Genomic DNA, 107,684 nt, shown 5'->3' on the forward strand with positions numbered 1-107,684 from the left:
GAGCCTTCCAACTGGGTTCCCGGCCAGAGTGCTGTCTGCTGCACCCCAGCTTCTCCCAGCCCATCCCCTGCAGACCTGTGGCCCAGCTGTGCTGGGGGATCTGCAGAAGGGGCGGGATGAAACTGGGGGCTGGGGCGGGCACTGAGCCACGTAGAGGGCGTGGGGTGGGGGGAAGCCCCTTCCCTCATCTGGAAGCTGTGGAGCTCAGATGGAGCGTCTCTGAACCAAGGAGGCGGCCCGGCTCCCAAGGGCGGAGGCGGCCCAGGTCCAGTCCCGGTGCATCTCCAGGCCCAGCTCTGGCCGGGCCAAGTGGTCCTTGAAGCCGAGCTGCCCTGTGCAACGTGACGGAGCACAGCCCTGGAGCCGGGCCAGTGGAGCCCCAAGGCCCTCCACCCGCCCTCTACCCCGACATCAGGCACTCACGCGCCCTTTCAAGCTTCTTCCTCCTGTAAATGGGGGAATGATTTCTGTTTCCAGGCTGTTGGGAGGCGTAAGTGTGACCATGGAAGGGCCTGGCCCTCCAAGAAGCAGCTGTTTGGACTGGGTCAGAGCTGGTCACTGAGAGAGCCCAACCTCACTGGGCGGAGGCTGACCTGATGGGGCTCTGAGTCTCTCGTGGGGGAGCTGGGCAGCTCGGCTCCCAGCGCACATCTCAGCATCGGGCTGGTCCTCTCACAGGCTCTGCAACTCCGACCCTTAGCCAGCAGGTGCGGAGGCCAGCCATAGGTCACTGGAAAAGCCACAGCCAACCCAGACCTCACCCTGGCCCCATTCCCTGGCATCTGACCCCAGTTACACACCACTCCTGCCTTGGGCCCAACAGCTATGGCAGCAGCGGACACTCGCTCCCCTTCCCCTGCAAGGGTCCCGCTGCCAGTTACTGATGCGTCAGCCGAGGGCGGGGTCTGCCCGGCAGGGCTGGATTCGTCCTCCAGCTCCCTACTCCATCGTGTCCTCCTATGCCACACAGCTGTCCCCCAGTGGAGCCTAAATCTGGTTTAGAAGCATTCTAAAAGAAGCTGGCCTAGATACATAGGGCAAAATAATAATCCTGGTGTCAAACAAGAATTGAAAACGCTAGGACATCAGAGAAGCACGTGGAGGATCAGCTGCTGGGGTCTGGAGGGTTCAGACAAGGGAGAGCCAAGCACTGTTTGTTAAAAGGAGATCTCACTGTGGTCAGAAAGGAAGCCAAGACCCAGAGGAGGAGCCTGGCTCCAGGAGGAGGCCCGAGAGACAGGCAGGCCCAGCGGAGGGACCGCCCAGCCCACTTCCAGTCATGGGCCCTTTAAGACGCCTCCGCCAGTTTATCGTTCTGTCATCATAGAATGATAGTAGCGACCTTATCAAACCCAGTTCATTAAGTGCCTGACGCAATGTCTCATTCAGCCTTGCGACACCATCCAGGATGTGGGTTATTAATAAAGTCATTCCAGGAAAGGCCGAGTTAGCTTTCAGGCCAGGGCTCCAGCAGGGGCCCGGACACCACTCTGGAGCTGCTGATTTCCCGTTATCAGGAGGATGGCAGGGCAGTCTCTAACCCAGCCCCACTGCGCCCCCTATTGATCTGGGCCACACCCTGCCCAGCGCCCGCTCAAGCATGGCACCTGTGCGCTCCCAGCAACCTTCCTCCTCCGTCCCAGCCCGTCTTCTCTGGCGGGCCTTCTCCAATGACCCCAGGAAACTCTGTCCATTTGAGAGGGCCACTCTCCACCTGGTTCCGTAAGAATGATGTCACTGGCCACTGCAGTCGCCAACCTTCAATACCCCCTGAAAGAGCTCAGGGCAGAGATGAGAAATGAGGACCTCCATGCTCCAGGAAAAGCCTGCAGAGCAGACCTTCAGCGTTAGATTGTTTCAGATTTTAGGAGCCTAATTTCTTGAATCTTCTCATACCTAGAAAAGCACTAAAATCGTCATCGGAGACATCTGTCCCCCGTGACTAGCAAACCCTTAGTGAGATGTTTTGTCAGGGGCACATACCCCTTCTCCAAATCACATGAGGCTGACCTGCTCTCACCTCTTCTGAGCAGCTCCGTGTTGCTGCCAAGAGCCCGTCTCCTGGGCTGTAGTCTTCAATAAGCCCCCAAGCAGAACTGACCTCACAGCTCTCAGTTGATAACTCTTTCTTGTTCAATTGCTCTGTCGTGTCCGACTCTTTGTGACCCCATGGACTGCAGCATTCCAGGCTTTCCCGTCCATCACCAACTCCCAGAGCTTGCTCAACCTCATGTCCATCAAGTCAGTGATGCCATCCAACCATCTCATCCTCTGTCGTCTGCTTCTCCTCCCGCCTTCAATCTTGCCCAGCATCAGGGTCTTTTCCAATGAGTTGTCTCTCTGCGTCGGGTGGCCAAAATATTGGAGCTTCAACTTCAGCATCAGTGCTTCCTACGAATATTCAGGATTGATTTCCTTTAGGATGGACTGGTTTGATCTATTTGCAGTCCAAGGGACTCTCAAGAGTCTTCTCCAACACCACAGTTCAAAAGCATCGATTCTTCGATGCCCAGCACCATGGTCAGAAATGGCAGCAGCTGGTACTTTGTCTCTGAGAAGATAGATCTGTCTGGGGCCTCTGGGCAGCTAACCAGCCCTTCACAGAGGCCGTTTCACAGAGGACTGATGGGGTGCCGCGGGGAAGGCGGAATGAGCAGGGCCAGGGCCAGTGTTAGGGGCGCCACTGTCCAAGACCACCACCCTGGCCAGGCACCATGGTAACCACCCGCATGAGTGATCTGACAACAGGAGGAACTTGGAACCGACAAGCGCTCCCCAACCAGAAGAATTTGAAAAGGTCACCAGTCCATACATCCTACCACCTCCTAGAGTCCTCCTGGCTGGAGTCCCTCTTGGCCGAGTGATGCCCGCCCCCAGAACGGACTCTGAGTCAGAATGATTGGCCAGACACAACTCAGAAACTAACCCCATCACCATAAAACCTGAGACTGCGAGGCACAGGGCAGAGCAGTTCTCCTGGCTCCCTTACCCTCCTGCTCTCTGCCCTGGCACCCTTCCCAGTAGTCTCTTGCTTTGTCAGCACATGTGTCTCCTCAGACAGGTCGTTTCCGAGTGCTGGACAAGAGTCCACTCTCGGGCCCTGGCCCTCACAACATTAGCACAGGTGTGTCCGTGACCGCTCCTCAGCAGGTGACGGCCAGTGGTGCAGAAAGGCCCTGGTTCCTGAGGATGCCTGCCCCCTTCTACCTGCCAGCAGGGCTCCACGTAGCCTGGAGGCCAGAACCCCAAAGGGGTGTCTGTGGTTCTGTGTGAAGAGCTAGAGTCCTAAGAGACTCTGGGCCTTGGGCATCTTTCCAGACCAGAATCCTGGCTCTTCGCCTTCTAGGGACGGCCTTATAGGTGTGGGTGGGGGGGTGGGGTGGGCGGGGGCGCTGCCCAAGTAACACACCAGCTCATAGGCTCAGCGGCTCAGCACAATGAAAGTTCATTCCTAGTGGAGACCCTAAACCACGTGCGCCTGTGTGAGGTGCCAGGGTGTGCGAAGCGTCCACCTACGAGCGATTCTTGAGCGTTCTGCTCGCATTTCATTGGTCAAAGGAAGTCACAGGGCCACGGCTCACAATGGAGTGAGGACACGCCGGCCTGCCCTGTGCCAGAGGCAGCGAGCCGGAAATACTTGCTGGAGACACTAATGACCAGACACTAGCCAAGTGACCTCTGAGCCCATTTCCTCTTCTGCAAAATGAGGACAATGAGTGTTTGCCTCACAGACCGTGAGGAGTGAAAGAGAAAGCGCATTAACACCTTCGGCCGGGGGTAGCCCTTGGGCAGGTAAAGTAAAGTGTAGACGTCTTCCAGGTGGTGCCTGGGGAAGCTGACCCGGGGCAGCCGTGCTCTGCAGGGATCCGGCGTGCCTGGGGCCCTCCTGCCCTGCAGACACCTACCTGACTCCCGGCCCCTCCATTGATGGAGGCTGGACCTCCTCCCCGCCCCCAGCGACGAGGACCCCTTGGGCAGGCAACCACAGCACACCCCCTGCACCCAGCCTCACACACACTCGTCCCCCACATCCTGTCCATCTTACGACAGGTTGGCCCTCTGTCCAGTCAGACGACAGGGGCTCGCAGAAGAAGGGATGGGAGCGAAGGAAATTCACTTCCATCCTGGGCGGAACCTTGTGCTGCACACTCCGCCCAGGCCGCCCCATTTCCAGCCCGTGACAGCCCGTGGCAAGGGAGCAGACTGTCCCCATTCTGGGGTGCGGGGCGGACGATGGGCACAGCTCCCTAACTTGCCCTAGTCTCACGGCCCGAGGGGTGTCGCCGTGTCTCCGTGACTCCGGCTTCCAGCTGCCTTCTGTCCCTTTGTGCAGACTCGGCTCTCCTGCAAACCGCGAGCTCACACTAGAAGTCCAGTGTTCAGCCTGTGGGTCCCACTGCACTGTGGGGGGGCACTGCCCCCTCTGGGGTTTCGGGTGCCAGTTCAGCAGCGCGCTGCGTGACCCTGGACACGTCTCTTCACCTCCCGGGCCTCAGTCTCCTCACCTGAAAAGGGCTCTTGTTGAACTAGATGACCTTAGGGCTGAAGGTTGAGGTTGCTCACACCTGCTCTAACACTGTCTTAGAAAGCACTGCAGAGAAGAAGGGATGAAGCTCCTGTGTTTGAGGTTATGTGGTGCATTAAAGCCTCATCTACATCTGAAACCAAAAATAGTGTGTGTGTGATTTCTTTTTTAAAGACTGACGGGTATTTGTAATCCACAGTACTTCTATCTCTTCCTTACTATTTATAACAAATTCTGGTTTCCTTTATGGCCGAGTCTGTCTTTCTCTGTAACAGGGGAAGTCAGGCTGGGCCCTTGCTGAGCGGAGGTCCCCACGTCTGCACCCTAGTAGACCATGTCTGGGGTTCACGGCTACTGCTGGCAGGCAGGACTGGGCTCTGTCTCCAGGTGGGCTCAGGAGGTGCGGCCGGCCCACCGCCAGCAGGGTGGGCTAGGGCCTGTTCTCCTAGGAACCCAGCTGGGCAGGATGGGGGCTGTGGCCAGCCCTCCCCCACCTCCAGAACTCCAGGGCAAGGCTCAGACACTTCCTCCCACAGCCAGGGCCTGGTGCTCGACTAAAGAACCACCACAGAGCAGACCCAACGTCGGGCCACCCCAGGGGAGCCTTCTAGGGCCTGTTACTGTCGGGTTGCTGTGGAGAGCGGGATCAGGCAGGAGAGATCTGGGCCAGATGGCTGCCCCAGTCGCTGCCGGAGTCTAGGACTGTCACCGCGGTAGCGTGGGAGACTCCTGCCATGGAGAGCTCCCCCAGCCTCCCCGGGTTCCATCTGCCCAGACGCCCACCACTCCTGTCAGAAGAGATAGTGGAGCCCAAGATGCCCAGTGGGGGGGTCTTGGCTTGGGCCACGAGCTGAGGCTCACACTGCAGTCCAGTCTGTGCATGCGTGTGCACACGCGTGCCCTGTGTGCACGTGTGTGTGTGCATGTGCACTGTGTGCATGCATATGAGCATGTGTGCATGTGATGTGCGCACACGTGTGTGTGTGCACACATGCGTGTGAGTGTGTGCATGTGTGTCTGTGGTGGGGTGGGGTGGGGAGATGTGCACAGGCAGCTGAGGCAGAGCAGCCTCGGGGGTGGGAAGGAGGGAAGGGAGAAAAGCAGTGGGAGGAGGGGGTGGGGACACACACGGGGAAGGCACGGGGCTGAGCTGAGGCTCGGGGGCACTGAGGAGCGCGGGCGCCATCCCAGGCTTCCCCTGACTCTCTAACCAGATCTGCCCAGGCTGTGGTTTAAGCTTCCTGACCACCCCCTGGATCCCCATCCGACCTCCTTGCCTTAGGCCGGCAGCTCCAGGAGAGAGGATCCGGTCAGCAGGCTGCCCTGCGGCTCCCTGGTGACCCAGGAGGGAGTCACCCTGAGGCCCTGACTTCTAGGAGGCCCAAGCGGCAGCCCGGGCGCCTCCTGGCTCCTCCAGGCTCAGTACCATGTGCCCTGGAGGGATGGGGGAGGGGACAGCACAGGGCTCTGGCGCCGTTTCCCAGCAGTGAAGCAGTGAAGCTGAGTCAGAAGGTCACCTACTCTCAGAAGTCAGAGGGGACCTCCAGGAGGCAGGAAACCAGAGGCAGCCCCTGGAGAAGCCCAGACTCTGCTGGGCAGGAGAGCAGCCTTGCAAAATGCAACGTTGCTGTCTGGGGAGCACAAGTCTGGAGCCCGGCTGCCCAGCTCCTTTCCCCAGGCGGCTGCTTGGAGGTGGCCTGGGGAGTCTGGATGCACTTTACAGGAGGCACGAGTTCAGTCCCACTTCTGTTGCTTATATGCTGGGTGAGACTCACTGCCCCTTTAGCAAAATTGAAACGAATAAAGCTCTTCCTGGTGGCTCAGATGGTAAAGAAACTGCCTGCAACGCAGGAGACTCGGGTTTGATTCCTGGGTCAGGAAGATCTCTTGAAGGAAGAATGGCACCCCTCCAGTATTCTTGACTGGGAAATCCCGTGGACAAAGGAGCCTGGCAGGCTACAGTATATGTGGTCACAGAGTTGGACGTGACTGAGCAACTAACACTGCCCTGCTACTAAAGCCTGGCTGACGGGTGATGAGTATGACATGCGCACATGCGTGTAAAGTGCCTGTTCATGTAGATGGTCCATAAATGTCAGTCTCCTCCCCCGTTCTCATCTTGGTTGGAAGAGCATGTCCAGGGTCTGACTCCTCAGCACTCTGCTGGTCTCCTGCTCCAGGGTGGGGGAAACACTGGCCCCAGAGAGCTCTTCCTCTTGGTTCAAATGCTACTGAGAGTGCTGGGTCCTGCCAGGCCCTCCCCCACCCCTGCCCCTCCTACCCAAGGACACCCGAGGTGGTGCTGCTGTTTTCCATCAGATTGGGGTGTTGATTTGCCCTTGAAATCTGCCCTTGAAATTATCTTTTGCTTTTTGGTCTGACCAAACCAAACTGGGATGTGGGCTACGGATGGAGCAGTTATTTTGGTTGGGTGGGGGAGGAGAAGGGAGGAGGATGGCACCAAAGATGCGCCCTCCACCCCTAGCCTGTGCCCTTTTCTAAATCTCTGACGTGGTTTCATCATCTGAGGGTGATGCAAGAGGCTGGGAGTCAGACTCCCCTTCTTCCCCTCCCCCAGCATGCGCCTTCCACATCTGGAGCTACAGCTGGGTCCTCCTCTTGGGCTCGGTCCAATGGAGGGAGCTGGTTGAAGTGAGGGGAGGGCAGGCAGCTGGTGAGGGGCCCCGTCAATGGCCCCAATGTTGGGAGCTGGCAGGCAGGGAGAAGGGGCTGGTCTCGGAGGCAGGAGAGGGACTGGAAAGGCAAACATGATTTCTTCTCCACCACCACCCAGCGCTTCAAGGCCTCGGGGCTCCCCTTGTCCTTTGTACCCAAATGAAGGCAGCTGTCCACTCCGCCTCCTCCCCCTCCCACCTTCCCCCATCTCCCCCCAGCCTCTACCCAGGTGCCTGGAGCTCAGGGTTCCCTTTGTTCCCTGTCTCCCTGGGGCAGCTCAGGCCTCCCACGCCGACCCTCTGCCCCCACAGCCGCAACTGGCAGACTGTGAGCAGGGATAAAGGGGTGGGGGGCTGAAGGTGGGAGTCATCTGTAGGTCACAAAGGTCACTGGAGCCCCCGGAGGGGCCGTCTAGGCTAGGAGCCTGGCCAGGAACCAACCCAAAGACGAGCTTTAAAACGCTGCAGGGTTGTAGGGACAGGGGATTTTAGTTAGACACTAGCGAGAATCCCCCCCAGTAAAGGTTAGCAAGTTCACCGGAATAAATGAAGAGAGGCTTTCCCGGAGCTTTCAGAACACAAACCGTCAGGCGCTGTGGGACACTCTGCAGGGAAGCGCCGGGCCGGGACACCCGGGTGCTTGCCCTCGCTTAGCCACTAACTTCTGCGTGACCTTCGTAGTTCCCCTCCTTGCGCCCGGCTTCCGCATTTATGGGCGGGGGGTGAGGGGGGTGTTCCACCGAGGCCGAGAGTCTGCGGCTCCGGGATCGAGGCACCGGTGTGATCAGGTCTTGGGGCCGTGTCGCTCCGAAGACCCCAGGAAACCTCTCCAGGACCCCAGCGAGCTTGTGGACCGACTCATCCAGGGGTCTCTTTAAAGGCTTCCGCCCCGCCCCTGCTGCCGGGTCGGGCCTCGATTGGCGCAGCGGGCTCGGGGGCGGGGATCGGGGAGGGGCCTGAGCGTCAGGGGCGGGGCCTCCGCCGGGCCGGCCCCCGCCCCCTTTGTTCGCGCGGCTGCAGGAGGCGCGGCGCGGCCCGAGGTGCGCGCGCGGGAGCCGCGCGGTGGGGAGACCGTCGCGCCCCGGCTGTCCACTGGCCCCGCGCCGCCGCCCGATGGCGCGAGGGGGCGCGCGGGCCCAGCCCCGGGGGCCCTCAGCCGGCCGCGGGTGAGCCCTCCGCGGGCCGCCCGCGAGCATGTCACCTCCAGGAGCCGCAGCCCCCGCCCGCAGCGCCCGCGCCCCCGCCCTCTGCAGCCGCGGCCGCCGCCGTCGCCCCGGGCATCGGCCCCCAGGCCCCCGCCCCTGATCGACGCGGGCCCCGGCACTGCAGCGCCATGGCCGGTCAGGGGGACTGCTGCGTCAAGGTGGCCGTCAGGTAGGACGGGTGACCGGGGCGCGTGCGCGGAGAGCTCGGCTTTGTCTCGCGTGGGCACGGGGCGGGGGTCCGGGGGTCCAGAGGGCGCCGCTCCACCGGCAGCCCGCGCCCGCGGAAGCCCAGCCGGCCGCGCTGGAGGGCGCCGCGCGCCGGCCGGGCCCCCGGGGGAGCGGCGTCCCCGCGGGCGGCAGGAGGGGCTTTGTTTGGGTGGTGATTTCGGGCCCCTCTCGGGAGCCCTTAATGATCAGAAAATCGAATAAACAAGGAAATCCGGTATTTCACACCCAGCCCGGGCCCGGGAGGGAGCGTCTGTGTGTTTCCTCTTTGCCCCCCTCCCCCCCACGGGCTGCAGTCTCACGCGGGGACACTGGGTGGGGGACATTTCCCCGCATCCACCCAGCCCGCTGATCCTGCGCTCTCCGCACTGCCGGGTAGGCAGCACGCCGCCCTGGCCGGCTCCGCAGACAAAGATCGTTGAAAGGACGAGTGGAAGGGCTGGAATGGGGCCTTGGCCCGTAGGGAGGCAGCGGCTCTGGAGCGATCCCTGCTGGCCCTGCCCTTAGAGCGGCTGGGCTGGGGACAGAAGAGGGGTGTCAGGGGTTCTCCTCTCAGAGGGCAGGCTGCGGTGACCCTGATGCCCCATCCTCAGGCCCTCAGACAGAACTGAGCCGGGGGAGGGCCACGTGGACCTGCCTGGGACTTTGAGGCACATCCTGGCAGAAGCGAGGTGGGCAGAGGACAGGGCACAATGGAGTTGTGTTCTTTGTGTTAGGTGGGGGCCCTCCGCGCCATGTCACCCTCCCTGTTCTTGATTTGGGTTTAGCTCTTTGAGACAATCCGTTGGTGGGAGAGTGCCAGCCTGGGACCCATCACCAACACAGGGAGGGTGGAGAGCATCACCCAGCCCTTCGTGATGAGGGTGCGAGTTTGAGTCTGGGTCTAGGGTGGGTCTGAGAAAGGTCTCTGACTTCCCTGGGTTGTAGGTGACCCAGATTCCAGAATTCCAGGGCAGTCACTCCAAGAAGACTGTGGAAAACACCCAGGGCAGGTGCTGCTACCCACCCCCCAATCCCAGCCACCTGGCTAGCCCTCTGCAGTGGAGAGGGTCAGGGGACCGCTGATCACAGTCTGGAGTGGAGGGAGGGAGACCAGCGTGCCCTCCCCCTGGACTGCTGGCTGCTCTCGGAGCATCACTGGCACAGACTCGCTGGCCCTGGACAGCCCGAGACAAAGAGGAGCCCCAAAGATGCCTGGTGGGCTGGCGGGGCGGGGCTCTTTGCAGCAGGATCCTATGGGGCTGAGGGTGAGGGCCAGGGGCATGGTGGGGGGGAGTGGCAATGTCAATAAGACAGCTGCAGCGGAGTGGGAGTCTGGGCGCGTCATGAAAGGAAACTGGACCAGGGCTGGGAAGGAGGCAGCTTTCCTTTGGACTCCATCTCACCCTAGAGAGCCAAACCGAGCCCCCAGCCCCACCTCGTCAGGGCCCCCAGGCTAGACCAGGGGTGCGGAGGTGTGGCCAAGCCCGTGGCCTTGGCACCTGTTCAGCCAGGGAAGAGCTGGTATTCTCTCCCCACCGCCGCCAGTGGCAGGAGCTTCCCGGACTCTTTCCACCTGGAGCATCTTGCCCGCCCATGCTCCCCTCCCGTGACCGGCGTCGTCTCTGCCTCCACTGAGACTGCCTGGTGGGATCTGGGTGTCCCCACTCCTTGCCTCTGCCACTGGCCTGGAGGGAGGGTGAGGGGCTGGAACACCTCCAGAGCCAGACCTTCAGGGCTCCCTGGATGGGGAGGGCCCCCGCCCACCCCTCCCCTCCCACTCCGGCCCCAGTGCACATGCCAGACTGGGATGGGCAGCTGGCTGTGGAGGGCAGACAATGCCTGGACAGAGCCCAGCTTATAATCAGAGCTGAGGACGGTACTGGACTAGGACCGAGGCTGGGAGGGGGAGCAGATGGCACCACTGGGGGCTGCAGGGAGACTTCTCCTTTCTTTGGGGGTCCCCTTCTACCCCCCCCTCAAGCCCACCCTCTGAAATCTGTCGTCCCACTTGAAGGACTGGGTGGCGGGCTGGAGCAGTGTTGACCACTGCTGGGAAGAGCCAAGGATCTGGAACTGCCAGGGGCCTAGCCTGGTTGCCCTTTCTCATATCTAACTGTGTCCCCGTGAGAATGACTTATGGCAAGTCCAGGGTCCGACTCTTGAGACAGGGAGGCCAGGAATGGGGCAGACATGGTCTGACATGTGTGTGTGTGTGTGTGTGTGTAAGGGTCCAGGGGCCACTAGATTAGGTAAGAAGTGCCAGGCCTGGGGCTCTTGGCACTGTAATCTCCGGATAAGGATCAAAGCTGGCTTGTCTGTAGAGCTGCAGGGAAGGCCATGGAAGGGTCAGACCAGAGAGGGCAGCTTTCAGGACCTGGAGCTGTGGGTAAAGGAAGAAGGTCTAGATGTAAGCAGAACTCCAGCCCCCTGCCCCCAGCCCCAGGCCACCCTGGAAGCTGGCCCTCTGCCCCTTAACTCTGCACCGAGACTCCCAGGCCAGCCCCTCCAGCCTGCCCTGTGATCCATTTATCCTTTAATCCCCTTGTCCGATAAGAACTCTCTCAGCTCTGAGGCTGGCTAAGGCCAGTCTCTACCTGGGAGGGGGGTGATGGGGAGCGCAGACCTGCTCCAGGTTGCAGAAATGCAGGCCTAACTAGTCGGGGGAGAAGGGGAAGGGGCGGCTATTAAGAAATGCTGGTTGGCAAAGTTGAGATTGGGGAAGGAAGCCGAGTCACAGGGTGCGTTTATTTAAGACCCTTTTAAGCCTCCAGCTCTGAGCCCCCAGCACGAGGGGAGGCCTGGCCACCCCACTCCCTTATCCTTGCCTGGTTTCCTTAAGCTTCTGTCCTTAGTCTGCTGGGGCGGGGCTGGGGGCTCCCTGGGTTCCCTGGGCATCCATCCCTGGACACTGCAGGGTCAGACCTGGGCTGGAACAGGGCTGGGGACGCCAGCCAGGCACCCAGGGACCACCAGCCCTGCTCTGTCCTTGGGCTCTCTAGCTGCAGTTACTCCCCTGGCTCCAGGCTGCTCTGGAGTCTCAGTCAGCGTCTGTCTAAAATTTTGAATCAAGAGAATTGGTGGCTTGGGACAAAGATAAGACAGAAAAAACTGAGTGGGGTGGGGAGGCGGTGTCTTCAGCGTCTCCTCCCCGCCCTTCCTCCAACAGAGTCCAAGGCCGGCCAGGACCAGCTAGAGTCCCTGCTGTCCGGTTCCCAGACCCGGGAAAAGGGCGCAGGCAGGGCCTCCTGGGGGTGGTGGGGACCCAGACCCGGGAAAAGGGCGCAGGCAGGGCCTCCTGGGGGTGGTGGGGACCCTAGAGGCTTGGTGGCGGTCTCCTGCTGCAGAAATAGGGCTTATGTCATCACCAGGAAGTGCAGTGTAGTAACCGCAGGCCCCGGAAGCATGCCCCCCACCCTCTGCCCGAGCCAGCCCGCCTGATTGGCTGTCAGCTTTTGAAGACCGCGCGGAGGTGGGGGGCAGGGGCTGAGGAAGTGACAGAAGTGACATGTGCCTGGCACCCTCCTTCCCACAGCGGCTCCGGGGACAGAGGGCCGGGCTGGGGCCCCATTTCTGTTTCTCCTGGGCCTCAGTTTTTCCTCCCTGTACAATGGGATCAGCGGGCTGTTCTGGCATGTCCTCTTGTGAGGAGCAGTGTTCTGGGTGCAGTGGAAGGTGGACAGTCCTTAAAGGCTGACTCTGGAGGAGCTGAGTGTGAAGAAAATGTGAACAGGAATAAGCACTTGCTGAACGTGTGCCTCGGAGGTGTCTCACTGGTTAAGCCTCAGTGACTGCAGTGAAAAGAATTCACCTGGAGCCCTGGGACTGGTTGGTGATGGACCGCAGGCAGCAGGCAGCGGAGAAAGCGCTGGGCTGGGGGGCCTGGGCGTGGTCACTTCCTGCCCACTCGCTGAGCCCCAGGCGTCGCATCTTCTCGTCCCACGCAGGCCCGCGGGAGTCAGGTGCCAGGTGCCACCCCACCGTGGAGACGGGCACAGGCTCACCGCGGTGAAACAGGCCTCTGACCGTGAGCCCAGGGCAGCCTCGTTTCCCAGGCCCTGCTCCACGCAGCCTGCTCTGGCTGCTAACTGGCGCTTTGCCAGCATCCCCGCGCCTCCATTTGCTCTGATGCTTCGGGCAGGCCGTGGCTGTGACTGTGAATGTGGGAAGGCGCGTGGGGAGGCACTCAGGGCTGGGCACAAGCCGCCTGTCTCCACGCGCTCCTGGATGTGGGGCTCTCTGCCCACCCCGGTGGGAGCCGCCCCCCTGCCTTTCCTGAGCTCCACACAGCTGCCCCTGGACGCCGCTTTCCTGCCTGAGGGCCACCTCACCGCCCTGCAGGGCAGCTCCCCAACAGCCACGTCTCCGCCTGTGTCCTCGCAGGCCCTCTCCACCTTGGGCTTCTCTATCGCTTGCTTCACCCTCTAGACAAGCAGCCCCCTAGGAGGAATGGGGGCCCTGAGAGGCTGCGGGCTGGGGCTGGTACTGGCTGGGTTGGCGGCCTGGGCCCCGGGGGCTGCTCCTCTGTCCCGGGGGGTGGGCGGTGGAGCTTGGTGGGCGTTTGTGGGGCCTGCGGCAGGTGTCCGTCCCCAGGGGCACCCCTGCCCTGCCCTCGCTGCTCTGGGTGTGGAAGGGATGCAGGGCCGTGGTTCACCATCCCCGGACCCCCAGACGCCCGAGCCCCTGTCCCTCTGCCATGCGGGGTGGAAGCCCACTGTGCCTGGGTCGAGCCGGGAAGGGCCCCTGGGGACTGGGGTCGGGGGCTGGCGGGAGCGCAGGCCGACACCTGTTGCTGTGCATTCCCCAGCATGCGAGCGTCCCCAGGGCTCAGTCCCCGCGAGCGGCCCTCCCAGACCCAGATGCCAGCACAGCTCGGGGCTCTGCAGCGTCTCCCAGGAGGTCATGGGAAACCCCTGCCAGATGCCCCAGGGCGGGGTGGGGGTGGGGCAGACCAGCCGGCAAGGCTGGGGCGCAGCTGCGTGGGCTTTCCTGGGCTGGGGACACCCCCTCCTAGTCCCCAAAGCTGGGCCTGCGGGGTGGACTGCAGAGGGGGTAGTGGGCAGTTCAGGATAGGGACCACACACCCCGCCCCCCGCCCCTCCTCGCACCCACGCTCCAGCTTCTCCCCACCCACCTCCTCCCCCAGGCCTCCTTCAGCCTTTCTGGGGGAGTGGGCCCAGCTGAGACCCCGATGCCTTGGGGGTGTAGATGAGACACCCCACGCCCTCCCCCACTGGACGGCCTGCCGGGGCATTCCGCAGAAGTCAGTGGCCAGGACCCTGGGACGAACTGAGAGAGCAAGAGGTGGAGGACATTCCCGGGAGGGAGGGAGTCCTGAACCCCAGGCTTCCTGTGGGTCCCCTTGAGTGTCTGCAGCCCTCCCTGGGCTCCTGGGAACGCATGCAGGGGCAGAAGTCAGGCAGAGGGGGCTGCGGACCCCTTTCCCCAGGCCTGGCCTCGTAAACCCATGTCCTTTGACCCTGCTGTACAAAGCCTTCTTGTTTGGGGGTTCAGACCAGTGTTTTCCCTGAGGCAGCCTCAGGAGGACTGGGCTGGGGGAGGGCCTGGGAGCTCACAGGGCTCCCCAGGCCGAAGCTCTGCAGCTGAGAGGGGCAGCACCCCACGCTGGACCTGCCACCCTACTTCAGGGCAGACTGCCCCCGCACCCCCTGCAGGACGGGCTAAGTCAGCTGAAGCCCCAGGGTGTCTGGGAGCCAGACTCCCGTGAGACAGCAGGGATGTCGATTCCAGCCGACTTCCTGGAGCTGGCAGGCTGCCCGGGAGGGGGTGGGGAGGAGAGGATGCCCACGAACGTGGGTGACCTCCTCCCTCTGCCTCAGAGGCGGCGCCGTGCTCTTGCGAGGCAGCAGCCTCCTGGGTCCCTGGTCCCCCCTTCCCCTGCCCCGGCCTAGGCTGTCTTCACTGTGAATGTGAAAATGCTCCCCAGCAGACGGCTCTGGCCCTCTGGCAGCTGTCGGCAGGATCATCTTTCCCCGGCCCACCTCTCTCCGGGCCGGAGCTGCTTAGAGGATGCGGCAGGCCGGGCCACAGTCAGGCTGGGTTTGGATTTCAGCTCCACCATTAGGAGAGTGTGACTCCGGGCTTGTTCAGATTCTCCCTTCTGAGCCTCAGGAAGGAGGCAGTCCTTACACGTGACATGTGTCCCTGCATGTACAGGAGCTCCACGCATCAGCTCTCAAAAGATACCGCATCCAGTCCTAACAGAGGTGGCTCGGGTGGCGTCAGTGACCATGACTCCAAGGGAGGAGGACTGCAGACCCCCTTCCCTTCCGAGGGCTCCGCAGCCTCTGCAGGCAGGAGCCTCTCGCTGCTAGCTGGTCTGAATCCCTCGCTCTGTGGCTGAGTTCCCCTCTGGTCTGGCTCCGTCAGTGATGGGACCAAGCTGGCCCCTGGCAGCTCACTGCATGACTGAGTGCCTCGCTGTGCCAGGCAGACAGGGGGTCCTGTGGCTCTTCTCTGTGTCCCCTGCCACACACACACTCCTCCACATTGGACGTTGTGAGAGCCCAGCACCAGACGGAGCCAGGCGTGGCGTGAGGAGGGGGTCATGGGATCCGGGCAGCCGTGGGGGGCAGCCCACCCCAGGACAGGGTGCTGGGCGTTCTCACTTCTCCAGGCACCCAGGCCCCCGGGCTCCTATTCAGGATTCCAGAAAGACATTAGGGTGTCCAGGAGGGGCTCACACCCCTGGGCTGTTTCTGAAGGGACTGGTTATGAGGTGATCTTGGCCGTTGGAGGGGGCTGCGGTTCTTCTCATGGCCCTGGACGTGGGGCCCGCAAGGGTGTCTTCCAGCCTGGAAGACCCCCGAGTGACAACTCGCCTTCAGGCTGGTTCTCCCCAGTTGTCCTCCTGCTCTGACCCTTCAGTCCCATGGCCAGCAAAGATGGGCTTCCTAGAAGACGTAGCTGGCTACTGGTTAGCTCTGTGGCCTTAAGCTGAGTTAATATCTCTTTGAGCCCTCTTTGTAAATTGTGGGGGGACCTCCTCCTTAGAATGTGTGCAAAGTGTGGTAGGAACCCCCTGAGAATGTGTGAAAAGTGTGGTAGGAATCCACCTTAGAATGTGTGCAAAGTGTGGCAAGAATCTCCCCCTTAGAAAATGCGGAAAGTGTGGTAGGACCCCCCCCCTTAGAACATGTGCAAGGTGTGGTAGGAACCCCCTGCTTAGAATGTGTGCAAAGTGTGGCAGATACCCCCCTTGGAACATGTGCAAAGTGTGGCAGGAACCCCCTTAGACTGTGTGCAAAGTGTGGTAGGAACCCCCCTTAGATCGTGTGCAAAGTGGTAGGTACCGTGACCAGTGACCAGCAAAGAGGCATGTTGCTCCTTATGTGTGGGGTTACTACTCCTGAGGAATTGCGTCCAGGAGGTTCCAGGTACCAGCAAAAAGGGATGTCAGGAATCACAGAGCACACACCACAGCTGTAAGAATTTTCTAGGATTCTGGAGCAGTTCTTAGTTATTTTAATATCACAGCCGGAGGCTGGCAGGCGACAGTCCATGGGGTTGCAAGAGTGGGACATGACTTAGTAACGAAACCACGACCTCTTGGAGACAAGGAAGACTTCTTCAAGGGATGTGGGAGCCTGGGATAAAGACCCGGGGGCGGGTCGGTTAGAGACCTACGGAGGGGCTGGAGCCGGCTAACCGGGTGGGACGGGGTTCACCTGGAGCCGGCCACACCCACGCACCCCGCCCCAGCCCCCGGCGGCGGGCGGAGCCCTGCGGGGTGGTTGGCGGCTCTGTGCGGCATCACCGAGGCCGGTCGGGAGCGGCGCGCCGCTGGCCAGGCTTTGGGGGAGGGACCCTCCCGCCTTGGCAGGCGCAGCGTCCCCGGGCCTGCCTCCTCGCTGGCTCCGCCGTCCTCCGCTTCCGCCCTGTCCTGGCTCCCGAAGAGCCGGGGAAGTGCTGAGCTCAGCGCTTCTCGCAGCCCCGGGCTCGGGCTCGCCGCCTTTGTGCCCCGCCTGGGGGGACACGAGCCGGTGTGGGGTGCGGCCCGGGCGCCCGAAGCCCTCCGCCCCGAGTGTACAAAAGGCTCTTAGAATCCCCAGCCCCGGCGCCGCTAGACAGTGCGCGGAGGCGGCACCGCGGGCCCAGGCTGGACCCCTCTGCCGGAGAGCCCGGGCCTTCTCTGCGCCCCTCCCGGCCCTCTGCGCGTTGCCAAGTGGCGGATAGACCGGGCTCTGTTCTGGGAGGTTCCGGGCCTTTCTCAGTGGGGCCCTGCGCCGCCCTCCCCCTGCAGGGCCGGGAGAAGGGATGGGGAGGTTGGGGGAGGGCGGGGAGGGGGAAGGTTTCCGGGGCTGAGGCGGGTGGGGGTGGGGTGTCTCTGCTCAGAAATGACCCCCCGCCGTGGGGTCCACAAAATCCCTTTTGGGTTTGACAAAAACAGGCAGCACACTTTGCCAGTTTGAGTTTTCCGAATAGTGCAGTAAATCATAATTTATCGTGATCATGGAGTCTTTTCATTCCCCCTTAAATTTTGCATCCGAGGCGCGAACACCTCACTCGCCTCACCCTGGCTCCGCACCCTGTGCCCCTGGTTCCCTTGGAAGATCCTGGAGCCTGGTTCCCATCCCTGCCTGCCCTCCCGTGCCCCTAGGGAGGAACAGCGCTGGCAGGGGTGCCATCCTGCCACCCTGCGTAGCCGGAAGCTGTCTCCTTCCCTCATCTGGGGCTCCAGGGCTGCCCGCAGAAGTGACTTCGCCTGGGGCGGGGCCAGGCTGGTCAGGAGCTGCCGCAGGCAAGGGCCGTGGAGTTCCTAGAAAGCTGAAACTGGGAAGAGATGTCCTGATGATGCAGGGAAGCAGGGGTGGCTGACCCACTGGAGGGTGGGGCAGGCGCTTGCCAAGGGCCCGTCTTTTATCTCCTGGACGCACCCTGGACGCACCCTGGATGCGCCCTGGGTTCACAATCTCCCCCGGGCACGGTGTGGTGGGAAGGAGCCCAAGGCCACTGGACTGGGGGCCCCCGAAAGCCCAGCGCTCGGGTACAGCCTGCCAGACCTGTGTCGGCTGTGGCAGGCCGCCCCCGCCCAGCTGCCCCCTGCTCCCTCGGTGGTGCCGGGCAGAGAGTTCATATGTCCGTCTGGGCGCTGAGTGTCCCAGGCAGCTGGCGAAGTGGAGAAGCCGCGGGCTTCGGACTCCCGGCTTGCCTGTACTGACTGGGACTCAGCCTCAGCTTCCCTCTCTGGACAGTGGGTTGAAGTCACTAGTACACCACCTCCCTTAAGGGAGACGGTCTGAGGCGCCTGGCTCAGCGCTGGTGCGTGAAAGCACCCATGCCCAGTTACTTGTTCATGGCCCGTTCCTGGGACGAACACTCCCCCACGCCCCGTCCGGGTCGGTAGCCTTGGGAGTGAGTGACTCATCCTGGGCTCGTGTCCTCTGGCTCCCAGCTGGTACCCCATTCTCTGGATGGTACTCACCCATCCGCACCTGCCAAGGACACTGTGCCTAGAATGGGCCAGCGTGGGCCTGGCTGGCTCTGACCCCAGAGGACCCCACACCAAAATGCGCTGGACCGGGAAAGGTCCCAGGGTGAATGCCTGCTGACCTTGCAATGCCTGGACCCTCAAACCCTGGAGCCCCCTCCTCTAGGCCCTGCCTCCTGATGTCCTTCCGGCCGCCCTCTTGGGCTGGGGGCCTGGTGGGCGGAGCAGAAGCCGGCTTCTTGCTGATGGGCTCCGCCAGGCAGGGCAATGGCTCCCCCTCTGCGGCTCCTCCTGTCTCCAGGGACCCTGATTCGATTTCCTCCAATCACCAACATTGCCATCTGCCTGTGGTAATTAAATGGTATTTGAACCAGATCCAGAAATCCCATCGCAAGCAACCCACATGGCAGGGAGCTGGTGCTGGCCAGTGAAGCTGGAGAGGCCTTAGAGGCGGCCAGGTCCCCCTGGGAGCCCCGGACACCCTGGGCCCCCAGGCCTGAGCTCCTGGCCCCTGCCCAGTGCCCTTTGAGGTTGCTGCCTGCCTTCCCCTGGGCACGCTGGGCCCTGCCCCTCAGCTGCACAAAGCACAGGAACAAGGGAGGAGTGGAACCCGCCCTGCCCAGGCTCAGACCCCGCCGCCCCTGGCGCCCGCCCCTGGCTGGCACCGTCTGTTTCCTTGTCCGCCGCGGGGACCGAAGTGTCCCACTCGGGCGTGGTTGTGTGTCGGCCGCCGCCACCAGCGGTCCAGGTGGGAGCACCACGGCCTGGGCATCTTACTGACGGGTCCAGGGTCTGATCTGTAGGTCCAGGAAGGATGGGGAGGATTCCCAGCACCTCTCCAAGCCAGAAGCTGGTCTGAGGGAGACGGGAGCTGTGCTCTCACTTCAGCCTGGCCCTCAGCAGCTGGATGGGGCAGGGAGGGGGGTGGTAACCTCCGTGGGTGTCCAGCCCCTGCAGCCTCGGTGGTGTGAGGACCGGTCCTGGAGAAAGGCCAGGCCACCACCCGGCCCCCAGCCTCTTATCCCCCTCACAGCCAAACGCAGGCCGCAGGCTCAGGGGGCTTCTCACCAGGCTCTGAGGAGCCTTGGGGCTGGGCAGCCTGAGGCTGAGACAGGATGGCCCTTGGGGGCCGGCTTTGCAGGAGGAGCGCCCCGGGCCCGCCCTCACATGCTCTCTTCTCTCCGTAAATGTTGGCTTAGGGCGGGGGTGCTGACAAGCAGCTCATTGTGAGAGGCTGGCTGAGGGGCTGGCTGGCTGTGTGAGCCCACAGCACCCCTCCACCCGGAGATTCAGGCATCGGGAGGTGCTCTCTGCCAATCCATGCACATGCTCACTGACTCACTCTCAGTTGCCATGGAGACCTCCTCCAGCAGCGGCTGCTTGCAAGAGGGGCAGGGGCAGGGGAAGGAGACAGCCCTGCCCACTGTCCACGCTGTGCCCCACTTCGCCCTGGGGCCCCTCCTCTTCCTCTGTGCTGGGGAGCCCCAGGGCCTGGGATGGGGCCCCTCCTGTGGCGGGCGCCCCTGCTGGAGGTCCCTGCCCTTCTCTGACTTTTGCCTCAACCCGCTCTCAGGGTCCTGCCTGGTCCAGCCCTCTTGGCTTCCAGAAAGGAACTGGAGCTCGTGCCTGAGACGTCCCCTCGCATCTGGGGCGGGCCTTCCTGAGTTGGGGGGGGGAACCCCTGCAGCCCCTGCAGGCCTGGGCAGAGACACTGGTCTCCTCCGGAACGTAGCCCCCCCGGGGGGCAGCCAGGCCTGGGCCTCCCTTCCCTCTTTGGTCCTGGGCTTTGCCTCTCAGGAGGGGCCACCTGCCTTCTCCCCACCCCTTCTCTACGGGACACGGACCCTGGGGCTCCGTGACCCGTCAGGAGCGTGTGCTTTGAGGTCAGTCGGACCTGGCATGTTCTGTTGCTGCCCGATCTTGGGAAAGTCAGACTCTCCCAGCCTCTGTTTCCTCAGTAAAAATCCAGCAAATAACACATACCTTGCAGGTTTATGGTAAAGAATACGTGAATTCGTGTTAGGTAAAATACCTTTAACGTAGATTCAATTCCTAGGGTGCTCATGAAATGTTAGCAGCTGCTGGACTTCCTTATGGTCCCGTGTTAGGAATCCACCCGCCAATGCGGGGGACACGGTTCGATCCACGCTCTGGCGAGATTCCACATGCCACGGGGCAACTGTGCCCATGTGTCACAGCTATGGAGCCCTCGAGCCCCAACTCTGAGCCCATGGGCTGCAATCCTGAAGCCCTCGCCCCTAGACCCTGTGCTCCGCCGCAAGAGAAGCCCGTGCAGTGAGAAGCCTGCACTCCGCATCTAGGGAAAGCCCATGTGCAGCCACGAAGACCCAGTGCAGCCAACGTGCGTGCATGCATGAATAAAAACGCCCACAGCTGCTGCTTTGAGCAGTGTTGATATTATCATCACTGTTATTGTTAGGGAGGTCTCACACAGCTGCTCCCATGCTACGCTTCCTTCCTTCTCCCACTCGTGGGAGAGTAGGGGCCTGGGGGCAGACGCTGGCCAGCCGGACGGGCAGGAGGGTGGCTGCGGGTCACCCCCAGCCAGTCTGACCCAGGACTCCCTCCCGCCCCCCGCCCTGGGCAGGATCCGGCCCCAGCTGTCAAAGGAGAAGATTGAGGGCTGCCACATCTGCACGTCGGTCACCCCCGGGGAGCCCCAGGTCCTCCTGGGGAAGGACAAGGCCTTCACCTATGACTTTGTCTTCGACCTGGACACCTGGCAGGAGCAGATCTACTCCACCTGCGTCAGCAAGCTCGTGGAGGGCTGCTTCGAGGGCTACAATGCCACGGTGCTGGCCTACGGGCAGGTGAGCGCCTTTACCTGTGGTCACCCGGCCCCCGGCCCCATCTGAGGGCAGAGAGCTGGCCGCGGAGTAGCTGGGATGCAGCCGGGGTCTTGTCTGTGGTCCGGGGGTGCTGAGGTGCTGCTGGCTGAGCCAGGATCGGCCGGCGGGGACAGGCTGGGAGGGTCCCGGGCTTGCGGCCCGCCCCCAGGGTGCTGGGTAACACCTTCTCCCAACTTTGCCGACACAGACGGGGGCGGGGAAGACGTACACCATGGGCACTGGCTTCGACGTGGCCACAGCGGAGGAGGAGCAGGGCATCATCCCGCGGGCCATCGCGCACCTCTTCGGGGGCATTGCGGAGCGCAAGCAGCGGGCGCAGGAGCAGGGCGTGGCCGGGCCCGAGTTCAAAGTCAGCGCCCAGTTCCTGGAGGTCCGTGGCCTTGCGGGTGGCGGGTGGGGCGGCAAGACTCGGGAGCCGGGCTCCTAGCAGGGTGGCAGAGGAGGCACCGCAGGGATGAGGTCCCCGCTGTGGAAGGCGTCCCCCGGCTCCGCGGTGCTGGAGGCCCGCCCGGCGGGACCCTGAAGGGGCTCCCTGCCCCCGAGGGGCTCGAGGCAGGGAGAACCTGAAGGATCCCTGCAAACTCGGATGGATTACAGCTCTGCCACCTGGTGGGCGCGATGGCACCCAGTCCTGGGGCCCTAGGGTGACCAGGACGCCCAGGCCCGGCTCATAGTAACTCTGGCTCTCACCCTTCCTGGCCTCCGCTGGGCCCTCCTGTCCCTTTCTGGCGGAGGTCCTTCCTGACCCTCGGAGTCTTCTCTGACCCCAGGGTAGGAGGGTTCTCCAGAGGGGGCCTGTCTGGCCTCTGGTCCTGCCTGTCTCTGGGAGGAGGTCAGGGTGCTGAGCCCCAGGGAGGCAGCTAGCGGCTCCGGGGCGGGGGAGGGGAATCCCTGGCCTCCCAAGAGACCTCTCAGAAGCGTCTCCAGGAGGGCCGTGGGCTCGGTACCTCTTACGAGGCCCAGCGTGACCAGGCTCCTGCTCTCGGCCACCTGGCCCAGGCAGCGTCAGTCCCAGGGATCCAGGCCCCACGGCAATTGCTGGGTGTGGGGCCGCCCTGGCCTCTGACCGTGTCCAGGGTGTCCTCGGAGGGAAGCACGTGGCCCCAGCCTTCTCCAGGTCTCCCTGTCTGCCCACGCCTCTCCAGCCCTGCTCCCTCCCGGGCATTTGTGCGCTGCTGTCCCCATTGGGGCCTGCGCTTTAGGCTGGAAGTTGCTCTTTGTCCTTCTGGACTCTCGCTTTGAAAGAGTCTGCCTTTGTGTGTGTGTGTACATGGTATGTGTCTATACGTGTATAAGTATCTATATGTATATGTGTGCAGGCATGTGTGTGTGTGTGTCTCTATATACATATATATGGATGGATGGATGTGTTCCATCCCCGGGTCAAGAAGATCCCCTGGAGGAGGAAATGGCAACCCATTCCAGTATTCTTGCCTGAAGAGTCCCATGGACAGAGGAGCCTGGCGACTATGGTCCATGGGGCTACAGTCACGCACAGCTGAGTGACTGAGCACACCCTCACTGTATATGTCTCTACGTGTGTCTGTGTATATCTGTGTATTTGTGTATATGCATATGTGTGTTTGTGTGTGTGCATGTGTATATATCTGTGTGTGTATACGCATATGAGTGTTTGTGTGTGTATGTGTATATCTGTGTTTGTGTATATGCATGTGTGTATTTGTGTGTGTGCATGTGTATATCTGTGTGTTTGTGTGCATGTTTGTGTGTATGTGTGTCCCACACTGTGTATTTCTATAAACTTCTCTTTGTTTTTCCCTTTCTCCATCCTTTTGTCATAGAGAGACCCAAAGAGCAGTTCAGCACCTAGAAAGCCCAGGCCAAAGGGTGACCCACAGGGATTAAATGTTGCCGTGTGTCTGTCCTGACAGACAGACACCAAGGCCCCACATCTGCACCAGGGCCTTCCGTTTCCTCTTCCCCTTCCTGTGGGGTATTTCTGTCCCTTGAAGGCCATCAAAGCCTCGGATGTCCGTGGGCTGGGACCTGCCCCCCCCCACATACAGGCCACTGTTGGCCGCTGACCGCTTGCTCGTCCCTCCTGCTGCCCGCCCCAGCTCCCTGCCCGGTGACAATTCCAACAGATGAAACTTGCCCTGCCAGCGATTTCAAGCACAGGACTCTCCAAAGCTGAGACCATCTGAAATGGGGGGACACTCCCAGCCAAGCTGCCTCCCACAGTGGTGTCCCCAGGCTCACTGGGGGCCAGGTCACAGGTGGCTCTCCATCCCTCACCCCCCAGAGCTCAGCTCTCCACTGAGCCCCACCTCCCCGCTTGGAGCCCCGCCCCCGCCCCCTCCCCGGTGCATCTCATCCTCTGTCTGCGGGAGGACTCAGTCCTCTTGTTCCAACCGGTTCCTCAGACCCCGGGGTGGAGCTCTGATTGCTGCCTCCATGGGCTCTGCCCAGGATTTAGCTGCTCCCGCCCTGTCCAGGGAAAGAGCCCAGAACCCGGAGCCCCGGAAAGACCAGGGTGGCTAGGGAGCCACCCAGGGCCGGTTTCCGTGCCTGCAGAGCAGAGCTGGCGGGGGGGCCCCGGGCCATGCTTGCGTACACCCAGCCCCATCTCCCTCCCGCACAGCTCTACAATGAGGAGATCCTCGACCTCTTCGATAGCGCCCGCGACCCTGACGCCCGCCACCGCAAGTCCCACATCAAGATCCACGAGGACGCCAGCGGCAGCATCTACACCACCGGCGTTACCTCCCGCCTCATCAGCTCCCAGGAGGAGGTGAGCGCCTGCGGAGCCACAGTGGGCTGGGGTGGGGGGTAGGGTGGGGGGAGCCGGGCCACGCGGCTACTGGCCCTGACGTCCGCCCCCTCCGCAGCTGATCCAGTGCCTGAAGCAGGGCGCCCTGTCCCGCACCACGGCCAGCACCCAGATGAACGTGCAGAGCTCGCGCTCTCACGCTATCTTCACCATCCACCTGTGTCAAATGCGCATGTGCGCCCGGCCCGACCTGGTGAGAAGCCCGGGGCAGACACCCGCTGGCGGGAGGGTGGTGCGGCGGGAGCCCAGGCTCTGGGCCAGCAGACCCGGGCTCGGGCTCACCCTGCCACTTGCAAACTCGCCTTCCTCTCGGTGCGGGAGAAGCAGGCAGTGCACTCAGTCTGATGCTCGGTGTGCGCGAGGCACCCCCAGCCACGCTGCCCCCCAGGGCCCGAGGGCAGGGGCTGGGAGCAGAGGGGCCCATGCCGGCTGGCTTCCCCACAGGTGAACGAGGCCGTGAGCGGGCTTCCTGATAGCGCCCCTCCTGCGAGCGAGTACGAGACACTCACTGCCAAGTTTCACTTCGTGGACCTGGCCGGCTCTGAGCGGCTGAAGCGGACGGGGGCCACGGGCGAGCGGGCCAAGGAGGGCATCTCCATCAACTGTGGGCTGGTAGGCACGCAGCGGCCAGCACAGCTCAGCCTCAGACCCTCCCCAGGCCCGCCTCAGGCCGGCTGCTGGCCGGGGCGGGCCGCTGCCCTGACCCTGACTGCCCACTGTCACCAACTCTCACATCTGCCTCTAAACCCTCGGGGAGCCTGAGGGCTGCTGGGGTCAGCGGGCCAGGTCCACCCTCCGGGCTCGGTCCTCCCCCGGTGCCTCTCGAGCAGCGGTCTGTCTCCGCAGCTGGCCTTGGGCAACGTGATCAGCGCCCTGGGGGACCAGAGCAAGAAGGTGGTGCACGTGCCCTACCGGGACTCCAAGCTCACCCGGCTCCTCCAGGACTCGCTGGGCGGCAACAGGTACCCGCCGACACCCGGGGAGGGGCGGGGGCGGGGGAGCGCAGGGCCTGCCAGTGTCCAGGTTGGAGCGGTAAGGCCCAGCGGACAAGGGGTCCGCCCGGCCCTGTGCGCTGCAGGCCTGGAGGTGCCTGCCGGCCACTGCGGTCGGACCCGGCTTCGTCGTCTGCACGGCAGGGAGGGGTATCCTAAGGAGGTGGTGGAGGCCGAAGGGGACGCAGAGGCCGCATCACAACCCTCCTCCCCCTCCCCCGCCGCCTGGGGCCGCCTCGCCGTGGTCACCACTGTTGAAGTGGAGACCCAGGCCAGGTGGTGCGGAACCCCAGCCCCAGGCTCTGCCCAGGTCCTTAGGGCCCCCAGCCGGGAGCAGGATCTGCTCTGAAGTGATGCCCCCCGGGCCGGCTGTGCTCTCGAACTTCATTCCACACCCCCGCACTCCCCAGCCAGACCATCATGATCGCCTGCGTGAGCCCCTCGGACCGCGACTTCATGGAGACGCTCAACACGCTCAAATACGCCAACCGGGCCCGCAACATCAAGAACAAGGTGGTGGTGAACCAGGACAAGACCAGCCAGCAGATCAGCGCGCTGCGGGCCGAGATCGCGCGCCTACAGATGGAGCTGATGGAATACAAGGCGGTGAGTAGGCCCCGCCCCCTGCACCCCTCCAAGGCCCCACCCCAACCACAGGCCCCGCCCCCCAGGGCCCCGCCCCTCCAAAGCCCCCCTCCCCTCCCACCCAGGCCCCGCCCCTTACAGTTCCAAACCCCGCCCTTCCGGCCCCGCCCCCACCGGGCCCCGCCCCCTCCCCGTTCGGCCTCACGCTCCGCTTGCCAGTCTTGGTGGCCAGGGCCAGGCTCACTGAGTGACCGGAGCACCGTCGGAGCTCTCAGGCTTACAGTGTCAGACAGAGAGGTGCACATCCTGATTGCACAGGTCTCACGTGTAAGACAGGTGCTCTGCGGGGTTTTATTCTGCCGCATGTGCCGTGTTGGATCAGAGGAGACTCAGGCTGCAGCACAGCACCATGAGGACAATTGACGGGACCACACGAGTGGTCCGGCGTACCTGGGGGTGCTGCAGGGGAGAGGGCTGGCCCCTCATTCAGGTGGCCAGAGAGGGCCTCAGGGGAGAGAGCCCTTCATTATGGGAACAAGGGAGATACCAGCAAAAGGAGATGGGGCAGGCGTCCTCAGGTGCCAACAGGCCACGAGCAAAGGAACAGAGAAGGGAAATGAGGTACTTTGGGGAAGCATCCCATTCTAAGGCAGAAGTCACCAAGCAGTGGCCCCTGGCTCGAACCTGGCACACAAGTGGGTTTTCGTTTGACTGGCCCTTTGCTTTAAAAGAATGCAGGGGTAGTTGTCACTTTTCTGAAAATTAGGGATTTCTGTTTTCTTTAAAACGTTGAAGCTCTAACAGTGTGGCGCCAGGCTGGCCAGAGTGGCCCAGGGGCGGCCCCTTCTGGGCTGCGTGCAGCTCCGTGTGCTGCGGTGCCCCTCGCCCTGCCGCCTTACACCTGTCCCCCTCATTCGTGCCCACCCCGGCTCTGGGTTTTGGCCCTTGGGTTAGTGTTTGTGGAGACAGGAAGCTGAGCAGTGGAGAGGGAGGTGGGTTGAGATTGTGAAGGTCTGGAATGGCTGGTCATGAAATGTGGACTTTCTGTTGTCACGGGGGCCCTGAAAGGTTTCTGAGCCCTGGGAGACGAGAGCTGGCAGGGGGAGCTGGCAGGGCTACTCTGCGGGGGTAGAGGCGGGGGTGATGGGGAAGAGCTTCGTGACCCCCCCACCCCCCACCCCGTCCCTGACTGCCCCCCTCCTGCCCCCCTGCCGCTCCCAGGGCAAGAGAGTGATTGGGGAGGATGGCGCCGAGGGCTACAGTGACCTGTTCCGGGAGAACGCCCTGCTGCAGAAGGAGAACGGGGCGCTGCGCCTGCGGGTGAAGGCCATGCAGGAGGCCATCGACGCCATCAACAACCGCGTCACCCAGCTCATGAGCCAGGAGGCCAACCTACTCCTGGCCAAGGCCGGTGAGTCAGGTGCGCCAGGCGGGCGGGCCCCTGCCCCCACACCCTGCCCCCACACCAGCCCGGGATGTGGGGCTCACAGGGCAGCCGGCTCTTCCTTTCTCTGTAAATGCAATCGCACGTACTGTCCGTGATGCTTTACTTCTCATGATGCTGTGTTAAACACACAAGCCCACTTAATTCTCTTAAGCCGCATAGTGTTCCATATGTGGTGGTGATGAGTGATTTACCGTAACAGCCTCTGTTGATGGACATTTGCTTGTTTCCAGTCTTGCTGTTACCAGCACACCGGGGTCTCTGCACCCACAGACAAGCCCCTCTCTGATAGAAACTCCTCCTTGGACAAGGGCATGTGCTCTGCCCTGTTCGGGGCACTGATAGGAGACCACAGCCTGGAGCTAAAGGGCCTCCCTGTACTTACCTTCTTAACTGTCCCTGCCCCCTGCGTCCCCGCAGGAGACGGCAATGAGGCCATCGGTGCTCTGATCCAGAACTACATCCGGGAGATCGAGGAGCTGCGGTGAGTGGACACCCGCACACTTGGGAGCCCAGGACGAAGGCAGGGCCGCTCACCTCCCACCCCCACCCCGCAGGACCAAGCTCCTGGAGAGCGAGGCCATGAACGAGTCCCTGCGCCGCAGCCTCTCACGGGCCTCGGCCCGGAGCCCCTACTCCCTGAGCGCGTCCCCAGCCGCCGGCCAGCTCCATGGAGGACGCCTCTGAGGTCATCCGCCGAGCCAAGCAGGACCTGGAGCGGCTCAAGAAGAAGGAGATCAGGCAGCGGAGAAAGAGGTGAGGGGAAGCTCTCCCCAGGCGGCCCGAGGACCCCGTGCTCAGGGGCCGTGTGCACCCAGGTGGCCTAGGGACTCACCGAGAGAGGCTGCTGTGGACAGAAGCCCCCACTGCCGAATGCTGGATGCCCCCCGAGGAGGAGGGGGAGGGAGGATCCCACCCGGGCTTAATTCTGGGCTGGGCCTAGGGAAGAGTAATGGAGCCCTGCAGAGCTGGACCCAATCCCACCCAGTGCCTGAAACGCTTCCCACCCCAGCTCTCACCCTGCGCACTCACTCAAGGCAGGTTAGCCCCCTAACCTGTCCCTCCTTCACTCCTGGGCAGCCCAGAGAAAGAGGCCTTCAAAAAGAGGGCAAAACTCCGACAGGAGAACAGCGAGGAGACCGATGACAACGAGGCCGAGGAGGTGAGGGACCCGCCCCCTCAAGCTGCCCCCATGTCCCTGCCCAAGTGGGTCTCCACAGACATCCTTGTGCAGGGTGGGGGAGGGCTCGGGTCGGCCTTCAGTGGGTCCTGTGCCTCCTGGTATCTGACTGGTTGCCACAGTGACGTCCATCCCTCAGCCCCTCATCGCAGTTAGGTGATGCAAGCGGGAGGCTTCTCCGGGTGGCACTCTCCCAGGAGAGAGGGTGGGGAGAGAGCCCCCCTGCCGTGGCCCACCCCACTCCCCACCCTCCTGACGGTGCCTGGCGCCCAGGAGGACGAGGAGCGAGAGGAGAGTGGCTGTGAGGAGGAAGATGGCCGAGAAGACGAGGACGAGGACTCGGGCAGCGAGGAAAGCCTGGCGGACTCCGACTCTGATCCAGAGGAGAAGGGTGCGTGGTCCCGGGCGGGGGACCCGAGGCAGAGCTGCCTTCCACGGGGGCCCAGAGAGACTGCTCGGGGCAGTGGCTGTCCGACGTCCAGGCGGGAGCTCAGACGTGCAACCCATCATAGCAGAAACTTACTGAGCACGTGTTGGTGCCGGGCTCTGAGCTGAACTCAAGCCCATGAACGTGCCCAGCCTCCCTGTCCGCATGACCACCCTGGATGGACATGTTAGGACCCCTCCGTTGGTCACCACCGAAGAGCAGTCCCACAAAAGTTGGTGGTCCACCCCTGGGTGTGGGGGATGCAGAGCTGGGCCTTGGACCGAGGCCTGGCTGTTCCGAAGCCCACTCCTCTAAGTGGGCCATGTGTCCCTCAGCTCTGACCCAAAGTCCTGCCAGCTGCTCTGTGTCCTCTCCCCTCTGCAGCCCCGCTGGCTCCCGGGTTGTCCGCAGCGGGTGGGCATCAGCTTCTGGGGCTCAGCAGGGGCGGGTGAGACGCCTGGCGCCCCCTGGTCCTGGGCCCAGCCCTGCACTTCTGGGCTGCTCTTCCAGGGTGTCCCCACCAGGCAGCCCCTGCCCACCGTGGGGTGAGTCAGTTCCCCTCGCCGCTGGTCACTTAGTGGTCACGGCTGGCCAGAGGAAGGCCCTGTCCCCATCCCCTCGACCCGGGCCCCCAGCACCTCAGCCAGCGTGTCTCTGCACCCACAGAGGTGAACTATCAGGTGGATCTGGCCGACCTAACGTGCGAGATCGAAATCAAGCAGAAGTTGATTGATGAGCTGGAGAACAGCCAGCGGCGGCTGCAGACTCTGAAGCACCAGTACGAGGAGAAGCTGATCCTGCTGCAGAACAAGATCCGGGACACGCAGCTGGAGCGCGACCGCGTGCTGCAGAACCTCAGTGAGGCCCCGCCCTGCCCTGCGAGGCCCCACCCATCACGAGCCCCGCCCAACCCACCGCGAGGCCCCGCCCCACTTACCATGAGGCCCCGCCCCACCATACATATTAGAATCCTTTCTATCTCCAGGCACAGGAAGGTGACACCCCTCAGTCTTTTCCTGAATTCTCTCCTAGGATGTTTCCTTTGGTTCCGTTTACAAAGCTACTTCTCACAATGTGTCTTCTGTACATCACTCTCAGCCCGTTCATCCTGTTACTATTCACTCACTCACTCACTCACACATTCACTACTCAGCACACATCCGTGGAACAGTCTTGCAGAGTGGCCGTTGTTCTAGGCGCCAGAGTTGTTGCACCGAGCGCTCTAGTGGGGAGAGGCAGACGGCAGGAAGTGGCGGATTCTATAGCATGTCGGGGTGACAAGTGCCATTGGAGAAAGCAGCAGGGAAGGAGGCAGGGCGTGCTGGGGAGGGGGTGGACGTGTTGGAAAGGGTGGTCGTGGAAGACTCGCTGAGAAGCGGGAGTCTGAGAACGAGGGAGGGGAAGAGCATTGCAGGCAGAAGGAGCAGAAGATGAAGAGGCCCTGGGGCGCCCCGATGACTGGGCATGGTGGGAGGGCACGGTAGCAGCAGAGGAGGCCAGAGAGAAATGGCCAGATGTGCCAGTCATTTTAAGGACTTCTGCCTTCTTCTCTGAGGGACGTGGGAAGCTGGGGCTTTGAGACACGTGATGTAAATTTTGAAAGCACTCTGACGAGATCGCTCCAGCTGCTGTGCAGGGAAACGCGAGTGGAAACTTGAGACCTGCTAGGCAACTGTTATAAAGGTCCTGGTGCGCGATGGTGCGGGCAGGAGGTAGTGAGAAGCCGTCAGATTCTGGATACATTTTGAGGATGCAGACAAAGGCCTTTGTTGGTTGATTGGTGGGAGATTACGAGAGGGGAGCCAAGGATGTCTCCAGTACGATGTTAGATACTGAGATGAGGAAGACTGCTGGGTGAAGGGGTGGGTTTGCACTTGTTAATCTGCCATGTCTGTTGGCAGATCAGGTCAAGAGTGGAGAGGCTTTTTTCTTCTGCCAGAGCCCCTGTCACTCTGTCTTCTCTTACTAACACTTCCCCTCCCCACTGGTCCAGCCCTCTCCTCCAATCATGGGTCAGAAGCGAGCCAGCGGACCTGGTCCTCAGGCCCCTCAAAGGAAGCTGGCGAGCATGGGCTCAGAGATCTCAGGATGAATCACTTCTTTAAGGTTCCTAGAATGTCCTTGGGTGTCTCCTAATGGAGCCCCTCCTTGTTCACTAGAGGGAACAGGCTGAGGAGGGTGTGACTCACCCGCATCACGCAGTGAGACCTCCCCCCGGCCCGGTTCGAGCTCAGGGCACTGGGGCCCGGAGACCTGCGCCAACGCTGCCCTACTGCACGCAGGTACCATGGAGTGCTACACAGAGGAGAAGGCTAACAAGATCAAGGCGGACTACGAGAAGAGGCTGCGGGAGATGAACCGGGACCTGCAGAAGCTACAGGCCGCGCAGAAGGAGCACGCGCGGCTGCTCAAGAACCAGTCTCGCTACGAGAGGGAGCTCAAGAAGCTGCAGGCCGAGGTGGCTGAGATGAAGAAGGCCAAGGTGGGGGCCGGGGCCGGGGGTGGGGCCAATGCGGGGCCAGGGTGGGATCAAGATGAAGACAGCCTAGGTGGGAACTGAGGGCTAAGATGGGGCTGGGGGCAGGGCCAAGATGCAGAGGACCAAGGTGGGGCGGGGCCGAGATGAAGAGGGCCAAATGGGGCGGGGCCAAGGTGGGGTTGTGGGCGGGGCCGAGATGTCGAAGGCCAAGGTAGGGGACGGGGAGGGGGTCAATGCGGGGCCAGGGTGGGGCTGGGGGCGGGACTTGTGGGCCGGGCCGAAAGGAAGAAGGCCAAAAGGGGCGGGCTGAGGGTATGGGAGGCGGAGTGTAGTCTCAAAATCCATTTGAAAGTGAAGAAAAGTGTTAGCTGCTCAGTCGTGTCCGACTCTTTGCCACTCCTGCCAGGCTCCTCTAGTCCATAGAATTCTCCAGCCAAGGATACTAGAGTGGGTAGCCTTTCCCTTCTCCAGGGGATCTTCCCGACCCCGGGATCGAACCCAGGTCTCCTGCATCGAAAGCAGACTCTTTACCATCTGAGCCCTAAAAATCCACTTACTGTGTTAAAAATAACCACTGTCAGCGTGGATGCTCATCTTGACACTTGGCATTGTCTGGTTCGACTGTCCTGCTCCTGGACCTTGTCCTCTTAGCTAAAGGTTGTGCAGGGTGAAAGCACAGGACCTCCGAGGACCCCCAGGGGCCCCGACCAGTGTGGTGATCTCCAGTCCACGCGCAGTGCTCGAGTCCTTGGGTCTGGGCCGCCTCCACCTGCGGACGCCGACCGGGGTTGCGGAGGATGCGGCGGACTTGGTCAGCGGGCGCCCTCTGGCGGCAGGAGGGAGGCCCTCGGCCTTCGTTGTCCCCCTACGGGACTCTCTGAAGTTCGTGGAGCGGTTCCCAGGGGAAGTCTGCCTGCTTCCTCTCTGTCCGCTTGCAGGTTCCCTGGCTAAGCCTCTCCAGGTGCCCCGGCCAGTGCGGGCCGGCCGTCATCTCAGGGGAGGTGACGCCACTGTAGACCTTTACGAGGGGGGATTCTCCTGTGGCTCTGAAACCTGGAAAAATGATATTAATGTAATAATGCCCACGACGTGTGGGAAGGACAGAGGGTCCCTGCGTGTTCCTGGGCTTCACTCTCAGCTTGTTCGGCCCTTCAGCAGGGACCCCCCTGCTCTGCTCAGCTCACTTAGTTCTTGTGAGCCTGGGGGAGAGGCTGAGAAGAGCACCCTTGGGCGGTTCCCGCAGTGGGCGTGCCCAGGAGGAGTGCAGGGTTTCGTCAGAAGGACCCGGGGCTGCAGGCATGGGCTCTGATCAGATGCCACAGGTGCCAAGGCCAGGACCCTCCCACTGCAGTTGACGGGCGCCCGTGCTCACGGAGGTGCCCTCGGGAGCGGGGACGCCCAGAGCAGGGCCACCACGGGTCCTGATGTCACATGCCTGGAGTGTTCCCGCCGCTCTGAGACCGCCACCCTGTGATGACCCCCGTGGGGCTCAGCCACACAGGCGGAGTTGGGCAGATGGGCCTTCGTCCTGAAAGACACATTCCTCCCCAGGAAGCCTTGGGCTCTGGCTCTGACCCCAGAAGAGGGCTGTCACGTTGGGGTGCATGCTGGACCCCCATGTGTGGGGCTCAGGTCCGCTTCCAGCCAAGGCTTGGCTCGCTGTAGCCAACCCCAGCCCTTTGGGGCAGCATTCACTCTGGACCCACAGGCCCAGCAGCAGGGAGGCCCCCCTCCTCTCTGTAGCTCCTCCCAACACAGCCACCAGCTCCCGGCCAGCCTCCCTTCCTGCCGGGCTGTGTCCTCTCCTGACTGTCCTTGGGGCAGGCTGGTGACGTTCCTTGGGTGCCTGAGGCTTCAATGGTAGCGGAGGGACCGCCCTGCCCGATTCTCATGTCCTCATCTTGTGGAAGGGGGCTGACCCCATGCACTAGAGGGAGAGGTGCCACCAGGCCCCAGGTGCTTGCTCCCCGTCATGCCGGGTCACCTCTGGTTGCCCTGACGATGCCCTCTGTGCCAGGAACTCAGCTCCAGACTCTGTGCTTGGGGGCTTGCCCTGCCCTGACCCACTGTAGTACCACCCCCACGGCTGTGGTAAGAGCTGGATTTTGAAGCAAAATGACCCGGACCACAAGCCTGGCCACCCATTGCTGATTTTGACTTTAAGTCATTTAGTCTCTCTGAGGCTCGTTTCCTGCTTATGAAATAGGAGCGATACCGCTTCTCTCATATGACTATTACGAGGGTCTGGGCGTATCGTGTGGGCTCCATCCATGCTCCTGGTATTCTCATATGACTATTACGAGGGTCTGGGCGTATCGTGTGGGCTCCATCCATGCTCCTGGTTTTTACGGTCACCGTGAGCCTGGCCTGGGAGCTCACCCCACAGCAGCTCAGCTCCATCCAGGCAGGATCACCTGGCTCCGGCCATGCAGGCTGGGCCCACACCGGCCGGGCCCTGGCGGTGGCTCCAGGTGGGGCCACCAGGGGCCGTGACCAGAGCCATGGGGGCGTGCTGGACCCTGCTGCATGGTGACACCTGCACAGCCAGGCTGGCAGTAAGGCCGTTCCTTTTGGGAGCTTGGCCAGGAGGTGGGTCGGCTTGAAGTTCTGTGGAGAGTGGGGACAGGCCCCGAGGCACTGCCCCGGCCTCACAGCCGTACCCCCACACACACACAGGTGGCCCTGATGAAGCAGATGCGGGAGGAGCAGCAGCGGCGCCGGCTGGTGGAGACCAAGCGGACCCGGGAGATCGCACAGCTCAGGAAGGAGCAGCGGCGGCAGGAGGTGAGGGCGCTGCCAGGCCCCAGCCCGTCTCCCCGCGCACTGGCGCCCCTCCTGACCACCCGGGCCCCGGCAGGCCGTCCTCGGCGGTGAGGAGGTGCTTGGAGGCAAGCGCGGCCAAACGCGGGAGGGCAGGATGGCTGCGGGCGCCCAGGCTGCTCCCGTGTGGTTCCGAGGTGGGTCTGGAGCCCCACGCCAGCCAGAACCAAGCACGCCAGCCCCAGCCTCCAGCCTGCAGTGAGGCCCGCGGGGCCCAGCCCTCTGCCCCAGGCTCCTCGCCCTGCCCTGGTGGGGAGAAGAGGCCGAGAGACGTCCCCTCCAAAGACCGGGTCCCCTTTCCCCGCGACTTCTGGCTGCACAAGGCTGCCCTCCAGAGCCGGTGGGGCGGACCCGGCTCAGGGCTTAAGCGAGGGCTCCACCCGCTTCTCACCCCCAGTTTCAGATCCGAGCTCTAGAGTCCCAAAAGAGGCAGCAGGAAATAGTCTTGAGGAGGAAGACTCAGGAGGTGAGTGCGGGCCCCTGCCCAGCCCCCAGAGCAGCCCCCCTCTCGCCCCTGCCAAGTGCTGACGCTGGGTTACCCCGTGGGGGTGCTGAAGCCGGGGCAGGGGGGCGGGGGGGAGAAGGCTGCTGGTTCCGGTCCGGATGCCCGAGATGTCAGTTTTTAAAAAGAGAAGTCTCTTTTTTGTTCATTTCACATCAAAGACCCCTTGGCCCTTTCTCCGTCCCAAACCCAGGCCAGGACGGAGCAGCCCCCGTATTCTCCCCACCTAGCACCCCCAGGCTGGGCCTTTCTGTGAGCCTGGGAGCATCCCGCCCAGTGGGCCCCTGTCCTCTGGACCCCTAGGTTTCTGCACTGAGGCGTCTGGCCAAGCCCATGTCTGAGCGGGTGGCAGGGCGAGTGGGACCGAAGTCACCCGTGCTGGACTCGGGGGCCGAGGTGTCGGCCAGCACCACCTCGTCCGAGGCCGAGTCGGGGGCCCGCTCCGTCTCCAGCATCGTGCGCCAGTGGGACCGCAAGATCAACCACTTCCTGGGGAGTAACTCCGCGCCCACAGTGCCTGGTGCCCGCCCTGCCAGGTGAGGAGGCCGGGCACCTGAGCTTTGAGGGCCAGGGGTGGGGCCTCAGAGGCTCCAGGTGAGGGGCTCCGCACAGTGCAGAGGCTAAGAGTGGTCCACTCTGGCCCCTCTGCCTGTGCCTCCCCCAGAAAGAAGTTCCAGAAGAAGGGGGCCAGCCAGAGCTTCAGCAAGGCTGCGAGGCTCAAGTGGCAGTCACTGGAGCGGAGGATTCTGGACATCGTCATGCAGAGGATGACCATTGTCAACCTGGAGGCCGACATGGAGCGGCTCATCAAGGTGGGCCCACCCCTCCGTCCCCTGCCCACCACTCCCCGGGCGTGGGGGGCAGCAGCCTGAGGCCTCGCCCGCCTCCCCAGAAAAGGGAGGAGCTTTCCCTCATGCAGGAGGCACTGCGCAGGAAGCGGGAGCGGCTGCAGGCCGAGAGCCCTGAGGAGGAGAAGGGGCTGCAGGAGCTGGCGGAGGAGATCGAGGTGCTGGCGGCGAACATCGACTACATCAACGACAGCATTGGCGACTGCCAGGCCACCATCGTGCAGCTAGAGGAGACCAAGGTGCCTGGGGGCCGGGCGGGCCGCACGGGCATGGGTGGGGCAGCAGAACAGTCGGGTGACGTGCCCTCTGCCTCCCCACCCAGGAGGAGCTGGACTCCACGGACACGTCGGTGGTCATCAGCTCCTGCTCCCTGGCTGAAGCCCGCCTCCTGCTGGACAACTTCCTCAAGGCGTCCATTGATAAGGTGGGCGGGCCGCTGGCCTCCAGGTGGACGGGCGCCTGCGGAGCCTGCCCTGGGCTGGAACGCTCACGGCTGGCTGCCCAGCTGCGTCACTCACGAGGGGACGCTGAAAAGTGGGGGTGATGGCTGGCCGTGCAGCTTTAATGAGGCAATGTGGCCAGGGGCTTGGTGTGGTCGCCGCACACAGCAGGGCCTGAGACTATGGAGGGGGAGACAGCAGCTTGTGTGTGTGTGTCTGTCTGTGTGTCTGCGTATCTGTGTGTGTGTGTCTATGTGTATCTGTGTGTCTGTGTGTGTGTCTGTGTGTGTGTGTCTCGGTGTGTGTCTGGGTGTCTCTGTGTGTGTCTCTCTGTGTGTCTGTGTCTGTGTCCGTGTATGTGTGTGTGTGTCTATGTGTCTCTGTGTGTGTGTCTCTGTGTGTGTCTCTGTGTGTCTGTGTCCGTGTCTGTGTGTATCTGTGTGTGTGTCTGCCTGTGTGTGTCTGTGTGTATCTGTGTGTGTGTGTCTGTGTGTGTCTCTCTGTGTGTCTGTGTCCGTGTCTGTGGGTGTGTGTGTCTGTGTCTGTGTGTGTGTGTGTCTCTGTGTGTGTCTGTGTGTATGTCTCTGTGTGTCTGTCTGTGTCCATGTCTGTGCGTGTGTGTGTGTCTCTGTGTGTCTGTGTGTGCGCGCGTGTCTGTGTGTATGTCTTTGTATGTGCATATCTGTGTGTGTGTTTGTGTGTGTCCGTGTCTGTGTGTGTGTCTGTCTGTGTCCATGTGTGTGTGTGTGTGTCCATGTCAGTGTCTGTGTCTGTGTGTGTCTGTGTGTATGTGTGTGTATGTGTGTGTGTCTGCCTGTGTGTGTCTCTCAGTGTGTGTGTCCGTGTGTTTGTCTGTGTCTGTGTCTCTGTGTGTCTGTGTGTCTGTGTCTCTGTGTATGTGTGTGTCTGTGTGTGTCTCTGTGTCTGTGTCCATGTCTGTGTCTTTGTGTGTGTCTGTGTGTCTCTCTCTGTTTGTCTGTGTGTGTCCATGTCTCTCTGTATGTGTGTCTGTGTCTGTGTGTCCATGTGTGTGTCTGCCTATGTGTGTCTCTGTGTGTCTGTGTGTGTCCGTGTCTATGTGTATGTGTGTGTCTGTGTGTGTGTCTCTGTGTGTCCATGTCCGTGTGTGTGTCATTTTGTGTGTGTCTCTGTGTGTCTGTGTCTGTGTGTGTGTCTGTGTCCATGTCTGTGTCTATGTGTGTGTCTCTGTGTCTCTGTGTGTCTGTGTGTGTGTGTCTGTGTGTGTGTGTGTGTGTGTGTCTCTGTGTGTGTGTGTCTGTGTGTCTGTGTCCATGTCTATGTCTGTGTGTGTGTCTGTGTGTGTGTGTCTGTGTCCGTGTCTGTGTGTCTGTGTGTGTGTCTCTGTGTGTCTGTGTGTATCCGTGTCTATGTGTCTATGTGTGTGTCTGTGTGTGTGTCTCTGTGTCTGTGTGCATGTCTGTGTCTGTGTGTGTGTCTTTGTCCATGTCTGTGTGTCTGTGTGTCTGTCTGTGTCCATGTCTGTGTGTGTGTCTCTGTGTGTGTGTGTCTGTCTGTGTCCATGTCTGTGTGTGTGTCTATGTGTCTGTGTATGTGTCTGTGTGTGTCTGTGTGTGTCCGTGTCTATGTGTATGTGTGTGTCTGTGTGTGTGTCTGTGTCTGTGTGTCTGTGTATGTGTCTCTGTGTGTCTGTGTGTATGTGTCTCTATGTGTGTGTGTCTGTGTGTCTGTGTGCATGTCTGTGTCTGTGTGTGTGTCATTTTGTGTGTGTCTCTGTGTGTGTGTGTCTCTGTGTGTGTGTCTGTGTCTGTGTGTCTGTCTCTGTTTGTCCATGTGTGTCCGTGTCTGTGTGTGTGTGGCGGGGCAGCAGGAGCAGACAGATGGACATGCTCCTCCCAGGGGTGGGATTGGTGCTGGAACAGCAGGTGTGTCTCAGCGCCCATGCCCGCTCCAACAGGGCCCAGGCTGTGGGGTGGCTTCCTTCCCCTGGGGCTGTGCCTGCGGGGCACCTCCAGACAGGGCAAGAGGCTGCCCTCCTCCACCCTCCCTGCCCCTAGGGAGCTCTCTCAGCTCTGCTCTCGGGAGGGTGTTCCTCTGCTGGGCTGTTGTGACCAGCATCATGGTCGGGGGCCTAAATGCACACCTTCATCCCTCCCAGTCCTGGTGGCTGGAGGCCAGAGATGAGGTGCGGGCGGGGCTGGCTTCCTCGGGGCCTGTCTCCATGGCTTGCAGGCATTGCCTTCCCCCTCCTGTGGTCGCCCCTCTGTGTGTCTGTGTCCTGATCTCCTATGAGGATACCAGTCGTGGGGATTAGGGCCCTGCAGGGACTTCATTTTAACGTAACCGTCTCTTTTGTGCTCGTGTGCTAAGTCGCTTCAGTCGTGTCGGCCAGGCTCCTCTGCCGTGGGATTCTCCCCGCAAGAGTACTGGAGTGGGTAGCCATGCCCTCCTCCTGGGATCTTAGGGATCGAACCTGTGTCTTTTATACCTCCTGCACTGGCAGGCTGGTCCTTTCCCACTAGCGCCACCTGGGAAGCCCTGTCATCTCTTAAAGCCCCTCATTTCCAAACGAGTCCCCTTCTGAGGTCCTGGAGCTACGTCTGCGTTTGCGTCTGGGGACACTCTACAGGCCACACAGGGAGCGTGCCCCCAGCGTGGATGTGGGGGAAGCCAAGGGTCCGGGGTGCGTCTTGGGCCTGTGACGGGTGCAGGGTGAGAGCTGGGAGCCCTCGGGGCTCTCGTAAGGTGCAGATGCTGGGAGGGCAGTGATGGGGGTCCCCATGGCCCCAGGCTGGGAAGGGTGACCCCAGGCCTCTCTGCCCACCCTCAGGGGCTGCAGGTGGCACAGAAGGAGGCACAGATCCGGCTGCTGGAGGGGCGGCTGCGGCAGACAGACATAGCGGGCTCCTCCCAGAACCACGTGCTCCTGGACGCCCTGCGGGAGAAGGCCGAGGCCCACCCTGAGCTGCAGGCCCTCATCCACAACGTGCAGCAGGGTACGGGCCCCCCAGGACCACCAGACACCCGGGGCTCCCTCCCTCCCACCCCGGAGACCCTCACTTCCCCAGCTCCCCAGAAGCCCCAGTCTGACCCCCGAGTAACAGTGGGAGGGAGGCCACCCTCCCCGCACTCCTTTGGTTGGGGTCTCACCCCTGGCTCCCTCCTCCCCCACAGAGAATGGCTACGCCAGCACGGACGAGGAGGTGTCCGAGTTCTCTGAGGGGAGGTGAGTTTCCAAGTCAGAAGGGAGCACGTGCCCCGGGCTGGGCCGAGCTCTGTGTTGGCTGAGCTGAGCTGAGCTCTGGGCTGACGAGTCTAAGTCCCCAGGAGCCAGAATCCCAGCTGTCAGCACCCTGACCCTCATCGGCTTCTCCCTTAGCTTCTCCCAGTCGTTCACCATGAAAGGCTCCACCAGCCACGATGACTTCAAGTTCAAGGTGAGCCCCACTGGCAGGTGGACAGGCTGCTCCCCACAGCCTGGTCCCCGCCTTCCTGTGGCACGGCCCCCACCCCCAGCCCCCACCCAATACTGTCTCCAGTTGGGGTATGGGAGCCAAGAAGAGTCTCAGCTGGAACAGGGGGCGGGGGGGGGTGCCTGGGTTTGTGACAGCCCCTTCCTTCTAAAGCGGGTGGAGTGACGTCACCACAGCCCAAGGCCCCACCTTCAGAAATCCCCCTCTTCCTCACCAGACTGCCTCCAGCTCTGATCAGAGCCTCGCCCCAGATGTCCACTCACTGTGCACGCAGGTCTGAAGTCAGGGAATAGTTTCTAGGCTAGACTGAACCCCCAGCGGGATGCGTTAGAGAGGGAAGGCAGAGCGCTGGGACCCGGGAACAGAGATGTGAGCGCAGCCTCTGGGTGCACCGAAGAGCCGGGGACACTGGTCCACCTGGGCAGTTCTGCTTGCAAAGTCTAGGGCAGGAAGGGCGGTCCTGTTAGTTCGGCTTCTCCAGACACCCCGGGAGACGTGCCTGGGTGAAGTCTGCCGGGCCCTTCTGTCCACTCCTCTGCCTCTGGCTGGCAACAACTTCTGCCCTGTGGAATTCCCCCTCCTCCCACTCCTGCACCATCATGTCCGGGCAGGTGGGTCCACCCAACCCTTCCTGTCACAGGGCGAGCCCAAGCTGTCCGCCCAGATGAAGGCTGTGTCAGCTGAGTGCCTGGGCCCCCCGCTGGACGTCTCCACCAAGAACATCACCAAGTCCCTGGCCTCCCTTGTGGAGATCAAAGAGGATGGCGTGGGCTTCTCGGTTCGAGACCCCTACTACCGGGACAAGGTCTCGCGGACCATCAGCCTGCCCACCAGAGGGAGTACTTTGTAAGGAGGAAGCGAGCGGTGGGGGCAGGGGGTGCTGGGAGGTGGCTTCGGGCCTCACTGGGCCCTGTGTTCCAGCCCCCGACAGTCTCGCGGTGCGGAGACGTCCCCTCTGACCCGGAGGAAGTCCTACGACCGTGGGCAGCCCATGAGGTGAGGGCATGCTCCCACCCTGCAGCAGGGTCCAGTCCTGTCATACACACTTTCGTCCGCACCCCCCGACACCGTGGCCCCTTCCCCGCTTTGTCGGCTGCAGCTCAGGAAACAATCTCCGTGAGCGCCTGAGGTGGTGGCCAAGGCCAAGGCTAAAAACTGCCGACTGCTGTGAGCTCGGTGTGGACGGCTTCACAGGAGCCTGGACTGGTCACGGGACCAGTATGCCTTAGCCCCTCTCAGGGCCATGGGTCCTTGGGGGGCCTCAGAGGTCTTGTCCTGTGGGGGGAGTGTGAGAGAATAAGGAGAGTCCAGGAAGGGGAAGGGGCACAGGACAGTGTAGGATCCCCAACTGCTCAGCCACTCCTGGGGCCCCCAGGGCTTCTGCAGGTTGCTTGGAGGCCTCTCTGGGCCGTCCTAATTCTCTGAGATGGTTGGCGGCCTCCGCGGTCACTTGTGAAGCAGTGGAGGGCAGGGTGACCTCGTGCACCTGCCTTGAGGGGAGGAAGACGTGCTCCGGTCCCTCTGTCTGGTCCAGCCCCCACTCTGCGCCCTCTACCCCGTGGTCTTTGGTGGGAGGAGCTGCAGGACATCCGTGCACCTGGGGGACCCCAGAAACCATCCCGCCCCCGTGACAGAGTCAACACACTGGAGCCGCCGTGGGGTTGGGTGGTGGGGTGCAGGCTGGACTCTCCAGAGGGAGGGAGGATGGGCCGCACTTGACCACCTTCCGAAGAGAGAGGTCTTGGGTGTTGTATCGTCACCTCACTGTGAACCCGACTTAGTGATTCCCGAGCCGTTGTTCCTGCAAAGTATAGGGCGGAGTACTTGAGGGCATCAGGCCACAGCGTTTCCATTACCCCAGCATGGGTTTCTGCTGAAAGACACTTTATCTAATATATACCACTGACTCATTTTCCCTGGGTCAGGAAGATCCTCTGGAGAAGGCAATGGCAATCCACTCCAGTACTCTAGCCTGCAAAATCCCTGTGGACAGAGGCGCCTGGTAGGCTACAGTCCATGAGGTCGCAAAGAATCGGACATGACTGAGCAACTAAACTTTCATTAGCCCTGAACTCGGGGCCAGCAGCCCTCTATAGAGCTCAGGCCTGAAGGAAAGCTCATCTAACGGGCTTTCTCCATCAATCACGCCCCAGCTTCCTTGAACTCCGCACACCAGACTGCCCTGCAGCAGCTCTGGGGCCATTTTAATCAGTGACATCACCAGCAAGAGCACAGATTTATGAGAAGCATGACACGACATAGACTGGAAAGGACACTTGTGTGCAGGGTGAGGAGGGCAGGGCCGCCTCTTCTGACCGCAGCTGGGGACGTGTGCGCTTGGGGCCTCGTGTCTGCAAATGATGGGGGAGGCCCGCAGATCTTGTTCGGGGCTGACACACGCGCCGTGATAAGCAAGGGATTCCCAGACTCGGAACCAGGTGGCCACCAGGTGGAAGGTGGGGCAGGTGGCCCACGGGCGACGGTGCGGGTCCTGACGGCGGTACTCTGTCCTACTCGCCTGCCAGGTCCACAGACGTGGGGTTCACGCCCCCCTCGTCCCCTCCCACCCGGCCCCGCAACGACCGAAATGTCTTCTCTCGTCTCACCAGTAACCAGAGCCAAGGGTCCGCGTTGGACAAGTAAGGGCGGGGGCGGGGAGAGGAGTCGGAGGGGCGGGGTAGGGGTGAGGAGTCTGCGGTGGGGTGGAGGCGGAGCCGGGGGCAGAGCGAGGAGTCTGGTGGTGGGGCGAGGGGAAGATTCTGAGGGCGAGGCGGGGCCGGGGCGGGGCGAGGAGTCTGGGGGCGGGGCGGGGTGATGGGGTGGGGCGGGGCGAGGAGTCTGGGGCGGGGCGGGGTGATGGGGTGGGGCGGGGCGAGGAGTCTGGGGGGGGGGGCGGGGCGAGGAGTCTGTGGGCGGGGGGGCGGGGCGAGGAGTCTGTGGGCGGGGCGAGGAGGCGGGGCGGGGCGGGGGCCAGGCCAGGGCTCTGCAGGTAGGCCCTCCCACGGGCGTGCGGGGAGCAGGAGACCCTGCACACACCGTGCTGGTCTCACTCCGTGCTGAGCGTGGGCCCCTCCCGTCCCCGAGTGTTCGGGGGCCGCGGGAGAAGGCAGGAAGGAGGCCATGGGGCTGTGGCCGTGCACCCCGGGGGCCTCCTCAGAACTGCTCGCCTGTCCCTTGTGCCTCCAATTCTTCTGAGGCTCCTTCCCCCAGCTTCAGTCGTGCCCCCTCCCCACCGCTCATGCTCGGGCCCCTTGGGGACTGTCCCCACAGAAGGAGACCCTGTTATGGTCACACGGAGGGGTCAGCGCCCGCCGCTGACCACCCCTGCTGGATGCTCACCTCCCAGTGTGATGGCCCCTAAGCTGCACCCTGCTTGCACACTCGCGACTCCACTGAGCTGTGAACCAGCCGTGAGGACCGTCTTCCCTGTATTATAAAGAGGGTTATCTTGACACGTGGGGATCTGCCTTGGGGAAGGGGGAGGCCTGGACCTCCCATGCTCTCCTCTATGCCCTCAATACTCCAAGGAACCCCCAAACTCTGCAGCCCCAGTGGTCTCCTCTTGGCTTCTCTGTCCTCTTAGATGGTGGAGGGGGGGCTGCTGTCCTCTAGGGGAGCCCAGGCTATCAAGTGTAGTCCTTGCCTGCATCCACGCCTCCCCACAGAAATGCCCCTTCCTGGGTCAAAATACTGCTCCTCTCCTGACCCATTTTGTCTCCCCTTGTGGAAGGAAGGCACCAGCACGCCAGCCAGGGTGCCCCCCACATACCAGACAGGGTGTCTCCCTGCTGTAACAGCCAGGGCACCCCCCCACCACAAAAACCAGGGAACTGCACACACCAACCAGGATGCCCCTGTGCCAGCCAGGGCACCCTCACACCCAGCAGAGTGCCACCCACACCAACCAGGGTGCCACCCACACCAGTCAGTTTGACCTCACATAACAGCCAAGGCACCCCTACATGAGTCAGGGAGCTACACATACCAGCCAGGGTGCCCCTGCCAGTGAGGTGCCCCCCACATTCCATCCAGGGTAACCCCACATACCAGCTTGGGTGACCCCACACCAGCCAAGGTGCCCCCACATCAGCCAGTGCGCCCCCCACATAATAGCCAGGGCACCCCCACACGAGTCAGGGAGCCGCACATACCATCCAGGGTGCCCCCCCACCAGCCGGGGTGCCCCCCCACCAGCCAGACACCTCCACATCATCCAGGGCAGGAAGCCCCACACCTTGACAGTCACAGGTCCTTTTCAGCAGCTCTGGGTAGGTCTGGCATCCCAGCCTGTCCTGTCCTGCCTGGTGGGCCTGGTGTCGGGCCCACATGTGTACAGAGCCAGCTCCCGAGCACTGTCCAGGCTCCCGGGGACAGCGGGTTTGGGGGTCAGCAGGTCCCTGCTGGGAGAGGGCAGCTCCTGGGCAGGGTGAGAGCAGTCACCACGTTGCTCCGGGGAGCAAGGGGTCCCCAGCTTGTGAGGCAGCCAAGAGCCTGGGACCAGCGAGGCCTGTCTCCCCAAGGCCCCTCCCCACCCCCACCCTGTTAGCTGGGGCACCCCCGGCCGCCAGGCCGGCCCCCTCCCCGCTGCCCTCAGCAGCCCCCCTCCTCTCCTCCCGCTCCCCTGGAGAATAACCGCTCTGACCGCCCCACGCTGCTGCCGCTCGCTCCCTCGTGTGTGTCCCCTCCCCCCTAATCCAGCTAATTTTCTGCCCCCAGGTCTGATGACAGCGACTCCTCTTTGTCGGAGGTCCTGAGGTACACACAGAATGGCTCACTGCTCCCTCTTATCCACCCCCAACACCCTGGCCTCAGCATGCGGCCCCTCCCCTCCGTGACTCCCCCAGACCCCCTCCTGCCTTCTTACCCCGGCTCCTCCTTCTTGGGTGCTTCGTGGCCTCTGACTGTGCCAGGCTGGAGCTGAGGGCTCGGGGAGGGCGTGGCTGCTGGCGCCTTGTCACTGGGTGGCAGGGGCGGGCACGGGAGCCTGGGGCGCTGGACCCCCCGAGAAAAGCCTGGTGGTGCTAGAGGGGTCGGACCTTATCCGCTGGGTCAGGGGCTCGCTCGTGACCTTGGCCCTGAGCCAGGAGTGCCCCTGCCCAGATCTCCTGGCCCGAGGACTAGGCATACCAGGAGACTGTCCCCCAGCCAGCTCTGTGCAGCCCCCCACGGCAGAGCAGGTCCCCGGACCCGGTGGGCCTGAGCCCCTGCTGGGAAAGGGCCCCCCTCCCCGGGGCTAAGGCTCCCCTACACCTCCCACCTGGGGGGGATGCTTCTGTAACCCGCCCCCCAGAATTCGCTCCTGGAAGGAGGGTTATGCTTTTACTGTGCGGTCTTCCTGTAAGCTGGCTGCCTGGGGTTCCTTCCCTGGCCACGCAGCTGGGCCAAAACAGAAGCAGCGAGCTGGGGTAGGGTGAGGAGCTGTTCATGTGTGTGTGACGCCTAGGGAGGCCAGGCCTGGTTGACTGCTGTCCTCAGGGTGGGCTGGCAGAACCTGGGGCTTTGTCACAGCTGCAGGCAGGGCAGGACGTGGGTCCCGCCGGATGCTCTTGGCCACAGCGTCCCCATTGCGGGGGTGCTCTCTTTGGAGAGGACAGACAGGCTTTCAGACGTGCACGCATCTGGGCTGGGGGCCTGTTCCCAGAGACCCCAGCTGAGAACAAGCTCTTCCTCCTCAGGGCCTCCGGAGGCTGGGGTGTAGCCAGGTCCCCGGTCCCACTCAGGACAGGCCTCCGTCGGCTTGCGGGCAGGCAGGGTCGCTTCAGCCCAGTGTAGCTACTCACAGAGGGGCCAGGGCGTCCTTCCCATGGTGCTGAGCAGGCTGTGCGAATGGCAGTCACCGACCTGATCACGCTGGTCCCACCAGGTGTGTGTGCACACCTGCACACACATCCATCTCTGCAAGGGCCGGGCAGCCTGTGTGCCCCCCGTCAGCACACCCCCCACCCTCCCTGTGGTCACTGAGGTGGCAAAGGAGCCCTCCAGCTCTGGGGCCTCTCCCGCCCAGCTCCGGCCTGGGGGTGTCTGTGCCTCGGGTTCTGGATCAGGCAGGGTCGGAGGGGTCTTCCTGCGGGCAGGGCCCCGCTGTTGTGACCCCTGGCCAAGCCCGGCTGGTCTGGCTCCCCGGAAGTGTTCAGCATGGCGACTGAGAAGCCACACCACAGGCCCTTGCCTTCATGACTCTCGGACTCCGGGGCCGGTGCCCGGGGCCCCAGAGCCCCTGCGCGTGCCCCGTACCCGGGAGCCTCTCTCAGCCTGGCCGCAGCCCCGGGCTGACGGGCGCCTCTCTCCCTCTCTCCCGGGAAGGGGCATCATCACCCCGGTCGGAGGAGCCAAGGGCGCCAGGACGGCCCCGCTGCAGTGTGTCTCCATGGCTGAGGGCCATACCAAGCCTGTGCTCTGCGTGGATGCCACGGATGAGCTGCTCTTCACGGGCTCCAAAGGTGGGTGGGACCCAGGCCGGCCCCGTGGGCTCAGGGTCTCCCAGCTGCCTGCTCCCTCTGCCCGAGACTGCGGCCAAGGAGATGGGAACCTGCTCCTGTCAGGGCTCAGGGCTCCCCACCCCGGGCCTCCCCTCCTAGCTGGCCCCGGGGGCTCTACCCATGCCTGCCTCCGGAATGCCCGGAAGTGTGTCAGCATCATTCACGTCAGCACCCTCCTCCACACCCGCCCCGGCACTTGAAAAGATTGCCTGCCAGCAGAAAGCAGCTGTGTTACACCCACAGACCTGCATGGCAGGAGGGAGAGCTGCGAGTCCAGGCGAGGCAGCTGAGCCCAGGGTTTTTCCCGAGGTTTGCTTGCCCTTGGTGGCTCACTGGTCAGTGGGTGGCATGTGTCGAGCTTTGCTGTAGGCCCGGCTCCTCCGCAGTGCCCGCTGGGCCCCTGTCAGGAGCAGGCGTGAGCCCACGTTGGCCCCCCAGATCCAGAGCGCCTCCTCTGGGAGTCCCTGGACACCTCGAGCCTTGGCGGCCCTGTGGGGTGTGGGGATGTGACGCGGCAGTCCCCACTTCCCCTTAGATCGCAGCTGTAAGATGTGGAACCTGGTAACGGGGCAGGAGATCGCGGCTCTGAAGGGCCACCCCAACAACGTGGTCTCCATCAAGTACTGCAGACACTCGGGGCTCGTGTTCTCCGTGTCCGCCTCCTACATCAAGGTGTGGGACATCCGAGACTCGGCCAAGTGTGTCCGGACGCTCACGTGAGTTCCCCCCGCCAGGCTGTCAGGGCTGGGGTGGGAGCCAGGGCCCGGCCCGCCCGGCGGGCGCACCCCCGACTCTGCCTCTCTCCCTCGCATGCAGATCCTCGGGCCAGGTGGTCTCGGGGGACGCCTGCGCGGCCGCGTCCACCCGCACAGTGACCAGCGGGCAGGGGGAGCACCAGATCAACCAGATCGCCCTCAGCCCCGCGGGCAGCATGCTCTACGCCGCCTCGGGGAACGCCGTCCGCGTCTGGGAGCTCAGCAGGTGGGGGGCCCGGGGAGGGCGGGAGGCAGGCAGGTGACCCCTGGGCGGCAGGACCTCACTGTTCCCCCAGCCCCCAGGACCCTGGCCAGCATGTTCACCCGGAGCCGACCCCTGTCCCACCCCAGGGTCCCCCCGGTTCATCCCCCCAAGCTGGGCATCTCCGCCCTGCAGGTTCCAGCCTATTGCCAAGCTGACTGGCCACATTGGCCCTGTGATGTGCCTGACGGCCGCCCAGACCACCGGCCAGCGTGACCTGGTGGTGACCGGCTCCAAGGACCACTACGTTAAGGTACCGAGACGGCCTTGACCTTGGAGCTGGGTTCGGGGGATGGGCCCTCTCCTGCGCTCCCCACCTTGGCCTCCCCCTCCACTGCCTTGGGACTCAACGAAAAATAATGTGACTCCTGGGGCTTTATACTGAACAGTCCCTCCCAGGGAGCAAGGTCTGTGCAGGAGGGAGATGGCAGCGTGATTTTGTAAATGGTGGGAAAACCCGTAGGGCTGGGAGCAGGGTGACTCAGAGACTGAGAAGCAGAAGATAGACAGGGTGGAGGGCTTGTGATGAATATTTCAAGTGCAAGTAGAACTACATTTGTTTATTAAAAAGTAAAAAACCTTAATAGGAGACTCACCCCCCAGACCCATGTTGAGTCAGTCTCCCTGCCCCCAGTCCCCATCCCCCAGGAGCCCCTCTTCACCCTGAGTGCCAGCCTGGGGGACCTCGAGCTGGCCCGCAGAAGTGGCTGCGGGTGTGGGGGGGTGGCCCGGGACTCCCTCCAGCCCTTCTTCTGCAGATGTTCGAGCTGGGCGAGGGCGTGACGGGCACCATCGGGCCCACCCACAACTTCGAGCCCCCGCACTACGACGGCATCGAGTGTCTGGCCATCCAGGGGGACGTCCTGTTCAGTGGCTCCCGGGACAATGGCGTCAAGAAGTGGGACCTGGAGCACCAGGAGCTCGTGCAGGTGCTGAGGGAGGGAGAGGCTGGCCCCGGGGAGGGCTTGTGGCCCTTGCACCCAGAGCCAGAGCCCCCCACGCCTGCTCAGTCTGCACCCTCTTCCCCTGGTGCCCCAAGCACCCTCTCCAGAGCCCCCCACCCTCCTCAGGCAGGCCCTCTAAGGAAGGATCTGCTCTCAGCCCCGTCTGACCAGTTACCCCCTTTTCCTCCAACCCTTCTGAGGTCGTGCGGGGCCTCTTCAGTGGTGCGGGGCCTCAGGTTCGAGCCCGGGAAGGGGGCTGAAGGGCCCATCTCCAGGCCTTGCAGAGCCTGGCTCCTGGGCCCTGCGATGCTGCCTGCCCCCCGCCCACCAGGGGACTCCAGCGTCCCCGGGACGGGGTCCCCACTGCCCACCCTTACGGCTCGCTCCTTCCCTAGCAAATCCCCACGGCACACAAGGACTGGGTGTGCGCCCTGGCCTTCGTTCCGGGCCGCCCCATGCTGCTGAGCGCCTGCCGTGCGGGCGTTGTCAAGGTCTGGAACGTGGACAACTTCACACCCATCGGCGAGATCAAAGGCCACGACAGCCCCATCAACGCCATCTGTACCAACAGCAGGCATATTTTCACCGCCTCCAGGTGGGTGCCAGGCAGGGGGGCACTCCACTCTTGCTCCCAGCCTCTCCTGGGCAGGCGGGCGGGCGTGGGCCCAGCCCCCAGTGCAGACCCCACAGCACCCTGCCCCCTGCCTTCCTTCCCAGGGCACCGCCCAGGGGTGGGGCTGGGCGTGCTGGGCCCCAGCCAGGACCACCCGCTTGCCTCCCGTTCCTCAGCCCCTGGAGCACCCAGCCCCCGCCCCAGCGCTGGTCCCATCCAGGGCTGCCCAGCCCCGCCCCAGCACTGACCCCATCCAGGGATGCCCAGCCCCGCCCCAGCACTGACCCCGTCCAGGGATGCCTAGCCCTGTCCCACGGGCAGCCGCTCAGACGGCCTCTTCTTTCTCCTTCCTGTTCCGACCTGTCTCTTCTCTCCGCCTCCCCCTTCCTGCCCGACAGTGACTGCCGGGTAAAGTTGTGGAATTACGTCCCTGGACTCACCCCCTGCCTCCCGCGCCGAGTCCTGGCCATAAAGGGCCGCGCCACCACCATGCCCTGACCCCACTCCCCTCCCCCCGTCTCCCCCTCCCTCATCTCCTCTCTCACCCTCCCCTCTCTCCTCTCTCCTCTTTCTCCACTTCGATCTGAGCTGCTTCTTAACGGTATGAGATTGGTTTTCTCTAGCCCCATACCCTGCCTGCCCGAGATTGCCACACCCGCCCCCCTTCCTTCCTTCCGAGCATGGACGGGGCACAGACCCCCAGGAGAGGGGTGCCAGGTGGCAGAGAGCAGAGGGGGGCCTTCAGGCCCAGACAGGACAGATCACAATAGCAACAGGAGAGCCTCCCGTTGGGCTTCGATGGCCACAGGCCCCTCTCCCTGCCCAGCGCCCACCTCCTACCCCCCCGCAGCCACCTTTGCCCTGGGTGACACCTGGCCCTGGGTCCTGGCCACACCTGGAGATGTGGGGACTCCAGCCCGTCCTTCATGCGGGGGTGGCCGGCCTGGCCCACAGCAAGAATTGACTGCCCTCTCTCACTCTACCCAGTGACCTGACCGTGAAGTTCTGGAGTGCCCGGCGCCTGCCCAGCGGCCCCCACTAGCAGTGAGGTCAGAGGACGCCTACCCCTTGGCCCAGCGGCCTGGACACAGGAGGGGACAGAGGGTGTGGCCGATGGGCGTGGCCCTTCCTGCCCCCACCCCCAGCCTTCCCACGAGATACTGTCCCCCGAATCCACCACCTCTTGGGCATGGGCAGTCGGGGAGGAAATCAAGCTGTGAAGCCAAAGGGCGATTCCCCCTATTTCTCCCTCCTCCTGGCCCCGAATTCTGTTGCCCAGCTGGCCACCCTCTTCTTCCAGCCTTTGGCCCAGGGGACTCCTGTCGGAGCGGTGAGGCGAACCCCGCCGACCAGGCCTCCCCTCCGCCCCCTGGCCCAGCCACTGCACCTGCCTCTGAGCCCAGAAAGACAGCCCTCAGGTAACCGTGCAAACCAGGTGCGGGCAGCTAGCCCTGCAGCTGACCTCTGCCCTCGGCCACCAGGGGCCGCTCCCCTTAGACCCCGCGATTCCTTGGGTCCCTTTCTGACAGTCTCAGTGGAGCTGCTGGAAAGATTCCTTTGGGGAGACTGTCAGAATGCTTCGGTTATTTATGTTGTTTTTTTATTTTTACTTTTGCTGTTGCCTCCTGGAAAACTGACTTGAAGTTCCTCCCCACATGTTCATTCCCGCAGCTGTCGGGTGGAATCTCTGCGTGCTCTGCAGAGCAGGGCGGTGCCCCAGGGGCTCTGCAGCCCGGGCCTGGCCTCACCTCAGCGGGGGGCTGCTCTCGGGACCCCTCCCCCAGCCACTGGGCGCCTCCGTGCCTTCCTCCGTGGGGCCCGGCGCCCACCCGTGCAGCCTTACACCAGCCGCGCCCACAGGGGTCTCCTCGCCCATGGGGCCTCCCGCCCCCAGCCCCCACTCCCCAAGCCCCACGCAGGCCACACAGAAGCAGCTCAGAAGACCATCCACCAGGAAGGGGCTCGGACGTGTGCCCCGCCCCCACCCCCACCCCTGCACATCCCCCCTGAGCCTGGCAGCGCCCGGGGCCTCCTGGCCCCGAGGGGCCAGCAGTGAGGCCGAGTCTGCCAAGCTGCTCTTTCCTGGGGGCTGGGCACACACCCCCACCCCCCACCCCCCCTCACCCCCACTCCTGAGATGTTCCTCTTTTCCTTTTCCACGCATTTTTCTGACTCTAACCTGGCCTTGTGCTTCCTGGCCTCAGTCTGGGGGGCTGGGAGCCCCAGCTCTGTCCAGAGAACACGGTGACCTTTGGGGCTTCGGGAGGCAGCCCTCCGCACCCTTCCCCACGCGACACTCGGGGAGGAGGGAAGGAGGACAGGGCCTTGCCCTGCTGCGCAGAGCTGCTCCCCAGCTAAGAAAGCCATCCCGCCGTGAGCGGCCCCAGCTGGACTCAGGGCAGACGTCGGGGAGAAGTTATGCAGAGGGACCTGTGCAGAGCTGGGACAGCACCTTCAGGACCGGAAGCGCCTCCTGCTGGGCCCCCCCAGGGGCACTGGGAGCCCCGTTCCCCGCTGAGAAGCCGCCCCTCCGTCTATCCCCAGCCCCGCCCCTCCATCTACCTGCTCAACAGAAAGCTCAACCTTGCGACCTGTATGTGAGAATACTCATGACTGTTTACAGACTGTAGAAATACAAAAGACTGGCTGCCCTCGCCTGGGGCCTGGACCATGGCTGCAAGCCTGTCCTTGCTCGAGGGGGGCCGTTTGCCCACTAGAGGTGCTCGGCATCCCGCTGTTGCCGACGAGTCCGCTACCTCATGGCGGGCTGGCTCTGCTGTCCTGGCGGGAAGCCCTGACTCTGGGGTCTCGGAAGCAGTTCCCACCCGTGCCCCGGAGCTCTGAAGTCGGCACACCCTGTCGGGGTTGTCAGGGTGCCCAGTGGGGGCCCCGTACCCCTCCCTGCACAAGCTTTCTAGATGTGGAAGCACAAAGTGGTTGAGATGAGAGCACAAGGCAGGGCCAGCAGCCCGCGACCTGGGCAAGCCCGCGGGAGATCCCGCCCCGGGGGGCGCTGAGGCCTTTCCCCCTCCCAGGGCTCATCCTGCAGTGCTGCCCCTCTGAACCACCCCAAGGCTTGAGGCTGGCCCTGCAGGCAGGCAGCGTTGGAGGGCTGGGCCCCGGAGTGGCACCCTCTTCCCCACCATGTCCTGAATCTTTGAATGCCTGACCCCAGCCCTCCTGACTTGGATCCTCGCCCCCCCCACCCCCCCGGGCCGAGCCCTGGAACAGCTTTAGCAGCTGGTTGGCGAGCTCCCTGAACTGGGCCATCTTCTGGCCTTCTCAGCCCGGTCCTGGGCCCAGACCTCGGCTCTCTGCATCCTCAGGCCAGCGTCTCTTCTGTCAGTGGGGCTGGCTCCTCCGAAGCGGCCAGAAGCCCCCAGGCACTCCTGGCGTCACGTCCGGAGCTTGCCGGCGGGAGGGAGGCTGAGAGCCGAGGCGGGCTCGACCGAGCCCATGAGGCCGTCGGGGAGCCGCCGTTTGGGAAGGGCCGCCTGTGGGTGCAGGGGTCCGGCCCTGCTGCCTGCCCGTGGATTGAAGCACAAAGGCCTCCCTGTGCCGCCCAGCCAGGGAGGCGCCCCAGGCGGCCGCTGTGAAGTCAGGGATTCCTGGCCTCTCCTGCCCTTCGCGGTTGGGGGTGGGGGGGTTTTCCCAGGCTGCCGGAGTCCTCTGAATTGGTCTGGGCCGCGTGCGGGCACACCCCCTGGTCTTTGAGCCTCGCCTCACCCGCAGTGCCGGAGCCTAGAGCTCCTTCCCACCAAAGTGGCCCAAAGCCAGCTCCTCCGTCCCTTTGCTCCCCTCCTCCAGCACAGGAAACAGTGCCGAGCTCAGCTGGGCATGGCCTCCCGGCCGGGCTCCAGAGCCAGGGCTCGGCCGCTTCTCCCCAGGAGCCCTCCTCTCCTGCTCTCAGGCCCTCCCCTGCCTTCTGATGCACAGGCACAGAGCCCGCGGGAAAGTTCTCACTTCTGAAGCATCTTTGCTCTCCTCCCCCACCACCCCTGGAGCTCAGAGGGCACTCCGGCCCCCGCAGCTCCCTGGCCCAGCCCTCTGAACACCTGTCCCGAGGGCCCTGCGGGGGAGCCAAGGGTCAGAGAAGACCCCTGCCCCGCCCACCAGCTCTTTTCTAGCCATCCCCTGCCAGGGCGCGGGGCTGTGTTTGGCTCAGCTCCTCCGCTGGGTGGTCGCACAGGTGTATGTATGTTTTGTACGCTGGCCAATGACTGTACATAGTGTATGAAAGTTATTTAAGCTCATGCTGTACATTTCTGTTCCCAGACAGGATGTGAGTGTTCGAAGAAGCTGTCGTGAATAAAACTCGAATGGTCGTTGTCCGTGGTGTGACGCTGAGGGCCACGAACATTGAGCGGGTGGTCATTCCCCAGGTTGGGGCGGGGGCCTGGCCTCTGGGCCGGGCCCAGCATGAGGGTTGCCGCACATGTGGTGGGCTGGGGGCCCACCGAGGGAGCTACCACCCCCCCAAGCCTCCCTGGACCCCCTCCTGGGACAGGCATGGAGCTGGAGCGGGGCCGTGTGCTTCAGAACGGTGCCCGCTCCATTCCCGACACTGTTCCCGGCGTCGTCCATCGGACGGTCATGACCTGTGTGACGGGCACTGTTGGCGCTTTCTGAAGTGAGAAGAGTCTCAGAGAGGAGGTGGCTTGCCGGCGTCTGGCTCTGAGGAGCAGGCAGGGCTGGCCCTCATCCTGTGCCTGGGGTGGAAGGTGACCCCACACCCAGATGGAATGAGGATGAGACAGAGACAAACGATCAGGTTCGAGAACGGCTCCCTGGGGCCTGATGTTGGCCTCCAGATCAGGGCTTCTCAGTCTCATCTTCCCTTTTCTCCCCCCAACTACCTTAAAGCTCCTCTGTGCTCTGCCTCTGTGTAGCTGCACTTATGCTCGGCCGTGTCTGACTCTGCAACCCCATGGACTGCAGCCCGCCAGGCTCCTCTGTCCATGGGGATTGTCCAGGCAAGAACACTGGAATGGGTTGCCATTTCCTTCTCCAGGGAATCTTCTGACCCATTGATCGAATCCAAGTATCTTGCCTCTCCCGCATTGGCAAGCAGATTCTTAACCACCAAGACACCGGGTTCTGCCTCTAAGTCCCATTCAGTTAGTTCAGTCGCTCAGTCATGTCTGACTCTGCGACCCCATGGACTGCAGCATGCCAGGCCTTCCTGTCCATCACCAACTCCCAGAGTTTACTCAGACTCATGCCCATTGAGTCGGTGATGCCATCCAACCATCTCATCCTCTGTCCCTTTCTCCTGCCTTCAGTCTTTCCCAGCATCAAGGTCTTTTCAAATGAGTCAGTTCTTTGCATCAGATGGCCAAAGTACTGGAGTTGCAGCTTCAGCATCAGTCCTTCCAATGAATATTCAGGACTGATTTCCTTTAGGATGGACTGGTTGGATCTCCATGAGGTCCAAGGGACTCTCAAGAGTCTTCTCTAACACCACAGTTCGAAAGCATCAATTCTTCAGCACTCAGCTTTCTTTAGAGTCCAACTCTCACATCCATACATGAACACTGGAAAAACCATAGCTTTGACTAGACAACCTTTGTTGGCAAAGTGATGTCTCTGCTTTTTAATATGCTGTCTAGGTTGGTCATAGCTTTTCTTCCAAGGAGCAAACATCTTTTAAAAATAGGAAGTCAAGAGTTACCAAGCCCCATTATTTTGAACTGAAAGCCCTATTTTTAACGTAAAAAAGTCTATGAGATGCCCAACAACCCTGTAACATGCTCGTCACCCTGGAAGGCATAGTTGTTCCTGTAAAACGGAGGTGCCCCCGAGCCTGGAGCTCACCAGGTCCTGTCTGTCACCAGGGTTCCCCAGGCATCAGTGATGCTCGTGTAGCCCAGGACGCTGTGTACTCCCGAGTCCATGCCCGCCCCTCACCCCCCACCGCTGCCCTGCCCCCGCTCTGGGTACGGTTCTCTACTTTGTCAGGCTCAGCTCTAATGAAAACATTTCAGTAATAGTTTTATTGAGATGTAATTCCCAGACCACAAAATTTACCCTCTTTGGGGGGAAGGGTACTGACTTCAGTTGGTTTCTGTCTGTATTCCCTCTTGGTGGCTTGCAGCCACAGATGCTGAGCAAACATTTAAAGAGTGAGCATGGGAACAAATGAAGAAAGAAAGAAATAATAGCCATCTTGGAGGGTGGCATGATGAGATGGAACAAACCATCTAAACCTACCTTTCCCTTTTGAAAACCACACATCACCACACCAACCCCCACCACCCCAGGCACGCGGGCAGGGAGGCTGGGGCCCGTCTGCAGCTTCTGCACTCCCGCGCTATCTCAAAGCTTTCCTTTCTGATGTTTGTATTAAGACAAGGGTGTCTCTTTGCTTTGTTTTGCAAATACAAATCCAAGCTGTGCTGTCAGCCTGCACAGGCCCTGCCGCTGATCCAGACCCACAGCTGGTGATGGGCTGGTGGCGGGGCCGTGTGTCTGCAGGAGGCAAAGATGCTGTGGTCAGAAAGAGGTCACCCCTGGGAGGCTTCTGGTCCTCAGGCAGAAGGGGCCTGGCAAGCGGGGGGGAACCCTGAGCCACTGATAGAGACGTATGCCCCCAGCCCTGGGGTGAGGGCGGGTGGGGAGCCTCCCCACCCTGGGGGGTAGCGCTGGCTCCTAGCTGGTTGATGGAGTCGCACCCAGGCCACCTCCCACCCAGTCTCACCCCATTCTTGGTCCCCACAGACCGTCTTTCACATAGGATCTGTCCTTGGGGACAGAGCCACTGACACGCAGGAGGTGGTGACTAGGTGTCGCCAGCTTCGGGCCAGCCAAGCAGGGTGTGGGCGAAACCAGAAGAGGTGGCCCCGGCGCTGCTGAACTTGTCAGAGGCCTGGAGCCAATTGCAGCCAGACGCTGGCCACAAAAGATGGTTTTTCCAAACTCAAGTCTTCAAGATGCCAAGGCACTTAGGGGTGGGAGGCAGGAACAGCCAACCAAGTGACGGCCCTTTTTATTCCTTTCATGTGGGATTCTTCTCTCCAGATTGTAAGAGTAATAACTGCTTGTTATAGAAAACTTGGGAAATAAGCGAGTCTCAAGAAGAGAAATTCTGTGTGGGATGTAAGTTACCAGGTGGCTTTCCCAAACAAGCGTCACCTCTCAAAATCTGATACAAGCCCAGGTAAAAAGAACCCATCTGTCAATGCAGGAGATGCGAGTTCAATCCCTGGGTCGAGAAGATCCCCTGGAGGAGGAAATGGCAACCCACTCCATAGTATTCTTACCTGGAGAATCCCATAGGCAGAATCTGCAGCCTATGGCTCACGGGGTCACAAAGAGTTAGACATGACTTAGCAACTAAGCACGAACACATTCATTGCCAGGGCTAAGTGGCATCTTAAAAATCATTTTTTCCAACCCTCTCAATTTACAAATGAAGGGAAGTGAGGCCCAGAAGCCAACAGACTTGGTCTAGACCATCCCGGGACAAGAGGGCCTTAGAGTCTGTTTCCTGCCCCGCTGGTCTCTGCCCACAGGGCCCCTTCACTTGGCGTGCCCAAGGCTAGGGGACTGGTGGTCCCTGAAGCAGGTCCTATACCAGTGCGCGCGACCTGCTGGTGGGTTTGAATAAGATCCACCCTCCGACTCTGCTTGTCGCAAAGCAGTGACCTCAGAGGCGCTTTGGGACGGCGCATGCTCCCCGAGTCTTGTGGGGTTCCCCTCACACCTCCACCTGCAAGGAGTGCGACCGGTGAGGCCCCCAGTGCCAGCTGGTGACAAAGGCCGTGGGCAGAAGAGGCTTCTGGCCGGTGCCACAGTTAGTGCGGGCTTTAGCTCTGCCTCTGAGGTCATCATGTCAGAGACTCCAGCCGCTGCCCAGGCTCAGACAAGGTGGGGGAGCACTGTCACCGCTGAGAGGGAAGTGTGGGTGCTCCGTGTGTCCCTGGGGGTTCAGGTACAGGTCACAGAGGCCATGGGGCGCTTAGAGCTCTGTCCAGGGCCAGCTGATTGAGCTTGGGGGTAACAGGAGCACCTCTGCTTCCTTGGCAAGAGCAGGCAGAGATGGTGGGAACAGCCAGGGACCCCGTGTGGACACAGAGCTGTTCTAGGGACAGTGGGATGGTCCCTGTCAGGGCCGGTTCCAGCAGGAGCAGCGGGAGACGGCGGGTGCTCACCCGGCTGACCTCTCGGGTGGCAGGAGGAACAGGCTTTCAGGATCCAGACCTGAGTGCTGTCACCAGGCTGGTCTGGCTGGGTCAAGGACAGCAGGGTGGCATTCTGTGGAGTCGCCCTGGGTCCGGAGCACAGTGTCCAGCTCTCTGGCCTCCCGGGATGTTTCAGGAGCTGACTCACACCCTCCCATAAGCTGTCCTCCTGCTTAAATCAACCAGGGAGGCTGCCGTTGCCTATAGCCAGGAGCCCTGCCCACACCCCCTGAATCCCATCATCGCTTTCCTCCAGCTTTCCCATCAGTAGTTCAAGCTGATGCTCACAGAGCCCCCTCGCCCTGGCAGCCAGGCCCTGGGCGGTGCGGGCAGGGCGGGGAGAGCCGCCTAGACCCGCAGGACGGGGAGTGGGTGGGAGTGGGCTCCAGAGAAGACAAAGCAACGCCCCAGCTGGAAGTCTCCGCTTTCTCCTTTTATTACAGAAGCTCTGCAGGGACACCCCTCGTCTAGAGCAGGGCTCAGAAGCCAGGCCATGGTCTCCACTGCCGCAGTCTCGTCTGATGAGCCGCAGGCTCAGAAGTAGGCCTTCCGCAGCCTCCTGGGGCAGAAGCAGGAGGTGGAGCTGGTGACCCACGTCTTTTCCTTGGCCTCCAGGATGTAGGAGGTCTGCGTGGCGAGGCAGCTGACCGTGGGGTCCAGGTCTGCCCGCATGTGCCTCAGGGCTGTGACAGACACACGGGCTGAGCAAGAGGGCCTGGGGGTGCGGGGCTCATGGGGGCGGGTGGGCGCTGTGCAGGAAGGGGAGGGCGGTGGGCCGGGGGGCCAGCAGCTTGTGGAGGGGGAGCCAGCGTATTTCCGGGCCTGGGACCGCGCACTGCGGGGCTCCGAGAGGCGTGGCTGGGGCTCGTCCAGTCCAGGACCAGCCCAGGGGGGTCCTACCCACTTCCCCCGGCTTGGCTCCGCCCTCCTCTCCCCAGGGCGCCGGGGGAGCCTAGGCCTCCGGGCTGCGGCTGCAGCCGGGACTCGCTGGCACCATGGAAGCCCGCCAGGCAGGGTTGCAGGCTTGGGAGAGGGAAGGGGAGGTGGAGGGGTGGGGGATACGGGGCAGCCGCCCAGGCAGAAAGAAGGCTCCAGGAGTCCCCGTGTGCCCCCAAATGACAAGCCTCCCCGTCAACGCCCCCCGATGGTGACTGCTGTGAGCCCACTTGCCCTAATTTCTGAGCCCCCGCAACCACGTCTGAGGGACAGGCAGCAGGCGCAGGCTTGCACTGACCTGCGTGGACCTCGTCCATCTCCCTGGCCTCCTCAGCGCCCAGGGTCTGGATGATCTGGCCTGCAGGGGGCACGGAGCGCCTCACTGGCCCACAGAGGACCAGGGGACCCCGCTGCACCTGCTCTGAGCCTCTTCCCCAAACAGTCCCCATGCCCGCTCTCTGTCTGTCCCTCCCACACCCGACCTCGGGTCCTGACTTTCTCCTTGAAACCAGGATGACTTCCCCGCTTCTCTGAAGGGTCTCGAACAAACGGGGCGTCGCCTGTGCTGGGCGGTGCTTTCCTTGGGGACGTTGATGGAGCCGGCCACTCCAGTCTCTGAGCTGCCCTCCCAGGACGCGGCTTGTTTCGCGGGATAAGGCCGCCCAGCTCAGACAGGGGCTCCCAGCGGGGTTGGGTAGGGGGCAGGTGCGGACAGCGCTCCGCCCTGCTCGGTCACTACCCCAGGCTGTCTGCCCGCTGTCCTGGCTCCCTGGGCTGTGTTAAGGTCCCCAGCACGGGGACACGGCGCCCCGGGCAGAGGGGAGGCCCGCCGTACCTGCGAACCACACGGCAGCCCGACGGATGGGGACCTGCGGGCTCCTGAAGAGTTGTACGCTCTGCTTCAGGAACCAGAGGGCTCGGCCCACCTCCTGCTGCAGCTGCGGGAGAGGCGCCGCTGCTCCTGCAGCCCCAAACCCGCCCGGCCTGGCCCACCCCGCCCCGCCCCACCCACGCCCCGCTGACTCCCCTGCCCGGCTCCGCCTACGCCACGCCATGCCCCCGGCCCGGCCCCGCCCCTCCATGCCCCTGTCCCGCTACGCCACGCCCCCGACCCGGCCCCGCCACGCCCCACGGACCTGCCCAGCCCCGCCCACGCCTTGGCCCCGCCCATGGCCTGCCCCGGCACCACCACCCGGTCCACGCCCAACTCGGCCCACGCCACGCCCCTGCCCCGCCTCACACCCCACCTGGCTCCGCCCGGCCCCGCCCTCGGCCCACGCCCCGCCCCGGCCCGCAAAGTCAGCCCCCAGGGAAGTCCCCACATCCGCACCCCGCCCGCAGCTCCTGTTCCACAAAGGCCCCCCAGACTGCGCGGGCTCTGGGGCCCACTTTCCCTGGGCTCGCTATTGTACCGCTGTGGCCGCGGGGAGAGGAACCCGACATCTGGGTGCCCCAGCCACCCCCACAAAAGCAGGCGGCGAGCCGCGACCCACCAGGGCACTGAGGATGGTCCATATGTCTTTCTCAGCGAAAGTCGCCCTGAGCTTTGACCAGCCCAGCAAGGTGGCCAGGTGGCAGAGTGTGGGCCTGGCGATCTGGAGAGACAGGGAAGCCCAGCCGGAGGAGTCAGGGTGCAGGCCGGGCCAAGACCCCGAGGGCATGCGGGCGGAGACAGGTGACAGTGAGATCAGCCCTACGGGGACAGGACTCAGTGAACCCAGGGGACCCCCCGACAGGAGGAAGGCCAGACCGTTCTTTGGCTGTTCCTGTACCCTTCCTCCCACTGATGGGAAGCTGAAAAATCATGATGGTGATTTTTCCAGTTGCTATGTTACCGCAGCGAGATCTACCTCCTCACCTACCCCACCAGCCCACAGCCCCCAAGCCCCCAAGCCCCCAAAACAGCCTCTCAGAGATTTCCCGGAGGTCTGGATCCTCCGGCTGGGGGTCACTCCTCTCATCAAGGTTGGCTCCTCCAGAAAGGTGGCCGCCCAGCTGACTGGGACAGACCCACCCACAAAGGGGACGTCCCAGCTCCCCAGCTGGTCCTGGGTGTCCTGATCTGTGCCCGTGAGAGCCTCACTGGGCGAAGGAGCCTGGTGTGAGCAGGCCGGCCACCGCGCTTCTCAGCAGCTAGGCTCAGAGCCCAGCCTGCCCACTCCAGAACCTGGGCCAGCCGTCTCTGTCCCCAGTGGGTGCCTCCCCGTCCCAGGACCCCGTTTCCGGTCAGCCCCTTCAGCCCCTCGCCAAGTGCTCACTGACATCCTGCTAGCGCCGCCCACCCCTCCGCCCCGTGGGCTCTCACCTGAGCTATTCTGCCGTTCGCATCCTCCAGGTGGAGTACGAGCAGGATGAGCAGGTTGAGGACCTGGTGCCTCAAGGGGAAGACAAAGACCCTCCTGCTAACCTTGGCCAGGAGAGCCCCGTAGATCTCAAAGGCTGTCAGGCGCAGATGCTCGGACTCCTGGGGGAGAACACACACGTGCACCCACGTGAGGGGCAGGCAGTGGAGCCCCGCCTTCCAGACGGTGGCCCTGAGCCCCCCACCGTCCGCAGGGCCCCCGTCATCACGACCCCACTGCGACTGCCCTCTGCCCTCTGGACCATCCCCAGGCCGGGGGCCATGGCTGTCAGCCCCTTCGCAGGCGTCGCCGTCTAGCCGGAGGGCCTCGGAGACAGTTCTGGCCACCCCGTTACTGGACAGACGATGCCCCAGTAGGGAGACAGACCTTGGGGGACGCACCTCCTCCAGGAAGGGTGCGAGGGTGAACGCAAGCTGGATGAGGAAGGCGGCCGAGTGCTGCCAGGGCAGCTGGTCCACCAGGTCCCTGAGCACCTGGAAGGTCTCCGCTACGATGCTGCCGTCCACAGAGTAGCAGCAGCTGAGCACGTAGGGCTGCAGGGCACGGAGCTGCTTCCCCTGTGGATGGGCGCCGGGACAGTCCCACCCGCTAGGGAGCTGCCCCCACCCCCACCACACACAGGCTGGGGGGGCACACCCCTCATGTCCCTGGACCCGGGTGCCAGCAGGGGCTGTGCCGGCAGAGAGGGGGTGCTGGCAAAGAGGGGTTCAGGAAAAGAGAGGTGCTGGCAAACGGGGGGTGGTGGCAGGGGTGCCAGCAAAGGGCGTGCCGGTGGGGATGTGCCGGCAGAGGGGAAGCCTCCCCGGGGGGTGTTGCACACGGGGAGGGAGGAGACACCACTCACTGCCCAACCCACAGCACCCTCCCCTCCGCCTCCTCATCCCTGGTGAGGATGCCTGGCTCCAGGAGACCCAGCAGGTTGGCGACCCGGGGCCCTTGTGGGAAACCTCCCCTTCTTTCCCAGGACGGTGAGAGCAGCAGGGGCTCTTTCCCTAGCCCTGTCCTCAGTGGGCTGGCTTCGTGGGGACTCCCTCGGTCCAACCCTGTGAGGGGCGTCCACCCCATCCGCCCCTGGGCCCTCTAGGCCTGCAGATCCGGGAGCCCGGGTGCGGCCAGCTCACCGTGCTCTCGTGCCTCGAGAGGATCCCCACTGCCCGCAGCAGCAGCTTCACGACGGCCGGCTCCTCTCGCTGGAACCAGTTGGCCAGGGTCCTGACCATCTCGTCGTCGGCAGCAGCCGCCACGTCTGGGCACTGCAGCAGCTGCGTGAGGACACGGAGAGAGTTGGAGGAGGCGGGCCCAAAGGAGGCGTCCTCGACGACCCAGAGTCCAGGCTCCTGTTCGAGAATGAGGAAACGCTCTTCAGGATTTGGAAGAACTGCTACAGGGGCCAACGGTCAGCTGGAGTGTCACATTCACAGGCTGTCATTCCGGAATTTGTCCCTCCAGCCTGCAAGTCTCCCTGGGGGGCCTTTGACAAGGGGAACCCCAGGGGATCAAGGTAAGAGACACTGGCGAGTACACACAGAAGGAGGTGTGTTTGGCTGCTCGCATATGAGAAGCATGGGTGCAGGGCTGTGAGGTTGGAGGGAGATGGGGAAATGGGAAAGAAAAAAAGGCGACAGTTAAAATAGCACATGATCTAGAAGAGAGAATATAATTAAAAGAAACAAATTTAGAATTCGGAAAATAGAATACAATTAAATTTAGAAAATAGATTCTAGTTTCAATAGAATGTACATTCAATTTAGAAAACAAGATACAATGAAAAGAAAATAGCAAACATGATTTTATTTGTATATGTAAATTATACGTGTATTTATATCCTTTAAAATAAAAGCGAACGAGACAAAAGCTAATCCGATGCATTTAACCAACAGGAGCTCGTTTTGTGTGCGTGCACGTGTGATGTATGCGCGTCTGTCTCCCCACGTGTGGTCCTGATGCTGGGGGTGTTCTTGTGGACAGCTACTGTCTCTGACCGGCAGGCAGGTAGACCCACCCCTTGGACTCTCTAGCTGAGCAATTTTCTTAGATTCTTTGAACCTCAGTTTTATCCTCTGCAAAAGAGAGGTAATAACACTTTTTTTTCACAGAGTTACAGCAAGAGTTAAAATTACTGAGCTCCCTGAGAATCCTGGACAAAAGCTGACGGCCCTGATGGTTTTGCATGTTTCTACTATGATCCTGCCCAGGAAACAGATGAGGATAACCAAACAAAAGTCAAGGCGCTCAGTCGTGTCCGACTCTTTGGGACCCCATGGGCTGTAGCCTCCTAGGCTCCTCTGTCCATGGGATTTTCCAGGCAAGAGTACTGGAGTGGGTTGCCATTTCCTTCTCCAGGGGATCTTCCCAACCCAGGGATCAAACCCAGGTCTCCCACACTGCAGACAGATGCTTTACTGTCTGAGCCACCAGGGAAGCCAAACAATAAACAGGGCGGGTGAAAAACACGTGGATTATTCGGAGTTTTCATAGCTGTTCTCTCCGCTTAACAGACCTCGATCCACTTCTTCAGCTGGTACCTAAAGCCCCACTGGTTTCCACCTTAAAACTGACTGGACCACCCTTCAATGGCCAGTGGTGAAGTTCACCCAGCCCCCACCCTGTGGGGGTCCAGCCTTGTCCCCAGCTGCTGACTCCTCCCTCCCCGCTTCCCAGCCCAGAAGTCCAAGAAGGGTGGGAGATACGAAGGCCCATCTCCACTGTTTTCAGCAGACATTATGCATTTGGGGTAACTTCTAGAGAGGTTCTCTGTCCTAGCTGTATTTCTAGAAGACAGCTCTAAGCTTCGGGTCTTCTCAAGTAAACGCCCACCGGGACCCCACCCCAGACCACCGGCAGAGAGGACGCATAGGCAGGACGGCGGAGGGGTGGCATAGTGGTCAGCCCTTGTTGTGTTTAGAAGCTGCCCGGAGGGTTCCCAGGCACAGCCTGAGTCCAGGACCCCTCCATGCGAGGGCCCCCCTGCCACCCTGGCATGTGCCTTCTGCTGCTTCCCGAAGCCGGGTCCCAGGACCGCCCGGAGAACAATCACCACTGAAGTAGATCCAGAAAATGAAGCCCTCCCCCGGGCCCTCGGAGTCCAGGCCTCTGCCGACGGGGCCCAGCAGTCTGGCGTGGGCAAGCTCCCGAGAGATCAGGGGCACTCACGCTGGCCAGTCACTTTGCACAGATTCCGTTTCTGGTCAGGGGCCCGGGTGTGCCTGTGCACACCTGCTGTCCTCAGCAGGGGTTCTGACAACCCGACAGGTGTCCCTGTCTGCCTGGTCAGCGCCCCACCCCCGTGCACAAATCAACACAGGTTCACGGGTGTGGGGAGGGGGCTCCACAGACAAGACACTGATGCCCGCAACCTGCACAAAAGCCAGCAGGACCCAGCAGGTCCTACCCGTCCAGGTTCTAGGACTAGCGCTTGTCATCTTCTCCCTCTGTTATTTCAGAAGAAATCCACTCCTACTGCAAAACTCAGTGACTTCAAATTACAGAAGGAGCGTATTTAAAGCTGTGGTGAGTCAGAACTCCTGAACCCCCTTTAAACACCGCTGGTGGGAGTATAAATCGGTACAACTTTACTGGGGGACATTAGTCTAGACAAATCAGACTAACTTGGCATCAGTCTCAAGAATCATAGAAGACATTCAAAAAAAAAAAGAATCATAGAAGACATTCATATTTTTTGAACCAAGTCTTCCACTTATTATGTTTCGTAGTTAAGCAAATAATCTGGAATATGGACAAAGCTTTCACAAAGAGATGTTCACTATAGTGTTATTATAATAGTGTAAAATTAGAAACTGAATGTCAGATCAATCATAATATATCTGTGATGAAATATTACATCCCCATTACAATTTATGTATGCTGCTGCTGCTAAGTCGCCTCAGTCGTGTCCGACTCTGTGCGACCCCATAGACGGCAGCCCACCAGGCTCCCCCGTCCCTGGGATTCTCCAGGCAAGAACACTGGAGTGGGTTGCCATTTCCTTCTCCAGTGCATGAAAGTGAAAAGTGAAAGTGAAGTCGCTCAGTCGTGTCCGACTCTTAGCGACCCCATGGACTGCAGCCTACTAAGCTCCTCCGTCCATGAGATTTTCCAGGCAAGAGTACTGGAGTGGGGTGCCATCACCTTCTCCGAAAATTTATGTATAGCCCCCCCCCCAAAAAAACCACATAATGATGCAGAATATGCTCTAAGACAGCAGAATACAGAACATGAACGGACAGGGATCTCAAAAATGACCAACACACCCATGGTGGTGGCTCAGACGCTCAGTCGTGTCCGACTCTGTGCGACTCTATGGACTGCAGCCTGCCAGGCTCCTCTGTCCCTGGGAATCTCCGGGAAAGCGTACTGGAGTGGGTTGCCATTTCCTCCCCCAGGAAAACACCCCCCCACACACATTCAGACCAAAATCTAGAAGTGGTTTCTTCTGAGCATCACCATTATTCATGATGTTGTTGCTTTTAAGACTCTTTTCCATAACTGCCAAATCTCTATACCTTTCTTCTGCCAGGGGACCAGAGTACATTGAGCCAACCAGAGAGCTGAGCAGAGTGATACCTTTCTTCTGCCAGGTGACCAGAGTACATTGAGCCAACCAGAGAGCTGAGCAGAGTTATACCTTTCTTCTGCCAGGTGACCAGAATACATTGAGCCAACCAGAGAGCTGAGCAGAGTGACTCTAAGGCAGGGTGGCTGCGGGGGCGCCGTGTTCTTCTATGAAATCAGAGCCGAGATTCAGTCGCACCAGGTAAACTCAAGGCCTGAGACTCCAGGTGACCAACCAGGTGTCCTGAGCAATGTCTCCCAGCCTGATGTGAGTCAGGCCACAGCCCCCTGGAGTAACTGCTCCAGGAAGGGCAGGCCCCCACCCGCCCCCCAGTCCTGGCCACTCGCCTCGGTGAAGAACACAAGAGCCGTCATGTGGTTCTCGAGGTCCGGGTCCTGGAGGACGCGGACGGTGAGGCGGAACACAGGGCGGGTGTGCCAGCAGCTGCGGACGACCATGGCCCTGTGGACGGCGGGGCGGGCGCCCAGGGTCAGGCCTGTGTGCAGGGGACCCTGGGGCGGGGCGGGGGCAGGGCGGCCGGCTCCCCAGCAGGTGCGGCCCAGGCTCACCTGCCCAGCAGGGCCACCCCCTCATGGTGTCTCTCCAGACTGGTGAGCAGCTCCCAGCCCTGCAGCTTCTGAATGTAGGACACGTGGTCGCTGTACCCTGCGCTCCTCATCAAGGTCTTCAGCGCCTCCACGGAGCAGCTGGGGGGGCGCGGGGGTGGGGGGCAGACAGCAGAGGAAAGGTCGTCCTCTCCTCACCTGGGAACCTCCTGTCCACCCAGCCTCCCGCACGGCCGCCACCTGCTGGGGGTGGGACAGCCCTCAGGGACCCTGGCAACGTTCCACGAAGGAGGCACCTGAAGCCAAGACAGCTGGGGCACCGGGGTGGGGGCGGGGGTCTGCAGACTCAGATGCGTGGTGTCACAGAGGGACAGCATCCCTGCATCCGCCCAGAAAGCCAGACACACAGAGAGTCTTTCTAAGAAGCCCTGCAAGGGACTCCCCTGGCGGTCCAGTGGTTAAGACTCCGAGCTCCCAGGGCAGGAGGCCCAGGTTCCATCCCTGGTTGGGGAACTAAGATTCCGCATACCGCATGACGTGGCCAAAAATAAGTAAGAAAAAAATCATCAATAAAAAGCCTAGGCAAGAGCTGTTGGAGGGCACGTGGGGAGCCCAGGCCCGGTGGAGGTGAAAAACGGCAGGCGAGGCCCTTGAGCGACAGCCGGAGAGGGGGTACCTGACGGGGTCCATCCCCTGGCTCACAGGGGGCTGGGCGGCCCCCACCCCCAGGAGGGAGGAGATGCGGAACAGCAGGGCCAGGAACAGGTGCGGGAAGAAGGCCTGCACCTCCATCCTCCGGCTGGGCTCCAGCAGCAGCTCGTGGAGGGCCCTGGTGGCCTGCGGGGCAGGGGGATTGTCAGCCGCAGCCCTGGGCTGACACGACCCACAGCCAGCCCCCGGGTCCCCCGCTGCCGAGCCCGGGAAGAGCAGGGCGGTGTCTGGGCTGCTGTCCGTTTAAAGCCCTCTGGGGGCTCTGCTGGGGGCTCGCTACTCTCACCATCCTTGAGGGGTCAGGGGACTGGGGTGCTGGTCTCACTCTGTCCCGCCCAGGCGAACGAGGAGCCGGTTCTCAGGCACGGCAGACTCCCCGGGGCCCCACACGAGAGGAGGCCATGAGGGTGTTCAACCTCCTCTGTCCACAGCAGCCGCTTGAGAGCTCCGGACAGCCTGGACGGACCCCGGGGCACCCTACCCGCTGCGGGCCCGCGTACGATCAATGGAGAGATCTGCGCTCTGCAGCCGGGCTCCTGGGGCCGAGACCTCTGCTGGGGGGTCAGCCTCTGCAGGAGGTGCTCCATGATCACTTCGTAGCCTTTGGGGAAGGACGCCAGGATCTCCCAGGGCTTGCGAGCCCCCCTGCAGGGAGAAAGCCCATCTGTAAGGTCAGCCTCCCGGGAGGGGCTCTGCCGCTCTGCTCAGGGCCCAGCTCCTTCTTCCTACCCTTCCCTCTCCCTTCTCCCCTCTCCTTTCCTCCAACTCCTTCCATCTTTCCATCACCTCCACGCCTCCTGTTCTCTGCCACCTCACATGCAGGTGACTCTGAAAGTGCTCACACGGCCTGTGAACCTGACGGGAGGAAACAGCTGAGTCCCATGGGTCAGAAACCTCCCCTGTGGCTGTGTCCCGGCCGGTGCTCCAGCCGTTGGCCCGGACCCAGCAGGCCACCCTCCAGGCCCCGGCGGTCACCTCTCCGCGCAGGCCCTTCCAGCCTTGCCTGAATGCATTTCACTTATGTTTTTCCTTTGCCTGGGATACCTTCCCTGCTCCTCCCAACCTGCAAATTCACACTCAGAGGAAGAGGAGAGATCTGAAAATTATTTCTCCAAATAACAGGGTACAATTTCAGGAAAGTCTGCTCGCTGTACCCAAGAAGCCACGACCTTTGCGAGACAGGAGAGGGTCGTGAAAAATCAAGGAGAGACTGAAGACGAGGATGAAGACAGTCTCCCTACTGGTGGTGTGGCATCACGGGGCTCTCGGGACAAAGACGAAGGAAGACTCCAAGCAGAAAACATGCGCGCTTGAGCAGTGCTTCGAGGGTTAATCAGTGGAAGAGACAGGCCAGCAGAGCCCTGGCCAGGGAACTGCGTAATTTCTCAATTGAGAAATTAAGATTGCTTATTAATTTCTGATAAATGTTCTTCATCATGGTAGGGAAGTTTTTTCCCATAATAGGGGAATTTTTTTTTTCAGTTAGTAATAGACTTTGAATTCTTTTGCCAAATGCTTTATAGCTTCCCATGATAAGTTTAAAAATATGTATGACTATTAAAGCAAAAATTAAACCTTTTTTTGGTGGTGTTTCTTCATGTGTATAGATATAATACGTATGGCAACCATACCATAAGTAAGGAAGTAAGTTCCTTACTTACTTCCATAAGTAGGGAAGCCAAGGAAGCTACATGTTGAAAGCTTTCATGTTTTCTTGAGGCTGTAAAATATTAATTCTAAATGGACTATGAACGTTTAGGGATGTCAGTACACTATGGCAATTGAGGTTTGGAAATGCCTAAGACTCCACTAAAAATTGATGGAGTCAAAATACAATGGATAAATTAAGAAGGAATACCTTTAAAAAAAAGCACAAACTATCCAAAATAATTCAGGAAAGTGGAAACGTAGGAGCAAAAACTGGAGGAGGCAAACAGAAAACAATCGTGAAATGATAGACTGGGGACCTCGCCTGGTGGCCCAGAGGTTAAGCGTCCTTCTGCCCGGACGCGGGACGCGGGCTCCATCCCCGGGTGAGGCACTAGGTCCGGCATGCCACAGCCAAGACCCGGCACAGCCAAATAAATGAAAACAAAGGACATAAATATTAAACAATACTTTAAAATAGTGAAAAATGCTTATAAAAAAGGGAAGAAACGGGTAGAAGATTTGGACATTTGGCCAAAGCAGGTATGTGGAGGTAAATGAACACAAGAAATCATGGTCAACATCAGTTGCAATTAAGAGTCAAACACAAATAGAAACAAGATGCCCCTGCGCACTTATTGGAATGACTAGGTCTTTCTTAATGACGATACCAAGTGTGGACAAGGGTGGAAGCAACCCGAAAGCCCTTTGGTAAGCCGCTGGCGGAAAGGCAAACGCCACAACCACGGCTGGAAAAGTTTGGCGGCTTCTTTAAAGCTGTTAAACGGACAGCTCCCGTATTACCCAGAAATGCAACCCCTAGGAACTTAGCCAAGAGAGATGGAAGCTAATATTTACACAAAAGCCTACGCGCACATATTTACAGCGGCACACTTGTAATGGCCCAGAACTGCGAAAACCAGGTGACTGCTGAGCACAGCGCGGCCTGCGCACACAGTGGGGTGCTGCTCAGCAAGGAACGGGGTGAATTTCTGACACACACGATGCCCTGGGTGAATCCCAAACACGCACGTAAGCAAGAGAAGCCAGGACCAGACGCACGAGTCTGCTCTGTGCGGTGTGACCGTCCTGCGTGGTCCTACTTCTAGGACGGCCTGGGGAAGGCCCAACGACAGGGCTGGAGAACAGATGGGGGCAAGGCTCGTGGGGCTGCTCCCAGCGGCACGGGATCTGGAGGGCAGTGGAAGGCCCTGCGTCTTAATGTGGTGGTGATGGCTGTGACTATACGTTTGAGAAAACTTGTGGAACTGTGTGGTCAAAGGGCGAATTTTACTACATGGAGAAATTTTAATGTCTTATAGCTTAGTACACCCATACTATATAATATCAGATGGCTTTTAAAATCGTTTACAAAGGAGTTTTAATTTTGAGAGAATGCTATGAAAAAAATGTGGAGATCGGTATATATGAGGGACTGTACTTTCTGTGTGTGTGTGTGTGTGTTTTGTGTGTTTTTTTGTGTGTGTACGTTCCTTAAAACCCTTTTTGTGTGTGTTCGTTTGTTGTGTTTGTAAAAATGGAACAAAATCATTCTTAAGAGGTAGACACACTATAAATTATACCTAAGTAACAGCAGGGGTTGCCTTGGGGTGAGATTTAATTTCTTTTTTCTTTTTCAAAAATGTACACGCTTTCAAAATTTTCTGCAATAAGCTAATGTTAACGGTACAATCACTTTGCCCCAAGTAAGGAGCTTCCTTGTCTAAAAGTTGGACATATTTTAAGAATAAGCAGATCGGCACAGCCTGGGGCTTGTCTGCCGCCCCGGGGACCCCACCGACCTCTGGGACTGCTCGTCCATCTCGAAGAGCGTCAGGACCACCTCATCCGTGTAGGTCTGGGCCAGCACGTGGAGCACCTTCCGGATGGTCTCCTGGGCCGTGGCGTCCGTGGCGCTGGGCATGTGGTGGTAAACGTGCTTGATGATTTCAGGCACCTGCAGGGGGTGGGGGGGTGCGGAATGCCTGCTTCCTGGGTGCTCGACACCCGCTCGGCAAGAGCCTCGGACCCAGGCGCCCACGCGGGGCTGGGGGCTGTCCCCCTGCCATGGCTGAAAAGGCACAGAGTAGACAGCAGCAGGGAAGAGGCTGTGGAGTCGGGTCCGGAAACCAGGTCACAAATATCAGAGGAGGGAACTGGGACACAGAGACTGTTGCGGGGGGAGGGCAGGCCCATCGCTGGCTGTGTGGACGGGAGGCTGTACAGGCCTGGAGTCACTCTGCCTGGATTCGAACCTGCCTCCCCGCTGACCAGCTGTGTGACCTTGGCACAGGATCAGCCCTCTCCGTGCTCTACTTCTTCATCGGACAACGAGAACCAGTTCAGCCTCCTCGTGGGCCTGAGTTAACACGTCTAGTGCATGTTACACGTGTGCTCAATAAAGTCCAGTTATCCGGGCCATACCCCCCGTGAGCTTCTCCCCAACTCCAGTTACTTCCCTGCAGACTTGTTGTAAGAAATAACACAGCACGTGACTGCGGCCAGCCCAGGGCAAGGTGCCCGGCGTTGGTAAACCTGAACAGTAACTGAAGTCAGCCTAACGTGGGAAGCTGACCTTGGCCTGGGAGCCACGGGGGTGCAAGCTCCAGTTCACCACAGGGAGAAGGTTCCAATGACGAAAGTGGTGCCGGAGGAGACCTGAGCTCTGCGTGGGGTGGGGAGCAGAGTCCGGCTGCCCAGGAGCTGGGCAGGGACTCCACATGGGCGCTGGGGGGCTGCCCTCCAGGGTGCCCTTCGGCTCAGGAGCGTTCAGATGGCACCCCGGGCCAGAGAGAAGAGGAGAGCCCAGGAACAGCTCATGGAGCTGGCACTGGCATCAGGGGGAGGTGGGGGCACGGGAGGCCATTGAAAGCAGAGCGACTGTCTGTCCACAGGAGCTTTGAAGATGGTCTAAGAAAAAGGACTGATAAAGAGACCCTGTGCTGGCTTAATTTCTCTGTGAACAAGTCCCACCTCCGACAAAGGGCCGTGCTCCAGCTCTAGCTCGTGTCAGTGCGCCTTAGGTTTACAGGTAGATACAAATATACAGATACACGGGTGTAGATGTAGGTGTAGAGGACACGGATATACACGTAGATACAGATATACAGATACACGGGTGTAGATACAGGTGTAGAGGACACGGATATACATGTAGATACAGATACATGGGTAGAGGATAGACAGACACAACGATATGGAGACAGGCATCTCCTAATCTTGCTGGGAATTCTCCCGCCAGCCTGACAAAGTGCTCAGAGGCCTCATCCCCTGTCTGCATGCGGGAGGGAGGTCTGAGGTGTCTCCTGGCCCCGGGAGCCCACACGGGGCTCCTGCTGTCGCTCTGATGCTAGCCTTCCCTTCCCAGTGGAGACGGAGGCCAGGTGGTCACCCCTCCCCATGGAAGGGCCTTCCACACAACTGCAAACCACGCTACGCCTCGTTTAACTTTTTATCCTCTGGATTCAAGGATCACGACTGTTTAACCCCAACCAGTAGGAAGTGAAACAGCAAGATCCGACACGGAATGGAAAGGAAGAAGGCCCAAAGCGCCCTCGGGCCCTGGAGTCCCTGGAGCGGCTACCTTCCCGATGTCAGGGACGGAGGACTTCAGGATTGTCCGCAGCACCCTGGAGGCCGCCCGGGCGTCGTGCCTGCTGGGCTTGGTCAGGGCCTCCAACGACACCAGCATCACGTCTGCTCGCTCCTCGGGAGTCAGGTACTTCCTGAAGAACTGGGAAGAGGGAGCCGGGCTGAGCCCCTCTGAGTCCGCCCGTGGCCTCCGCGCCCTGGAGAGGCCGGCCGGCCTGGGTCCAGTGCAGGCGGCCCCGGCCAGCACCCGGCTCCCTGCGGGGTGAGGCCGAGGCGGGGTGTGGCCAACGGTCCCCACAGCAGCGCACGGAGAAGTGAAAGTGAGTGAAGTGAGAGTCACTCAGTCGCGTCCGACTCTCTGTGACCCCACGGACCTCCAGGCCAGAATACTGGAGTGGGGAGCCGTTCCCTTCTCCAGGGGATCTTCCCAACCCAGGGACCGAAACCAGTTCTCCCACATTGTAGACAGACTCTTTACCAGCTGAGCCACCAGGGAAGCCCAAGAATACTGGAGTGGGTAGCCTATCCCTTCTCCAGCCGATCTTCCCAGAGGGAGATGCTAAAGGCGTCTGGGTTTGCATTTGGAACACAAGCAGGGGACTGCATCTGGGGTGAGCTCTGATGTCTAGCGGGTGACCGCACCGCAAAGCAGGCATCGGCTTCCAGGTCTGCTTCCAGGCCTTGGAGGGGCCACCTGCAAAAGGGGAAGGAGCCGGGGGCAGCCACAGTGAGAGGCAGGAGGTGGGTGACAGCCATGGCAGGACCAGAGCAGAGCAGGTGGACGAGCAAGGGATTCAGGAGGCAGAGTGGATGGGCGTGGGGTTGAGCTGGGCGTGGAGAGGAAGGGAGAGTGAAGGGTGGTATCTGGGTTTCTGGAGGGAGTGGCGGGAGCTGGCGGAGCCTGGGGCACAGTGCCCAGGGCCAGAAGTCCGCCTCTGCTGAGAGACCAGAAGGGAAGCCAGGCCTAAGACAGGTGCGTGGGGAGGAGAGCGGACCACACCTCACTGCACAGTCCCGCTCAGTGACTTAAACTTCAGTCCACCCCAGGGCAGCTAGGGGAACGGGCCTTCCCCTCCAGCACGCTGTCCACGAGACCTGGGATTTCAGGGACCCTTCCTCGTAGTGGGGATCACCCCTTGGGCCTGGCCCTCTTCCTGCCCAAGCTTCCCATCCAGGCATCCCGCGTTGGGTGGGGTGTGCGCGCTACCATCGTGAGGTCCTGTATGCTGGCCAGCCACTCCCCCCGGAAGTGCTTCTGCAGCTCCTTCAAGATGTTCTCTGTCTTCTGTTTCACACCTGTGATCCAAAACCATCGGCAGGGGAGAAAGGAACACGCCCTGTGCTCTTCCCCAGCAAACCTCAGAGTGGACCAAGAGGGTTCAAGGGTGAAGTGTTGCTGGCCCATCACAGCGTGCGAGGGTTCTCGGGCCCTGGTGCCAGGCCGGCAGGTGGACGTCAGTGAGGCCGCTGCTCCCACACACCGCTCACCCGGCCCCCGCTAAGTAACTGGGAAACGGACCCAGTTTAATCACAAAAGCCAAGTCTCTGAAGCTCCCTTTGGGGGAGATGTGCAAATTCCTCTGGCACCTCTGTGTGTGTGTACATCCAAATCTCTGACTTTCTTGGGGCAGGGGAAGCCCAGATCAGGAGTCCCCAGGTTGTCCCGTGAGGAGGGAGCCTCATTTCCCAGCCTGGGTCCTCGAAGCAGTGGTGGGACAGCTGGGAACACTGAGGGGCCAAGTGGACCTCACAGGTGGCTGCAAGCCCGGCTCCCCGTCCTCCCGAGAGTCCCCAGGAATGTCTCCTAAGAGGGCGTGGTGTCAGCACTGGGCTGGGGCTCATTCTGGTAAGGCGTATTTAGGGCCTTGCCCTGAGGAGGGAGGCCAGCCCTCCGGCGCCCCCGACACCACGCAGGGCTCCCAGTAGGGCCTGTCACTCTGCGAGCCAGCACCCCCACCTCCCGCAGCCCCTAGTCCATTAGGCCGGGATGCTCACTTCTCTGCAGCGCGAGGACTTTGAACAGGTAGTGCAGCGCTTCCGAGGCCGCCATGCCGACCTCCAGGTTGGGGCTCATGCAGAGGAGGCCCAGCGTGCCCATCAGCTTCCCAGTCATGGAGAACTCCGCCGTGTGCTGCGGGAGGGGGCCCGGCTGCACCCCGAGGGCCACATGGGCGCTGCCCCAGCCCCGCCTGCCAGGAGGCCCCCATTCCCTTCGACTTCCCCTCCCCTCCACACAGCTTGGTATCTGCTGTGGGTGGCCCCACCTCACCAGCTCCACACAGTGCTGGCAAAGGGACCTTCCAAGTCAGCACCCAGGGGACTGGGGCGGCCAGACCCCCAGGCACACTGGCCAGTGGGAGCTATGGACTCCCACCCCTGGCTCCCCGGGCCAGGCCCTCCACCCGGGCTGGGATATATCTGCCTGCTCAGAGCTCACAGGAGCAGCGGGACCAAGGTGCTGTGGCCGCCCAGGGACCCCTGCAGAGCCTCGCGTGTCCCAGGCACTCACCGCCAGCTCGGGGAAATTGCAGATAAACCTCAGGATCCGGGAAATGGCGCCCAAGATCCGGGTCTGCTCGTGCACTTTATCCGACTGCACCAAGCAAGGCAGGACGACCTGCAGAGGGAGCAGGGACACCCTGCCACACCTTCCGTGGGGTCCCACCCTCCCTGCTCAGTCCATCCCCGACATGGCCTCGGAGACAAGCGGACACCCCTGACACACGCAGCATCCCGGCCACAAAGACAATAGGAGGGTGGCTGCGGCTGGCCCGAGTTTATCTAGTTTTTATAGTTATCTAGTTTTCTGTGATGAACATGCGTTGCTTGTAAAATTACCAAGAAAACAATGAATATCATTAAAAATGAAAAAAAAAAAAAGAAATGATACATCCCTCAAAATAATGTCCTAACACGAATGCATTTCCTCTCTACATACAGCCCTTATCGTCGGTGTTGTTCGGTCACTAAGTCGTGTCCAACCCTTTGCGACTCCCTGGACTGCAGCACGCCAGGCTTCCCTGTCCTTCATTGCCTTCCAGAGCTTGCTCAAACTCATGTCCTTGAGTCAGTGATGCCATCCAACCATCTCATCCTCTGTCACCCCCTTCTCCTCTTGCCCTCAATCCTTCCAGCAACAGGGTCTTTTCCAGTGAGTTAGCTCTTCGCATCAGGTAACTAAAGTACTGAAGCTTCAGTGAAAGCTTAAAATAAGATAGCTGGGCAATCTTGTCTCCTTATCTTTAGTCACATCTAGTATTTTATCCAAAATTAAATCAACTTTGTTAATTACCATCTTGTCATGAAAGTTCATTTCAAGTGACTCCTGGCTATTTCTCGAATTCAAACTCACCCCTCAGGGTGACAATGTATTGTGACCGAGAACGTCTGGGGACTCCGTGAAGAGGGGAGAGATGCAGGACTCTGTCTCCAGGGAACAGACATGCCTGCTGAGGTCTGAGGACCGAAGGATGGCCTTCAGCCGCAGCCGAGCCCCAGGCATCTTAGTTTCCTTTCCTCCCCCCACACCCAGGGCTTCAATCTCCCTTCCTCACCTCCAGGAAGCTCTGCAGGAAGACCATGCTCGGCTCCAGATCCTCCATCATGAGAGCCTGTAACATGTCGTCCAAGGCCTGGATTGTCTGGCAGGCGGGGGGCGCGGGGTGTCAGATGACAGACCGCTCCCCGGGGCGCCCCCACTCCCATGGGCCAGCTCTGCCGCCGCCCTCCCATCTTCGAGCGCCAGCCCCGCTTGACCTCACTGAGCCCTGGACCAGCTCCAACTGTAGGCCAGACAGTACGAGTGGGCACCCGGCTGCTCTCTCCAAAAAATGCAGCCCCCGAGGGCCCCTCGCCACCAGAGGCTCATTCTCTGACATCTTCGATAAAGGAAACCTCTATCTTTCAAGCTGAAAATTCCCGGGAAGGTTTGACCAAGTCTATTGGCCAGTAATTCCCTAGAACCTGTGGGCTTATCCTCAGACTGTCTCCTCCTGAAACTGAGGCTCTCGTGAAACTAGAGAAACAGAGCGCTTGGGAGAGAATGATGTGGGTGGTGTGGGAGCAGGAGCCAGCCCGAGGAGGCACGAGGGGACCGCGGATGGGCAGTGTGGGAGCAGGAGCCAGCCCCGAGGAGGCGCGAGGGGCCTGCGGATGGGCAGTGGCAGCACCTGGAGGTAGAGGCTGGCGCTTTCCTTGCGGTCCAGGCTGGGCATGATGAGCGGCAGAGGGATGATGCTGGAGATGCCGGCGGTGGCCAGGTCCAGCTTCTGGGACAGGTGGAGCGGCGGGTTCACCTGGCTGTGGGGGAGGGGGGGAGGGGCCACGGGGGGCTCTGGAGTACAGGTTAGTGTCCAGGGCCAGCGGGGGGGCACTCTGCTCTGCCCTCTTGCTGGGCCTTCACACACTTCCCTGCAGGGAAGGAGGTCCTGGCGTCTCTGGGAGCCTTCCCCACACTGATGCCCCAACAGCTTTCTAACAGTGAGAGTTGGGGGTACCCTACCACAGGAGGCTGGGAGGCGGGGTGGCTGTCATGGGCCCTGCCCCCGCAGCCCAGAACTCACGTCCCCAAGCCTTGCCATGCTCCCCAACCCCAACACCCCGGCCTTGGGGACCCAGGCACCTCAGGGCCACGACGCAGAGCATGGCTTGCTGCCGCACAGTGCTGACCAGGGCCTCTGTGGACTCTTCGAGAATTAATTTCTAGAAGGGAGGAAGAAAGGAGAATTCCCCTCAGAGAGGGACCCCCACCCCGCGGCTGGGTTTGTCATTCTTGTCCCTGGAGGACCGATGCCCAGAAAGAGAGGGCCTTGCTCACCGTGATTTTCTCGGCCAAGACAGTTTTCGGAAAGAAATCGTCCATGTTGCCATTTGCCTGGGCGTGGACAGCACCACTCAAGGTGTCCACTGCACTCAGGAACTTCAGCTTGTCCATCTCGAGCTAGGACGGAGGGACACACAAGCCCTGCCCACAGCACGGCCTCTGCCTGCAGCCCACCCACCTCCCTCTGCAGAGCCCCCGCGTCCCCTGCCCAGACCCTGCCCCTCGCAGGGCCCAGAACTCTGACCACAGAAGCATTTCCTACACATGCCCCGCGCCCAGCACTGGCCACCAGTGTCCTGACGCCTCTGTAGCTCTCCAGGGACCAAGCTGGCGGGGGGTGGGGCTTGGGGGCCCCAAAGGCGGGGTTTTTTTCACTTCTGTGGCTGGCCTGGCCACCTAACAGGCCAGGTCAGGCAGCTTCTAAGCCAGGGCTGGCATTCAGACTGAAAGAAGCCTGCATGTGTGTGCTCAGTCATGTCTGACTCTTTACGACCCTGTGGACTGTATGCAGCCTGCCAGGCGCCTCTGTCCATGGGGATTCCCCAGGCAAGAATACTGGAGCGGGTAGCCATTTCCTTCTCCAGGGATCTTCCCAACCCAAGGAATTGACCCCGGGCTCCTGGGTCTCCTGCATTGGCAGGTGGGTTCTTTACCACTGGTGCCACCTGGGAAGCCCGAGCCCTCGTTTTTACCTACTTTTCTCCTCAGTTCTCAGAAAGCTCCAGGGAACTGCCTTACCAGCTGCCCTTGTTCTAGAAATTCCTGGATGCACTCATAGGCTTCTCTTTCTGACTGGCGCAGTCCTGCAGGGGATGTAATTGGGAGGAATCTGGCTGATTCTCTGTGTGGAACAGGAAAGCAGAACCCCCCACCCTCCACCCTCTTTCAAGAGGGCTCAGAAGCTGTAGGGGTCCCAGGTGACTGCCCCAGCTCCAAGAAGCAGCTTCTCCAGGCCTGGGGCCAAAGGTAGGCCACAGAAGCCTCTGTGGAAAGGGAACTGTGTGGGGGACTGTCAAGAGACTTTCTGCATCAAGCACGGCCAGGAGAGGCAGGAGATGGAGAGTCCTCTAAGTCACCCCGGGAGCCCCAGGTGCTGGCGCTGTTCTGGGTAGGCTCTGAGACCCTTGAATGGGAGTGAACTTGAAACCCCAAATGGGCCTATGCATCTCCCTGGACCACTGAGCTGGTGCAGCCCTGTGGAGCTGGCACCCAGGTGTAGACAGAGGCTGGGGGTGAGGCTAAGAATAGCGCCTGTCCACCCAGGGTGTCGGGAGCAGGTGAAGCAAGAGGATGAAGGGGTGGCATCCCTGGTCACCAGGCCTGAGGTCTGGCCCTTCCTCACTGCCCTACGTGGATTGCCCTGGGGGCGGGGCGGGGTCAGAGCTGGAGCACTGCAGCTGAAGTTCAAATGCCCGAGTTCCAGGCCAGCTCTTCCGCTTAGTGAGCCCCACGACCTTTCCAAGTTAAAGTCTCTCAGCTCTGGTTTCCTTGTCTATACAATACGGAGGATGACTGTCCCTATTATTATTGTGAGAATTAAATGAATGAATGCATGATAATGATAAATAACAAATGATGATAGTAATAAATAATTAATGCTTGATAATAATGCAAGAAGAAGACTCTTGAGAGTCCTTTGGACAGCAAGGAGAGCAAACCAGTCCATCCTAAAGGAAATCAACACTGAGTGTTCATTGGAAGGACTGATACTGAAGTGAGAACTCCAATACTTTGGCCACCTGATGCAAAGAGCTGATCCACTGGAAAAGACCCTGATGCTGAGAAAAACTGAAGGCAAGAGGAGAAGGGGACGACGGAGGATGAGCTGGTTGGATGGCATCACCGACTCAATGGACATGAGTTTGAACAAGTTCTGGGAGATGGTGAGGGACAGGGAGGCCTGGCGTGCTGCAGTCCATGGGGCCGCAAAGAGGTGGATAGGACTGAGCGGCTGAACAACAACAACGATACATGAAGGCATATCTTGAGCAAATTAAATTCTCCTTCAACATGGGACCGGTAATCACAGGGTCTATCACCGTTATGAGGTTTAAATTAATTCATTCATGTAAAAAATGTGGAATGACCCCTGGCCCAGGGCAGGAAATTAGTAAGTCCCTTCTTCTGCCCACGTATACTGAGCACTTTCTATGGGAAAGGTGCATTATAGGCAGAGCTGACAGACAGAGCACACAAACAAACAGGTCTCTGCATGGGACACTGCCACGTGTAGCTCTAATGGAATCATCTCTGTGTCTGCTTGTACAGATGTGTGTATGTATATACATATATATATACACACACACACACACGTGTATATATACATTCTCAGGAGGTCAGAGAAAGCCTGAGTGGCCTTCACGACCATGGGGAACTAGCCCGACAGATACCTGGGGAAAGACCTTTCTAGGCCAAAAGAGCAGTGGATGCAAAGGCGCTGGGGCAGGACCACGCCTGGCGTGCAGCTGGGACTGCCCAGGGGCCCAGAGCCTGGACTGGGACTGCAGGGGGAGTGGCCAGTAGGAAGGCAGAGCGGTCAGGAGCCAGGTCAGGAGGGCCTTCTGAAGCTGCTGAAAGGACAGTTGTGTGGATTCTGGCTTTTGTTCTGCGTAGGACAGCCCTAGGTAGGTTTCAGTTAAGACAGAATTACTCTGGTTGTTGGGTTGAGACTAGAGAGATGCAGGGTGGTGGTAGGGGCGGGTAGAGGTGGCCAGGTCACATGGTAATAATCCAGGGTAGAGGAGACGGGGGCTGGACCCGGGATGGTAGGAGTGAGTGGTCAGATTCTGTATCTGTGTTGAAGGCAGGCCCCGGAGGGAGAGTGGTACTCTGGGTGTGAGTGAGACAAAGGCAAGTGCAGACAGACTTGGGGCCTGAGGACCTGTGCAAGCGAGGTGGGGCAGGTCTGGGGCTGGCAGCGCAGCTGGGATGTGCTGGATCTGAGATGCGTGTGTGTGTGTGTGTTAGTTGCTCAATTGTGTCCGACTCTTTGTGACCCCATGGACTGTAGCTCACCAGGCTCCTCCATCCACGGGATTCTCCGGGCAGGAATAGTGAACTGGGTTGCCATTCCATTCTCAAGAGGATCTTCCCAACCCAGGGATCAAACTCCAGTCTCCTGCATTGCAGGCAGATTCTTTACTGTCTGAGCCACCAGGGAGACCCTTGAGATGCTGACTAGGCACCAAACAGGGGATGTTGCTGTGGCTAGATTGAAGAGTCTGGAGGTCAGGGCTGGGGTCGGGGACTTGCTGACACACAGGTGGTCTAGAGGTCTGCCTTGGCTCTCCCGAACAGTGGAAAGCCCCAGGCGACATCCTGGTCCCCATCCAGCTCTAGGCCCCTCGGGGAGGTAGGTCTGAAAAGGGACCGGCGTGCAGAGACCAGAGCTCTGACCGACCAGGCAGCCAGGAGTGGGCAGACTCAAGTCCATCCATGAGTGCCCAGCGAGGGCTGGGCCATCCAGTACCATCCCATCTGAGGCATCAGGAGCCAAGACTCGGCCGGGTCCCAGAGTAACTCACCCGCCAAGTGAGGGCTCCCAGAGACGCGGTCAGGCAGTCCCGAAAAAGTGATTTTGTTTAATTTTTGACGATGGTCGGGATGACGGTCAGGAGGGGAGTCCATTGGCACGCCTAGGCAGCAGCCAAGTCAGGCTTCCAGAAAGGACAGGCAACTGGCTGAGCGGTGCCAGCTTGGGTCCACCCCGGCCTCCTTCACCCGGCCCTGGGAAGATGGGGACCGTCTGAAGGGCCCTGCCTCCCATCCCCTGCCCCAGAGCTGCTTACAAGTCTTCATTCAGGACTCTCCCTGAGTGGGGACATTTCATTTGGAGGCGGCCTCCGGGCCCTCTGCCTCCGGGAGGCCGCACTGCTGAAATCCCCGAAGCCCCCGACCCCTGGCCCGATTCACAGTCCGTGTCTGCCCTGAGGCTGGGGGGCTGAGTGCCCCCAGAGGTCTGTCCAGGTCTTGCCCGTGGATCAGGAGGAAACCGCCGCCTGCCCTAGAGGCTCGGTCCCCCAGCCGGGGCGCCCCCTGCCTCCGTCCCAGGGGAGACGCGGAGGCCCATGTCCTCCCGCGTCCTGTCCTACCCGCTGTACTCTGGCGCTCCCTCTGCCGGGGCGCACCGACCTCGGCCCGCATGCTGGGGTTCCGGACACCGGTCACGGTTTCCCCGGGCCTCCCTCTTCACAGCACCCACAGCGTGTGACTCAGCCCGGCGGAAGGGGGCCAGGTCTGAGGTCGGGGGTCCAGAGAGCCGGCCGCGTCCCCTCGGAGCCTGCCCCTGCGTGGGGCGCCTCAGGCCCTGAAGCCCAGCCCCTCGGGCCCGGGGCACCTGCCTGGCCTGCCCCGGGGGTGCTGTGAGGGCGGCGGAGGGAGCCCTCACCTAACGCAGCGCCTCAGCTCTGGGCCCACCCGGTCCTGGGATTGTGCCTCCAGAGGGCGCCGCGCCGGCTCCAGAGCGGCCACTGCAGGGCGGGTGTGGACCTGGCTCCCTTCGCCCCGCGGGTCTCGGACCCGGGACCGCCCACTTCCGGCTTTGGAGACGAGGCGCTGGGGCTGTTACGCACAAGAGCCTCAACTCGGGGCGGTGGAGGAGCCCATCGCTGAGCCACGCCCATTGCGGGGCCCCGCCCACCAGCGAGCACCGCCCATCGCCGAGCCACGCCCACTACTGAGCACCACCCACCATCGAACCACCCCCATCGCCGAGCCACGCCTATCGCTGAGCACCGCCCATCACTGAATCCCACCCATTACCAAGCCACGCCCATCGTTGAGCACAGCCACCACTGAGCAGCGCCCATCACTGAACCACGCCCACGGCCGGACCACGCCCATCACCGCCTTGGGACTCCCAGGGGCTGCTGCGGCCCCATCCTTCCCATGAAGCACCCTCAGAGCCCAGTTCCTTGGGCCCTGGTGGGGCGGCGGGGTGGGGGACGACCCAGGAGCTTTGACTCCTCCTCCCATCCTGCCCAGGACACTTCCCACCAACCTGCTCCCTAGGGCCCTGGCCAGACCACCCTGGGCAGACCATCAGCTGGAAACTCGGTGCATAAGAACCTTCCTCACCAGCTCGGCCTCACAAACCACAGAGTTTATTGGAGTATTTGGCACAGAAACCCCACATCTCCAGCCACACAGCCGAGAACACAGCCGCTTCTCAGGTGCACCGGGCGTCACACAGGAGCAATAAGTTAACATGCGGGGCGCACACGTATGTGGGGTGCTAACCCAAGGAGCGCTGTGCTCCACGAGGACCGGGGGATGGGTGGCTGTGCCCAGGTGGCCCCAGACTGGGAAGCTGCAGGCCAGGAAGGGCAGGGATGCGGGCTTCCCCACAGGCCCCCTAACTCCTCCTGACCCCTCAGCCAGGTGGCCCAGGCAGTGGGAGAAGTGGGTCTCATCCGGGTCAGGATGTTCCCGGGTCCTCAAGCAGTCTCCCCAGCTTCCACCCTGCAGACGGAGAGGATGCCGCGTGGGCAAAGTCAGCCTAGTGTGCCCTGCCCCTCCCAGCCTTGACTCAGCGTCTCTCTCCTGCGAGCAGGGTGCTCCATTTGGGGGTCTGACCAGGCAGAAGAGGCCCTACTAGGACAAGAGCCCGGGACCACAGATCAGCTTGGCACGGCCAGCCCTCAAGTCTCAGTGCTAGGACAATTCAGTAACACCTGCAGGGCGAGTGTCCCATGTCTGTAAAGCAAGGACTTGCCCTCCTTCAAGGAGATCTGGTCTCAGGACAGAGGTACACAGGTGGGGAGAAGCAGTGACACTCCCACCCCCCGGGTAACGCCACAAGGGGCATTTTTCTAAAAGCACGTGTGCATTGTTGGTTCTTGGGACAACGACAAAAAGACGTCAGCAGGTGGGGGCCTGCCACTCCTCATGGGGCCCAGAGGTGGTCAGCCCCTACCTGGGCCTCCTGACGCTCCGAACCAGAGAGGCCTCCTCGGACCCAAGGCTCCTGGGCCTGGTTCGGTGCTGGGGGCTGCAGGACGCAGGTGTACAGTGACCAGGGCCCCGCAGGGTCAGGAAAAGAGCAGGGCCCACGAAGACAAGACTCCACCGGGACACACTGACCTTTAACCCAGCCCTTGGTGTGTGCATCACAGAGCACAATAGGGAGGGCAGGACGCGCCCAGCCTGGCACCATTACGAGGATGCGCCCAGCCCAGTACGATTATGCCCGGGCGCTGGGAATGGGGACAGGGAGACCACCCCCAGCGGTAGTGGGGGAGGAGGCCCCAGGGTCGTTCTCCAGAGCGCTGGGGGAACTTGCCGTGGCCCTCTCTGCTCCAGGCATCCCCTGCCACCCATCTGGCACATGGAGAGATGCCACCAGTCAGAGGCAAGGCCTCGCATCCAGTAGGCCAGTCTCTGGGAAATAAAGCATCCTATCACAGGGATCGTGCGGACAAACCACAAACATAAATCCTTAGGCCAGGGCTTTTGAACAAAAACTGATTTAAAAAAAGTCTCAGCTCCAGGTCATCGACCTGCGATGGGGGAAGGGAGCTGAAGAGGGCGTTGAGAGGGGGCGGCTGCAGCCCCAGCCCTGCTGGGAACCAGTTCCTTCCAGCAGCTGGCCGGGGTGTCTGCAGCCCGGGGTTACACCTGGCTCATGATCTCGCCATTCTCAGGTACAAAAACTTGCACGGGGGCCCCCTCAGGCGATCTCTGGAGCACGCACACCGTGGGCACCTGCCAGGCCAGGAGGAAAGGAAAGGCGTGTGAGCTAACCAGGTAGAGGTGTCGGGACAGCACACCCAGCCACCCCACCCTTGTCCCTGAAGGCTGCTGACCGGCGGCAGCACCGGCCCAGCCACCCAGCCCCTGCCTCCCCAGAGGCTCTCTGGGCCCAGAGATGGCCCTATGCATTTCCGCCCCAGTTCTTTTCGGGGTGTGACGGGCACCTCGACCTTTGCTCTGCCCGCCTCTCCTGGGCTCAGTTCTCATCACCCTCCCATCTGGCACATCGGGCTGGGCTGGGCCTGAGCCAAGGACAGGTCCCAGCTCGCGGGAAGGGGAAGGCGCTTCAGTGGAGGGTGCGGCTGGGACGGGAGCCAGGGTGCTGCCAGGCCCGGGAGGCCAGCTGCAGCCCAGAGAGCTGGGGGCGGGGAGGGAGGAGCGGTGGGGCCTGCCAGAGCCTCGGGTCTCAGGAAGCGGCCTGTTGGGACTTCAGGAGTATGGCCGTTGCAGAGCCCTCGGTACCGGGGCAAGAGCAAAGGCAGGCTCCTGCCTGGTGCCCTTGTTCTGTAGGAAGAAATTGGGCACAGAAACCAGGGCGGCCACCCTGTCTCATGTTGGGGTGCTCCACCTACAAGCTGCCCACCAACCCGGTCCCTGGTCCCGGCTGACAGGAACCCCTCTCAGCCCGGGCTTACCACACAGGGCTCTGTCATTTCACGCGCAGCACTGCCCCTAGCGGACGGGTCCTTTACTGCTCCCGCTTTACAGAAGGGGTGACATGATGGGAGTGCGACTCACCAGCCCCAACCCGACTGCTAAGGGGCGAGGCTGACCTGTACCAGGGCCTGGGCACTTAACCGCAGGTCAGCCTGCTTCTCAGCTGGGTGATGGAAGGGGAGTGGGGGTGGGGAGGAGCTGACCGGTGGCCACAGGTTCGCCTCCTGCAAACCCTTTCCAGACTCTTTGTCCTGGGACCTCAAGTCAGGAAATCTGAGGGTGACGGGATTGGATTTCGGATTACGAATAGAGGCCTGTCTGGGAGATCCTCGGTGGAGCCATTATGGGGAGATGTTTTAGGTGTCCGGGGGGGTAACCTCCACCGGCGTACGTGGGCACGCGCTCTTGAGCAGGCAAACTTTGGAGGCCCCCATGGGAGTCTTCCCAAGGGCTTCCCAGAGCCGTAAGGAAACGTCCGGGGGCTGTTCTTCCTAGCCGAGGGCTGCCAGGCCCCCGGACTGCCGGCTCTGGGCTTTGCGCTGGGCCAGCAGGGACCCAGGACGCGGAGAGCCGGGCCAGGGCGCGTACCTGTCCGCGCGGGGCGGGCGCCCGCACAAAGCTGTCGGCGCCCGGCGGCAGGCTGCGCACGCGGAACGCCCCCTGGCGGTCCAGCGAGTGGGGGCGCGCGCTCCGGAGCCGGGCCCGCTCGTGCCACGACTTGAGCTCCTCGGACACGGCAGCCTTGCTGAGCCCGCGGCCCGCGGGGTGGTCGCGCAGCGAGGGCGTCCGGGCCACGCGGCCGTGGGCGGGCGGCGGGCGCTGCCAGCGCGCGGGGGCCGCGTCCTCGCCGCGGCCCGGGCCCCACTCGGCCCACTGGGCAGGCGGCGGGGGGCCCTCGGCCAGCACCACGTAGCGCGTGGCCCGCAGGCAGGCGGGGGGCGGCCGGGGCCGGGGCGCGGCGGGGCCGCGGGGCGGGCGGGACGGCGCGGGCGGGGAGAGGGGCCGCAGGAAGGAGATGTCGGGGCTGCTGCTGCCGGGCGGCGTGGGGTGCGACAGGCTGGACGCTTCGGAGCCGCTGTCCTCGGAGCATGAGCGGCAGGCGCGCGGCGCGGGTGCGGGGCGGGCACAGCAGGGCTCCGGCGCCGTCACCGTGTAGTAAGTGGGGCGGCGCCGCGGGAGGGCGCTGCGACCCCGGCCGTCGGGGCCCGCGCGGAAGGGGTCGCTCCTGCGGGGAGAAAGAGGGGCACTGAGCCAGCCGTGCCTCAGGGGATCTAGGGACCGAGGCATCGCCCGGCCCACCTAGCGTCCTACACGCCCCTCCTGCACCCTACCCGCTCCTGCTACATTGCAGGGCCAGCCCGGGTTGGGGGCAAGGTAGGCCACAGCTGCCTCCTGGTCTCTGCCATCAGGGGCAAGCGGTCCGGTGGCATTTCGTCCACACAATCTGTCTGGGTGGACACTGGCAAACATCCGAGATGAAGGCCTGAAACTGGCCTGTGGCACTGAGGGACAAGCTCGTCAAGGGCAGAGAGCCCAGGGCTGAGGCCAAGGGAGAAACCACTGCGGGACACCTGGGGCCTGGACTTCAGCCCCCAGACTGGGAGACAGTGGCTTCTGTCCCGGCGAAGGGCTCTGTATGGCGGCCCCAGACAGCTGGGACAGCCGCCCTCTCCAGGACACTAGCCCAGGAGAGCCAGCCGGTCAGGAATCCACTCTCCCCCTGCCAGCCTCTCAGGAGCGAGCAGGCCTGCCCATCCAGAGGGGATGCCTTTCACCGATCTGCACACAGGCCGTGTGTTAAAGGCCCGGGTATGTACACTGGACCATGCACTGCTGGACTTCAGTGCCGCCCATGGGCAGCTAACCTGACACGAGAACCCAGCCAGGTCCCGAGGCTGCCCTGGACCCCTGGGAGGGCGTGGCCAACACTGCCCATCATCCCTGGCTCACTGATCAAGCGGTGGTCACTGAAACCAGCCCCATAGGGCAGAGGACTCAGAAAGGAGGCGCAGTGGGTGCTCATCGTTCATGGGCTCTGTATCTGTGAATTCACCTGATGCTCGAATGGATTTGCAACTTCCAAATCAACACTCCCAGACTCTCTGGTCACGTGTGGACACACACAGGGTGGTGAAGATTCTGAGCTGCCCAACAGGCTCTCCAGGCTGAGACCTCAGCTCTTACCCTGCACACAAAGGCCCTTTCCACAGTCTATTTAGTGTCATGCTTTCGTGTTTTTATGCCTCTGTAGGTGATTTCACTGCTTAAGACGGCCCTGTAGCTGGTGCTGCAGGGCTGCCTGGTGTCCGGAGCACAAGGAAGCCAGGGCGTGATTTACGGAGAAAATACGGGTTAGATGAGCTCCGTGCAGGTGTGCATTCTCGGGCTGCTGGCCCTGAGAGTTCAGTGAGTCAGTGGTATATATTAGATAAGGTGTCTTTCAACAGAAACTCCATAAAACAAGTTTACGTGTCGATCCGTTGACAGGCCAGCAGCTGTGACCCTGTGTGTCCCAGGGAGCAGTGGTTTGTGGTGACATCACAGGACATAACTACCCAAGTAGTGAGAGTCAACGGACATCAACTGAAAACGTGAACTGTCCGTTGCCAGGGACAATCCCAAAACAATCGCAGCCCACCGCAGGAGTCCCTACCAAGACACTATCCTCCCCCAACAAGACAGTCTTCTGGATGGGGAGAAAGGTCATGCAAAGAGAGAACACCGGAGCCTCTGGAAGAAAACAAGTTGCTTCATAAGTGACTCGCCCTTAGCTTTGCCTGCTGGGGCGCAGCCTCTGCTGAGAGGTGCTTGAGAAAGAGTCTCCAGGAGAAGCCACTGCACAAGCCCCGTGTCGCCCACAGGTGTCCCACAGCCCTGGGAGCCGCCGCCCTCTAGATTCTCCCTGGATATCTGGGGGGCCTGGCTCTTACCTCAGGGGCTGCGAATGGCCCCTCCTGCCCTGCATGTCAGGGGTGGCCGGGGCACTGGTACGGCCCTGCCGCTGCCCAGGAACACTGCGGATGGGGACCACACAGTAGGAGGTGGGCTCCAGCAGCCATAGGCTGGAGGTGCTCGGCCCATCCTGTGGGGTGCTGGCCGGGCTGCTGGAGGTGGAGGGATGGGAGACGGGTCAGCAGCGGGAATGCCTCCACCCAGGAGTGCCAGCCCGCAGCATCACACGGTGGGAAGCCCCCTACACCAGGGCCCAGCCAGGCCCCCTCCCCCAGTTCCCACCCGCCTCCAGCCCTCCTTTCCTCTCGCCTGACCTGGACTCGCTTCCAGCCTCGGAAGACTTCCTGGGCTTCTCATAGGGGTGGTCCAGACTCGTCTCCTTCCAGGGGCTGTTCTGGATGGGGGCCCGCTCCAGGCCCCCCATCTCGGGGCCTGCTGGCTGCAGCCCCTCGAGGCTCTGGGGCGGGAGAGGCCTGGCGGGTGGGTCTGGGGCCTCCAGGGGCGGTTTTGGCACTTGCGGTGCCTCTGCAGGTAAAAGAAACCGGTGAGAGGAGCGGCGGGGGAACCGGCCTGACTAGAACCTCCACAGCCTGCTCCCCGCTCTCCCTCCCGTGGCTGTTTGTCCAGCTATGCCAGGCCAGGGCTCTGGGCCCAGATGCTCCAAAACACTTTCTTCTCCTTTGGGACTCACTCCCTGACGGCTCCACGTTACACCTGCCTCCTCCAGGAAGCCCCCCCCAGATTGACTCTCCTGGCCCGCAGGACTCCACCTCCTATCCTTTGCTCCTGGTGTCATGTCTGCAGCTGACCTCCCGTTTCCCTGTTTTTATTGCCACATTGAGCCCATGTGTGTGTCTTCTTGACTGGCCTGGGCCCTCCCCTGGGCAGGACCGTACCACCCTCTTGGTCCACCCGGACCCCCTCCCCCAGCATCATTAGGGTTTGTAGGCAGGGTGCTCAGCGTATGAACTTGTGGTTATTCCCTCGGTTCTGCCCTGTTTTCACAAAGGGCAGCAGCTGTGGCGGACAGCTGAGGCTGCGAATGGCACGCATTGAAGTAAAGGTTGAGTCTCAGGCCACAGCAGGGGCCCGGCGCCCAAGGCTCTGCGGGACTTACCTTCCTGCCGGGGTGACTGAGCGCCTGCACCAGTGATGAGCCGGCTGTCCTCGAGGCCAGCAGGTGCACGTGGGATTCAGCGACCCCATGGAGCAGACTCTGGGCCCGCCCTGCGCCCCTCACCCCTCAGCTCACTAAGGGAACTCTCCAGTAAACTCACACAGGAGCCCAGCTGACAAGAGTCCTGAAGCCCCTCTCACCTTCCTCCCGGGGCAGCCCGTCCGACAGGGAGCTGTCATCCGAGGCGCTGAGCTCTGGGGAAGCCAAAGGGGAGAGGAGCGGGTGAGGAACGCCCCCTGCACTGCTGGCGACCCGCCTGCCCCTCCTCTCCTGAAAGCACTCCTTATCAGGAAGCACCGACCGGCGCTCAGCACCAGGCTGGGTGCGACTTTATTACTGGGAAGGAGAAAAAAGTCAGAAGATTGGCGTGAGGAAACAGGAAATCTGCTTTTAATGCAGGCCCTGTCACTAGCTGTGCAGCCTCAAAGAATCCTGTCAACGCTCTGGGCCTCCACTTCCCCAGGCCCCGTGCTGGCAGGCTTTCCAGGCTGGGGAGGGCGGAGGCAGAGAGGGTCATTCTAGACTCTGCTGTAGACTTCACTAATTGGCTATAGACTTCTGCTACCACAAATACAATGCAACTCAAGGACCCCAAACCTGAGACCCACAGACGAGCAGTGTGAGTGGGAATTGGGCCTGCGGGGTCCTGGGACAATTCAAGGGCGGTCTGGCTGGCTGAATTGGGGAGGTCCGTCACTGATGACAGGGCAGCCTCCAGAACTCACAGGGGGAGCACTTCAGTATGGGCACAGCCCGGGGACCCGGGAGTCAGAGGACGTGAATTTGCCGCTGCCCCTGGACAAACTTCCCTGGTGGCTCGGATGGTAAGAACCCACCTGCCAAACAGGAAACTTGGGTTCAACCCCTGACGGGAAGATCCCCTGGAGAAGGGCATGGCAACCCACTCCAGGATTCTTGCCTGGAGAATCCCATGGACAGAGGAGCCTCGTGGGCTACAGTGCATGGGACCGCAAAGAGGCAGACACGACTGAGAGACTAACACTTTCAGTCTGAGCAAACTGAAACTTCAGACACTGGGTCTGTACCTAACACGACCCAGACGTAGCTCACAAAGCATTTTCAACCACGTTCGAGAACAAGGATGAGGGCAAATTCGCAACGGCTAATATTTCTCTTGGGCTCTACTTAGTGCTTAGTACCCTGTGAGGTTACATCTCCATCTCCGTGTAACAGCTGAGGCCACAGAGGCATGGATGAGCTGATAAAATAGCTCAGGTCAGTCTGGCATTAGGTGGCTGAGTCAGATTCACACCCAGACAGTCTGACCAGTCTGGCTCATCACCACTTACGGGCTCTGCTGTTAGCTAGCTTCTCGTGCAGAGGTCCTTACTCAGAAAACTTCAGGATTTAGTTTCCAGCCATCTGAAAATTCTAACAAGGATTGGCTGATGGCAGGCCTGTGGGACAAACTCAGGTAATTGGCTATTTTTATAAAGTTTCATTGAAACTCAGCTACGAGTTTCTTTACGTAACGTCTGGCTGCTTTCATGATACGAGGGCAGAGTTGAGTAGTGGTGACCGAGACAGTACAGCCCACGAGCCTAAAAGATCTACTCTTTGGACCGCTACAGAAGTTTGTCAGTCTTTGCTCCTCAGTTTAAATGAAGTAGGGGGACTGGTGGTCCAGTGGTTAAGAATCCACTTTCCAATGCAGGGACACAGGTTTGAGCCCTGTTCAGGAAAGTAAGATTCCAGGCTGTGACTAGGGACAAGTTCATGTGCTGCAATGAAGACCCAAGGCAGCCAAATATATAGTGTTTTTTTTTAAAAAAGAAAAACGGTTACGGACATTATTCCACTAATATTCATTTAAAAAATGGACTGTAGCCCACCAGGCCCCTCTGTCCATGGGATTCTCCAGGCAAGAATACTGGAGTGGGTAGCCGTTCCCTTCTGCAGTGGATCTTCCCGACCCCCAGGGATGGAACCCAGGTCTCCGGCATTGCAGCTGGATTCTTTACCGTCTGAACCCCAAGGGAAGCCCAAATAAATAATAACTATTTTTTTTTTAAAGAAAAAACTGTTGTGGACATTATGTCATCAATATATCATTATTTTAAAAAATGCTTAAAAAAATGAATGAGAACCTTCACACAAAGCAGTCTGTAAACCGTGCTGCTGGGCCAGCTCAGCTGACACCATTCTGTGCTTTAGGGTTCACCTGGGGAGACATCCTCTTCCTGAATCCTGCTTCCCAGCCTCTGATATTTTACAGAAACCCGAGGAGTCGAGTCACTTCTGTTTCACCAGTGTCAGCTGAGGACACTGTGGGACTGCTCCTGTCACAGGGGTGAGAGTCGTGTGTTTTGGGTTTGACTACGTGGTCTGGGAAGAAAGCCATCCCCCCGCCGTCAGCCCAAATCCTTGTCATCAGAACCCCATGGACTGAGAGGAGCAGTGCACGGGTGGGGACCCCGAGGCCCCTGCCCGCCGCCTGATTACACGGGTGGGGACCCGGAGGCCCCTGCCCGCCGCCGGATCACACGGGTGGGGACACCTGCCCGCTGCTGGATTACACGGGTGGGAACCCGGCGGCCCCTGCCCACCACCGGATTACACGGGTGGGAACCTGGAGGCCCCTGCCCACCGCCTGATTACACGGGTGGGAACCCGGAGGCCCCTGCCCACCACCGGATTACACGGGTGGGGACCCCGAGGCCCCTGCCCACCACCGGATTACACGGGTGGGGACCCCGAGGCCCCTGCCCACCACCGGATTACACGGGTGGGAACCTGGAGGCCCCTGCCCGCCGCCTGATTACACGGGTGGGGACCCGGAGGCCCCTGCCCACCACCGGATTACACGGGTGGGAACCTGGAGGCCCCTGCCCGCCGCCTGATTACACGGGTGGGGACCCGGAGGCCCTGCTCAAGAAGGCTGGTCGCTGCCGTGGCCACACTGAGCCCCGGGCCCTGCAGCAGCAGCAGGACACCCCGGGAGGAGGGCACTCACCCCACTGAGCACCCTCCAAGCACCACCATCCAACCCACAGCCAACAGCTGCACGTGGCTATTTTAAATAAAGCGGAAATTTAGTCCCTCAGCCACACAGGCACAATCCAAGCGCCCTACAGCCCCACATGGGTCTGGAACGTTTCCGTCATCCGAGAAATTCTACTAGTGTTGCTAAAAGCGGGTGCTGTCCATCCAGAGGCGTCCCGAGCACCTGCTGCGTTAGATCAGCGCTGGGGGCATTTCTCCCAGGCTCCCTGTGGGCAATGAGTCCCTCACGGGACCACTCCCCACCACCTGTGCAGGGCCAGCCAGTTCCTCTCACCTGGAACAGGTACAGTTGCAACTTGAATAATCAAGAGGGTGGGTGGATTTCTGTTAGTTTTTTGGTTAGTCTGTTTGCTTTTTTTTTTTCTCTTTAACTCAAAACACCTTTCAGCTACTAATTATCAACTCCTCTCTACTTCCTTGTTTCAGGGCGAGCCTGGCTGGGCAGAGGAGCCACAGGGCAGGAACTACTTGTCTCCAACCACCCACTCCTGGGCTCCCAAGAGAGGACGCTGGAACCCAGGACCTCGGCCTTGTCGGGACAGGACTGCATGCAGAGAGCAGGCCTGTTTCTCTGATCAGGAGGGTGAATGCGCTGCTGCACTGGTCCCGTCCCCGTGGCTCTGTCTGCCCTGGACTGCATGCCTGCCTCCGTCTCCCAGGGGCCGGCTGGCCAAAGCCCCAGGCGTGTCCTGGCCTGCTCTGCACTCCCGACAAGAAGCGTCACTGTCACAAAGGTGGCAGCGGAGCAACACCCCCCACCGCCCTCGCCCACACCGCAGGCCTGTGGTCAGGGCCCCGGCATGGAGCAAGCCCGGAAGGCATACAGGAGGTGCGAGACACGGGCTGGGCGCGGCCACTCCCCACCAGCCCAGTGGGCCCTCGGGGCTCAGGTGCCGGTCAGCTGCTGCCTTCCAAGAAGGGGCCGGCTCCCTGTCTCCTGGCTCTACCAGGTCAGCCGGCTCATGGAGGCCCCCCTCCTCGCTTGCCCCTATTCCTGGCTGTTGGGGGACCGGCGAGGTGTCTGGCCCACCCTTTCCCCCCTGAATTAGAGGCGATGTGCGGTGGCAGGGACTCCTGAGACAGTGTGGAGACGACTGTCTGCCTGCCGCACCACCGTGGGGCCGCACAGGGACCAAGACTTCCGCCTCCAAGGGCGCCCCGGCGGGAAGCCCACCCTGAGGGGCGGGGGTGGGGGCTGGGGAGCCCGGTGAGGCCTGGAGTCCAGTTCCATGCAGAGCCACCGGCTCTCAGCAGGCCTGGGGCCCAGGAGAGGCCTGAGGGAGTGGCGCAGGGGATGGAACGGGAGGGAGGCCTCCAAGAACCAACCCGACGAGTGGGGCTCGGGTCAGGAGAAACAGAGAGCCGGGCTGAGGGCCCAGAACCTTCCGCCAGGAGAGGCGCTGGGCTGGACCAGTTGCCGTCCAGGGACCGGCCTGAGGCTCAGTAACTAGAGAGCAGGGGGCCGCTCCCGACCCGGCGGGTCTAGATTCTGCAGGGCTTTGGGGATGGCGGGTGCGCGGGTGGAGCTGGACATCCAGGAGAGCCGCGGGCCCTGAAGCGGTCCCCTGGGCAGACATGCTCAGAACGGGACCTCAGGAGCGCCCACAGAGGACAGCAGAGCCTCACGCCACCCACCCTGTGGGCTGGGGGCAGCAGGGCTGAACACGCCCTGGAGATAAGCGGACAGCCTGCGAGGTCCCTGTCCAGGCGGTGTATTTCAAGCAGGAAGCAGAAGGGAGGAGCCTGCTGTTTTCTAAGTGGGGCGGGGTCTCGGGGAGGGGGGTGGTCCTGGGGAAGGGGGTGGGGCCGGCTGAGGTCCATGGGGGCGGCGGAGGGGCGTGGTGGCCCCCGGGAGGGCGGTACCCCCCGGGGACTGGGGCTCACCTGGGCCCGGCGCCGGGCCGGGTGGGGGGCGCCCCTGCCGCTCCCCCAGGCAGCGCTGCAGCTGCCGCAGCTTCTCCTCCTCCAGGCGCACCGCGTGCTGGCGCTGCCGGCGCACCTGGCGGCCCAGGTTCCCCTCGCGGCACAGGCGCCGCGCTGCCTCAGCGATCTGCAGCTGCAGGGCCAGTTGGCGCTCCAGGCCGCTCAGTGGGTCCTGGGGGAGCACGCGATCAGCGACCCCGGGCAGCCCCCAACACCCGCCCTGGGACCCAACTGGCAGCCTCGGGCTGAGCCCCGCGGGGTGGGGGCCGGGGTGGACACGTTCCCATCCAACCGAAGGGCAGACGAGCCCAGAGGCTCTGCAACCCCTCACAGCACAGGGCGGGGCCGAGGGCCCGATCCACCCCCACGGCCCTCCACCCGAGCTGAGAAAGAGGAAGACAGGCCGAGAGCCGAGCAACCCACCCGTCCAGGCGGCTGCCCTTCGGCCCTTGAGGGGACTGGCCCAGCGTCCTCCCTTGAGGCCCCGGCCCTTCCAGTTTCTGCCCAGGCAGGGCTTCCCCGAGGCCTCTGTGGGTGACGCGTGGGCGGGGCCCCTCGTCCACCGAGAGCCAAGCGCCCCAAGCGGTGGAGTGGTGGCCTGGGGACAGAGCCGTCCGCCTCGGGGACCCAGGACGGCGCCCGGCAGACTCACCTCCCTGTGCAGGGCCCACTCGTCCAGCTTATAAGCGGCTCCGATCCTGCGGCGGACCTTGGGGACCTTCTCCCCAGGTTTGAGGGGGAACTCCGCAGGCAGGATGCCCGTCAGCTCCTGCAGGGGGAACGAGGTCGCGCCGGGCGGCTCTCACAGGCCGGGCCCTGGGCGGAGCACTGTCCAGCAGGCCTTCGGGCCCATGTCCGCCTGGCCCCAGCGACCCGTGCCACCTCCGCCCACCCCGCGTCCAGGGCTGTCCCTCCTGCTCCCCGGGGCCGGGCCTCCCCCCGGGCGCCTCCGTCCACATGGCCCCCCCAGGGAGAGCTGGGAGGGGGGAGGCATCCGTCCCCTGGCTCTTAGCCCCACCGAGCAGCCCTGCGGCCCTCACCGCCTCCCGCAGGCAGAGCCTCCTCAGCTCCTCCAGGCAGGCTTCCAGCCGCTCCTCCAGGGCCCGCTGCTGCTTCCGCACGGCGTGGGTCAGCTCCTTCGCGGGGGACACCGGGCTGTCGGGGCCTGCTGGGGACAGGGCCGTGTGCTCAGAACGGCCGGTCCTGGCTGCCTCCCCGCCAGCCCCAGCCCGGCCGGTGATGCACAGGCGGGCTCACAGTCTCACACCTGTCCAGACTGCGGGCCGGCTACCACGGTGCCCTGTTACAGCTGCAAACCGGCTTGTCTCCTGCCGCCCGACGGCCCAGGACCGCTCGGAGGACGGGCCGCCCTACCAGCCTTGTGCGGGCAGCGGTGGTCAGGGTTCACCCCTTCCCATCCCACCCTCCACCCACGGCCGCTGACTGCTTTCTCTGCTTCTTCTCCTCTCTCTCTCACACGCACACACACACACCACCCACACCTCTTCTCTCTGGTCCTCTGTCCAAACCAGTCCCCACTGGGCCTACCAGCTTGCACGGACCAGAGCCTCAGCCCCTCACCCCAACCAGATAAGATTTTCCAGCTTCTGAGGGATGGTGGCGCCAAGGGAGAGCGCTGTAGATACTTGCCCAGACAGGACCCACGCTCCCGGCCAGACCCCCAGCAAGGAAAGCCCTCCAGCCCTCCCAGTGTCTGCCCTGCAACCCTCAGGGCCCAGAGCCCAGGACTCATGGATTCAGGGGATGGAGGAGTCGAGGGCTCAGGGACTTGGGGACTGGGGGGCCTGAACCACTCACCTGACTGCAGGATGATGCCGCTGTCTGTGTCGCTGACCTCATCCTTGCTGTCCATGGTGGGCTTCTGGGAGGAGGGGGCGAGGAGGAGGAGGGGCCGACAACCTTCCCAGCCCAGGCCAGGACACAGAGGTGGCCTGGAGTTTCCCCAGCTTTTAAAAGAACAACAAAAAATGACAGAGGTAAAGCTCCGAGCTTCCAGACAGAGCGGATTAGTCCAATGCATGAGGGCGGGGCTGCGGAGTGGCGACCTGGCCTCTGGGGGAGGGAGTCCGCGGGTGGGGCGGCCTCAGTGCTGGGTCACCCGGCCCTGGGTGGACACTCAGCCCAGCTTAGACAGCCACCGCTGCCCCCCAGAGAAGCCTCGAAGCCCGGGGGGCAACAGAAGGGCTGACCCCGGGGGACCGCGACACCAGGGAGGAAGACCTTAGGAAAGCAAAGGGAGAGGATGAAACGGGGAGGGCAAATCTGGGAGGGGAGTGTCTGTGCCAGGAGGTGCCCCATGCCCACTGCCCCGTGGGGAGGATGCTGGCATGCGGCCAGGCCCGTGTGTGCGCCCACAGCCCAGGGCCCCTGCTCTGTCTGCACCAGGCAGCCCATCCGAAGGCAGGTGCCCAAAGCCTCCCACCAGCCCCGGGCTACCCACGACGCCTGGGAGACCCCTCGGAGGGGAGGAGACCAGGGCATCACGCCCCCAGCCAGGAGAGACATGCTGCGTGCACGTGTGTGTCTGTGTATCTCTGTGTGTGTGTGTCTGTGTATGGGTGTGTGTTCTGTGTGTGTGTGTGTGTGTGTGTGTGTATGTGGATGTCTGTGTGTGTCTATGTGTCTGGGTATGTGAGTGTGTGTATGTGTGTGTGTGTGTGTGTGTGTGTGTGAGCAGAGGGTGACCAGAGCAGAAGCTGCCGAAGCGCAGGCACAGGAAGGTGGTGGCCACCCTGCCTCCCTGGCCCGGGAGCGCACGTGCAGCTCAGGAGTGCTCCCAGGTGAGCGTCCGCCGGCACCAGCGACCACGCCACCCCTGCGGGCGGCCGCTGTCCCCGCCACTGTCCCCGCAGAGCCCTAGGCTGCTGGCTGGAGAGGGGGTGGGGAGGCCGGGCGGGCCCCCGGCGGGCGGCCTGGAAGGAGAGCCAGCCACCTCCTCACTGAGTCAGCCATTGAGCAATAGTCCAAAAGTCCTTCCGAGTTTCTGTCTGGAGCTTATCCTGCCTCTCCTCAGGGCACGCCGCCGCGCGTGGGAGGTGGGCTGGTCAGCTGCAGGGAGGAGGTGGCCTCGGAGGCTGCGCCCAAGCAGGGCAGGTGTGGGGAGGGACCCTGCCTGGCAGACCGGGGAGCACACCGCTGCCCGCGCACAGCCGTGCAGACCCACATCAGAGCACGGCCGGCAGAGTACCTTGGGCATCAGCTAAGCCTAGCCCTAAAACAATTTGTGCCTGCAGGTCGGAGTTCCGGTCCTCTAGGGAGGCCTAGAGAATGCACAGCGGGATCATGTGGGCCCTCTGCAGAGATGCCGCGGAGAGGAACCGAGACCAGGGCACGCAGGGTGAGCTACCTCTGCCCGACCCGTCCTTCCCAGATGCTCCTTCCTCCTGGAGCTGGAGCCGGACAGAGGGCAGGCAGCTCCCCTGACCCCCTATCCCCCACGTCCAGCCTGAGCCTCCCCAGAGGCTGGGCTCGGCCCAGCCTGAGCGATGAAGCGAGGCCATCGGGGTGAGCACGCCTGCCTGGTCAGAGGAGGGAAGCCATCAATTAGTCACACTTATTAATTAATTACTAACCACTCAGGAGTCACCCTGGGAAGCAGTGACAACTCGGCCGGCTTCTCAGGCCCCTGTGCTGTTGCGGGGAGCGAGCGGGGATGCTGGGGACCGAGGGCCTGGGCTGGCCGGATACTCCCCTCAGGGCCCCGTCTCTCCGTCCAAGGCCAGGGGCAGGCACTCTGGGGCACCTCGGAGCCCAGGATTCAAGCCTGGGTCCTGCCGCTGCCGCTGGGATCTAGGGAGCTCTCCTCACCTCACCCGCCGGGGCCCCCGTCCTCACCAGTGAACACTGGACAGCACCCCAGCTGCTGGTCACTCCCTGCCCTGAATGTGAACCTCTGGGCCAGCACCAGGCTGAGACGGAAGCCTCAGCCGTGCAGCAGCCCCTCCGGAGGGGCCCCCCGGCTGCAGGGACCCTGCGTCGGGGCCTCATCTCAGCCCATGAGCACCCCTGCCCCCTGCGCCCCAGACACAAGCAGGGTCCACGGCCGGGCTCCTGGGCCGGCTGGTTCCTTGCCCCAAAGACCCATACCAGCTACCTCGCCTCACCTGCGTCCAGGTTTCTGTCCAGGCGTCAGGGAAACGCCCCCTGGTCCTGGTCAGGGGGCTGAGGGGCCCAGCGTGTGGCCTCAGGGTGTGCCAGGCCGCCCCGCGCTCTGATCGGGGTGGCTCCGCGCACTGACGGCCGACTGCGGGCCCTCCCTGGGGCCCGCCTGCGTCCCTCCCAGGCTGCCGGGCCAGGGGAGCCAGGTTACTTGTTCCGACTTGAGTCAGAGGGAGGAGCAGTGAGCAAGCCCTTCCCTGCACAAATCCTGCCGCCCAGGCAGCTCGGGCCTCTGCACTTCCGGGGGCAGCGGGGGATGGGACCTAGGACTCCCCGTAGGAACCCCAGGAGAAGGCAGCGGGCTCAGGCCTTCAGGGCCCTGCCCGCCCCCCAGGTTCCGAACGCGCGCCGCGGCCACACGTGGGGAGCACCAGCGAGAAGCCTGCACGCTGACAAGACAGGTCCCTACTCCCCCCACTGAAGTGGGGCCCAGGCCAAGCCAGGTTAGAAACCCCAGGTCGGTCCAAGCGGGGAGGCTCCGGGGTCCCAAAGGAGGCTAGGCTGTTCCCTCCTCTGACCCCAGACATCTCCCGCCAGGATCATCAAGGCCACACCCGCCCTCTTGTCACTGGCGTCCAGCCCCACAGGGCCTGCCCTGACCCACCGTCCTGCCCCTAGTCCACAGGAGGGCCACTGGGATCCTGGGCCCTAAGCCCACTCCCCAAACTCCGGGGGCCAGAGCCCAAAGTAGAACTTCATGAGCCCCCGGGTCCCCACCCCACGGACCCTCAGCAAACCCAGCACTGTTGGAATTCAGCCTGGTTCATCAGGGAAGCAGGGCCAAGGCAGCCAGTGGTCCATCCCCAGCAGGAAGAACGCCTTCCCTGGTGGCTCAGCTGGTAAAGAATCCGCCTGCAAGGCAGGAGACCCTGGTTCCATTCCTAGGTCGGGAAGGTCCCCTGGAGAGATGAATGGCTGCCCACTCCAGTGTTCTGGCCTGGAGAATCCCATGGACTCAAACAGCCTAGCAGCTTACAGTCCACAGGGTCTCAAAGAGCCAGAACGACTGAGTGGCTAAGCACACAAGCACAGCACAGGAGGAAGAAACCAGACAAGTGCTGCCCACGCAAAGACCCCCCAAGGCTGCCCCCACCACCTCCCTCCCTGCCATGGCCCTCGCCCTGGGTTGCCAGCACTACACACATTTCCAGATGGCTCCCCAACACCCAGCCCCCAGCCTACCTCCCCCACCCCAGCCCCAAGACCACCTCCCCAGCCCCCAAACCCAAAGGCCACCTCCCTCCCCCAGCCCCCTGGGAAGGGACAACAGAGACGTCACCCCAAGCATCTCCCACGGAGCCGTGTCACGGACACAGGCATCCCCTACCGCCCTACACACCCCCAACGCCCCTCACGTTCCTGCACACACCCTCTTTCCAAAGTGTGAGCTAGCACCCTCCAGGCTGATCACCCCTGTCTTTCCCAGGCTGAGGCTGAGGGGCTCCAGCAGGGGGCAGCCCCCTGTGCTGGGGGGCCCACCCTGGGTCCCCAAAAGTGCTGGCAGCCCCCCAGCCCTGTCCCTCCCCATCCCCTCCAGCTTTGTCAGTCTTCCCACAACAGAGGAGACCCTGAGGCACACTCAGCCTCCACCTTGCCCATCCCCCAGCAAGGGGAGGTGATGGAAGCTTCTAGAATCAGCTTGTAGCATATTTTTTAATACATTAAGATGAAGAGAATCACTAAGAGAATCAATTATAATGAAATGCAGTTCTAAAAACGAGACAATATAGTAAACTATATATGTTTCTCTGTTAATATTAAACAGGATCCCATAGTCTGGCAATTCCGTACGACCGACAGCACCCCAGGTTCCTAGACAGCTATCACAACGGCTCTGTGACCTGACGCCCTCTGGCATCTTTTAATGGCAAATCACAGCTACTGACAATGGCATCTTGTCTTCATAACTGAAGGCAATGTCAACTTTCAGTAAAGGCTGATGAAAAATAAACCTTTTCCCATCTGAGTACAAGACCCTCAGAATTCATTCTATCCACCGATGCTCCAGTGCCCATTTGTCGCTGTTCAGTGGGTCAGTCGTGTCTGACTCTTTGCGACCCCATGGACTGCAGCACACCAGGCCTCCCTGTCCTTCACCATCTCCCAGAGCTTGCTCAAACTCATGTCCATTGAGTCGGTGATGCTATCCAACCCTCTCATCCTCTGTCGTCCCCTTCTCCTCCTGCCCTCAATCTTTCCAACATCAGGGTCTTTTCCATGCCCGTGGACCCAGTTAAGAAGCCTGTTCTTGGTTAATGCCCCATCTGAGTTCAGGAAGAGAAGGACGAGGATCAGTCCGTGTGCTGACCCTCAGGAAGCCTCAAAGATCCTGTGCTCCCTCAAACTCACCTGCAGCATTTCCCAGCCCAGCAGGCTGTGAGGCTCGGAGTGGGATTGGCAACCCAGCTCTCCCAAGAACCCTGAGATGTGGATCTCCCTGGACTCCATGCCCTTAGATTCACGGTACCCAGGGGGAGGTGGGCATTCCAGAGGCCTGCTGGATGGCAGCGCTCTGCTTCCAGCCAGCACCCTGAGACCTACATGCCTGAGCATCATCACCAGGACCACCAGTCGGTGAGGAAGTGGGGTTTCCTAAAATACTTGGAATCTGATCTTTGAAAGGAGAAGCTGCATCTCTGTTGGCTTTTCCTAAGGAGAAGTCCTCAATCAGAGGACTCTCCCACCTCCTGCATCCATCCACTCTCCATTATGTTTTTAAAGTTCCTCCTGTAAGTTCCGTGTGACACACTAAGTTGGAAGTTAAAGCAAGGGGGTGTGACCACCTCCCATCCCCACCAGCACCCAGCAAACACCAGTCTCAGGGACTCTGAAAATTTCAACAGTCACCGAACTGGTGGTCAGCGGCTGTCTTCCCTTTCCAGCAGTGAAAAGAGAAAGGAGGGAGTCATCCCGGGACCCTCCAGGCCCAGGGGGTGGGAGACGGTTCCTCGAACTGTTTCCTTTCTCCTGTGCTCCCCTCCCGCTGGGAAAGGTGCTTGCCTGCAGCGAGCGACGGGGGAGTGGGGCAGGGACGGCGGACTCCACGACGGCCTGGAATGCGCCCTGGAATCAGACCTCTAGGCTCGCCTCCAAAAGCCCCTTTGTCCGGTCCACCCCGCTCCCCTCCCCCACCGCGCCCTCCGCGTCCCGGCGGCCCGAGGCTCGGCTCCTTTTGTCTGGCTTCCCGGAACCTGCCAGGGGGTCCGCAGGCGTGGGGAAGGTCGGAGGAGAAAGGTCGAGGAGACGGAAACGCGCCTTCACGGTAGGGATTCGGAATTCCCATCCCCCGGCGAATTCGCCCACTGCCCGCCGGGGCCCCCTCCGCCTCCGCGGAGGACCGGGGGGTGGGGGCTCGGCCGCCCCGGCCCCCGCGCCGCGCCCCGGCGCTGCCCTTACCTGTCCCATGGAGGTCCCGCGCCGCCCGCCTGCCCCCGCGCCCCCCGCGCGCGCCTCGCCGCCTGGGGACCTGCTCGTCCAGGCCGGCTCTCCTCCCCCCGCGACTCCTCCCGGCCTCCCCGCCCCGGAGGTATTTCATTTAACTTCGGCATTCGCAGCATCCCAAATGTTAAAGATCCCAAGACATCTGTCCCCTGGGGCGTACCAAGGCCCAGAGGAAGGAGGGGGAAGACGCGCGCCGAGACCCGAGATTTCGCTCCGGGAGCCGGGGCGGGGCCGCGCGGCGGGGCGGGGAGGCGCCCGCGGTGGGGGGGCGTCCCGCGGGGACCCCGGCTCGGGGGGGCCGGCCGCCCCCCCCCGCCTCCGGACGCGCGCGCCGCGCGAGCCCCCCGCGCCGCCAGTTCCCGCGGCCCGGCGGGGGAGGCTCCTCCCGGGCCCGGGGCCGCCTTCCCTCCGCGCGCTCCGGCCGGCCCGGCGGCTTCCGCGCCTGGAGAGTCAGGCTGAGCGAAGGGGGGCGCCGCGCCCACCCCCCGGGCCCTCTCCGCCCTGCCCTCTCCCCCTCGTCGGGCCCCCGCCCCCCGCCCCCGGCGGCCGCGGCCCGGCCCCTCCCGCCGGTGGCGGACCGGCCGGGAGCGGGGGGCGCGCTCGGGGGCTGCGGGGCCTCCTGCGGCTGACGGAGCCGGCGCCCCGCCCGTCATTCATTCGCTCACCCGCCGGTTCGGGCCACGCTGACGGAGCTCCTACTAGTGCCCCGCCGGGCGGGTCAAAGTTCAAGCGCCCCCCCACCCCGCACCACCCCCCGGCATCCCCGAGCTAGAGGCGCGGTCACTCGGCAGCAGGGTCAGAGAAGGAAGGCCCACAGCAGCCAGCGGTGGGACTGGGCGCTGACCCCGGCCGAGGACCGCACTGCCTGCCCGAGGGGGCCGTGCCGGGAACCGAGGGTCGGGGCAGGAGAGGAGCCCAGGGCAGCAGCGACGGGACGCACAGAAGCCCAATGGCAAAGGACCCCGGGAGGGTCTGGGAGTTGAGGGAGCTTGGGGTGTGGGGTGAGGAGGAGGCGAGGGTCTAGGAGACTGGAGCCGCCGGCAGGGGGCCCGGGACGCAGGGCCGCTCCTTACCGTTGTCCAGGTTGTGCTGTGCATCAAACTAGGAGGAAAAGCGCACCCAGGCTCCATCCGCCAAGCCCTGGGCCTCGGCCAGAGCCACGTCTGCCTAGAGGCGGTGGCTTTTTCCAATTTGTACAGAGGCACTAGGTGAGCTGGGCTTCCCTAGTAGCTCAGACAGTAAAGGAGCTGTCTACAATGCCGGAGTGATCCCTGGGTCTGGAAGATTCCCTGGAGAAGGAAATGGCAACCCACTCCAGTATTCTTGCCTGGAGGATCCATGGACAGTGGAGCCTGATGGGCTACAGTCCATGAGGTCACAAAGAGTCGCACATGACTGGGCAACTACCACACACTCGGTGAGCTAAGCTGGCTGTAAAGCCATGTGGGCTAAGGATTTAAGATTTTTATCCTGCATTGAAGAAAAGCTCCAGGGAAACAGAATTAATAGGATTTTCCCGCCCCCCATCTGCGTGTGTGTGTACAGACATACAGAGAGAGAATGTGGTCCATGATACTCCAGAGGCTGACAGGGCCCCAGCCTGCAGGACGGACTGGCAGACTGCAGGCCCAGGACGGGGTCACAGTCCGGCTCCAGAGGCTGGCTGCTTGCAGAACCCCCTATTTATTAGAAGTCAATCTTTTTGCTATTCTGGCCTTCACATGATTGGATGTGGCCCACCACACCATGGCAGGTCATTTGCTTGACCTGCCAGCATCTATTGTTTATTTCAATGTTAATCTCATCTAAAAAATACCTTTACAGAAACACCTGGAATAACATTTGACCAAATGTCTGGGTACCATGGCCTAGCCAAGTTGACACATAAAATTAACCATCACACTAATGAAGACTGCTCTTCCTAGGACAAGCTGGGCAGACTGCTATGCGTGATTGGCATGGGGAGGGTTGCAAAACAAGGGAAGCACAGGAGACAGTATCCAGACAAGGGGTGACGGAACCTGAGCTCACCCTGTGGCTTTGGGTGGGGAGGGGACGGGGGAGTCCAGAGCTATCTGGGAGTGAGACCTGGCCTGACTCGTGAGTGACTTACTAAAGACGTGGCAGGAGGAAGGGGAGGAGCTGGGGTTTCCCTGGTTTCTGGCTTGAGCTCAGGGTCAGGTGTGTTCATTTCAGGCCATGCATGGTGATCAGCAGTCTGGCTGCAGGAAGGGCTTGGGAGCCATGGCATGGCTGCAGCTGCTGTGCCGGGTGAGACCGCCCGGGAAGGGTGTGCAGGATGAGGAAGGACCAGCGGGTAAACTCCAGGAACGCTTAAGGGGTGAACAGGTTGTAAAGTACCTCCAGTGGTAAAAATTATTGTTATTATTTTTTGTGTTACCAGTCTGGGCCCATCATTTTTATTTTTATAATTGTATTATTTTTGCTTCTTTAAACTTTTTACTTTGTACTGGAGTATAACGAGTTAACAATGTTGAGATAGCTTCAGGTGCACAGCGGAGGGAGTCAGCCTGACATTTACGTGTATCCCTTCTCCCCCAAACTCCCCTCCCATCCAGGCTGCCACATAACACTGAGCAGAGTTCCCTGTGCTGTATAGTAGGGCCTTGTTAGCTATCCATTCTAAATAGAGCAGTGTGTACATGTCCACTCCAGACTCCCCAGCTACCCCTCCCCCCAGCCACCTAAGTTTGTTCTCTAAGCCTGTGAGTCTGTTTTGTAAATAAGTTCATTTGCGTCATGTCTTTTCAGATCCCATGTAAGGGATGTCGTACAGTATTTCTCCTTCTCTATCTGACTTGCTTCACTCAGTATGACGATCTTTAGGGCCATCCATATTGCTGCAAATGGCAGAATTTAATTCTTTTTAATGGCTGAGTAATCTTCATGATATATCTGTGCCTCATCTTTATCTATTCCTCTATCAATGCATGTTTAGATTGGTAAGCATTATTATTACTCACGCAACAGAATGGTTTGTTGAGATGTTGCTTTGTAGCCCCACCCCCACCCAGTCACCTTTGTCGTTTCTCTGGGTGGGACGCAGTGGCCTCCTGCAGGCTTCAGCTCTGAGCCCACTGGGACAACACCAGGGGTCCTGAGGAGCAAGGGCAAGGATGTGGCTTTGAGGGGAGATGGACTGTGAGCAGGAGAGAAGATGCCCTGTGCAGCAGGCACCCCGCGCCTCCCCGCGTGGTCCCTGGGAGAGGACGAGGCCCCGCAGGGATGGGGTTGGGCGGTGGGCCCCAGGTTGCTGGCCTCAAAAGATTCTTGCACCGCACCTGTCCAGGGTGCCGGAGCCCCAGTTACCAGAGACGCCTGCAGGCCAGAGCAACTGTGCATTATATGGCAGCCCTCCCCTGCTTCCTGGGCTTCCCTAAGCCTTCAAGGACACTGTATGAGAAAACAGAATTTTGTGCCATCTCTGCAGGCCCAGGACAGAATCAGACTGGTTTAATCAGAATAGGGGAAAAGTGAAAGCAGGGACAGACTTGATTTTCTTGGGCTCCAGAATCACTGCAGATGGTGACTGCAGTCATGAAATTGAAAGACACTTGCTCCTTGGAAGAAAACCTATGACCAACCTAGACAGTGTATTAAAAAGCAGAGACATTACTTTGCTGAAAAAGGTCAAAGGTCCATTTAGTCAAAGCTATGGTTTTTCCAGTAGTCATGTATGGATGTGAGAGTTGGACCATAAAGAAGGTTGAGCGCCAAAGATTTTATGCTTCTGAATTACAGTGCTGGAGAAGACTCTAGAGAGTGCCTTGGACTGCAAGGAGATCAAACCAGTCAATCCTAAAGAAAATCAACCCTGAATATTCATTGGAAGGACTGATGCTGAAGCTGAAGCTCCAATACTTTGGCCACCTGATATGAAAAGCTGACTCACTGGAAAAGATTCTGATGCTGGGAAGATTGAAGGCGGGAGGAGAAGGGGACAACAGAGGATGAGATGGTTGGATGGCATCATCGATTCAAGGGACATGAGTTTGAGCAAACTCAGGGAGACAGTGGAGGACAGGGAAGCCTGGTGTGGTGCAGTTCAAGCGTCGGACACGACTGAGTGACTGATCAACAATAACAAAAGAAATAAAGGGGAGGTCCCTGGGGTTCCGGCGGCGAAGCCTTCACCTTCCAGTGCAGGGGGTGCACATTCAGTCCCGGATCAGGGAGCTAAGACTCCACATGCCTCAGGACCAAGAAACCAAAGCTTGGCAGCAACATCGTAACAGATTCAATAAAGACTTAATTGCACAAAAGAAATAAAGTAATATGTGTGTCTTGAGAACCCAAATTTGTAGGTTGAATTTGTAGCAATACTGTCATCTTCCTTTACAGATAAGGAAACTGAGGCCCAGGAAAGCTGAATAGTTGAGTTAAAGGCACACGCCAGCCAGGGATTGATGTGGGATTGGAAGGTGGACCTTTCTGATGCCAGAGCCCTAACCTGTGGCTGTAAAACTCCAGACGTGTAAGGGACCCGAGACGGAAGGCAGGACGCAGGTCAGGAACAAGAGTTGTGGTCTCCAGCTCACCCACTTGGTGTGCGAGGCAGCGGAGGGGCAGGGCAGAAGCGCCGGTGGAGACTGACAAAGCCCAAAACTCAGGCTCTGTCCCAAGGGGTCCGGCACTGCAAACGTGGTCACAAGAAAAAGACAAAGCTGGAAACGCACATTTCCCATGTGAGATCAAATGGTAGACCTTCGGTTATCTTATTAAAGATCCAGAGGAGGCCTGGACCTGGGGGTAGGAGGTGTTGCTCCCCCCGCCGCCCTAGGAGCCCCGAGCACCCGGAGACGCTGGGCTTGGGAGCAGAAAACGGGTCTCACCCGGGCCTGGCCCGCTCAGCCCGTGGGGGGAGGGGCTGCCGCTTGGGAGAGACCACCGAGCTGACCGTCGGCCTTCGTCCCCGCCCGCTTGGGTGAAGAGGCAGGGCGGGCCTCCATCAGATCAGGGGGCGTCTGGTGGCTGCGCGGGGCCTGTCTGTACCCCGACCCCTCCCAGCGCGCCCAGTGGAGCGGCCGGCCCGGCCCCTGCCCGGCCCCGCTGACTCGGCCCTGCGACCGCAGGCCCTGCGGAGGACGAGGACGGGGCTCGCCTTCCGCCCGCCACGGCGGCCCAGACGGTGCCCTGCGGGCGCCCTCGGCTAATCCGTTTGGAGACGCCAGGATGACTCGGAGCCCAGGCCCCGCGTCGCCCCCCGACCGCGTCCCGCGGCTCACGGCGGGGCAGGTGCGGGGGCACTGCCAGAAGCCGGAACCCTCGCTGGTGAGTGACTCCGCACAGAAACCTCTTGGGGGTCAAGCCCGGGGGCTTCATTCCTCTTATTCTCTAGGGACGGGAACCGACCCGGGGCCGGACGCGAGGCAGAGCCGCTGGGAGTGCGGAGCCGACGGGGCGGGGCCGGGAGGGAGCCCACCGCCCGGGGCACGGCACCCCCGCGCCGGGTCCGGGCGCCGCCCGCCCGCCGGCCCCTCTCCCGGCTCATCTTCCGCGCCGCCTCCCGTCCCCCTTTCCCCTTCCTCTCCCGGCCCTGCGTCCGCACCGCGGGGTCTGAGCACCGCCTCGGCCGCTCTCCGCTCGCCGCGACCACCAGGGGCGAAGGTTCCCGGCCTCCGTGCGCCGCGGGCGGAGCGGGATGGGGCGCCTGCCGGCCCCGGCGCCCTGACCCGGCGCGGGCTCAGCCTCCCTCCGCGCCCCCGGGACCCCGGCCCCCGCCGCCCCTGCACCCGCCCTGGGACCACGTGTTCAGCCTGCCCCGCCGCCCTGGCCGCCCCCTCTCTCCTTTCTGGAGACCCGAGAGAATTGGGAACTCGAAGGAAAGAGTGCGTTGTGTTAAAAGTAAGACAACCGCAGACATGAAGCTAAGTAGCAGCGCAGGGGAGGCAGGCGTCGTGGGGGTCTTTGCACTGGAGACCAGCCTCCAGCCCCGAGGACGCCGGGCCCTGGGGCGGGCCAAGAGGGCGCTCTGCGCAGAGCTCCCACGTGCCTCTCGGTCTGCACCGGAGCGCTGTCTGCCTGTCAGCCGGCAGCTGGTGGACCCTGTCTCTCCCGATTCCTCCCGGATGGGGGTGGGGGGCGTGGGGACCAGGCCCTGGGGGCAGACCCTGGCCACAGGGCCTCCGGGTGCTGCCCCAGGAAAAGGCTGAGGACTGGGCAGCTGGGCGGGGGCAGGGGTTGGGGGAGCCGCTGCTCTCCCCAGGGCTGGATGTCGCCAGCACTCCAGAAACCCATGCCCTTCTCAAAGGTTTGGGCTGGAGGTGCCTCTAAAATAGAATGGACGCCTCCCCCCACCCCCCACCCCGCCCCCCGCCCCCCGCCCCCAGGGCCTGTTCATCACTCGACCGCCTACTGAGCGGCTCAGGTTCGCAATTTAGGAGAGATGTTGAAATACATGTGTTTTGGAGTCAAACAGCCTCAGTTTCTTGCTCTGTAAAACGGGGGTGATGGGATCACTCATGTGGTGGTGATGAGGGTGAAGAAATCATGTGGATAAAACGTGCTCTGCTCACAGTAAGCTCTCAATAGAAGGTGGTGATTTGTTAAAAGATGTTTTCTCAACATTCTTATCTTTAAAAAAAAGTTTTTCTTCTTTCTCACACTCGAGTCTCAGGAAAAAACTAATACTATTTCTGCACGATAATTGCATTTTCATGTTCCAAACCTGTTTACCAGTGGCCAGGTTTCACTTCCTCTGGTTTAGCAGCTCCAGGCTTCAAAAGGCAAGCCCCCTCCAATGACCAGGCCACCGGTTTGTGGCCGTGGCACCAGCTAGCTGAAAACAGGCTGGTGCGTCACCCCTTCGGCGTCTCTCAAACTACCCAACGATGAGGAAGGAGGGGAAGGAGGGTTTTTTGAATTGAGGTTAGATGCCATGGAAATTGTCCCTGAAGGTGGCTACATGTGACCTTTGCCCTCCCGCCCCAGAGCTGTGGTCCCAGCGCTCCTGCCCCCACCCTCTATGACTCGGGGAGCAGGTCAACGCATCTCCATCAATTTGTTCATATACACGCTCACCAAAGTGTTCTGGGTGCTCTGATCGCTCTGTGGGGGGCTTGTGGGTTCTGAAGAGTGGCGGAGAGGCCCCAGACAGGCTGCTGGGTGCTGGTGAGATGACATGTGATGAACAGAAGCCCCCAGGCTGAAACCAGAGGGGGAGGTCACCCAGTATGTTCAAGAAACCTCAAATACTTCACTCTCGCCTTGGATGCTGGGAAGTGGGTGATTGCCACATTCTTACCCGCTGTGAGGAGCTGGCTGAGAAGCAGTGCCTGTGGGCAGCAGGGTGGGGTGAGGGGACACAGCGCCTGAGCATTCCCAGGTCCGTGTGAGCTTGGGTTGAGGGCAGCAGGTGGGGTGAGGGGACACAGCACCTGAGCTCTCCCAGGTCCGCGTGAGCTTGGGTTTTGCGAAAATGTCCTCCTGTGTATGTGCAGTTTCCGAGTAATTAAAATAGTTCAAAACTTAATGTGAAGATTTCCCAATGTTAGTAAAGCAGAGTCAATTAATAATATAATGAACTCCCATTTATCCATCACCTAGACTTAGTGATTATTGACATTAACCTCTGGTTCCACAGTTTATTTTTTCTTTAGTGAAATATTTTAAACAAAATCCCAGGCTTAGTAACTTATCACTTCTAAATGTTTCAGTGTGCATCTCAGAAGAAAAAGCACAAACCTGGCCCGTCTTCTTCTATGGCCGTGTGCCTGTTAGCACCCTAGGCCCTCAGTGCCGCCCAACCACGTGTTTGGAGTCCTCCAGCTGCCCCAACACTGTTCTTTAAAGTCAATCCGCTTGTGTCCAGATCCAGTGAGGCCTGCGCATTGCATTCTGCTCTTTTAAGCTTGTGCGGGTCCCCTCCCCACCCTGAGTTTTTGCTTAATCGTGTCAGTGGCCTTTTGAAACAGGCCCCACATCTGGTGCTTCGACTGCTGCTTCCTTGTGTTGCATTTAACTTGCTCCTGACCCCGCGTTTCCTGCAACGCACAAGTTTAGCCTTGACTAGGATGCTGGCTTCTGTTTTGGGTGAGAACACCTTGGCAGGTGAGCTACAGCCCCGCGGTGCAGCTGACCAGGGAGTTCCGGGTCCTCCACCGTCCCCTGTGTTTCCCCCTCGTCACTGGGAGATAATCTCACTGTGAGGCAGCCTCGGGGCACCCAGCCACCCAACAGCTCCTGTCAGCTTCCACCGCGAGGCTTCAGTATCTGTCCATCTAACAAACACCCACCACTGTGGTCTGAGT

General features: G+C 61.4%; 4 protein-coding genes across 5 annotated transcripts; 1 reads left to right on the forward strand and 3 right to left on the reverse strand.

Moving 5' to 3' along the window:
* Positions 1 to 8,224: 8,224 nt before the first annotated feature.
* Positions 8,225 to 49,067, forward strand: KIF21B (kinesin family member 21B). Its single transcript, XM_070384659.1, is given in 36 exon segments — positions 8,225 to 8,574; positions 20,669 to 20,891; positions 21,118 to 21,300; positions 23,533 to 23,682; positions 23,780 to 23,914; positions 24,166 to 24,333; positions 24,568 to 24,683; positions 25,124 to 25,319; positions 26,520 to 26,709; positions 27,163 to 27,226; positions 27,300 to 27,398; positions 27,400 to 27,498; positions 27,823 to 27,904; positions 28,196 to 28,313; positions 29,016 to 29,207; positions 30,632 to 30,831; positions 33,505 to 33,612; positions 34,046 to 34,114; positions 34,454 to 34,686; positions 34,815 to 34,962; positions 35,043 to 35,237; positions 35,321 to 35,422; positions 38,248 to 38,413; positions 38,592 to 38,643; positions 38,797 to 38,854; positions 39,531 to 39,736; positions 39,812 to 39,886; positions 41,416 to 41,529; positions 43,607 to 43,645; positions 45,194 to 45,330; positions 45,905 to 46,085; positions 46,186 to 46,350; positions 46,522 to 46,639; positions 47,145 to 47,315; positions 47,726 to 47,925; positions 48,931 to 49,067. Coding segments are annotated over 36 exon segments (4,848 nt in total). The 5' UTR covers positions 8,225 to 8,533; the 3' UTR covers positions 48,986 to 49,067.
* A 7,547-nt stretch (positions 49,068 to 56,614) lies between these two features.
* LOC138991248 (maestro heat-like repeat-containing protein family member 7) lies at positions 56,615 to 62,302 on the reverse strand. Its single transcript, XM_070384844.1, has 8 exons — positions 62,251 to 62,302; positions 60,544 to 60,803; positions 59,803 to 59,979; positions 59,365 to 59,523; positions 58,553 to 58,654; positions 57,895 to 57,997; positions 57,358 to 57,417; positions 56,615 to 56,806 (listed from the first exon to the last, which is right to left on the reverse strand). Exons 1-8 carry the CDS (start codon positions 62,300 to 62,302, stop codon positions 56,658 to 56,660), a joined length of 1,062 nt encoding a protein of 353 aa, XP_070240945.1. The 3' UTR covers positions 56,615 to 56,657.
* Positions 62,303 to 63,166: 864 nt separating this feature from the next.
* LOC138991163 (maestro heat-like repeat-containing protein family member 7) lies at positions 63,167 to 79,851 on the reverse strand. The gene is made up of 16 exons (XM_070384431.1): positions 79,699 to 79,851; positions 78,836 to 79,037; positions 76,050 to 76,114; positions 75,306 to 75,428; positions 75,111 to 75,190; positions 74,659 to 74,788; positions 74,044 to 74,130; positions 72,999 to 73,106; positions 72,485 to 72,620; positions 71,697 to 71,785; positions 70,482 to 70,631; positions 68,701 to 68,855; positions 65,752 to 65,896; positions 65,217 to 65,377; positions 64,544 to 64,681; positions 63,167 to 64,436 (listed from the first exon to the last, which is right to left on the reverse strand). Exons 2-16 carry the CDS (start codon positions 78,936 to 78,938, stop codon positions 64,247 to 64,249), a joined length of 1,860 nt encoding a protein of 619 aa, XP_070240532.1. The 5' UTR covers positions 78,939 to 79,037; positions 79,699 to 79,851; the 3' UTR covers positions 63,167 to 64,246.
* A 551-nt stretch (positions 79,852 to 80,402) lies between these two features.
* Positions 80,403 to 99,563, reverse strand: INAVA (innate immunity activator). Of its 2 annotated transcripts, none has more exons than XM_070384433.1 (10): positions 99,370 to 99,563; positions 93,613 to 93,761; positions 92,835 to 92,959; positions 92,447 to 92,563; positions 91,756 to 91,966; positions 86,988 to 87,041; positions 85,985 to 86,195; positions 85,649 to 85,822; positions 83,307 to 83,943; positions 80,403 to 82,013 (listed from the first exon to the last, which is right to left on the reverse strand). In XM_070384433.1, exons 1-10 carry the CDS (start codon positions 99,528 to 99,530, stop codon positions 81,921 to 81,923), a joined length of 1,932 nt encoding a protein of 643 aa, XP_070240534.1. In that variant the 5' UTR covers positions 99,531 to 99,563; the 3' UTR covers positions 80,403 to 81,920. The 2 variants fall into 2 exon arrangements, with proteins under 2 accessions (XP_070240534.1, XP_070240533.1); XM_070384432.1 differs by having other exon boundaries at positions 85,649 to 85,819; positions 99,370 to 99,488.
* Between the last annotated feature and the right edge of the window lie 8,121 nt (positions 99,564 to 107,684).

This window comes from Bos mutus, chromosome 16, assembly GCF_027580195.1.
Source record: "Bos mutus isolate GX-2022 chromosome 16, NWIPB_WYAK_1.1, whole genome shotgun sequence".
NCBI classification, from domain to species: domain Eukaryota; kingdom Metazoa; phylum Chordata; class Mammalia; order Artiodactyla; family Bovidae; genus Bos; species Bos mutus.

Coding starts and splice junctions, on each gene's coding strand:
- LOC138991163 (XM_070384431.1), bottom strand. CDS start 78,938: ATGGACTCCCCTCCTGACCGTCATCCCGACCATCGTCAAAAATTAAAC. Junction 75,191..75,305: donor TCTTGGCCGAGAAAATCACG/GTGAGCAAGGCC, acceptor CCTCCCTTCTAG/AAATTAATTCTCGAAGAGTC. Junction 70,632..71,696: donor GCATACAGGACCTCACGATG/GTAGCGCGCACA, acceptor CCCTCTTCCCAG/TTCTTCAGGAAGTACCTGAC.
- INAVA (XM_070384433.1), bottom strand. CDS start 99,530: ATGCTGCGAATGCCGAAGTTAAATGAAATACCTCCGGGGCGGGGAGGC. Junction 93,762..99,369: donor GCGGGACCTCCATGGGACAG/GTAAGGGCAGCG, acceptor TTCTTTTAAAAG/CTGGGGAAACTCCAGGCCAC. Junction 92,960..93,612: donor CGGCATCATCCTGCAGTCAG/GTGAGTGGTTCA, acceptor TGTCCCCAGCAG/GCCCCGACAGCCCGGTGTCC.
- LOC138991248 (XM_070384844.1), bottom strand. CDS start 62,302: ATGCCACCCCTCCGCCGTCCTGCCTATGCGTCCTCTCTGCCGGTGGTC. Junction 60,804..62,250: donor CTCTCTGCCGGTGGTCTGGG/GTGGGGTCCCGG, acceptor TGGCCCCTGTAG/CAGTTCTTCCAAATCCTGAA. Junction 58,655..59,364: donor CGAACGGCAGAATAGCTCAG/GTGAGAGCCCAC, acceptor CTGTCTCTCCAG/ATCGCCAGGCCCACACTCTG.